Genomic DNA, 123,968 nt, shown 5'->3' on the forward strand with positions numbered 1-123,968 from the left:
GCCTCCCCTGAGGCTCAGTCTCCTCAGCTGGGAGTTGGAAATAATAAGTGTGGATGGGATTTCCAGTGTTTTTGCAAGGATTAAATCATGGAATGCTATGAAATGTTGCCCATGGGACCCAGTACCTCAACAAGAAACTCAAGAGCCTGTAGGTTTTATAAAACCAGAGTAACAACTCCTCAATAAGTTGGCTTAATTTTGAGGGACTCCCCAAGTCTCTGATTTGAGCTCTTTCTCCAGATCTGGTCCAAGCGATCTTATCCAGATGAAAGGGGCTTCATTTATTGTGGTTTTTTCACTGTTGCATTTGTGAATGTGGCTATAAGGTGGATGCTCCTCAGGAGTAGGGGGTGAAGTGGAAAAACTTTCTTAGCAATGTAAAGTCCCTAAGAACCTTAGCCAGGCCTAAGCCACAGACCATTCTTTCATCTCAGGGCCAGCCCAGCAGATGTGAGATTGGTACCTTATCGTAGATTCTGTTGAGTAGTCGAGGCACCACGGGAAACACCGTGGGCTTCAGAGTTTTCATGTCATCAGGCAGCAACCGAATATCTCCTTGGAAGAAACCGACTTTGGCACCACAAGAGTACACGATAGTCTAAAAGCAAAACCAAAGAGCAGGGCTCAGAGTCAAAGGCCCACTTCTGGTGGGACCTGTCTTGGGTGAGAACTGAGGAATTAGGTTGCCATCCATGGGCACTTTTCTCTGTACAGCAGCACCCTTCAGATACCCAGAACTCTATGCCCGAGACAGGTTGGAAACTCATTTCTGCTCAGGTGACAGGATAGGAAAGACAGACTGTGGGATGGAGCGTCTGCCCTCTTCCACCTGTAACTCTGAGTGACAGTCCAAGACACTGTCCTTTGTAAGAGACCATTCATTACATAGCACTAAGCAACAGAGTGAAACTAGAACATGCCTCCAGTTGTAAGACAAACTCAATTTCATGGTGTTAAAATGCAAAAAAGTATGCTTATTAGAATTGATATTTTATTAATCAGATGTCAGCACTTTAGCCCAAGGAACTGAACTGTTGATTGGCATTTCATGTATCAACAGATAAGCTGGTTGAAGAGGTATTTAACTAAGTGGTCGAGAGGGGATTTTCCATTCATAACTACCGAGTGTGTTTTGGGAAGGCCAGCAGTATTTTCAGTTCTTGAATCAGCCCCAGAATTGCCTGACAAGCCTGGAGTCCACTGACGGAAAGGCAGCTCTCTGGCATTCATACAGTCCTAACTGGCTCTACTTTGACACACACTGAACACCTTACCTGGATCAAATGCTCCTTCTCTGCACCCCTGTGGGAAACTTCCTTTTCTTTAACCCTAGATCTTTTTTAAATTTTTTTAAATATTTAATTTTGAGAGAGTGAGAGACACAGAACATGGGTGGGGTTGGGGCAGAGAGAGACAGAGACACAGAATCTGAAACAGGCTCCAGGTCCTGAGCTCTCAGCACAGAGCCCAATGCAAGCCTCAAACCCACGAACTGTGAGCTCGTGACCTGAGTCGAAGTCGAACACTCAACTGACTGAGCCACCCAGACACCCCTAACCCTAGATCTTTTTAAAAATTCTAACCAAAATAAAATGTAAGGGAAGAAACAGTGTCTCTTATCCCAGCACAGCATTAAGAGCAGAGAGTAAGCTCCTGGCTATGACCTCACTGGACTCACAGGACCCTGGGTGAAGGCAGGAGTAACCATTAGTCTTGGTGCACATACACAGACACAACTAGAAAGACTTTGCAGCAAGTAAGAGTAAATGGCAGGGTTAGGACTCAGCTGCACCAACCCACTGTGTGCTGCTTTCCAATTAGAGAAAGGACCATAAATGTGTAGTTGCCTTTGGAATAAACATGGAACTCGCTAATCAAGACTGCATTTTCACATACCTGGTAGGAACATAGGTCACTCACCTGTACAATCCTCTCAAACATATGAGCCAAGGGGAGGTACGAAATGGACACATCCTCAGGGGTGGGCTTGAAAGTATACTATAGATCAGAACAAGAAAGAGACAACATTGGATTAATGCTAACTTACTATTCCAAAGGAGATTTAAAAGCAGCTCCTATTAACTAGAGTTAATAATACTGTGTTACAGATTTGAAAGTTGCTAAGTGAGTAGATCTTAAAAGTTCTCATCACAAGAAAAAAACCTATGTGGGCTGATGGATGTTGAATTTATTGCGGGGACCATTTTGCAGTATATACATATATGGAATCATGTACACCTGAAATTAATATGTTAATTATATCTCAACATTTTTTTCTTTAATTTTAAAGAAACTGCCGGATTGCCACACATAGTTGTACAGGTTGTGCACTGTATAACTCTGAGAGGCTTCTCGTAACTTCCCTGAGTTTAGAGACATGCAGTGATTCTAAAAGAGGAGGGCTATGGGGCGCCTTCAGTCGTTTGAGCGTCCAACTTCAGCTCAGGTCATGATCTCATGGTTCGCGGGTTCGAGCCCCACATTGGGCTCTGTGCTGACAGCCAGCTCAGAGCCTAGAGCCTGTTTTGGATTCTGTGTCTCCCTCTCTCTCTGACCCTCCCCTGCTCACGCTGTCTCTCTCTCTCAGAAATAGATAAAACATTTTTAAAAATTTAAAAAAAAATAAAAGAGCAGGGCTGGAAAATGCACAGTCCTTTGAACAAAGATGCAGCAGTACTTGTCCACATTCATTCATTGTCAGGCCCTTAACATGGCTTTTGGTTTTGTTTTGTCTTGTTTTGTTTTTGTTTCTGCCTCCTCTAACATCAAGATTAAAATCTTATGACAGGTTTACATTTTAACAAATACCCCTTTTTCAATTGACCACTGACCTGTATACATTTGAGAAAAGCAGAACTATTTGTAACAACATTTTCATGGGTCAACATGGCTCCTTTAGGGTCACCTGTAGGAAATAAGACATGGGAAAAAAAAAAAAAAAAAGACCCTTTAAATAACTCATAGGCAGCCTTTGGTTATGAAATAAGAAGCTGTATTCAAATGCTTCTGTTCCAGAGAGTCAAGAGCTTCTCTTGTCACTGTGTATTTTTATGAATGGTATAGGACTCTGTTTATGAATGACTAATGCACCCAGAGATACTACTGCTGACAACGTTGCTAGCCTTCTACTACCACAGAGGGCACAGACACAATCTCACATGCAACAATCAAAAATAAAAATCCAAGTAACCCCCCAACCCCCAACCTTGCACTGTTTTCATGTTTAAGACTTAAGACCTAACTATATTTCCTAACTATCCCATTACAAACTGGCAGATGGGCCACATCTAAAGCTATTCAGAGTTCTAACAAATAAGTAGCTGCAGGGGTGGGGGTGGGCACACACTGATCTGTGTAGGACTATCCCTGAGTCACCTTGATTGAGTGAAACCATTCTGGTGGTGTCAAGTTGAGAGAGTGGTGGGTTGGGGAGGAAAGTTGACTTTGTGATGCCATCTGTGTGGCTCCTGAAGGATAGCATATAAAAACCTCCCAGTGTGTTGAGTGAAATTTAGTTGCTTATCTTAAGTTTTTCCATGTGGGCATCCATACTCAAAAGTCTTGGGCTGTATTACCCTAAGGATAGGGTTCACTGTAGTGTCTATTTACCAGTCCACCAGTGTTCAGTGACTCTAGCTGTGTTTTTGGCTGACCAGAGGCCTCTGGGACAGCTTCATGGGCACTGACCTGTGGTCCCACTGGTGAAGCAGATGACACTCAGGTCTTCTGGTCTAGGGGGCTAGAGGAGGAAGCATAAGGGATTAATCTACCAAGAGCTTTGGGAGTTGAATATGGCAGGGCTCAAATTTGGGCAGAAGAAAACTTACCACAGGCTTTCTGAAGTTCTCTTTCCCTAGGTTCTGTGTGAACAGAAAGCCAAGAAAGGAAGTCATTGGTTAAGATGGACATACTTATGACAAATAGCCCTCTCTTTTCTTTTCCATGTCAACACCTCCCTTTTCTGTGGGAATAGATGCAATGCTTTAATGCAGATCAGGCCTAGAAGCCAATATTCAGGCAGGGGAGAGCAAAGTTTCTCTAGAATACCAGCCTCAAGAGGGCAGATTCCAGATATCCAAACTTGCCATTGTATTCTTGAGGTCTAGTCATCTAGGACCATTACTAAATCTTTCTGAATAATATGAATAGTTGACATTTCAGATCTTACTATATCCCAGTCACTGTTTTGAACCCTTTATATAGATTAATTCATTTAACACTTTACAACTCCTCTGTGAGTTAGAGACTATTTCATCCTCATTTTACAGAGGGGAAAAGGGAGATGTGGAGAACCTTGCCTAAGGTCAGGAAAATGAACCCTGTAACCTGACTCCAGGACCCATATTCTTAGCTACCTCTGACCTCAGTATTCATACATCCTCCACTTAGAAGACTGTGCCCATTGGCCAAAGACCTTTCTTCTCCTCTGGCATGGTTTCTGAATTGTTTTAGGGATATTATTCTCAAAGGTTCACAGCGTGAGTCTCATTTACTCCTCTTAAAGCTATTATTTGAATTTAAGGCCCATACCTCAGCATCAAACAGGGATAAGATCTCAACTCCATTTTTCTCCCCTCTTTCCTTTAGGTCATCCTCAAAGGGATCCATGAGGATGATCAATTTCAGGCCTGGAGTGCGGCCCTTCTTCACATTCTCTATCAGGATAGATGCCTTTTGGGGAGTGTCACAGATCACAGTTGAGATATTAGCTGGAAGCAGAAACAGAGCCAGAGGTAACCTTCATGCCCTGCTATGTACCTGATTGCCTTGCAACAAGGAAGATATTTGTGAAAATTTCAAAGCTAGTCGGTACCCCAAGGAGAGTAGGTCTGCAAATCAGATTTATAATGCAGAAAACCTGAAGCATTCCACTGATAATAAATGAGCTTAATTGAAACAGAAGCACATAGTTTTCATGCATGCTACCAAAACAGTTTACCGTTTCTAGAGTCATGTAATTCCTTCTGCTTAAAAACACAGATGACAAATATGGATCACTTAGGTGTGGTCTTGTCATTGTGTTTTATTTTGGGGAGGGGAGTAGAGAGGAGAAAAGGGACAGATGGGATTTTAGCAGACAAACATGATTCTAGATGTTAGCATTTGCTTTCATAGTTGTTTGTAGAAAATTAAAAAAAAAAATCTGATTATGTTTGTAGTTTAAATGGGTCTATTCTAGTTCTGGGACAGAAAGTAAGATCTTGGATACGTGAAAGAGCTGTTACTTGATCATTGAGCTTGTACTTATCTCTCTAACCATGATAATTTTTTTTCTAAAAATTCACCATGGACATTGGTACATGCTGGCTAACTATTGACTTAGATTTACAATAATAGAAATGAAATCAGAAGTTTCATAGTGATTCCGTCAATTAAATGACTTAGTCACTCACTCTATGACCTCTGATTCAGTGTGGCCAAAGTAAGGCATCTTATCTCTAAACTATAATGTCACACTATGCCACCTCGAACGTTTCATTGAACCTTCTATCTGTGCATATCCCTGTTTGTGCTTTTAGTAATTTCCTTGTAAATTATATCCTCAGTCGTACAGGACAGGAAAGACTTGAGCAAATTCTGGCCATAGCATTCCAAGTCTGCTAACCAAAGCAGATATTGAGGAATTACTCAGCATGACCACAGAATCGAGTTATAATTCAATAGCGAAGCTTTACCCTTGTTGACAATGTATATGATGGCTTCTTCTCCCAAGGTATCATACAGGGGGACGGCTACCATGGAGTATGTGTAACAAGCCAACTCAGAGATGATCCACTGTATGGAGAAAAGCTCCAGTAAGAACTAGAGAACACTTTGAAAAGAAAGAGTATTAATTCAGTCATTCAGCCAACAAATGCTTATTTGATGCCTTTGTGTTAAAAGAAATCACGTGGGGACCTAGAGACTTCCATTGCTAATGCTGTAGAGTACAGCTAAATAAAGGAGATAAGCTAGGCACAGAGACAACTACCATACAAAGGACCAAAACACAAAGGTAGAAGTGCAGCAAGTTCTATCCATAAGAGGCACAGAAACTCGTTTTAAAGAGTTTAAAGGAAGGAGCGATCACTCTTGCGGTGGGGTAAAGGCCATCTAGGACTACTTTGGGGAAAGTGATGGAAATTGGGAAAGCCTTTGAAGGACTGGTAAGATTTGGTTATGGAGGTGGAGGCAGAGCAGGCATTCAGGGAAGAAGGCAGTGGATGAACAAAGATAGAATAGCTCAACATCACTGTGTACACATCAAGAAGCATGAAGGTTTATACAAAATGAATTGGAAAGGTGCGTCAGAATATGCGAATGGTGGGCCTTAAACGTCAGTCTAGGTGTTATGGACTGAATTGTGTCCCCCCCACCCCGAAAATCATGTTGAAACCCTAACACCCAATGTGACTGCTTTTGGAGACAGGGTCTTTAAAGAAGTAATAAATAAGGTCGTAAGGGTGGGGGCTCTGATCCGATATGACTGGTGTCCTTATAAGAGGAAGAGGCACCAAGGATAACAGAAAAGGCCATGAGAGGGCTCATTTTGAAGGCAGCCATCTGCAAGCCAAGAAAAGAAGCCTCAGTAGAAATAAAATGTGCTGACACCTTGATCTTGGACTTTCAGCCTCTAGAACCATGAGAAAAATAAATTTCTATTGTTTAAGCCACCCAGTATGTGATATTTTGTTGTGGTAGCCCAAGCAGACTAATTAATGTACTAGGTTTGGCATTAAGTTCCTAAATTAAAGTCAAGGATATCTCTTCTTATTGAGGCTGGGTGTAACAAAGTGGAGTATGTACATTTACCTAAACGTGTGGCTAGTGCCCTCTCAGCTTTTCGGTTAAGAACTGGCTCTAATAAGCATAGGACTTTCAACTATTCTAAAGCATATAAAGGCTTTCTCTGAGGATACTGGCTTAATGACTTACCTAAAGCTTGAGTCCAATCATCTTAATGTCTAAATCTGCTTTCAACTCACTATAGAAAGATGGTTATAGCCACTCTCAGTAGCAATGGGTACCTCGTATGATAAGTTCAAGTATAACATGAATGTTCCGATTCTAAAACAAACACCTCCCCCTTTTTACAATGTCCACAAGCTCTTATTTGCCAGCCGCCNCTCATATGGCAAAGATTGACTTAAAGTGAATCATGGGCTAGGAAATAAGAGAAATCCAGTTATCAACTTAGATCATTAGGCATTCAACCAGGGATTAAGAAGGCCCTGAGCTATAACTCTTTACACTAGAACAATATTTAAAAATAAAGAAGTTTTTAAATAGTTTAGGTAAGGCATTAGTAAGTGTAAAAGTACTGGTTTCAGGGTGGGGTTTAAGTCTTTAGAGCTAGCCCTGACTCATTTTTGGAGTTAATGTCAACATGGTTACCTCTGGTCTATTCTGAGCAAAGATGCCAACAAATTGGTCTGGTGATGGCTTATATCCTTTGTGCAAGAGACAGGAGCCCAGGTATTCTGCTCGATCAGACACCTATGAGAGAGGTGGGGNAAAAAAAAAAAAAAAAAAGCAGTCAAGAGACCAAATTAGCTCAGAATACCACAGTAAGAATCTATCCAATACCATTGGCATGACTTACCTGTTTGTAGGACAGCCATTTGTAGGGCTGGTTTGGTTTTCTATATCCCAAGCAAGGCCCATTGTCTAAAAACATAACATTAAAAGAAAATCAGTTCCAGCTCCAAATCCTTTGGACCATAGGAGGTAGAAGGGTAGAAGGGGATTAGGAAGAGACAAGACACAAAGGAGGAAAAATCCAGTAAAAATGTGAGCTACTCTTATGAAGGAAATTCAAAGGAGTAAGTACTCAGTTCTCAAAGGCAGAGAGAGTTTTATAAACTACATTTGAAGCATTTAGGAAATGCTTTCAAACATTCAGGTGTTTCCATGTTGGAGTATGTGACCCCTAATAGGAACAGACATTTGAAGAAAACCAGCAGGATGGACAACCCATATGATATGAACAAGTAAAAGCCTACAAGTAAACACAAAGAGCCTATATTGGATAATCTTGGATTGAGCTTCCTTATAATAAGAGACATGTATGCTCATAAAAATTATAGAAAAAAATCAAAATATGAATTGTCAATGATTCCATCACCTAAACACCGTTATTAACACTGACATTTATTTTCATAGTTCCTTTGTATAATTTGACAGGGTTGTGTTCATTCCACATATATATTTTGGATCCTGCTTTCTTCCCCTATTTGATATAAAAATTTCCATGTTATCATGACTTCTCTATAGAGATTTCAGTGACCTTTTTAACCATCTGATGAAGGGCTCTACTGCAGCTGAATTTATCTCACTGTGGGTATTTAGATTGTTTCCAAATTTGACACCACCAATACCCTGTATCTCATTGCTAAGCAGAGCAGTTGTGACAATTGACTTTTCTCCCACTACTTGACATTTCAAGTATTAGGCACTAAATAGTATCTTTTTATCATACCTTCCAGTTTGATTGGCTTAAAAAGTTAGTACTTCAGTCTAAGTTTCTTTTTGTTTTTTTTAATGTTTATTTTTAAGAGAGAGAGCGCGCACAGAGGCACATGAGTGAGGGAGGGATGGGGTGGGGGGGTTGCAGAGGATTGGAAGCAGGCTTCAGGCTCTGAGTTGTCTGCACAGAGCCTGATGCGGCGACTAAACTCACAAACTGTAAGATCATGACCTGAGCTGAAGTTGAACACTCAACCCACCGAGCCAGCCAGGCATTCCCAGTCTAAGTTTCCTTAACAGCTATTCAAGTGGGACCTTTTCATTCATTTCATTTACTCTCTTGAATTGCCTGTTCATGTACTTAACCCATTTATAGGAAAATGTCTGAGATACTGAGGCTCATGAGAAATTACAGGAATACATAGGTCTTTGTGCGTGCACACACACACACACACGCACACAAACAGATACACACAGGTGCACACATAAACACACATACATTTGCCTTCAATATTTTTACAATGTGTCATACATTTGGCAATAGAGGAATTAAGTTTCCAAAGAGCTAAAGTTTGGGAACTCCACTTGCTAGAGAAAACAGTAATCTCAGCTTTGAAAGTCATGGAAGTGGTGTTGACAAGCTAGGGAGCAATGCGAACTAACTGAGAAGCCCCTAAGCCAGAAATAGACAGAGTTATAAATAGAAAAGCGGAAAAGAGGAAAATGTTACCGAGAGGATCCAGTCAAATTGCTAAGAGTAATTCAGATCTTGCCAAAAAGAAGCACTCTGAGGCAGAGTTGTTAAGAATTCAGAGGTAAATAAGTGAACTTCCAGCCTAAGTGACAGAAGATAAGGGAAAGAAAGCCAGAACAAGAGAACCACTCTGATTAAAGAGATATTTAAAAATGAATGATGAGACTGTCCACAGGAAACGTTGATTCTTTTTCTTTCTGCTGAAACAGCTGCACAAATGCTCAAGAAGTCAAGTCTCACACTGTAACTTTACCAGAAGCAAGGCAAGTCCTGTTTATAGCCACTCCTCCATTCCAGAGAATGCACCTCCAGTGGTCTACCATTGGGATCCCTTATATTAATATTCCTCACAAGTGATAGCTACCACCCATGCATGTTACTCTGTGCACATGGACAACTATTGTTATCCCTAAGGCACTAAGCATCATGAAGGACTAGAGCAGTTCTTCAAGCCCACTCAGTAAGAGAACGGTGATAAATGTGGAAAAACCATACTGCATCACATTGATTCCCTAATGATGAACATTCTAGCAGAGGCCCACAGCCAAGGAACAAGTCAAATAATTGGCCCAAAGGGGCACCAACTAAAGTCTCATTAAACTCTGTGCCCTAATCGGCTTCAGCCTGATTAGCTGAAGTCCTGACCAGGCAACAGCCTCACCTTTGATTAGCTTTGTCCCTCTGTTCTAAGGAGTGGCCATCTACAAAGAGCCCACCGGTTAACAACTTCTTGGCCAAATTGCTGCCCTATGCTAAGCCGAAGGGAAACTCTGGCTCACAGAGGCCCTGAGAAGCTTTGTCAAAGATTCAGACTCTTAGGTCTCACTGTGTGGAATTCTGATCTACTGCAACAGGACCGAAGTAGGGAAGCTGTAGTTTAAACATTGTCTGTAGATGATTTGCAACAGAGACCATCTATTGGGTAGGGGTTAAGAGCATATGTTAGGGCTGATGTATTCATTCCCACTTGGGACCAGATGTGTCATTTTCTGTTTCTCATGCCTGCTTACATGAGAAACTCTTTTAACTTTATCTGTTTAGTGTTAATTTAGTATTGAAAAACATCTTTAAAATTTTTTAAATATTTATTTTATTTTTGAGATAGACAAAGTGTGAGTGGGGGAGAGGCAGAGAGAGAGAGTGACACAGAATCTGAAACAGGCTCCAGGTTCTGAGCTGTCAGCACAGAGCCCAACGTGGGGCTCACACTTGCAAACTGTGAGATCATGACCTGAGCCAAAGTTGGATGCTTAACTGACTGAGCCACCCAGGTGCCCCTTGAAAAATATCTTCTAAATGAAGTATCATATATGTCACTGATCATGTGCTAAATGGCTTGTTTCTAGTTATAATGACAACACAATAAAGAAAACTCACTGAAGAAGATTTTGAAAAAGAAAATTCTAGGGGCACTTGGGTGGCTCAGTCAGTTGAGTGTCCAACTCTTGATTTTGGTTCAGGTCATGTTCCTGAGATCAAGCCCCACTATCAGCACAGATCCTACTTGGGAATCTGTCTCTTTCTCTCTCTGCCTCTCTCCCCGCCACACCACCAAAAATATATACATAAACTTAAAAAAGAAAAAGAAGATAGAATTCCAAAGGAAAATCTGTTTTATTAGCCATATTGTATCTAAAGTTGCCAAAAAGTAAAGAAACTACTGGTTGGTGGGGGATTTCTTTGTTATTTGCATGGAAGTCTAAATTAAGTGCTCACTTGGAGCCAGGAATACCAAATACAGTCCCCTTTGGAGACTTCAGATAAAATTTTTCTTTACAATAAGTCTTTCTTTGTCTGGAGGAGCAACTACTTTTATAAAACACTTAAGAGCTGACTGAATACAGAACAATCTAGTCAAACAGACAGATTTCAGTATCAGCTGCCAACATTTTCTAGTTCCGTCACCTTTGGAATGTCCCTGAACCTCGGAGTTTCTGTTTCCTCCTTTTTAAAAGTAGGGGTGATAATAGCTAATCTTTAAGGTTTAGGGGAGGTTAGTGTGCTAGATGCATGTAGTGCCTGTTGGACAGTTTGCATTTGGCAGGAGTTGGCTATTAAATATTGACATAGGTAAAAGGCAGAAAGGAAGCAGGGTTAGGAACTCACACAGGCAGGAGTGCCTGGGTGGCTCAGTCAGTTAGGCATCCAACTTGGACTCAGGTCATGTTCTCGTGGTTCGTGAGTTCGAGCCACGCATCAGGCTCTGGGGTGACAGTGCAGAGCCTGCTTGGGCTTCTCTCTCTCCCTCTGTCTTCCCCTCCCCTACTGTGCTCTCTCATGCTCTCTCAAAATAAATAAATAAATAAAACATGTCACACAGACAAACCTATGTCTGGATAAATTGTCACCAAAGACAAAAGATGTAGGGAGAGCTCTAAGCTGGTTGATTTTGAAAGGAAACTAGTGCACCCTGTGTTGTGTTCAGTAGTACAGAAAAAAGTAGTGAGCCTTGGTATGTACCAAATGAACCTGCCAAAGTCCATGTGGCAGTGTTTCTAGGGAAGTCCAAAAGATAACTGCCTTCTGCAATACTAAAGAATAGTGGCATCGATCAGGATCAGGGTCAAGGACAAGGTAGATCAGGAACCCTGAATGCCAATTTCAGCTCATATGCTGAATCTGTAAATTCAGGAAATTACATTTATGGAAATCCTGTTTCTGAACAAATATAAGGTACCAGTGAGCTAATCAAAATACTTTCCTCCACATTATTGTCAACTCTTCACCAACTTGCCAGGGAAGTCCTCTTTGTGTTAGGTATGAAACAGATTCAGAGAGGCAAAGTGATTTTGCACAAGGTCACACAGCAGGAAATGGAAGAGCTGGGTTTCAAACTCAAGTCTGTCTGACACTGTTTCTAGCCCCCATTCTGATGCGATATCCCTGCATTTTGTATGTCAGCATTCTATTCAGACTACCATTGGGTTTAAGAACTGAGATGGGGGAGAAGAGGTTGCCACACAACCACACATTGGTCTTCCTGCAGTTGAGATTAGACTGCCAGGCTTACCAGACACAGCGAGTCCTCTTTGGAAAACTTCATACACTGTCGTGGCATCTGAGAAGTAGTACTGTGAGTCATTGTCCTTCTGGCCAGCACCCTTCCGTGCTCCTCCCTAAGACACAAGACCAAGTTTAGGCCAAGCCTGAGTCTCTCCCACCCTTTCCAAACCACTATGGGTTGAATTAAAGAAACCACATATACTGAACATTGAGGTCACAGGAATACCCCCTTTATTATTGGATGAATTTTTATATCTCAAAATTGTAGTATCTCCACATTATAGAAACCCAGTGAATGTCACAGTTACATTTCTGGCACTCTCCTCCAACCCATCTAGACAAACACACACACACACACACACACACACACACACACACACACACAGGAGAGATAATACCATAATTTTACATTTAAAAAAATCATACCAAATTTAAACATCTATCAAATGCATACTATGTTCCAGCACTGCACAAATACTGTAGATGCAAAGTGAGTTAAGACAAAGTCATTGTCCATCAGCATCTCATAAATGAGAGTCTATGGAGTGGAGTGAGGTGAAAAAGGAAAATATGCAACTATAATACTCTGATGTACACACTGTAATATCAATGTACATTCTGGGAGATGAATAATACTACCTGTTCTGTGTTAAGTAGAAAGGTTGCAAAGAATACTTAATAGAGACTGAAGATAAGTAAGCATTAACCAAAAAGTTTTAAGGTAATTTTATTCTTAGGATTAGGTATTTCCTAAAAATATTTTTTAATGTTTATTTATTTTTGAGAGAGAGAGAGACAGAGCATGAGCTGGGAAGGGGCAAGAGAGAGGGAGACAGAATCCGAAGCAGGCTCCAGGCTCTAAGCTGTTGGCACAGAGCCCAACGCAGGGCTTGAACTCACGAGCCGTGAGATCATGACCTGAGTTGAAGTCAGAATGGAGCCACCCAGACACCCCTACCAAAAAGTTACAGTTTGGTAACTTTGGTACAGAGGAGGAGAAAAACAATTCAGAGTGAAGGAACAGTCTGAATGAAGACACAGAGGTGAGAAGACACATTGCAAAGCCTGGTGGACAGCTAGAGAGCAAGGTATTAGAGGAAGAGGGATGGTATTATTGCTAGGGATGTGCCTAGAAATGTCAGCTAGAACCATAGGATCAGGCCCTGATGATGATCCTGGAAAAGCATGGTCCAACCCTCATGTAAATTAGAGACAACTATACATCAGTTAAATAAAACATTAAAAAATGTAAGTTACTACTGAGAAAAGGGCCAAAAAAGCACAGGGTAACATGTGAAGTGGTAACAATAGGTATCTAACTTAGTCTAGAGCATCAGGGAAGATTTCCAGGAGATGTCAGATTAAGTCAAGATGTCAACAACAAAGTTCCCTGGCTAGTGAAAGATAGGGGTTTACTGTTTGTTTACAAGGAAGAAGGAAGAAGAAAAGAGGATTCAGACTCTACTTCTGGCAACTGGATGAAAAGAGATGCACCTAACTGAGATAGAGGAGAAGGGGAAACAGAAAAGTGTGTGTGTGTGTGTGTGTGTGTGTGTGTGTGTGTGTGTGTGTCTGCAGGTGCTGGCATAAGAGAAAAGATATGCAATAAAGAGACTTGTCGAACTTGAGTGTCACTGAGATGGACTGGAACTGGGGAGATTTCAGAACTAGAAAGTCAGATTCAGGGGTCATAACCTATTAGGTACAATTTCAAGGCATGAAAGAGGAATTTTCTCAGTTGGGGATTGGCAGACTATACTCTGGGGCTGTAACTGACTTGTCATCTGCTTTTACAGATAAAATTTCATTGGAACACAGCATGCTCATTCATTTACATGCTGTCTGATGCCTTCGTGTTACAATAGCAGAGTTGAGTAGTTGCAACAAAGTCCATATGGCCCGCAAAGCCTGAACTACTCACCGTCTGGCCTTTATAGAGCATGTTTGCCAACCCCTACATTAGAGGATTCAAGAGATGGTGAGATGGAACCTCTAGGTGAGGGGAGGAAAGAAGCTAAGTGACTAAGACTATCTTGGAATTAGGAAGAACTCTCACTGAAGGAGATTATGAAAGACAAAAAGAGAAGTTTTGAGAAAGATGAATTCTCAAGTCAATTGGGAGGCAGGCTGAAGGAGAAATTATTGACTTTTGAAGGTAGGTGATGAGTGACCCAGAAGAGTTTGGGGAAATGGTAGTAGCACAGGTTAGATCTCAGTGGGTTAATGTTCAGAAAAGGAAATTAACAGACTATTCTTAAAGACCTCTGGTGGAAAGTGGGAAGATTGAAAGGAGGTGGTGGTGTGAAGCCACCGGATCAGCAGTGTAGGAAGATGTCAAGGAAGAATGGGCAAACATCCCAACATAAAAGTGGAGGTAGTGGAGAGTGGAGGCAGCTTGGAGTGAGATTCCTGAGTAGAGGAAAGAAGTTCCTGAAAAGATCAGGAGAGATTAGCCCTGTAAGGGAACAAAAATGCTTTCTTCTCTGAAAAGGAATGAACATGAAAAATGATGAAGAGGGGCGCCTGGGTGGCTTAGTCAGTTAAGCAGCCGACTTCGGCTCAGGTCATGACATCATGGTTCCTGAGTTCGAGCCCCGTGTCGGGCTCTGTGCTGACAGCTAGCTCAGAGCCTGGAGCCTGATTCAGATTCTGTGTTTCCCTCTCTCTCTCTGCCCCTCCCCTACTCACCCTCTGTCTGTCTCTCAAAAATAAATAAAATGTGGGCACCTGGGTGGCTCAGTCAGTTGAACATCCGACTTCGGCTCAGGTCATGATCTCACGGTTCGTAGGTTCGAGCCCCCTGTCAGGCTCCGTGCTGACAGCTCAGAGCCTAGAGCCTGTTTCAGATTCTGTGTCTCCCTCTCTCTCTGACCCTCCCCTGCTCATGCTGTCTCTCTCTCTCAGAAATAAATTAAAAAACATTAAAATTTCTTTTAATAAATAAAATGTTAAACATTTAAAAAAAAAGAAAAATGATGAAAAGAACATTCTGGGAGCCCTTCCTTTGGTCAAAGAGGTAGGAAGCTGTGTGATTTGCTGAAGTTGGGGAATTGAGGAGAAAAGCGCACTTCAGCTTCTGCCAATTTTAAGAATGAATATGAACTCAGAGCCAGAATTTAACTTTAGGAAATAACTTCTTTATCATTCTCAGATATTGAGTGTCTCAATGAAAGCTTTCTCCTGCCACCAACACACTGGGTCTATGAACTAGATCATAGATAAGCAAAATTTTTCTGTAGGGGGCTAGAGAGTAAAACCTTTGGGCTTTGTGGTATACATCTCTTTTTATTTTTTTTTAACATCTCTTAAAAAAAGTAAAAACCATTCTTAGCTGGCTAGTTGTGCAAATAATGGTGGATTTTGCCCACAGACTGTAGTTGACCAACCCTGATCTAGATTATTGGCATCCTAAAACCTAGCTGTGGTTTTATTGTTGTTACAAAGAAAAGTATGCCAGTAATAGAAGTTGAAATTTGTAGATTTTCTGGTGACTGTTAACTTAAAAGGTTTACTTTCCATTGCTATAGCCTATTCTCCTCTTGAGTTATCCCAAAGCGTTGGTTTACAGTTTGTGCTTGATCACACTAGACAGAGGATTGGCAAGTTACCTCGATTCCCACCGACTGGTTGTTCAAATCCACAAAAGGGTGGACTGGCTGAGGCCTATTGATCAGCCACAGGAAGATGGTGGCTCCAACGGTCAGGATGCAGATGATTGCCGGAGTTGGAAGTGGGGAAAACAAGAAATTAAAGATAAAAAGCATCTTTGTGAATAGCAGCAGGAATTCAGGCCTTAAAAACAAAAAAGAAAAGAAGAAAGAAAAAGTTAGAGGAAATGGCAGTGGTTTTTGTTTTGTTTTTCTTTTTACTCGATAGCTGTGTTTATAAAAGGACACACACACAGTCACATGCACTTCTAACCCTCCAAGAAACCAGAGTTAGACCGCTATCCGGGGACAGAATTTCTCTTACTGTTTACTTCAGCAAAGTTGAAAATAATAGAATGCATTCTCCACCTCCCCACCCCCGCACCCACAACTTGACTGTGCTCCCTCAAGGCAGAAAGGATCAAAGGAAACAGGTTAATCATTTCCTAGACAATTTTAAAAATGATTGCTCTTTCACTTTTGGCCCAACAGGACCCAGATAAAGCCTTTCCGAATCCAACTTAAGCTGGTAGTCAGAGGAGGGCACTGTGGAGAGCTTCCCCTGCCCCGTCAGACCAAGGGTCAGGAAGGGCTCTTCCGGCTGGATTTCTCCAGTACAAAACAAACAGAAGAGGGAGCCTCTGTAGAAGTGACACAACAGATTTTAAAAATTGAGCATTCCACAAAGAACATTTCCTGCTGACCAGCTACACCTTGCTCATTGCTTTCTTTCTTTCTTGAAGCATCGGGAGGGTCTCAGGGATCAAGAGCATCTCAGCTTGCTGTGTCCAATGTCCTCTCCCCCAGGGAGACTTGGAGAAACCATTTGTACTGGAGGCAATGTTAGCCAGGGACGTGGAAAGGGTGTTGGAAAATGTATCCGACGCATGGTAGCAAGTGAGCACTGAAGGTTCAGGCCAGGAAAAGATCTCAAACACCTGAAAGCAGCAAAGCCTTTCCCCAACCCAGCTTTTCTATAGCTTCCAGCAATGTTTGGCTTTAAACTGCTCTAGCAGAAGCTAGTGTTTGGGCAGATCCTAGGAATTTACTCTGGTTGAGGCCATCTCTTTCATCTCTTGCCCCGCAGCTTTCAGACTGGGTTGTTTGCTCCAATCATGGAATTTAATCCAACCAATGTCATAACATAGCATTTTACAGATAAGAAAATCAAAGCTCCCAGGGGTGCCTGGGTGGCTCAGTAGGTTGAGCATCTGACTTCGGCTCAGGTCATGATCTCATGGTTCATGGGTTTGAGCCCCACGTCAAGCTCTGTGCTGACAGCTCAGAGCCTGGAGCTGCTTCAGATTCTGTGTCTCCCTCTCTCTCTGACCCTCCCCTGCTCACACTGCTTCTCTCTCTCTCCCTCTCTCTCTCTCTCAGAAATAAATAAAATATATTTAAAAAAAAATCAAAGCTCCCAGAGGTAAAGTGACTTGTCCAAGTTCACTCAGCATTTCCTGATGCCGCTTTCCACATTAAAATCTGCAAACCCCCCTCCGTCCTTCCGAGTCTAGCTTTGGAGTTCAAAGAGCCTGGAACCACAGAGGAGAGTCAGAATTTGCAGTTCTTCAAAGTTTACGAACATGCCCCATGGAACAGTATGTCTGAGATGAGACCACACATTCCTGCTTAAAATTGAGAGAACAAAGCAAGCCTGAACAAAGCAAGCCTGAACAAAAGTTTGATCAGATCAAGATTGTAGTTCCCCTGAGAACGTTGGGGCTGCTGCCACTAGCTGGCATCTGGAACTTTCTCCCTCCACCCCAACAAAGGCTAAACAGGCCCAGGAATTGTGTGCGGAGCAGGCACGGTCACAAGAATCCTTCAGCGTCTTAGCATTTTCCTGCTCCCTGGTTGGCTGAATTTGGAACCATCCCTTTCCATTTTATGAAGGAAAAGTGAACTTCCAGAGAGTGGGATGACTGTCCCCAGCTCCTTGGTGCTGTCCACATTGTGTTTAGAGGGGAAGAAAAAGAAAAGAAAAACAAAAGCCAAGGCCCCACAGGTGCTAGGTCACATAAGGACTGGTGGAGCTAATATGACCACCAGCCAGGATTCTGAGAGCTAGGATTTGTAGAATCCAGCCTTTTCTGGACTCGTGAAGTGGCACTCTGGGAGACAGAATGTGTGCAAGAGGCAGCCACCCCAGGTGGGGAAGCGGGGCCACCCCAGGGGAAATTATGAAGTTGACAGGGCAGGTAGCAGAGCTGAAGCGAGGAGAGACCTGCTCTGTGCTCACCCATCCTGCCCCCACCAGCCCTTCCCCTGAGCCTGGGGACACTGCCACAAGTCTAGTATCTTCTGATCTGGGATTCTCTTCTCTGCACTAATCTCACCTTTGAATTAAGAGATTCTTACCTCACTCCTCTTCTCAGCTATGAGAACAGATTGTCACACTGAGCACTTTTGCGCTCTTCTTCCAGGTGGCAGATTTACATTTTAACAAGAGATTTGCAAACATTGTCTTCAAAAGAAGGGCTAAAGATGAAATTTCTGTTCCAGGTGGCAGTAGGGGATGCACAGAGGAGGGAGGTCAAAAGCTTGGCAGGTAGCACAGAGGGAGGGGAGGAGAGAGGCAGAACCCATGACCAGTACAAAGTCAGCACCTGCTGTCAACCTGGGCTGGTGGCTACCATGCAGTAATGTGAGCCCTTGATCACTAGATTATCAGATTTTGTTCTTAGAAAATCTAGAACACTGGATTTTTGTGAATCCTCAATTTTAACTATTAGCTCAGGTAGTAAGAACCTGGTATACAATAAACAAAAAGACATCTGGATTCATCTAGACCTACTGCAGTCATACAGTTCACAGATGTGGTGAGCCTGGCCACTTTGATACAAACAAGGGAGGTACTTATAAATGCCAAGTCCTCAGCTTCAGGAGAATGAAATACCTTGCTTACACTGGCAAATATCTGCAGAAAACACTGAAAGATAGATCTATGTGTCAAGTGAAATAGCTTACTCACTTTGTTTGCTATTGTAAATCAGGTATTGAACTCAAATAGGATATGTGCAGAATATCAGACAGTTCCTCTCTGCTTCTCCACATTTTTAAAAGTTTGTTTATTTTGAGGGAGAGAGGGACAAAGGAGCAGAAAGAGAGCGAGACAGAGAATCTCAAGCAGGCTTCATGGTCAGCCTGATGCTGGGCTCAAACCCAAGAACTGAACCGTGAGATCATGACCTGAGCTGAAAGCAAGAGTTGGATGCTTAATCAACTGAACCACCCAGGCACCCAGCCATTTTAAAATGTACAATTCAGCAGCATTTAGTACATTCATGATGTTATCCAACCACCTCCTCTAGTTAGGTCTAAAACATTTTCATCACCCAAAAAAAACCCCAAGTGCCCATTAAGCAGTTATTCCCCACTCCCTTCCCCCCAACCCCTGGCAACCACTGATATACTTTGTTTCTATGGACTTACAAATTCTTAATATTTCATATAAATGAATCATGTGTATGGGACTCTCCATGTATGACATTTCTCACTCAGCATATTTTCTGGATTATCCATGTTATAGCATATCAGTACTTCATTTCTTATGGCCGAATAACATTCCATTGCATAGACAGACATTTTATGAATTCATTCATCAGCTGGTAGATATTGGGGGTTTTCCCACATTTTGGCTATGGTGACCACTGCTATGAACATTTGTATGCAGATTTTGCTTCAGTACCTATTTTCACTTCTTTAAGGTAAATAGCTAGAAATGGAATTACATGGTAATTTTACATTTAAACCTTTTGAAGAACCACCAAGTATCTTCCACAATGGCTGCACCATTTTATATTCCCAACAACAACAGACAATTCCAACATCTTTTTATCCTCACCAACACTTGCTATTTTCTGGAGTTTTTGATACTAGCCATCCTAATAGCCTCATTGTGGTTTTGGTTTGCATTTCCCTAATGACTGATGATGTTGAGCATCTGTTCATAGGCTTATTGACTATTTGTATTTCTTCTGTGAAGAAAGGTCTATTATAGTCCTTCACTCATTTTTAAATTGGGAGGTTTGTCTTTTTGTTGTTGAGTTGTAAGAGTGCTTTAAATATTTTGGATACTAGACCCTTATCAGATATATGATTTGCCAATATTTTTTCCCATTCTTTTTTTTTTTTTCTTCTAAGTAGGCTCCACACCCAGTGTGGACCTTCACTCATGACCCTGAGACTGAGTCAGATGCTTTAGCAACTGAGCCACCCAGGCAACCCTGCTCCCATTCCATAGTCTTGATAGACTTCTTAATACATACACATATATATATTTTTTAACATACACATATTTTTAACCTTATGTTGCTAGTGACAGGGACGATTTGCAACTATGTCATGTAACTCTCTCATTGTTCAGTTGGGAGAAGCTGAGGGCCCAAGAGACAGTAAAACCTTTGGGCTCCACTGCTCCTGAACTGGGAAGCTCTGGTTACCATCCTAACCTTTAGAATCCATTACAGCTTCCAGATATGTTCAAGTAAATGAGAAGAAAAGCTACCGTATTTTTTGTCACATGTCCTTTGTCACTCAAATTACAATTCGGGCTCAGCCATTCCATGGAGCCTCCCACAAGTGGTTGATGTGGTGGCATTTCCTTCTCTCATTAGATCACTATTTGGGAAAGAATCGGGTAGAGGAAAGTGTAATGGTGGTAAAAAGGAACAAGAGCTGTGTTACACTGTACAGAGGAGCTCCTGTTCTAGCTCATCTACAGATAGTTGAGCAAGCTGTACTACACATTAGGATAGCCCCAGGGGGAACGCTTCCTTCACTTTTTGACGCGGTGTTAGTGACACGTCCCATACACCAGTATGTCCATTTGTCCCCACTCCTTCCCCTTGGTTCACTCCAGGGTCTTCCCCTCCTCTGTGGTATGGAGTCATTCATCTCCTATCTCCTAACACATTTAATCCCCAAGCTAGCTGAAGGATACCCTCTGCCTTTATACCTGCTTGCAAGCTCCCGGGACCAGCCTCCATGTCTAGGTTACGACCACCACCCCATATTCAGCTCTGAGTTTTGCTCCTTTCAGGATCTGGGCCACCATTTCTTCATTAAGTCTCATTTTCTGTGAATGAAGTCCCTAAATGGACCCTTCTACTATCCTAGTCTTTGGCCAACTATATTTAATGCTCTGAAGCTTTCAGGTTGTCCCTTTGACCTACAAATAATGTTTGCTTTGTAGTCCTTTCCTTTAGAGGATTTTATTTTTCCTACAGGTGTTCAGTTTTCCACCCACAAGTCAATTCCTTTCAAGGCTCTGTATTTGCTCTTCCCTTTGCCTGAAATACTATTCCTCAGATCTTAAACAGTGTGTACGTACAGGTTGGGCCTCAGCTCAAATGTTACTTCCTCAGAGACTTACGCTCTCTGATCACCCTATTTAACATCGCCCTTCCGACTCTAGTCACTACCGCAGAACCTTGCTTTCTCTTCTGCGTGACGCTGTTCACTATCTGAAATAGCCCTAGTCCCTTATCATCCATTGTCCCTACTGAATTGATGTTCTTTTTGTTTTGTTTTTTTTTATATTTTTATTTATTTCTAGCAGAGAGAGAGAGAGACAGCGTGAGCAAGGGAGGGTCAGAGAGAGAGGGAGTCACAGACTGAAACAGGCTCCAGGCTCTGAGCTGGCAGTCAGCACAGAGCCTGACGCGGGGCTCGAACCCACGAACCGCGAGATCATGACCCAAGCGAAAGTCGGAGCTTAACCGACTAAGCCACCCAGGCGCCCCTGAATTGATGTTCTAATTGGAACAGGGATTTTCGTTTTGTGCACTACTGTATCTCCAATGCCTCCACCATTTCTAGCACATAGTTAACTTTCGATGAGTGGTTCTTAAATACATGACCAGTTTTTCTGGTTCAGAATTATTTGCTTTAAATCTTCTGTTAGCCCGCATTTCCCTTCATCAAACTCAAACTCCCAAATCTTAGGTCATCAAAAGTCATTCTGGCCAATATTGAGATGGGTACTCCCAGATCAATATCTGGCGCAGTGTTGGGTTAGGGATGGCAGGGGGTGAAAAGAATGAATGTCTAACACATATCTAGGATTACTCAGGATGAGTATACACTTCTGAGCTTGAAAGCCTCTACAGAATGAATCTTATCAGATGAAGTCATCTATAGTAGTAAGTGAGAAGGAAATCCAGCCTAGAAATAAATAATTGTGTTACCCCATGTTTCTAGAATTCAAAGAACAATAAGACAAATTATCTTTGCTAGTAGGCCTGAAGAACTAATTACTTTCTGTGCAGTAATGAGATATAAATTGCAATTATAAGCTTTTGGGGGGGAAATATACCTTCTAGAAAGTGGTATACTAATTCAGATTTAATTGGTTTCTCTGTTCCCTTACCTGTATGGACTCATTCTGTGGTGATAGAGAGCTCATTAAAAGGGAGACCAGAGTCCCCAGGTTCCTATACCCAATTAGTTAACACAGTCTTCTGTATTGAATTACTTAGTTTCTTCTAGGGACAAGGTCACAAGTCTTTACAACTCGTAATGACTCCAAAGAGACCTGCATGTTATTTAGGAGGCTGTATATGAAAGCTTTGGCTTAGTTGGCCTTTAAGTCACCTACTCAGTCTCCATTGTTATTTTCTCTAAATCCCTGCCACCCCCAACTTAGGAGGCCTCCATCTCAGTTGTTAACCACATGGTTAATATTTCTAGAAAAATCCCAAAGTAATGGCAAAAGGTCAATAGAACATTACAAACCAGTAGTTTCATGAAAATAACCTTTTTCTTAATACACAATGAACATGAAGCAGGTATGCATTCTGTTTCAAGACCCTTCACTGAATATCTTCAGAGATCTGGAGCTAAGGGTTTTCTACCTTTTCTTACACCAGTTTACTCTTCTGTATCTAAATGCAGTTTTCTGCTTTTGAGAAATAAAAGATGACAGAGAAACGATGATCTTGTTTCTCAAAAAGTAAACAGTCAGAGAAAACCCTGATATGGAAAAGCATTGACTTCTCAAGAGGGTAAATCTCAGCTATTCATGCTATTTTAAATGATATAAAGATCAAAAGGGCTAGCATTCAGTTATTTCTGAGATAATATTTGTTGTCATATTACCCAATTGTAGCTTTCCTTTATTTCATGCAAATCGCTAATCAAATATAATGGGGGAAAAGCCATTCACAACAGCATCTATAAGAATAAATGTGTAAAGTCTCTATTTAAAAAGTTTAGATCTGAGGGACCTAAAAAAGACTTGAAAACTGGAAACACATGCTTAAAATAGTCAAGGGGACCCCATACCCCTAAATGCATCTATACACTTAATGCAGCTCTAATAAGAACCAACAGAATGACTTGGAAAATAAAAAGTTGATTCTAAAGTTCACCCAGAGGGGCACCTGGGTGGCTCAATTAGTTAAGACTTCCACTTTGGCTCTGGTCATGATCTCGTGGTTCATGAGTTCAAGCCCCATACGGGGCTCTGTGCTGACAGCTCAGCTCCTGGAGCCTGCTTTGTTTTCTGTGTCTCCCTCTCTCTCTGCTCCTCCGCCACTCACACTCTGTCTCTCTCTCTCAAAAATAAACATTAAAAAAATAAAGTTCACCCAGAAAAATAAAGCTTATTAGTAAAAGTCAGAAATTTTTTTTTTAAGTTTTTTTGTTTATTTTGAAAGCAAGTAATCACTGGCAGGGGTGGGGCAGAGAGAGTGGGAGACTGAGAATCCCAAACAGGCTCCACACCGTCAGCATAAACCCAATGACAGGCTCAAACTCACCAACCGTGAGATCATGAACTGAACCAAAATCAAGAGTTGAATCAAGCTCAACGGACTGAATCACCCAGCTGCCCCAAGGGTTAGAACATTTTTAAAAAATAATAAGAATTGGGGTTGGGTTGGAGGGTGTTGGGGGGGCAAGCAAGGGACAGAGAGTTCAGTGTTACCAAATTTGCTTACTATAGAGCTAGAGAAGTTTTCTATTGATCATGAATAGACAAAACTATGTAACAAAATAATCCTGAAACTCCCAGTGGCTATATTCACATATACTAAATTGCATTTCAAATAAAGATAGATATTCTTTTCACTTAAAAGTATTGAGACAACTGGTTAGCCATTCAGAGAGAAGACATTAAGCTGATCAGTGCCTTACTCCTACAACACAAATTAGTTCAAGATGGATCGAAGTCTTAAATATGAAACAATGACAACCGTAAGAGTATTTGGGGATAAAAGTATGAGAGAATGTTTTCTTTTTCTAATCCTGGTATGAAGAAGACTCAAGGCAGACACAAAGCCTAGAAGCTATAAATGAAAATGTTGGCAAGTTTGCTTACATAAAATTTTTTTTAAAGTATTTGCCTTGCAGGAAGGACACCAGAGATAAAGATAAACTGGGAAAAGTATCAAATACTTTGCCTATCTAAAGAGCTCATTTCCTCAATAAGGAATGCTTAGAAATCAATGAAAAACAAAATGCAACATAATAAAACAAAAAGCAAAGGTCACGACCAGAATGTACACAGCAAAACATTATTTATGAGAAAGACATTCATCATTGCTTATCATTGAAAAAAATACAAATTTAAATGAAATGTCTTTTCCCCCACCCATAAGAGTAGCAAAGAGGAAATAGTGAAAAATGTGCTGTTAGTCAGGGAAATGTAAATTAGGTGCAGTCTCACTGCCTTCTACCACAATTTAAAATGTATGCCCTTTGACCTAAATAAGACAGACATCAGTTCAATAAAATATATCACAAATGGCTGTTCAAGGTACGGGTTAGGAATGTGGGCTCTGAATCAGATTACTTGAGCTCATACCCTGTGTGAATGTCTTTGTTACCTGGGTTATATAACCTCTGTGTGGTTTCTTTTTAAAAAAAATTTTTTTTTAATCTTTATTTTTGAGACAGAGAGAGAGAGAGAGAGAGCAGGGAGGAACACACAGAATACAAAGCAGGCTCCAGGCTCTGAGAGGTCAGCACAGAGCCCGACATGGCTCTGAGAGGTCAGCACAGAGCCCGACATGAGGCTCAAACTCATGAACAGTGAGATCATGACCTGAGCCCAAGTCAGACACTCAATGGACTGAGCCATCCAGGTGCCCCTGTGTGGTTTCTCATCTGTAAAATGACAATATCTTCCTTATGATTAAAGGAGTTAATGTTCCTGTAAAGTACTTAGAACAGTGCCTGGTGCATAGGCTCAAGCATTAGCTATTCTGTTCATCAGTGTTGTATCTACAGGAATTTTTATAATTCCAGAGACCAGAAAAGCCTACCTTGATAGGAGGGTAACCAAATAAATACGAGCATGGTCACACAGTGTACTCTTGGAAGATATAAAGAATAAAGCAGATCTGTACCTACTGATGTGGAAAGAGCTCTATGATAAATGACCAGGTAGAAAGTATAAAAAACACAGTTGGACAAATGGCTATGTATTTGTGTTCCTGAAAGAATATTCCTCATATGAAAGGATCTATGGAAGAAGAGATATCATTAATGGATTTTCCCGAACATTTTGCACAATTGATCAATCAGGCAAGAGATATTTAAGGGCTTGACTCTATATTGGCATCATTCCAGGCGCTGAGGACATAGCAGGGAAAACCCTGCCCTCGTGTGGTTGTATTTTATTGGGGAGTTTGATGCATCTAAACAATAACTAGATTATATGGTACATGGAATTTTAAAAAGTAGAACCAGGAAAGAGGATTGTGGACAGCAGGGGGGTCAGTTTTCAACTCTCAAGAAGGTAACTTGAGAGCAGGCACTGTTTAATCTGAAATACACGTGCTTAAAAGCAAGACAAAACAAACACACACAAAACCAAGAGCTCCAAATGACCTCGCCTTGACTGAGGCGGCTGACCCAGAAAGTTCTACCCCCTTGGTTGGTGACATTTCATGTGAATGTGCTTGAGAATACAGCCTCAGCGTCATTTCTGCAAGCGCAGCCTTCCCACCACTGAAGCCACACTGAGCACAGCCGTTCTGAGCACTCACGCTGTGTGCAATCCTCTTAGCCACAGAGTGAGCCGGTTTGCACAGCAGCGCTGGGGGTGGAAACGTTCTTCATTCATTTCTTTAGCCGAGAAAGAGAACAAAGGTGACGTTTGAGTCACAGGGCCAAAAGGGGCCCTGAAAGGGCATCTTTCAACATTTACTGCAAGGAGCTGGGAGAGAGGCTGGCATAAGATCCTGACCTAGGAGACGGCAGTTGACTTTCCAGCCAGTCCCCAGTGCTCAGGCGCTCAGGCCACGGCTCACACTAGCCTCCTCCAGCAAGCAGTGCCGGGTCACCAGGCGTAAACCGCTCTCTTCATCGGGGGCCTGGCATCCCAGGTGCCCGGAGGCACACACTCCAGGTGATGTCCCCAGGCAGGTGGCGAAGGGCCTCCTTATCTCCACAGGGTCAGGCGGGACAGAGCAGGGAGGTGTTTCCCAAAGGGGATCCCTATGAAGTCCCAGGGGGTGACCAAACAGTCATTTCCACACCACGGAAAGATTGTGTGAATGTTTAATTAAACAGAAAAGTGATATCAAGGTCACACGCCTTGATCTCCCCAGCCTAAATGCTAGGCCATATCCAACAACTCCAACTTGTAAGGCAGCTAGCAGGGGTCGGGGGGTGGGGGTAGGCTTGAAACAGTTTCCCTGGCCTACAAGTAAGCACCCCATAAATAAATCAGGAGGTTTTTAATGAAGATCCATTGGTAATCTCTTTGCTGCTGAATCACACAGGGAAAGCTCCAGGAACCAGGCTCAGGAGGGTTATACAAATTGCAGGAGGCTCAGTCCTGTCCTGGGGTTTGGGCCTCAGGAAAGCTGTCTGTAACTCAGTGGACACCTTGCCTGAGAGTGCTCTCAGGCGGTGGCTGTGTGAGCCTTCAGAGTCTACTACACCCAGCACAGTGCCTGACATACAGCAGGAACCCTCTATGTACCAGTGAGTCACCTGTTCCCTTTGCTCTCCAATGGCACAAGTTCAGGGGAGAGAACTAGGGAGGAACATTTGATGAAGGAAACAGGTTCCAGGGCTCTGTCCCACAAGCACACGATGTGCTCCCGGACACACGGATGGGGCAGAAGTGGCTGAGCTCTCTTCAGAAACACCACAGCGAGGGGCCACTTGCCGTGGCATAGGCAACACCAAGCAGCTTGACCTGAAGGAGCTCGAGGGCCACTCATTCTACCAGCACTTGAATATTTGAGCACCTACTATGTGCCAGGCAGTGTGTTCAGCATGCACAAGCGCACTTGGGCTTAATAATCAAGTAGGAGATAAAGCCAATTCCCAACAGTAAATGGCATATACCCCAGGCTTGGCAGCATCCGGTAGACTGGAGAAGTGCATGTGGCAAGAGATGGATTTACCCTCTATACTTTATGAAATTACATATTTAGTTTTAAAAAGGGAAACAACAGGGGCGCCTGGGTGGCTTAGTTGGTTAAGCGTCCGACTTTTGCTTAGGTCATGATCTCGCGGTTCGTGGGTTCGACCCCCGCGTCGGGCTCTGTGCTGACTGCCAGCTCAGAGCCTGGAGCCTATTTCAGAGTCTGTATCTCCCTCTCTCTCTGACCCTCCCCTGCTCACACTGTCTCCCTCTCTCTCTCTCTCTCTCCTAGAAATAAATAAAAACTATTAAAAAATAGATTAAAAAGGGAAACAACGGCCTGGGACCAACTGTGTGCCCAGCACTCTGCCATGTGCAGAGGGACACTTAGAAGACCTACCTCCTGCCATGTGGGGGCTTATGGGTCTACTGAACACACTTATAGAAGAATTTAGTGTGGGAGACACTAGTGTAGACTAGACTAGGTGAAGGCAGCTGAATGGAGCTCTAGACTCTCAAGGATGTGTGGTTTTTGATCCCCTAAGTTTATGGCCAACTGTCTCATTTCCAGGGTCAATCAAGAAGGATGACCCCACCAATTAGGCCAATGGCTAATAAGTCCCCAACTAGGATTCTAACCACGGTTGCTGTCACCAAGCCATCTTTCTCAGCTGTGGTCTCAGTCTCTCCATTTATTTTTTTCACGGAGAGCCAAGGCGCCACATTAAGTTGGACAAACCTCAGTGGAAGGGAGGGAAGGGAGGGAAGGAGGAACACCCCGATGCGGGGGCAGAGGAAGAGCAGGACCAGAGGCAGTGATGTGATAAGCATGATATCTGGGGAAGGGAAATAGTGAAGGAGTGTTTCTAATGGTGGTAGAGGATCCATCTTTAGTTGAAAGTGGAAGTGGGGGAGAAAAAGCCTCCAACAAGGTTGAAGGCGACAGTATCTGGGGCCTGGTGGAAACACTATACAACTAGAGTCATTTCAGTTCATAAATACCAGAGAGGCCCGAGGTGCCAGGCCTTTCCCTGTTGAGCTGAGTAGTATTTAACCAAAAAAAACCTTATTAAATTAAGTACAACAAGCCTCTTAACAGCCCATGAAGATCGCATTGGATAGTTGAGCCACCCCTAGGCCGATGGCCAGCAGTCACAAATCCCACTGGGTCTCACACAATCAACCTTGATCTACCAACAAACCACAGCCCAGAAGCCCTACTCTGAGGAAAATCTGGTCTCCGTAAACACCCGTCAAGGCTTCCCAAGCGTGTTGCTGATTATGAGAACTGGGGTCAGGAGAATCAGTAGCAGAAGTCCGCTGGACTTGATAAGAGAGCCTGTAAGAAGATAGTCTGGACAAAGTGCTAGGCCCCCATCACCCGTGCAAGAGAAAAATAGTGAGGGAAACCATTGTGAAAGAGGCCTTTCTCCAGGGTTCTTGCAGCGTCAGCCCTCAAACTACCTGGCTGGCCAGCGGTCATAAGTCACCAGATTCAAAGTGCAAACAGCAAACTTTATTGCCAATGGTCTCATTTCCAGCAGCAAACTTTCAAGGCCATTGACCTTCCAGGTGCCAGCGCAACAGCTCTCCTGTTTGTGTGGACCTGGGGACAGCTACGTAAGGTCACTGAATGTCCGTTTCCCCCCGCTGCACACAAGAGGGGACAGGTAACAGTTCCCTACTTAAAGGGGGTGCTATAGACTGTGTCCTCTAGACACTGCTGGTCACGGGAGGTCCTCAGGAAGCCAGGCTCCCTTTCCCACTTCTGCTTTCCTCAGTTGTGGACTCCTGGGCAAGTACCAGGTGTCCTATCCTGAGGCTTCCTGAAGAAGAGATGATCAAGACCTTCATACTATAACTGCCCCCCACCTTCTGAGCAGAGATCTTACAACTCCTCGTTTCTGTTTCAGCGGAGGATTTCTTGTTGCGGAGGGCATCATGCACCGCTGAGTTCTGACCCAGTTGTCTCCTCCCTCCCACCCCACCCCACCCCACCCCTGCATCCTCTTCCACAGCTACTCACAACTTCACACGTTGTAGACTGACCCAGAGAGACCCAGAGTTTGGCTACCAGCTCCCCTGAAAAGGGTCAATACCGTGGCCTGACCACAGAAGCACAAGGGCTGCATGACCTTTGAAACCCCAAAACTCATGTATTTATTGAGACAGCATGGATTAAGAGCCTAGGAGATTTCAGGAGCTATGTCTTGGGGGAAGAGAGAGTAAGCCCTTTTCTGACTCAGAGGCATGGTTGCTTAAAAGAGGTAAAGCTCTGGATGTATTTACAGCACAGTGTGCCAAGAACAATGATGGCTGACCCCGAGCTGCTGGGGACAGGTCACCCTTGCAGGGTGCTGCCACGCATGAGAGCCACCTCAGGCTGTGCCCCATCCGAGGGCCCGTGCATCTACTGGCCATAAATAGGAGACAGGCAGGAATATAAACTTTATTCCTGGTTACTAAACAATTGCCAAATCCTGGCTTGGGAAGTCACCTTCCCAGAGGTAAGAGGATCATTTTTTCTTTTCTCAGGTGAAGGTCACATACCATCAATCATTTAAAGTAAATAATTTGGGGCAGGGGGTGGGAGGGAAGGGACACCCAGATGGCTCAGTAGGTTAAGCATCTGACTTCGGCTCAGATCGTGATGTCACGGTTCGTGGGTCCAAGCCACAACTCGTGGCTCTGTGCTGACAGCTCGAAGCCTGGAGCCTGCTTCGGATTCTATGTCTTCCTCTCTCTCTCTGGCCCTCCCCCTCACCCACTTGCATTCTGTCTCTCTCTCTCTCCAAAATAAACATACATTTAAAAAACTTTTTTTAATAAAGTGAACAATTTGGTGGCATTTAGCATATTCACAGTCTTGTGGAATCAATCACCTCTATCTAGTTCCAAAATACTTTTGGGGTGCCTGGGTGGCTCAGTTCAGTGTCCGACTTTGGCTCAGGTTCGTGGGTTCGAGCCCCCTGTCGGGTTCTGTGCTGACAGCTGGCTCAGAGCCTGGAGCCTGCTTCAGATTCTGTGTCTCCCTCTCTCTCTGACCCTCCCCTGTGCTCGTGCATGCTCTCTCTCTCTTTCTCTCTCTCTTGGAAATAAATAAAACTTTAAAAAAATGTTTTTACCCCCTAAAGGAAACACTGTGCCCATTAAGCAAGTACTCCCAATTCCTTTCCCAATCCCTGGTCCCACCCACCAATTTTCCTTCTTTCTCTATGGATTTGAACTAGAAGGATTTTCAAAAAAGATTTCTCCCAGTGTTTAGTTCTTTCGTCACTAAACTAGACTAGACTCATCTGGAACAGAGGTACAGTTTGCCATACATGAGCCAGAATTCAGATCCCAGTTTTTACTTTTCCTTAATGTGTCCAATTTCTTTACTCGTAAGCCTCAGTTTCCCCATCTGTGAAACAATGAACCTACCTCACAGGACCATTTCAAAAGGTTAAATGATAATGCCCCCCCCACCCAAAAAAAACAAAAAAACAAAAAAACAAAAAAACAACTAAGCACAGCCCTGCCCCAGAGAAAACAGTCAGAGAACAGTAGCTGTAATATTGGCAGTTCTGGACAAAAGTCAATCTGAAAATTGTTAAAAAGTATGTGAAGTCAGTATTTGCCCAGGTCACTGCACAGGAAAATGTTTCCACAAATGCAATTTTCTAGGAATTCTGAAGAAAGGTTAACTCTGCACATGACTGGTTGGACCACAGTTTTTAGACCACACAGACTACAGCTTTGGTCTCTGTTTGACGTTGGAAAAGTTACTTCACTTCTTTGAGCTTATTCTCTCAGCTGTAAAATGGTGACAACATCCATGTCATAAGATTGTCTTAATGAAACATTAGGAGTAGCTATTATGAGCTGGTACTTAACTCTAACAGGCTTCATTTTCCTACTCTGCATTCATTCCCGGACCCCGAACCTCTCTATAGAATCTGTGGCCGTCATTGAATATTTAGCACTGAGGCATTCAATTGTACACTAATGTTATAGTAGGTGTGTTTTGCCCTTACGTGTTAGTCTTCTCTCTTTGGCTATATTCTATGTTAGGACAGGACCTAGCCAAATACCTGGCTGAAATACTGTTTGGCCTTAGCAACGTGTTCTTGTTTTAATTAAGTTGGAACGTGCTTATACCTGGGGGCACGTCTACCTTGCATTTTGCTAGAGTCCCCACCTGCATTTTCTTACACACCATCTATTTAACTGTATTATCTTCCTGTTCTATAAATATGTGTGGCCCTTGTTCTAGTTTTTTGCTCCCTTTTATTGTGTCAAGCACACAAGTGATGGCCACAAGAATTTAAACCGTGCCTCTTCTAAGGCGATTCTGTGTTCATTTCAAATATTTATCAGTTGGACTACAGAGTTATCCCCACACTGCAGTATAAAGGGAGGGTTCAAGTGAAACCAAATATTCCATTTTGATTTTATTTTATTTTATTTTATTTTATTTTATTTTATTTTTTTACTAAATCAATCTTTAAGTTTATTTATCTATTTTTGAGAGAGGGAACATGCAAGCAGGAAAAGGGGAGAGAGAGAGAGAGAGAGAGAGAGAGAGAGAGAGATGCAGAATCCGAAGCAGGCTCCAGGTTCTGAGCTGTCAGCACAGAGCCTGACGTGGAATTCAAACCCACAAACCATGAGATTATGACCTGACCCGAAGTGGGACACTTAACTGACTGAGCCACCCAGGGGCCCCTAAATCAATCTTTTTTAAATCAAATTTTTATTATTATTTTAAGTTTACTTATTTTAAGAGAGAGTATGCATGCAAGCGAAAGAGGGACAGAAAGAGAAGGAGAGAGAGAATCCCAAGCAGGCCCGACACAGGGTTCGATATCACAGTTGCGAGATCATGTTCTGAGCCAACATCAAGTCTCGGATGCTCAACTGACTGAGCCACCCAGGTGCCCCTAAATTTTTTTTTTTAAGACTCTGCTGCTGTTAGATAATACCAATCATCTACAAGGTAGAGATATAGATTCAATCTTACTTTTCAAACCACCAAAGAAGATTAATACCCACAGAAGGCAACAAGCCCCAACCATGGAGTCCCTTCCTAAAGCTCACTCTTTTTCTTTTTCTCTCTCTTTTTTTTTAAGTTTATTTATTTTGAGAGAGAGAGAGCGTGAACACTGTCAGCATAGAGCCTGACATGGGGCCCGAACTGGCAAACCATGAGATCGTGGCCTGAGCAGAAACCAAGAGTTGGACGCTTAACCAACTGAGCCACACAGGTGTCCCCCCAAGATCACACTCTGAAGGTCCTTGAAGTTCAACTTAGATTCAGCACGTGGCCCTACTCCTTACAAAAGATCTCAGTCCATTCAGAAACCACCCATCCCACATCCATTAGCTCTCCCCATCAGAAGGAGTCAAATTTCACAATGAAAACTGGAAAGGTCTCAATTGTGGTCCATCTCCCCTAAGAGAGACAGGAGAAAGAAAATCCAGTCCACACGCCCCGCATTCCCTCTTCCCTTCACCCCTCCTAATAAGGAGGGCTTTAAAATGTCCCTTAGAGAGCTGGGAGAGAGAGTGCTGACATGTGCCAGGCACACAGCAAGCTCTGGACTCTGAAGCTGGGGGGCAGGTGGCCTCTCAGCCTCTGCCCCACGGTCACAAAACCCCTTGCTAAGTCCCCCATCAGGACGGTCCCCTTACCCTGTGAGGGGGTTGCATCTGTTGGCGCTTCCTGAGAATGGGGTTTCCAGGCACTGGGTTCGTCCTGGCACAGAATTCTGGTCTCTCTTCCCTCACCCCCAGGTCCTCCGAGGATAGGCTGGCTTTTGAGCATCCATGTAGGGAGGTGGCCACGGCTGACAGTGTCCCCAGTTGTGCCCCGTGTGAGCTGTCCTGAGTCACACCACGGCCGGGCTCTCTAACATGCTCGGGGACTTCACTTCCTGGTTTTTCTTTCACAACTGAAAGTGGAAGCAGTGTGGCCAGGAGAAAAGCCGCCAGGCTGCCCTGGCTCCTCTTCAAAGCCCTTAACCCGAGCCCCTAAGGGCTGAAACAAAGGCCAGCCTGCATCACACAGTTCACCCTTGGCTCCTGTGACCGACTACCTTGAAATAAAGATCCAAACAACACAAAATAAGGCAAATCGGGACTGACTTGAGGTACCCCGAGCGGACCACCAGTGCCAGAAAGGGGACACCGCTCCCCCGTGCCTTGACTCCCAGGACAGGAAGGCCCCTCAACTTTTGCATCCCTCCCGATGACACAGGGTCACCCTCCTCCAACCTCTGTCCCTCCCGCTCCCCCCCCCCACCTGCCTCAGTCCCCAAGCACGTCTGATAAAGCCAATGAAACCAGCAAGTCAGGAATGACCGCGACCCAGACGGAGAGCTTTTGTTCTTTTCCTCTGACACATCGGCTCACCCTTTCCACACTTCAAAATCTAAATTAAAAAATCTACTCTGCTGCCTCCTACACCTCCCCAAATTAAATCCAGGAACTTTTTAAACCACAGGAAGGCAACAAGCAGGTATGTCCTTAGCTGTCAGATTGATCTTGTATCTTGCAGCTTCTGGAAAATCCACTGTACATGCATGAGCCAGTTAACAGGAAAAGGCAAGTCACTTCTTAGTGTTATGACAAAAATGGTTCTGAATGTGCAGACCCCTGAAACGGTCCTGGAGATTGGTCTAAAGGACACCAGGACCTATAGTAGCTTCGTAGGATTCACCTGAGGCTGTGACCACAGAAGGGCATGGGAGCTCCCGTTCTCAGATTTGGAGGCAGAAATCATGAGTTCTCCCAACCCACCCCCTCCTTACCTCCCAGATGCTCCAGAATTAAGCAACACTTTTTCCAGCCATGGCCCCTTCAGGAAGGCTCATGGTAAGTCGGACATAAGCCTGACCCTTTACTGGAGCGAGGTTAGGGTTCATTTCTCTCTACAGAGAGAAATGCCTTCAAGCTAAAAAGCAGCCAGGGCAAGACAGATCAGTCTCAGAGAATGGGACCTGATCGCATTCTCCTGTGAGTGGCCTCACAGGAACCCGCTTTAGACATAGAAGAAAGACCGGGTATAGAAAGAGGAGGTTAGCCACCCTGTTAGTCTAGCTTATTGGTCATTTCATGGCTTGGAGGGACACTGGCGTTGCTTAGTTTCCGGAGCTCATTCCTTCAAGAAGCAGCTCCATCCAGCAGAGGTCAGAGGATGGCAGAATGGATGTTAAATCTCAGCTATTCTAATACCCCGAGTGCCGGCTTCCTTTACCAGCTGGATGAAGAGCGCTCAGGGCCAGATGAGCTTTCCCTTTTATTATTATTCTTATTCTTTTTACTGTTTTCCTCCAGGGTTGGATGCCCAAGTTGACAAGTGCCTTGATCACTTACAAATTCTCACAGAGTGGCATTCCTATTCATATATGAAGATAAACAATACGCCCAAGATTTCAGGGAATAATGGGGGCGGGGGGTTGGCAACAAAACATGATGCAGGTCACACACCTAATACAGACCTCAGCACTCAAGAGCATGTCTGCTAAGGGCTCTCTCCCCCTAGACCCTTCCAAGCGAGAATTCCTACCATCAGCAGCTGGTAAACAGCCTCGGAAACCACCCTGGCACAGAAGTTTGTGAATGGAAGAGGAAGGAGATGTACATCTTGGTTTTGTCTGTGACTCTTAAGACTTTTAAGTCTGTTTTAGAGGGGTTTCGTGAAATTAACAACTTTCTCTCCCAGATCTACCTCCTGCTGGCATTCATGTACCCTTGATGTCTCCACCCCCTTTCCACTTGGTTTCTGCTTTGCCTCCCCACAAGTCAGCTGAGAGTACTACTTAACCAAATGTAATTTCATATAGTCCAAGAGCCCCAAGGCTGAGAAGAGATAGGTGTCTCCCCTTCCCACTCCTCCCTTGCTATCCCATCGCTGTATGAACTAGAGAGCAGGTAGTGCTCTTGCAGCTTACCTTGTAAAAACACACTCACTTCCTGGGGCTGGGAAATGACCGCCTTACAGCTGGCTGCACTGGTTCAGCACCACATTCAGACACCTCTGCCTCTCCTCAGCTGCTATGATGAGGCCACAACTGAAGCCAATGCGTGCTGTCCTGAGAGTGACCAAAAAGCTCCCCAGGAACCTTTGAACCTGTTGTAATAGAAGTTCAAAGGTAGAAGTTACCTGTTCAAACACTTGTAATAACATCCAACAGCAAGCAGCATAGAATTTGGCAAAAGATTATAACGGAGATTATTATGTAAGGGCTTAAGAGGAAGAAGAAACAAGATAGCCCTCTGCTCAGAAAGCTGACATGTAACCAGCAAAACCTTTATAAAGCCCACACCTCAGGGGAAAGGAAGTAGAGAGACAGGGCTTGGCACCTGCCTTTGGGACAGAGTCCCTGAAACCACAATAGGAAGAGGGAGGTCTAGCTCACAAGAGGGAAAACTTGCTCCTTGAGTTGTGGTTGAGAGAAACAGGAGAAGCCACTTTAATTGGCTCAAGCTAGCACTGTAAGAATCATATAGGAGAGGTCTACATTTTAGGATCAGCCTTTTTCTAGAAGAGGCCAGTGACCCCTCCAGAATTAGAAGATCTCCAAGGCAATGCGATAACACAAGTCACTCTAGCATTTAGACTGATGGACAAGCCTACCTGGGTCATGTTTAGAATGCAGAATCATGGGACGCCTGGGTGGCTTAGTCGGTTAAGCGTCTGACTTTCGCTTAGGTCATGATCTCGCGGTTCGTGGGTTCGAGCCCCACGTCGGGCTCTGTGCTGACTGCCAGCTCAGAGCCTGGAGCCTGTTTCAGTCTGTGACTCCCTCTCTCTCTGACCCTCCCCTGCTCGCACTGTCTCTCTCTCTGTCTCTCTCCTAGAAATAAATAAAACATTAAAAAAAATAAAAAAAAAAAAAGAATGCAGAATCATGGATACAGCCTGTACCTCCCATGGCTTTCTGAGGGCTGGGCCAGCAGAAATTTGTGGAAATGCTGCATTAGGGGTCTTCTCATGGTATTCAGTCAAGCGGCCAATAATATCAAAATCAGAAGCCAGTGCTGCTTCCTGTTGACTCCTGTGTGAAGGGGTGACCACCACATTACCACTGAGGTCTTATTAGGCCAGATTCTCATCCAGGTCTTAGGTGCATTAATTCTTTAAAGTCACTTCTTTGCACACAGCCCTAAGTCCTGCCTTAGTACCTGAAAGAAAAGGGCTTCCTAAGAAGTGACTAAAAGAGATACAATTCAGCTAGAACTGAGGGCATAAGTGCCACTTGGTTGGATTCATGCCAAGTTGTATTAACTAGCAACCTACAGATGATGAGAGCAAGATGCTCCAACCCAGCTGTTCTCAGACTTCAGTGAAGTCTGACCCACTGAAGAGTGAGTTACTACCCAGCTGGGGCCAGAGCTTCTGATTCAGTAGGCCTGGGTTAGGGCCTGAGAATCTGCATTTCTAACGATTCCAGGTGATGTAGATGTTGCTGGTCTGGGAACAACGCTAGGAGTCACTCTGCCTTCAGTGAGCCCAACTGTTGAAATGTCAAGAGGGACTGTGTTTGGGGTAGCCTTGTTTATGGCGACTCTGCAGTTGGCGGGGGTGCAATCTGGCACAGAGTAGAACTCACTGTTTGCTCTGGAAGCGAGCGGTTACTCAAGATTAGTAAGCAGACCAGTCCCAGAGTAGTGCTTTGGCAATAACAGGACATATTGCCATTCTCTGCCTCATTCCTTATGTAAATATAAATCAAAGCCACACAGCATGGCACACAGACAACCCACATGGGTCTGAGCATAGGCATTTAGGGGCATCACCTGATTCATCAAACTTAACTTTATTCTTAAGGTCTAAGAATAAAGACAGTAAAATGTGAAGCAGCTGAGGCGTGGACTCTAGTAGGAGAGGGAGTCCAGAAGCCAGGTCCCCAGTACCCCATCTCCTGATAAGCCATTATTTCCCATAGTCTCTGTCTTCACAAAAACATGTGTGAGCTAAGGCTTCTTTCCCACATCCCCCGTCTCCCTCCCTTCCCACAGCCATATGCATTTAGAATTCAATACAAACAAATTCCTCCTATGTTTGAGCTCCTGTAGTCCCGACAAAGTGCAAACCTTACTTACTGTTTTAGGTCATTTATAGGTAAGGTGCTCAAGGTGAGAAGAGTTGGATCCAACAGTCACTGTTTAGACACAGTCACACATGGTGCTCTGGTGAGTTTGTTGACATGACTTCCCCTTTGGTGGGGAAAAAGAAACGACAAATCTCCTACACAACAGTTCTAGAAAACCAGTAGCCAATACTCTAGGGTTTTGTAATATAGCCTTGAAACACCCAAGATACATCTCATGATAGGGGCTGACAGCCCTTTAGGAAACAGAAGAACCCAGGTTTTCCCCATTTTTGAAAGCAGGGAAAGACAGACCTTGTAAGCAGGTCAACTTTTCATGTAGCCCCACAGTGCATTTGTGAAGCTCCTTCCAGTTTATAAAACTTTTCCAGTCTACCTTTTAACAAAACTGAGAGGTATAAATGGGGACAGTGCCTTCAGCATCCAAACCTCCAGTGTCTCTTGGGGCCCGTGACAAGGGTAGTTATGATTTGTGGCTTAGAGAACACTTATTTAGGAAGGATCTTTGCCTATTACAACTGCTGATGCAAGTCTTTAGAAGTCAGGCAGCATGACCAGAGAAGAAAGAGCAGAGTTCTAGGCCGATCAACTGAATCTACTCATGTTAATTTAATGGCTAACTTAATGGTTAACTGATGGCTCTGAAAGAAAGGTGGGTAGATGTTCTTCCCCAGAAGTGACAGAATAACAGGACAGACACTGTGGTGGCACAGAGTGAGCACACATACAGCTGTGAGGGACTGACCTTTAGCTTCCCACATGGCACAGCTGACTTTGAAGTTTACCCTTCTACTGAGATGTGAAAAGGAAGGGACAAAGTTCCTTAAACTCCTAACACAGGAGCCATAATCAGCCATTCCAATTATCAGAACTCCATACCCACCCTTTCCTTGGTTATCTGATGTTTCAAAAGGCTTATGGTACTCAAAGTACACCTTGCCAGGTAGCAATCCAAGGTTCTCCTGCCAGCTCCTTTCTGAAGGCACTCGAGATGTTCATGAACATTACTGAGCACTTCCCATGTGACAGGGCTGTTCTAGGAACTTCATCTGCCATATCTCATTTAACCTTATCACGTCTCCATGAAGAAGTTATTATTCTGCAGAAGAAAAGCTAAGAGAGGCCAATTAATTTGCTCAAGACATGTGGCTAATAGCTAGCAGAGTCTCAGAGTCAGATTTTGAATTGAAGTAGCCTGGAGCCAGAGCTCAAGTGTGTATCCATGAGTACAGATTTTGAATTGAAGTAGCCTTGAGTCCAGAGCTCAAGTGTGTATCTAAGAGTATGATCCATTCTATAAACCCCATGCAATCTTGTGTATATATAGCTATACACACACACACACGTGCGCGCGCACACACACACACACATTTATCTTGGGAATTTTCATTGGTCTCTCAAAGGAAATTAAGAGCCATTGTCATAGAGGAAGCAGGACGCAATGCCAGCCATATAGTTCTGATGCCAAGGGTGAAACAACAGCTACCTTTTCCCTCCTCAGAAGGACTTACTATCTGCCTGGATACCTTTCCTGCCATGGAGCTCATTTCCCACACACAGCCTCACTTCACTCAACCAGAGGGGTCGATGCTCTATACAGTCTGCTGTGCAAACCTCAGGTCGTTCTGCTCAGTTGTCTACTGGGCCGTGAGTTACCACAGCTCCATGCCGGGCCCTGCTATCAATCCTGCACCACGGGGCTTTGCTGTGTGTGTGGGAGAAGCTAGCCCCCAGCTGTGTCTATAGCAGCTCATTTTCATCAACTTGGGTCATGGACAGCCTGGGCACCCAGGCTCTTGAGGCCACTTGCTCATTCCTTGTGGGAAGGAAGTGTTACTCAAGCACACGCACTTGGTTGATGAGAATGGTGTTTGCACAGATTGCAATAAGAAGTTTTCCCTAACCCCAGATATGCTACCCCCCGCCCTGCTCCCCAAAGAGCACACAGAGCAAATTGCCTTATAGACTTATTCTCAGGTTCATGATGTCAACAAGGTTAGAACATACAGACACAGGTAACTTGCTCCTTTCTTAGCAAGAGCTTTCCAAAAGCAGAGGAATCAGACAGAAAGTAGAGAGATCCCTGAGAGAGAGGTCAGGTCTAAATTCCCAGAGCCTGCAACAGCCCCATGAAAATCATCACTGTTTCCCAGCAGTTCAGAGGGAAAATTGAGATCTGTGTGGTCCAGTACTATAACCAGGAGCTGCATGTGACTGCTGAGCACTGGAAATGAGGCCAAATCCACGTTTAGGGGTGTACAAAACACACAAAATTTGGGGGGCTTAGTTTGAAGAAAGTAGCATAACATCGATTTTAAAATTCTAATTATGCATTGAAGTGATAATATTTAGGATACACTAGACAAGTAATTCTACGTGTTCCTTTTCCTCTTATAATTATGCCTGCTGAAAAATTTAAAATTATGTATGTGTCTTGCATCGTATTTTTCTTCAACAACTGATTTAGACATATAGGTCCTCGGCCTTAATGCCTACGAAATATGAACAAAAGGTGGTATCACCCAGTGGCAGCACCAAATGTGTTATAACTGCTCTGGATGAACTTAAAGACTTTACCTATACCTCTGGTTTACACAGCATCCATCCAGCAGAGTTTATGACCTTGACTGAAGCAATAGTCCCTTATTATACAAATGCTGTAATTCCCCAACTGTTGTTCCATGCCAGGCACCACGCTGTGGGTCCAACAGCAATTATTACTCCATCTAACCCTCACAGGAGCTCATCAGGATAATTATAGATGAAGAAACCAAGGTTTAGACACTGCATAACTTTCCAAGTCAGCTTAAGTCGCCTTCCAAACCTGTGCTCCCAATCATCTCACTACACTGCCTCCTCCAGGAGAGCAGATGGGGACATCAATACTTTGGGAGGCATGCCACCACCTCCTCCTTCACCCAGCCTTTAAGGACATGGTCCTCTGCTCTGCAGTCTTCGTTCACTGGGCTCACAGCACAAGAGAGCAAGCCTGAGTGCGTGGCTAGAGAACTATTTATTTGGGAACTTTTCACACAAGTGGTTCAGGAATACCAGGAAGTGGGAGGGGCTCTCCAGACAAGAAGTTTAAGAGGGTGGAGGAGTCAGAAGCGACATCCTGCCTCGCTTCATGTGATTACACACCAGAGAGAACTGCTCAGAGGACCAGCCTAGAGCCACACTGGCCCCCCGATTAGAGGGAGAAGCATATCGCACTTAGGAGTTAAAAGTGGATGCCCACCGGAGAAGATGTATTCATGTAAGGACAGATTCTTTATTTGCTCGGTGTTTGGGACACTGTGGCACAAAGTTGTTTTCAGAAAACTTAAGATTTGGTTGAAACAGGCTTGTTCATCATTTAGTATCTTTGGTGACTGAGCAGAGACCTGCCCTTCCTCCCCACCGCTTTCTGAATGTTTTTGCTCTTCATCCTAAGGCTTTCCTGGGGGGTCAGGAGCCGTCAACTGGGAGACAGGATCAAAGACCACACAATAAATATTCAGATCAGAAATATGGCATTTAGGCTGGACCAACCTGCTAAATGTCAAGTTACACCTGTAGCCAAAAGAAAACTCAAAAGTATTGATCAGAATCCGTGGATTGTGAAAAGCACTGGTCAGGTGTCAAAGACATGTTCCTAGTGGAAACAGGTGTGAGAAAGAGGAACCTATCACAGGCCAGAGGAAGTCTTTAAGTAGCACAGGATAAATATCAGGTGGTTGAAGTATGTAAGAGGTCATGTCCCGTGAAAGAGGAATTTTTGCTCCTCGTATAAACATTTTCAGAAACATGACTGGCGTGATTTCATCAGAAAGGCAAGTCCAGTGGCCCATCCTTGGCCTGGTAGGACTAGTGTGCTCATGGTTAACTAAAGGAATGGCTTTTGGATTCAAGGGATCTGCCCTGTTTTAGTTTTAAGAAACACAAGTTCAACTTTTACTCCCCTTTCCTATGGTTCCTCAAACATTTACTAACTAGAAACTTTGGATTCATTGACTACATCACAGCTATTTATAAGAGCTGAGGACAGAGCAGGGAAGTTGAAAGTTCACACCTGAGAAGTTGATAGATACCTCTTACTTGCGCTTACTTATGGGAAGGCTAGTACAAGGGGTGCTAGATCTAGGAATGCTTCCTTTAGGAACCTGTAAGCAGGACCTGGAAGGAAACTTGCTGCCATCATCAAGCACGGAGTACTTGCTTATCTAGGAATCCACCAGAGTCCTAGGGTTTCAGGACAAGAAGCTCCTAAGGTCAAAGGGCTCATTCCCTGACATTTTCTTACTTCATCAATAAGGAAACAGAGGCTCACTGGGTGCCTGGGTGGCTCGGTCAGTTAAGTGTCCAACCTCGACTCAGGTCATGATCTCACGGTCTGTGAGTTTGAGCCTTGTGTTAGGCTCTGTGATGAGAGCTCAGAGCCTGGAGCCTGCTTCGGATTCTGTGTCTCCCTCTCTCTCTCTGCCCCTCCCCCACTCACACTCTATCTCTCTCAAATAAATGTTAAAAAACAAAACCAAAAAAAAGGAGGCTCAGATCCAGTCTTATTTACTTGGCAAAACCTGAAGTTGATGCCTTTTCCCAGAACACATGATGAGATGTGAGAGAGTGGGGGAGAACAGGGGTGATGGCTGCCTCTCCTTCGGTGATTTCCTTTCCCTCAAGGTGATTACAGGCTCATCTGGTTGTATTCCAACACCTTTTTTTGCTTCTGGACAAATTCAAATCCACACATTCCAAACTGTTACTTCTCGAAATATGATTAGGCCACTGATTTACAACTTGAGAGGAGGTGGTGGGGGTTGGGGGGAGCAGGAGGGGAGGGAGGGCCATTAGAAAAAATAAAAGCCAGAGGACTTACTAAAGCTTTGTGACCCTGGACACAGCTAATCTTACCGCTTTTAGATGTTGAACAGCTGGCTCTGTGTCTGCTTCATGGCACAGGCTGGTCACCATTGAGGAACCCATAAATCAGGCTGAAAGAACCCTCTCTCTGTAATAATCTCTTTAGGAAATAGAGGCGGGATAAAGTAATTAGGAATCAAAGCACTCCCCCACTACATAGAAAACTAAACTCTGTACCTCTGCTGGCCATGCACGGGCCACTTTTGTTCAAGCCATCATCGGTGGAACAACGTGGCCTCCACAATCACCACCATGGCACTGGTAACTTGCAGGCATAAGAATCTCCTAGAATGGAGGCGGACTGATGAAGCGGAGAACACTGTGCCTCCTTCCTGCCACCACACCGCCTGCTGAGCCCCCACCACTGAGCTACTTTTAACCTCAGGCCTTCCCACTCCAGCCAATCAAGCGTGTCCCACAAAGTGGGTGGGGACTGTAACTAGGGAAACCTTTCCACCATTACTTGGACCACTGCATCTCTGTTTCTCTCCAGCTCTGAGGACAATGGAGAGATGGAAGGGACTGAGCTCAGCAGAGAATAATTAGAGCCTACAGAGGTAAGCCAAGTGCCTAGAGGTGTGAAGACCCAGACCTCTGTGAGGTTCTTCTGACCTGAGGATTCAGACAGCATGAGTTAAAGCCCATGCTTTTACTCCACAAATCCAATTCTGTAGGGTTTATTTTTTATTTGTTTTTTCTTCCCCAGGGAGAGAAAGAACATGCATGAGTGGAAGAGGGAGAGAGAGACTCTCAAGCAGGTCCATTCACAGTGCAGAGCCCGACAAGAAGCTTGATCCAATGACCCTGTGATCATGACTTCAGCTGAAATCGAGTCCCATGCTTAATTGACTGAGCCACCCAGAGGCCCCTGGAGGGTTTATTACTAATTAAAACTTTCACTTTTCTTCCTCATTGCAGACATTAAGAAAACAAACATGGAAGAAAAGCAAAAAGAAGAAAAAACCACCCGTATAATTTCCATCATCCAGAGAGAACAACTTTTGGTGATTTGCTGCATGTAATCTTTGCTATACAACCTTGTGCGCCTTTTTTTAAGAAAATAAAAATGGAATATGGTACATGTCATTTTTACAGTGTGCTTCCTCACTTAATACAATCTTTCTAAGTCAATAAATATACATTTAAAATATCATTTTCAATGACTGCATGGTCCTCATTCATATGGATTTGCTCCATGTTATTTATCCAGGCCCCTACTGTTGGACATAAAATTTGTGTCTAATTAAAAAAAAAATTTTGTTGTTGTTGTTTATTTATTTTTGAGAGAAAGAGAGACAGCATGCAAGGGAAAGGAGCAGAGAGAGAGAGAGGGAGATACAAAATTCAAAGCAGGCTCCAGGCTCTGAGGTATTGCTCGAACCCAGAAACTGAGCCGAAGTTGGATGCTTAACTGACTGAGTCGCTCAGGTGCTCCTGTGTCTAATTTTTTAATTAGGATTTTACTTTTAACTCCAGTATAGTTACCATACAGTGTTATATTAGTTTCAGGTATACAGTTTGTGTCTAATTTTTGAATGTTAGAAAGAAGCGGTACTGTTACATTTTATCATATGATCTTATTTCTTTAGGATAAATCCCCAAAAGTAGAATTTCTGAGTCAAAAATGCATATATCCTAAGGCTTTTAGATGCATATTGAAAAACTGCTGTCTACTAACATTCCTATAAGCAGTGTATGTCTGTTTATCAGACTCTCACCAACACTGAACCTCACTGGTATCTTCTTCTGGTTTTGACCATACCCTCTTGTGAGCACTTACAAGTACAAAAATTATTTATACTTATTATGATTAATATTAATTTGCACATTTAAAGGCCCAACACAGTGTTGGATCTGAGGCTCCAAAAAGAGACACATACAGTCACCTTGAGTCACATACAGGCCTCAGAGTTTCTCAGAAAAAGGCAATCTGTAAATGTGAAGAATCTAAAATTATCTAGAGTGGGAGTATGAGTTTTAAAAAGCTTGTATATGGGAGAGGGAGATGGGATGCAGTGCATGTAATAAGACATTTCCAGAATCCTAGTTTTGACATTATGACTGGAGCAATGATACATCCATCAGGGATGCTCCTTTATTGAGTTCCTACTAAATCCAGTGCACTGTGCTAAGGAATTAGGTCATCTCCCAGTATCTTTATGACACCCTTCTCTAGGGGGTATTACCATGTTCTTTTGAAATTGAAGAAACTAAGGCACAGATGTAATTGACTTTCCCAGGACTACATACATCTGGTAAGCATATGGGTCAAAGAGGTCCATGCAATTCCAACTATGGTCAGAGCATGGGAGTCTAGACTCCGATTTATTTTTATTTTTATTTTTTTTTTGTAAATTGACACAGAGCTGTCCTAGCAGAGGAGAGAGAGAATCTGTTGCTCAGTGAAGTTATGATGAATTGGGTTTGGAGAAAAGCAACCTCTCTAATGCACTGGTTTGGAAATGGACCTCTGAGGTAGGCTAGACCTAAGGCTCAGTAGCCCCATCCTGGAGGCTTGCAACTGAAGGAAGAAAATTAGAGAATAAATAGTTACTGGCTATTCTTTCCTTCCTCTCACCCCAGACTGTCTCAAAGTCTCTCAAACCTTTGCGTTCCTGGGGATACACGAAGGCCTGTTAAATGCAGATTCCCAGGGTAAACCCAAGACATTCTGGTTCAGAGGGTCTGCAGTGGTGGTCTTGAATCTATACATCTGACCATCAGGAAAGACGGATGTAGGTGGTCCTTAGATTAAGCGTTGAGTGTCACAACCAGTCTACTGTGCTGAAATACATAATCCCAAGGTGAGTAGGAGATGCCAGCCTCTTTCCCACCAGTGGGATCCAGAAGAAATCTGATGGTAGATGGAGACTGAACAATTTATACTTATAAGCATTTGCCCAGTTGGTGGCTGGGTCATCTTACCTGGGGATAGTGATGGCTTTCCAAGGGGCAAGCCATCCCTGTAATACTTCATGTGAAGCAATATTTCATATGTAACGTATTATATATGTAATACATTGTATGTAATTCATCAACAAAAAGATGTTCTCAGCTCTGCCCGGAGCTGTGTAGACAGAGAGTTAATATTCATCCATCAGTAACATCTCCCTGGTGCCTTAGGCCTGGGTGAGGGATACAGACTATACCAGCTGTCGGTAATCCCACTCACAGCCATCACCTCACTAGAGGAATTTTCTGTAAGATAGATTCTGCAGGTGATAATCATCATTATTGTAACGATATTAACATTGTCAATCGCCATCATCTAACATTGATGAAATGGCTCTTTGCCCAGGTATTACGCCGGGCACCAGATCACTTTTAATCCTCACCATGTCACTTTGGTGAGGATCCCTTTGCAGTTTTACCCCCAATTTATGGATCAGAAATGAAGGCATAGAGAGGGGACCTAACATGCCATAGGTCATACAATATGTGGTGAAATCAGAATTCCAGCCCAGGGCATCTGTTCACACTTGAGTGGTTCTCATGATTTTTACTTTACTAGTAAAAGGCTAGTGGGGATGGAGTGGGACTTACGTGACCTTCCCAGGACCATGAAGTCTGTCAGTGGTCTCACCGGACCCATTACCAGGGCTTGATGTCTCCCAGCCCCAGTCTCTTTTTTCAAGACTGCTGTTTTTAGATGTGTTAGGACAGACTCTGAAAAGGGAAGGTTTTGGTTAATTAATGCCACTGAGTAGAAAGCAAGCTGCAGTCCTCAGGGACTCTGCACAACCATTTAAGCTCCTGGTATGAGTGGTCAGGAGGCTGCTGCAGTGATATAGGTGTTAGATGTCATCTATGGCTCCCAGGGTGGGTGCTGAGGACTCCCTCGGATCTGAGCTCTGTTGGCAGATCGAATGTCATGTTGCCCACCCAACGCTAGTTCTGACACTCTTTGTCAGCCTGCTAGTGACTTGGCTTGAGGCTGCTAAACTCACCGTGGGCTTCCAGGCCCCCTGGAACATCTCTCACCCATTCAGCGTGCAAAGGCTGGGTGCAGGCCTCCAGATTGCCATGGACAAGATCAACTCAGAGGCAACGAACCTTGGAAACTTCAGCTGGGAGTTCACTTATACCAATTCAACCTGCAGCACCATGGAGTCTCTTGTTGTTTTCATCAGCCAGGTCCAGAGAGAACATATTTCTGCTCTATTCGGACCAGCATGCCCAGAAGCAGCAGAGGTAGAGTATAGCCTTTCAGAAACTTTGGCTGAGTGTTTATTGGAAGGGATGGTGTTAAAAAGGATGGTACCAGGGTGCCAGGGTGGTTCAGTCAGTTAAGTGGCTGACTTTGGTCATGATCAGGTCATGATCTCTCAGTTCATGAGTTTGAGTCCTGTGTCAGGCCCCTGTGCTAATAGCTCAGAGCCTGGAGCCTGCTTCAGATTCTGTGTCTCCCTCTCTCTCTCTGCCCCTTCCCAGCTCGCACTCTGTCTCTGTCTCTCTCAAAAATAAATAAATGTTAAAAAATGTTTAAAAATGATAATACAGACTTGAGTAATCTCTTGGCAAGGATGACATTGTTATAAATAATAACTATGTAGGTCTTGGGTACCATTTCTTTGAGATGTAATAAGACCATTTAATTAGAACACTTAATTTTTTTAAATCTTTTTATTTATTTCTGAGAGAGACAGACAGCATGGGCAGGGGAGGGTCAGAGAGAGAGAGGGAGACACAGAATCTGAAGCAAGCTCTAGGCTCTGAGCTAGCTGTCAGCACAGAGCCCAACGCGGGGCCTGAACCCACGAACCATGAGATCATGACCTGAATCGAAGTTGGACGCTTAACCGACTGAGCCGCCCAGGCGCCCCCAGGTAATATTCTCTTTAAGGAAAGCCTTTCAAACCAAAAATTGTTAGTTAGTTCACTCACTAGCTTGTTCATTGTTTAGACTTGGTGTTATTGTATGTAGACCTTCTTATTCACTCTAATGCTGTCAGCCACATGGCTCACATAGATTAAGTGGAAAGTGAATGCTTCGTTTCAAACAGAAAAATATCATTTGCTTGTGTAGATTTCCCTTTGGTGTGTGTCATAAATTATTCAGTGATGGTAAAAGTAAATGGGAAAGAGTGAAGCATGACAGATTGCAATAAGCCAAGGCAAGCAAATAAGACAAACACATGTATCTTTTTAGTTAATGAGATTAACTTTGTGGAAGTCCTTGACATCCTGTCTCTGACAGGTATTGATGCAAAGGTTGACTAGAAAGAAGCATTGCAGTCCATGGATCTGAGACATCATCATCAATATTCTAAAAGAGAGGATTCAGTATGACCCACAGAGTCACTGAATCCAAAGTTTATGCAGACACCTTACAAAGGGGTTTGAGTGTAGCATAAACTAAGTTATGGAAAGACATCTTTTTGGTTACTTTCAAGGTTATTGGCTTGTTGGCCTCAGAGTGGAACATCCCTGTGTTTGACTTTGTTGGACAAACTGCAACCCTGGAAGACAACTTCTTATACGACCTCTATGTGCAACTCGCGCCACCCATAAACAAAATTAGTGATGTGCTCCAGAAAAGTCTCCAGTACCTGGGCTGGAAACACATTGGGATGTTTGGAGGTCACTCTGGGACTTCCTCCTGGGATGGAGTGGATGAATTGTGGAAGGTTGTAGAGAACGGACTCAAATCCCACTTCACCATCACTGCCAGTGTGAAATATACCAACAGTGATGCAGCCTTCCTTCAAGAGAATCTTAGAAGCGTGTCCTTGATTGCCAGAAGTAAGTAGGAAAGAGTCTTTCCTTGCTTATGTTTATAGAGACAAATAGGAAAAGCAGATGGCTTGAAAAAAAAACTAAGAACTCTTCATTTTTCTATGGATGTAAAAAGCAGAAGGAAACAGGGTACAAAATTAATGGTACATAAAGGCATCACCAAGAACAAAGTTTTTTTTTTTTTTAATGTAAAGTATAATCCCTGATGCTATAGTATTATGATGCACAGAGTAAGTTCTGGAAGTATCTTCCAGGTGTGCTGGGTCCTTACATTTGGGTTATTGTTTAGAGCATGGGCGGTGGAGACAGACAGCCCTAGGTTTGCAACCAGCCTCTGACACTTTCTAGCTGTGTGCTCTTGAGCAAGTACATTAACCTCTCTGTGTCTCTGGTAAAATGGAGACAATCATCTTACCTACCTCACAGAATGTTGAGGCTTAAATGAAGTTGTGCCTGTAAAATGCTAAACATAATAATTGGTCAGCATGTGACAGCAATTATTTTTGTTGTGGTACTGAAGAGGCTCTACTTTCCAGCATGAATTAGTAACTGACTCCTTTCTGTTCTTCATGTAAACTAAGCCCTTTATGTCCTTTACAGTCTGGGGACTTGGGGACTTTCTGATCCCTTGGCCTGAAGTGCTACCTGCAATTCGGCCCCACCTCACCCAACCGGCACTCCTTCTGTGGTTAGGTGGCTTCCTCTTATCTTTCCAGACTCAGCCCAGAGCCCACTTGCTCCGAGGAGCCATTTCAGACTATCTGATATGGAGCAGTTCACCCCCTCTCACCACCACCACCTCACCCACGTTAGTATGAGAGCATCCTTTCCCCCTCATGAATTAGAATTTTGAATGCTCTCTTTAATCTCTTCACTTGTATGTCATGTTGCTGTCAGCTCCCTGAAGGCAGGGGTCTTCTCTCTTGCTCGCTGCTGTATCCTGTCTGTAGTACAGTGCCTGACACACAATTGGGACTCAAATAAGCAGATTATCATTTACCTCCTTTGAAAAAATAAGTCACTACTTAATTTGAGTGTCAAAATGCATGCTGATGTGTTTGGATGGAAGAAAAGCACTGTGACCTATTCTTCCTGCCCCTCCACCACAAATCCTCCATCCAAAGTCAGAAGGTCTAAATGCTCCCGATTCTGGGTCCTCTGTGAACTCCACCTAATTGCTGTGTGGCTGATGAGTCACAAGCCAGATATGTTGCTGTGAGTTAATTAAACGAAGAAATGAGAGCCCAGAAGTGGTCACAAACTCATTTTGGCTTGTACTTTGGGAGACAGCTGCAGGGAGGACCTCTGTTCTGCCAGCTTGTGCACTGTTGACATGGTCCCAGAAGTATACATGCTGGGAATAGTTTGGGCATTCCTAGTTCCTACCCGAAAAAGTTCAGGTCTCTTTGGCTTCATTGGAGTGGCTATACTTTACAAAGTGTATGTGTGTGTTGTGTGTGTGTTTGTGTGTGTCGGCACATGTGCATGTGAACATGTACCATTGGCCGACTTTGTTTTCTCTTCTTAGTTATCATCTTAATCTGCAGCTCAGAGGATGCAAAAATTATTCTGCTGGCTGCCGAGAACCTGGGACTCAACACAGGAGAATTTGTCTTCATTATTTTGCAGCAGTTGGAGGTAGGTGCTCATGAGCCCTCCATGGCTCCCGCAGAAAGAAGTAGCAAGCAAGGAGCACTTGCTCTGCTCCAGATGCATCAGCTCACTGAATGCTCACTACTACCACTTGAGGCAGGCACCCTCGTCTCCTCATTGTAGGATCAGGGCACTGAAACTGAGTTGAAAGAATTTACCCAGAGTTCTTCTGCACAGTAAGTGAGAGGTTCCTGGTGGAGCCCTGGTAAAGGCCTCAAAAGACCAACATACTGGTCTCATAAGACAATTCTTAGGTGGTTTGGTTCATTTGGTAATGGTCGGGATGACTAAAACGTACTGCGTACCTCCTCTAAGTACCAAGTTTCACCTATTACTTGTCTCATTGCATTCAGTATTCCCAAGAGCCCCACGACGCAGATTTACATGTATAATTTACACGCATCATGGCTCTGGATATTTCCAACAGTCTTGTAAGGTGGATGTTGTTAGCATTCCCGACAAAAAAAACCGGAGGCTGGGATAACTAAGGTACCTTACTCAAGAGCTCAGAGCTCCCGAGTGTTAAAGCTGGTCTTCCAAACTGGGTCTTTTGGACACTGGGACTGAGCCCTTTGCCCCAGTAGCTCTGCCTTACAGAGCGTTTACTGCCAGGCCCCACCGTGAGCACTTGGTATACTAAACCCATTTCAGCTCACACCACCCCATGGAGAGATACTTTTTATGGATCCTCTGTGAACTCATAGATGAGGACTCATAGAACTTATAGATGAGGAAACTGAGATCCTGAAAGCTGAAATACCGCACCAGAGGCCACATGACTAGTAGGAGACAGAGCTAGTATTTAAATCCAGTGGGCTGTACATTTAACACCATACCACACTAGCAGGCTTCTAAAAACTGCCACTTGGATTCAGCTATGGACACAGTGTATAATTTTTCTAGCAGTTTTGTCTTTCTAAAATGATCTTGTTGTACACAATCATGAGTTGAAATAGGGCAAAATGGAGTGAAGAAAAATGTCTAATAATGCTCCAGATTTCTTTTACCTTTTTATCAAGAGTATTTTCAATTGCCCAAAGTGTCTCAGACTTCTCTGGGCAGCCAGTTGGAATTCTACGCCGGACTTCCCAGAACATCCATCCACCTTCCCCTGTCATTGCTGGCCACCCATTTCTCTCCACTGCTGTCACCCCTGCCTTAAGACAGATGAGGAGATACTGGGCCAGGTCTTAGTATTGACAGGGAAGCCCTTCAACACCCTTGTCGCTTTCCCCCTAAACCTTGACAATGACATTCCAGCTGGATTATAGTGGCAGAAATCATATAGAAATAAAAATATACCACACAACATCCATACAGTTGAATTCATGCTGCTTTAAGAAAGAACAGCATCAATCCATTCTAGAAAAAGATTCCCAATGTAGGCTTAAGTGGGGAAAACATCAAGATGCGGAACAGCATTATAGGGTGATACTACTTATGTAAAATGCACACCCATGCAGAACGGACAGGAGGGAGCCATGGGGGAATTGGGGAAGATTTTGAAGTCTTTCATGTATATACAGGCAATGAGTAGGCATTTATTTCATAATAGTAATAATACAGATAATAATTATCATAACAAACTACTTAAGCCATAAGAAAATCAAGAATCAGCAGTCCTGATGAATGGGTAAAGAAGAAGTGGTGTGTGTGTGTGTGTGTGTGTGTGTGTGTGTGTGTGTATGCAATGGAATAGCTGCTCAGTGATGAAAAAGAATGAAATCTTGCCATTTGCAACAACATGGATGGAGCTGGAGGGCATTATGCTAAGTGAAATAAGTCAGAGAAAGACAGATACCATATGTTTTCGCTCATATATGGAATTTGAGAAGCTTAACAGAAGACTGTGGGGGAAGGGAAGGAAAAAATACTTACAAACAGAGAGGGAGGCAAACCATAGGAGACTCTTAAATACACAGAACAAACTGAGGGTTTATGGGGGTGGGGGAAATGAGTGATGGGCATTAAGGAGGGCACTTGTTGCACTGAGCACTGGGTGTTGTATGTAACTGATGAATCATGGGAATCTATCCCCGAAGCCAAGAGTATACTGTATATACTGTATATTAGCGAACTTGACAATAAATTATATATCTATCTATATCTATATATCTATACCTATCTGTCTAAAGAAGTAAAAGTCAGATTAAAAAAAAACAACAACAGTCCTAAATTTTTCAAGTTTTTTGCTACCCATTGCTAGAAGGTAAGGTTTCTGCATCTTAGGGGCTTGACACCCCAGGTAAGTTTTTAGTAATTATTTATTTATTATTTTTTGGCTTCCTTCCCATTGCTTCAATGCTAGCTCAAAACTTTGTGGGCTCTCAGGCCCCCTGGAAAATTTCCCAACCGTTCAGTGTACAAAGGCTGGGTGCAGGCTACATATAGTAAAAATAACCAGCATTGATTGAGGGCTTAACTTATACCAAGCTGGGTGCCAGGATCTTCCATAGACTGTGTCATTTAATCCTCACACAACCCATGAGGCAGCGCTAGCACAGTCTGTAATATATTAGATAGGTGAGTGAGCCCAGGGCAGAAAGGTTAGGTACTGGTCCAAGGAGACAGTCATTAGATGGTGGAGCTAGCAGAGTATGGCCTGCCTTTCTCCAGGCTTCAGGTTCTTACTGTTGTATAACACTGAGACGTAATTAAGAAAAAGTTAAGAGCTTTGCACTTAATGTGCTCATTAAATGCTGTTTGTTTTCTTTGGCTTACCACTCACTAAATAAATTACAGCCTAAACTTTGTCCTGCAAGTTGTGTTTCCAAGGATTACAGTGAAGCGATTCAAATTCGACATTGACTTTATGTAGTTCCGTTGAATGGGAATATTTCCTACAGAATGACTACATTTCTTTCATTGTGTTTCAGGACAGGTTTTGGAAGGAGGTTTTGACAAGTCAGAAGGCGATGCACTTCTCCACAGTCTATGAGTCGGTGTTTCTCATAGCCTTTGGCTCCTATGGAGAAGGCCCTGGAGATGAAGACTTCCGGAAACAAGTCTACCAAAGGCTGAGAGGGCCACCCTTCCACAGCTCCATATCCACAGAGGAGCAGGTCTGGTGTGGGGCCTTCCTGTACAGGCCCCTGCCCCCTTCTTGAAGGATGTTTGTGTTTGGCTCTGATAGTCTCCCTCTTATTTCCCCTCTGCCTGCCTCACCCCCCTAGTACACACACACAGCCACACACGCACGCAGATGAGCATGTGCGCACACAGCCACACACTTTCTCATCTTTGACAGCCCAACGTAAACAGTAGTCTGATGCTGTCTTGTGAAATCCGTACCCCAAGACCATAGAGGAGGACAGAGGTTACTAGATGAGAAGTCGGTGGCCTTTGGAATCAGAGACCTGGGCTCTTATCCCAGTTCTGTTACTTACTAACTGTGGGCCTTGAGGTGAATTGCTTAACCTTCTACACGTCTGTCTCTCCACCTGAAAAAAAGCGACTCATAATGAAATCTGCCTCTGGGGAGTGGTTTTGAGTATCTAACAAGCCAGCACATGGAAGGAGGTAGTAACAGTGGTAACAAAGCAGATTGTCTAGAACAGGGAGAAGCAGGTCAGGAGAGAGGCCAGCAGCCAGTGGTGGTCTCTGTATGTGCGAGGTGATGGGGAAAAGTGTCTCATTCCCACAGAGAATTCTTTACAGAGACGCCATTGGCCAGAGCTGGAGCCACTTCCAGTGTGGGGCCAAGGTGACCTTGAAGGTGATGAAAGGTCACTGAGGACAGAGGTTCCATTAGGAACAAGGTGGCTCATTGTGGATCCTAACACAAAAGAAAAGATGACAATTGACAAATACTGAGGGAGTCATCTGCTAAGTGTCAGCTCTGTGCCAGCTTCTACGGGGAGAACAGTGCCTAGCCCTGAGTCGGCACTTATATTTTTGTTGAGCAAATGAATACAATAGAACATATGTTGAAGACCTACTATGTGCCAGGTAGTGAGAATGGGAGTATACTTATTCTACCTCACTTAACTATCCATATCACTATCGTGACAGCGGTTTTCTCATTTTATAAATAAGTGAGGTGAGATTCAGAGAGATTCAGAGAGGTTATGGAACTTTACCCCAAGTCCCACAGCCAGTAGAGCAGCAGGGCCAGCCTGGCTCTGAAATGTGCCCTCTTTCCATTAAACCAAACTCCCTCCCGCCCACGCCTGACCTGCAGGATCATGTGATCTCATTGGGCCCATGAGGCCCCAAGAGGCCAAGTGTGGTCTTTAATAGGGGGTTTGATAGCACAGACCCAGGCACTTGGAGGGCCCTCCTCTCCCTGGGGGACGGTGGAGACCGTGGGTGTGTTCCAAGGTGAAGAGGACGGAAACAGAGAAGGTCCTCCCCGTGTTCGCCTCAAGGTGAGCCCTTACGCCGCCTACCTTCATGACGCGGTGCTGCTCTACGCCCAGACAGTGAGGGAGCTGGCAGCCGCTGGCCAAGATTTCCGAGACGGGCGACAGCTGGTGGGCACCCTGAGAGGCTCCGGGGGCGCTGCACCGCAGGGTGAGTGGCTTGGCCCCTCTGGGTTTTCTCAGCTCGGGCCTGCTGCTCCGGGGGCAGACTCGGAGAAGCGGGCCTGTGGCTCGAGGCCTGCTCACTGAGTCACGGGATCTTTCTCAGGGAGATTCTTCTTCAAGGGCTGGCTGAGGTTCAGCCTACCAGCTTCCCCGGGCCGCTCTTCCAGGTCTATCCAGAAGGCTGCCCGGACCAGGTGAGGGGGCCTCCGGGAGACCTCATGCCCCCACTCTCCCCACCACCACCCCGGCCTCTGCCACCACACAAAGTCTTTCCCACTGCCTCTTTTGAACTGAATCTGGCTAGAATAAAACTCAAGTCTGTGAGGCCTGCCTCATGGGATCACTTCCACAGTCCGTCCCATCCTGTGTCCTTCCTGATGGGGGCGCTGGGCCTGATTCCTGACTATTAACTTCTAATGGTGGGACCACCTGATCTGGCTCCCCTCACAGGGGGAGGATAGACTTGGGGGTAAATCACCCTGGGTGGTGAACAACTGTTACCAGCTTTCAGTGTACTCCAGTTTCTCACTTCTAAGGCAGAGATAATACCTCCTGATATAGTAATAATAGCCAGCATTGATTGAGGGCTTAACTTATACGAGCTGGGTGCCAGGAGCTTCCATAGACTGTGTCATTTAATCCTCATACAACCCAGGAGGCAGCGCTAACATGGTCTGTATTATCTTAGGTAGGTGAGAAGCCCAGGGCAGAAAGGTGAGGTGCCTGTTTTCACAGGCTCGGTTCACATGTGCTTCATCAACTTCTTTTCCAACTGGAAATAGTAACCAGCTTCCCTCCCTCCTTTTCTTTGTGACCTTGAAGCATTTGCTTAGAAAAAAAGGAGATAGAGTGTCTACCTGCTCTTGTTTTATACCCTCTGTCAGATCAATTTATTTCCTCTTTCCTGCCCTTTTAGAAAATCTTAACGTTAGCATCAGGGGAAGGTGTGAAGGCCAGCGAGGCCCTTTAAGAGATACCAGGGCATGTCACCTCAGGGTTCTGGGGTGCCTGCGCTTTTGGGGACTCAAGGCTGGAGGCTCTTCCCTCCTTCCAAACTGGCTTCTGTTTGTTTTTTTCATTAAAAAAATTTTTTAATGTTTTATTTATTTCTGAGAGAGAGGCAGCATGAGCAGGGGAGGGTCAGAGAGAGAGGGAGACACAGACTCTGAAGCAGGCTCCAGGCTCTGAGCTGTCAGCACAGAGCCTGATGCGGGGCTCAAACCCATGAACCATGAGATCATGACCTGAGCTGAAGTCGGACACTCAGTTGACTGAGCCACCCAGACGCCCCGAGCTTCTGTTATCTTATGCACTGTCAGGCGGAGCCTGGACAGAATCAGGATATTTGTCTCTGCTTCTTGTATTCATTTCAGTCACACAGTGAGTAGCAGGACCACAGCCACAGAACTAGTAAGTGCCAAGGGCCTTCACGTCAATTAAAAAGAGGCTCTTGGCCAAGGAGGTCAAATTGGAAAACTGAACCCCCATCCCCTCTTTGTAAACAAACTACACGCTGAAAGCAGCAACTGGGGCTGTGGCACTTGCTCCAGCTCTGTCTCTGTGCCAGCCTTGGTGGGGAGCTGTGCTCGGCCCTCACACTCGGGGTGCCAACACGCATTTGCCCAGCCAGGCAGTGCCGGGTCCTGGGGAGAACGCGGCACTTGGAGCCTAGCAGGCCTGTCGTGTCCTGGCTCTGGAAACGCTGGGGGGCAGGGGGATCTGCCCTCCAACCTCTGCTTGTTAAGAAGTGGTGCCTCCTCAGCAGGGCCAACTGGAACGAGTCATGTGAAATCACCGTGACCCGCAATGCTGGGCACACAGCAGGTCCTTAATAAATAGTCATTTTGTGTCCTGTCCCCAGGGGGAACAGAGCAGCGATAAGTCCTATGTCAGACCATAGGTCCTAGTCACAGGTATGGAAGAGCCTTATGTGACTCCTCTGGGACCTCTAATGTGTCCTTTGTGCGTGGGGTTGAGCATGTCCTAAGCAAGGACAAACAACACACCTGGGCCAGGACGGGGCCCCATGTCAACACCAAGCACAAACCAAAACCAAGAGGCAAGGGGCTCGCTAAGAACAAACTCTGGAAACTCATGCCCGGTGCCTGGCAGGCCATCTGCCCCCTTCTGTCACATCTGATTGTGGGTTGTTTATTTTTTTAATGCTGGCTGGGCTCCCCAGCACAGGCCTAAGGACACACATCTGCCTGCCCAAGGTGACTTTTGTGCCCCACCAGGGGACCACTTCTGAACCATCTCCTTTTTTTCACATTCCTCCTTGGCGCTCTCTCAGATTCCCTGAAATGGCAAAAACCTCACGACTGGCTTTGGATGGCTGCTGGGCGGGGCTTCTGCTCATCTGAGCTGGCCGGTGGGCATTCCCAGCCACATGCCCCTCTCTGTCCACCTCTCTGCCCCCCCTTATCTTAGGCATCTTCTCTCTTCCCAGGAATCACCGGCCCCGTGTTTGTGGACTCCCGGGGAGAAAGGCACATGGACTACTCAGTCTATGCTCTACAGAAATCTAGAAATGGGTCCCTCTTTCTTCCTTTTCTTCAATATGACAGCAAGCAGAAAGTAATCAGGTATCAGCAGGACCTTTCTCTGTGTTCAGATCGCTCTACAAGAAGGGTCCTGGGAGGGGAGGGGAGGGAGGGCTGGTGGTCCGGCTGTGAGGCCAGTTTGGGATCCAGCTCCTAGGATCCGCCACACTGGTTGTCTGTTGCTCCCTGAACTCATATGAAGACCAACTCTGGGTCTTTAAAATAACCTTGCCCTTGCTTGTGGGTGTGGCTAAGCCACTTCAGATCCTAGTTTAGAGCACAGGGCCCCATTCACCCCCAAGTGCACCTCCACAGGACCTTGGCCTCTCTGATATCGCAGCCAGGCAGGTCCCATAGCCCACGATCTCAGTGAGAGGCCCTGACCTAGGGGTGGTGGAACACAGCTCCCCCTGCAGGGTTGAGTCCCCAGCCAGCCCAACCCACTCAACACAGGCATCCTGATTCCCAAACAGAGAGCCTTGTGGACAGCAGGATGTGCCCGCTAAGCTGGGCTCCTGTACCCAGGAATCCATGGGGGAAATAAAATTCTCTGTTTTTGTTCACTCAATCAATGTGAAAACTGAAAGGAAACCTAAAGCTTAATTGAATTTTTACTTGTCCCTACCATCAGCAGCCCCAATCCAGACTTGATTTGACACATTTTTCCCTCCCCAACCATATGGAATTCTAATGTGCCAAAGTAAATTGGCCCAGGAAATGAAATAACCATGTCAAACAGATCCTCAGCATTGTAGGAACAGACATTTTCCACGAAGGGGGCGATGTTTTGGTCTGTGAAAGGTCAAGGTGCTGTGTAATGACATTTGTCTATATCAAACCTGGGAGAAAAATCCCAGCGACACTCCGCATTGGCACATCATTTTTAAATCAAAAGTGACAGAGTTTTGATCAAAAGATTAAGTCGGCTCTTCTCCCCAACAGAAAGATATTGCCCCTCCATGAATTAGATTATCTGCAGGTGAGTTTGAAGACTCTAGGTGAGGTGGGAAAATTGAATGGGTCACCAAATCCTTGAATTAAGAGACCAAGGCCTGCTTCTTGCAAATGACGTGCATGTTTTAGTTGCCTCTGCTATGCCTAAGGTAGAGACAAAGTAGAATAAATGAGGTGGGCACTGACTCTGTCTTTTTTTTTTTTTTGAATTTTCAAGACCCATGAGGAATCTCTCCACTCTTCCTTGGCCCCATGGCTTGCTTCCTGAAGACAGACCCAGCTGTGGATTTGACAATGAGCTCTGTGGAACGGTGCCTGCTTCTACAGGTCAGTGCGGGTGCTCAGAGAAGGCAGTAGGTAAGGATTCTCCACAGGAAGATATCTCAACAGCGGTGGCACTACTGAAATTTGGGGCGAGCTACTCTTGGTGTGCGGATGTGCCCTGTGTGCTGCAGAACTGCCTCCCAGGCCCCCGCCGACCACAGGCTAGCGGCGCTCTGTAGTTAACAGCAACCCAAACACTCTTCAACATCACCTGCCTCCCCTGTAGAGAACCTCAGCTCCAGGGAAACCCGGCTCCTGGGATGCGAGTCTCAGGGACTTCATTTCTAAGGACTTAGAGTCGGAACGAAGGAGTGTTACCTGGTGCTCTTGGAATTAGATGGATCATAACTGAGAACAAGTCTAAGAACACATGGTGAAAGTTCAGTAACAGTGGTAGCGGTACTAGAAGTCATCACTGTTGTTAAGTTTCTATACAAAGGGGGAGGTGGGCGTAGTTGCCATGGGAACCAGAGGGGAGGTCAGAAAAGAATTCTTGGGAGAGTCACGTCTGAGTGGCCCCAGGGACATCCTAGCTTGGACCCAGGCCAGGATAGCCTTGGAGGCATCTGGGTGGCATGACCAGGCCAGGACCAGAATGTGCTCATGTCTGTTCTTCAGCAGGCAGTAGTAATGACGTGTCTCTGCCCTCCAGGTGTGACTGCTGTGATCCTCACAATGACTCTTCTGATTACTGCCTTGGGAGCCATTATCATAGGTCTTTTGTTAAGGATGCAGAGGGAAAAATTGCAAAGACAAAAGAAGGACATTTGGTGGCAAATCAATTATGATGACATCACCATTCTGCCCCCAAACAAGGTGAGGCCACATCCCGCCCAGATATCCATTTCCTGCTCACTGCTACTGATTTGTGGAAGGGACTTTACCTCGGAGTTTGTGATAGCCGAGGCTGACTCATTTATAAAGTGGGTGTTTCAAGGAGGCTTGAGCCTCCCACTTCCTTGATGAATATCCCTGGGAATGTTATTTCTGGGCCTTAGTTTCTGAATCCTTATAAATGATCAGATAGTCTCGAAGAATCCCTTCAGCTCCATTACCCTATGGGCGTAAGGACCCATATATCCCACTCAAATATTAAAGCTGTCTCCAGGGCAGCATTTAGTTATCTTTAAAACCACATTAACTCTAATCTGCTGCTGATGAATATAGTAAGATTCATTTGCTCAATGCACTCACATCGGGCATCTACTGCAGGGCAAGCATAGCATAAGGCCTGGAGACACACCACCATGACCCTTCTGAAGGAGGCGAGCCCCACAGAGGTGTCTACAAGGTGAGACAGAAGCCCCATAAATGGAGTGAATAAATGTCTCAGCATTGAAAAGTCTTCCAAAAGCAGGTGACGTTTGGGAAGAGGGGTTTGCTACTGATGACCAGGAGAGAAGTAACACAGAGTAGAGCAGGATGTGGGGCGCTCAAGGCTGGGAGGCTTGGCACACATTTAATAAACATAACATTGTTTACTAAGTGTATAACATTTACATAATTTCGAAAAATACCACCATGACTGTATCTTATGATAGTGTATTTTAGCTTGAAATTTTGAAGTGTCTTTTCTTTCTTTCCTTTTTTCTTTTCTCTTTTGTTATTAATATTAAACAATGCAATCTTTGCAAGCATACATTGATTATTTGGGAGGACTTATTGCCCTACCAGAAATGTTAGTGAGAAATGTTCTTTAGAGTAGAAAGATGGATTTGAGTTTCTGTAGGATTTTTTTAAACTTTTTAAAGTTTATTTATTTATTTCGAGACAGAGAGAGATCACAGGGGAGGGACAGAGAGAGAGAGAGTGAATCCCAATCAGGTTCCATGCTGTCAGCGCAGAGCCTGAGGCAGGGCCCGAACCCACAAACTGTGAGACCATGACCTGAGCTGAAATCAAGAGTTGGGACATGCTACCGACTGAGCCACCCAGGTGCCCTGAGTTTCTGCAGTTTAATAAGAGCTCTTTGTTCCAGGGGGGAGAGAGAGGGAGGGAGTACATTTTGCTTTCATCTCAATTTATTAAAAACCTATAACTGAAGTGAATTTTAAAGATCAATAATTTTAGAATTTCAGATAGTACTTGCTCAGGAGTCCATGCCACTCAAGATATCAAGAGAATAACAAGAATCTATGTACTTGACCAAATATCTGAATCTTAAATATCTCAAACCAAAAGGAAAGTGTTCTAGGATGTTGTTGCTTGTTCAAAAAGCACTAAAGTGAGACCAAAGTATTTAGGTTTGTTCCCATGAACATTTAGATAACTGTAAAGGTAAGGAGTGCAAAAAATCAAACATTTCTCTTATGTTATGTATATGTTTTCCTGTTACATTGGTTTTATTTTCAAATTGTAGTTCGTAGTAATAGTTTCTTTTTATTGGTATTCTTGCATCTACTATTCGTTCAATAAGTGAGTTATGACTTTCAAAATCAAAAGGTGATTTAGAGGAACCAAAGTCAAGGAATCTCCAGCATGTTAAGACCAGTTTAGGCTTCACTAGCAAGTCATTTTCAAAGTCCCTGGGGGTTCTGGGACTCACTGGTCTGGTCTTGGGGTGAATGAGAGATTGGGGGTGGAGATGTGATGGAGAAGAGTCCTCAGCCTTCCTCTTCCCTCTTCAACCAAAGCAGCTCTGGTTTGTCCTACCTGGTTTCTACATCAGGGTTCCAGGTAAGACTCTCCTTGAAAAACAGTATTCCTCTGTTTTAAACCCATTCTCTAGATGTTATGGAGGTACTGGGGTTATTAAATAGAGAGGTAATGTGGTCAGATGCTCATCTGCAAAGAGGACTCTGGCATCAGGTGACAGGTAATTAAGTGCCAGAGCCAGAACTTGAATTTGGGCAGTCTGACCCCAGAGCCTTAACCATGACACTGTCTGTGATGTTACAGACACCAGAGCGATGTATGCAGCAGCAAAGCACTCACACTTTGGATCAGAGGGATCAGGACTCAAGTCCCGACTCTCCCATTTATTAACTGTGTGACCTTGATGCTCGTTTTCCTGAACTACAAAAGCCACAGTCTCTTCGGGACCTGGTCATGCTACTGAGAGCAATCGGACTGTGTTGCGTTTTACAGCCATCCCAGAGATGCACACCCGTGTCCAGAGGGAGCAGCAGCAATTCGTCTAGTGTGATGATTTCCCGGGATGCCAGTTCCTTTGTCAAGAGCCAGCAGGGGGAAGAGCTCTTTTATGCCCCCGTAGGGCTTTACCAGGTACTACTGAGGATGAAGTGGCTGCATGCAGGTCCTAATGTGTGTCTCTGTCCCATCTCTGCATGTCCTTTCTGCCAGGCAGGGCATTATGAATAGGGGGACACTCCAAGTAAAAGCCAGGGTGGTCTTGTGACTCCAGATGGGTGTGTCTCAAACTTGAATGTGTATAGGAATATCGGGGCTCTTGTTGAAAAGCCGAGATGCTGTTGAGTAGGTCTGGGGTGGGGCCTGAGATTCTGCATTTTCCCAGGTGATTCCTATGCTGGCTTCTAGACTAGACTCAGCTCTGTCCCAGAGAACTTTCCATACAGATGAAAATATTCCAAATCTGCACGGTCCAGCATGGTAGCGTTCTAAGACTATTAAACATTCGTGTGCTGAGGAACTAATTTCAAATTTTATATCATTTTAATTATTTGGTAACCTCATGTGGCTAGTGGCTACCATATTAGACAGTGTCTTCCTAGAGCATGTATTACTGTACCCTTGGTACTACGTCTGCACTGATGAACTGGCTGTGGGTAATAGCACTGCCACAGTATAATACGGACAGCCACCAGAACCTGCAACATAATTCCTGCCAGCCCTTTCTCACCCTCTCTTCCACACCCCCAGATCATTATGGCTGCCCGTGGTTAGCCCTCCTCTAGAAGCTGAAGTCCCCTGGGTGAAAAATATGTGATGAAAAGAAATGCCATATATACTGTTTAAAATCTACGAACAACATTATCTGGGGGGAATCCCAGAGAGCAGGGGCAAAAAGCTCCAAGCAAGGGAAGACTTGTTCTTTGCTCTAAATTGGGTTTTATAAAGACTGGAACCAAACGATTCTTTATGCAACCAAACTTATTTTTTTAAATGTTTACTTGGGTTTTCCAAATATCCAAANAAACCCTAAGCACCTTTATTCCTACAAAACTGTACATAGTGATCCAGTAGCCCTTTAGAGATGGCAACCAGCAATCCACAGAATATCTCTATCGGTTAATCTTTCTGAAATGTTTGCTCTCCTCTCCCTCAAATACCATCACTGGGGTCCCCAGCTTTGTTGCCTGTACGGTAGTGTCCAAACTCTTTAGCAAGGGTTCAAGGCTCTCTACTGCCTAGTCACAACCTACTTTCAGAAAAGTTGTTTTTCCTAGCCTAAATCCTATACTATCCAGTCAGTCTTACTGCTTATGCCATGTCTGTTTTGAACCTTGGACAAGGTCATGCCTGCTGCCCCTGCCCCACTCCATCTGGAACCTTCTTGCCCTTCAGAGTTCAGCCTTAGCATTAGCTCTTCCAAGAATCCTCTCCTCTGTCCCACGGGGTGCCTTCCTCCTTGGAATCCCCATCATGGACCAGAGTCTTGTGCAATTAACCCCATACTGAAAGTGGGAGACCTTGGGTTGGCATTAAAATTGTGCTAAGGCTTATGTGTCCTGATTCTATCTCTTATTCTACGCAGATTTTTCCAGGTTGTCAGATGATTTATGGCAACTGATTGACTCTCTAAAAGCAGACTTACTAGGTTATGGCAATGAGATATGCCACTTCCTGAAGGCTTGATATATGCCAAACATTGAGTTAACAGTGTTATATATTTTAACTGATTTAACCTTCTTAAGACTCCTATGAGATAAGTTCTATTTGTAATCTCCATGGCACAGATGAGGAAATGGAAGCTTGGAGAAGTTAAATCCCTTGTTCAAGGTTATGGAGGCAGCAAGCAGTAGAAGTGGGCTTGACCCAGGTATCTGACTCCAGGCTTACTCTTGAGACCTCAGCTCACTATCCCTTTGAATGAAAATGGGATGTTACTGTGTAATAGAGTGCAATCTAGGAGTCAGATGTTCAAATTCTGGCTTATTACCTACAAATGTGTGACCTTGGACAAGTTACTGAACCTCAGCGATCCCCCCTGGAAACCGGCTACCCATGCCCATCTTGCAGGGCTGTGATATATGGGAAATGAGATCTTATGTGTTAAGAAGCTCGCTGAGCACCTACACAGAGCACAGCACTACCTTCACCTGATCTGGGCAGTGAGGAGTCTGATGTCCCATTTGCAAGTGGATTTCTTGCTGATTTTCCTGCTTCCCTTCCTGGTCTTTTCTGAGTAGAGCTTTTCTGGATCATCCTGGATTAAGAGCATTCCATTTTGTCTCTGGTTCCAGGGAAACCATGTGGCCATCTGCTATGTTGGTGACCAAGCAAAAGCCTCGGTCAGGAAGCCTTCTGTGCTGCAGGAAATCCGGCTGGTGAGGCCCCTCCCCCCTCCCTGGGGGAGAGAAAGTGGCGCTGTTCTCTGGCTGTCTGCTGCCAGCTCCCTGTTCCCATCTGGGAACAAGCCATTCCAAAGGATCAATGATGGGAAGCTGCTTCCCTTATCTCGGCCCACTGCCCCCATCCCCTGACAGCCCAGATATTAAGCTTAAGTCCCTTTAGACACCTGAAATCTGGGACCCCTTCTAGCCTTGCTTTTTTCCCTTAAATTCCTCCCGGCCTTGATTCTACCTCTCTATCCTCTGTGTCTGTGAGGGTTGTTCACCTCTCTTGAAACTTTTCCTTGGATGGAATCCGATTCATGTGAGTCTGACTTCTTGCTCAAAATCTATAACCTGTCATGGCCCATACCCCATGGCATTGACAGCTATAAACACCAGGAAGCAGGGCCAGGTCTGTTTACTGTGACGTGGTTTTAGTTAATCCCCATGGCTAAGGTTAGACTGATCACTGCTCGGGTTTATTTGCTAGAGGCAGACTGCCTGGATTCACCTCCCAGCTCTGCCGCTGATAAGTTGTACCATCTTCAACACATTATTTTACTGTTTGAGCATCAGTTTCCTCATCTGTTAAAATGGGAACAGAGTTCTTTTCTTACAGGGTCTTTGTGAGAATTAACTGTACGTAAAGCACATAGCAGAGTTCCCAGCACAGAAGATGTACTACAATCATAAGCAATTATTATTATTTTCAGGTGTATGAATTAAGGCACGAAAACATTGTCCCCTTCTTTGGTATTTGCATAGAACCACCCAACATCTGCATTGTCACCCAGTATTGCAAAAAAGGGAGTCTTAAGGTAAGCGATCTAGTAAATCTTACCTCAAGTTTGAATAGTAGCCATTGATAAAGAACCGGGTCAATGTTTTGCCTTTTATCCAAGAACAGTCCCTCTCTGGTCTAATTGCGAGACCTACGTTACCTTGCTGGGCTGCCTGTAGGGGATACAATTAGCAGTGGAACTGCCAACAGTCAATTTTCCTTTGCTCTGGGTGGAGATTGCCTGAGCCTGTTTTCATTTCCTAAGACACTACTGCTGCTTCTTTCTGGACCCATCCTACCCATAGTATGTGACCATCAGCTTTATGTCAAGAGCAAGGAAATATTTATAAGACCCCAGACTGCATGACTGCCTCAACATTGAGTCAGGTTATGGTATCGCCTGGGAAATTTCCAGTATTGGCTGTCAAGTGTTCTGTCTCAGGTTGCTGTATTAGTTCTGGTCAAAATCATCCAACAGATTAGAATCAAGTCCATTCAACACGCAAAACTCCTTGCGCTTCAAGTTGAGTCAATGGTGATAATCTGAGTAACTGTCTTTCAGGATGTTTTGAGAAACTCAGATGAGATGGAGTGGATATTCAGACTCTCATTTGCATATGACATCGTCAAGGTGAGTATCGTGTAAAACTTAAAGAACAAATACCATAGTGCTTTTAAGTTGTTCTGTGTGTTTGATTAAGTTGAACTCTAATCTTTCCTGAAAACTCTGATCTTGCTCAGATCTCCTCAAAGCGATTGCATTTAAAACTCACCACTTCAGTCAGGTTTTCCATTCTTTTCACCCTCCCTCATTTGAAGTATATACACTAAATTTGAAAGGGATGCTAGGTTTATCTACTACCCAATGAACAGGGTATTTACATTTCAGGGTGGAGCTTTTTACCCCCAAAAAAATCTAATTACTAGACCACGAAGCAAGCTAGGGAGGAGGATTCCTGATACCCATTCCTTCTGCCTAGTTTTCGATCCCTTTCCTCAGAAAATGGGAATTGGTGCCAAAATTAACTCAAAGCTGTTGACCTGAGAGGTGGGCTATGGATGCGGAGCTGGAAGGTGTAAAAGCAGGCAGAGTCTTTCCTTTGGGCAAAGAGGGCTGCGGTGTATAAAAAAAAAAAAAAGTAGTAATAGTAGCAGTAGCAGTATTTGTAGCTAACATATATTTAGTGATTTGCCTACTTTCTACCACTTTGTATATTAATTTATTTAATTCTCACAACAAAACATAAGGTAGATCTATCATATCTCCATCTCACAGATGGAAGGTGAGTATGGGGAGCATGTGATTGTGGACCATGTACGGCTGTCCTCCTCACCCTGATAGAATCCAGCCTCACTTTGTAAGCTTACCCTGCCTGCTTTCACCATCAGAGGGTCACGCCCGTAATCTGGGAGTGGATTTTGGTGAGGAAGTCCCTCTCAGTCTGACATATGGGGAGCAGGACAGGGCTGGTCTGTCAATCAACAGTCCGTTCATCAACCAGCAGACTCTTCTGGGCTGAGACTTGGCCTGGCTGTTGAGAGGGACACAGGGTAAAATATAAGCCCTGCCTTCCTGCAGTAGTGACTGGTGAGTGACCTTGCAAAGTCACTTCTCCTCTCTGGACCTCAGCTCCCACCCTCAGGGGATACAATTAGCCTCCTTGTGCATTTAATAGATGAGGATGGCCTGATTGAGATCAAAGAGGTTTATTTCATTTTTCTCTAGGCTTTGATTGCTCCTTATTTCTAAGAAGCTGAGTCTTACTGGCCTTGTGAAACTTTGGTTTCTTGGGCTTTAGTGGAAACCAGTATATCGTAATTACCAAGAAAGAGAGACAAACTGAAACTGCCTGTGACTGGGTCCTCATGGACAACCTTGGGCCACCACTGTTAACTGTTTTAGTAAAACTCTGTGGAATGGCTTTTAAGCATTTGCCTTACTCTGGGCACTGCCATAGGAAGACAAGGACTTGTTTTCATCTCTGGATGGATTAAAATCTAGCTACAGAAAAAAAAGTTAGGAAATATACATATAAAACTAAGTGGTAGAACAGTTATAAAATAGGAGGGTCTGACGTGGCATGCTCTTCTGCCCTGGACTCCTTTCTCCTTCCCTTCACCTACTTTCCCTTCCCTTCCCGCCAAGCCCAGAGAAGTATTCTAGACTCCAGGAACCTGTCTCCTGCCCCAGCCAAAACAGATGACACCATGTATATTGGTTATGAAGAGAAAACTAGTAAGTTAGTAGTCTCCAGGTAAGATACGAATAACCAGCAGATTTAGCTTTTTCCATTGGCATTTGGTTTTTGAGCAGAGTTAACCCAAAAGTTTGTCTGGAGAAATTCTGGGGTGGGTGAGAACGGCACTCTGAAAGATAAGCCTCCCTGATGTTAATCAGTCATTTCAGGTCACTGAGTCTCTACTCCCTGCTATCTCTATCCCCATGCCACGCGAACCGAAGACAGCTTGACACCTTGCTTTAGAAGGATTTCTGTCTTCTGAAATGGGGTGTGCACATTATGGGACAGTGTGAGGAAAAGGAAGTCATAATGAGTTCGGTCTAGGCACATTTAGGTGCTTCAAGTTCAATTAGTCTGCCAGAATTCCTTCAAAAGGGACTAATAGTAACATAAAATTCACTAAAGCTTCTCAGAAATTTCCCATTGGTGACCCAGGCGCTGGGTCAAGCTTTGTGGGTCAGATTATGCTTCTGGCCATCATGTATCAATCATAAAAACAATTCCTGTCCCGATGTCTATTTGGCCAGAACACTCTCTGTGCCAGGTACCAGAGAGATTCTGAGATGCCACAGACTTTTCAAGCCAACAGACATATATGGACTGAGCACCTGATTTGACTCAGACCCAATTCTAGGCATGGAGGGCACAGAGGAATAGGCTCATTGTCCTGTCCCTAAAGGGCTCAGCCCAGTGGAGCCAGCTGGAAAGTTTTGGAGATTATAATACTCTTCCTGAGTCAGGGATGGGACTTCAATTTCTAAGTAAGAGAAGCCTTGATGGATTAAGAGGATGAGAGCAGTTGGCATTGAAGTTGTCTTGGGGGTTTGAACCCTGGCTTTCCACTACTGACCGTGTGACCTTAACTACCTTGAGCCTCATTGTCCCTGTGTATAAAAGAAAGGTAACAACAGTACCCACCTCATGGAGTTGTTGCGAGAACTAAAATATGCTCAGTACCATGCCTATCGCATAACAGGTATTGACCAAATGTCATTTGTTAGGTGAAGCAGTAGTGTTGCTACTATCACAGATAACTCCATCACTAGTGCTTAAAAATTTATAGTTAAAAAAATTCATTCCCCCAACAGTCCTATGGGATAAGTTATTACTGTCCAAAAAAATACCAGCTACATGTGACTATTAAGCAGTGGTAATGTGGCTAGCTCAAATTGAGGTATGTTGTAAGTATAAAATTCACACCAGATTCAAAGAATTAGTAAAAAATAATAATAATGTAAAATGCTCTGTTGATTACATGTTGAAATAAGTTTTTTAATACATTGGACTAAATAAAATACATCATTAAAATTAATTTCACCTGTCTATATGAAAAATTGAAAATTATACATGTGGCTTGCACTGTGTTTCTGTTGGACAGTGTTCTTAATAATTAACAATTAATGCCACTATTCATTCATGTTTAACTCCAGTATTAATAATGTTAATATTTACTCCATTTTCAAGAGGAAATAAAATGAAGCTTAATGGGGTGAAGTAACTGCCCAACTGGTAAGAAGCTGGTTAGGATTTGTGGTTAGTCTGTCTCCAAAGGCTGAGTTCTTCCTTCAGTGTTATGTTTCTTGCCTGTAAAGTACAAGAGACCCCAAATGTGGGATGCAGAAATGGGAGCCTTGTGGGTACCCCACACTCAACTTTCCAGGAAGGAAATAAACGTAACTAGCAGACAGGTCGGTAGTAGAATTGCAAAAAGTGCGTGAGATCTGGCACATAAATCATAAAACTTTCAGTTCTATTTGGTCTCTGATAATACACATAAAATCATACATTTCCACCACAACAAGAAAAAAAGTACTGAAGAGATGTGTGCTGTTTCTTGAAGAGGACTACATTCCTGAGATTTGCCCTGTATCCCAAACATCTCCTAACGGAATGAGCTCTGTTCATAAACCTGAACGTCAGGAGTGATCAGTGGTGACCAGATGTTACATGTCTCCTGCCTGGGGTGGACCTGGCTCTAGCAAGGTCAGGGACAGTGGTGAATGTCAGGGACAGTCCTGCTGCATGGTGAGGTCTCCATGAGGTGAGAGAGAATTATTGATCGGACAGAGGTCTCCCCAAATTCCACGCCCAGACCATGGTTTGTTGGAGAGTCACTGGAGAATTCCAGAGGCAGCCCCAGACAAGCCCCTCCAGGTTCAAGTGAGTGGGTTGCAGTCCCAAAATGTGATTTAACTCTCTCACCTCGAAAAAAAAAAAAAAAAAAAAGCCTTCTGAACTTGGTGGTGGGAGTGGGCGTGGTATATCCACTGCCCTGGGGGTTTCCTCACCGCTTTCTGCATTAGCCTATATTTCTTTTTTAAGTTTATTTCTTTATTTTGAGAAAGAGAGAGCATGAGTAGGGTTGGGCAGAGAGAGAGGGAGAGAGAATCCCAAACAGGCTTTGCACTGTCAGCATGGAGACCGATGTGAGGCTCAAGCTCATGAACTCTGAGTTCATGACCTGAGCTGAAACCAAGAGTTGGACATTTAACTGACTGAGCCACTCAGGTGATGCAGACGGTATTTCTAATGCATTATTGGCTCAGGAGTTTTGCTGAAGCAGGATGGTGACTCATACTGTGATCACTGCTAGAGAGAGAGTGAGTCCCTGAGCTGGTGACCAAGAGGCCCAAGGACCCCAACCTTGGGTACAATAGTCCACTCAGGGCCTTCTCATGTTCATCTTTTCTGGAACATTGGGTGCCCTTGCATCGTTGTAACACACCTGTGGGTGACTCCACCCCCCTTCTCAGCTAATTTTGAGAGTCATTTGAACCTGGCTCTTCCCATATCACAGTGTTAAGGAATAGGTGTGCTTTGACCCCCCCCCACCTGCCCGTACAATCACCAGGGCATCGGAAACAGTAAAACTTAATGATTTAGAATTGGCTGTGCTTTGAAGACAATGCAACCATGGTTTATATTCCAGCTCTGCCCTCACTCTTCAGAAACAGTTTAAAACTGTGAGTTTTCTCATTGGGAAACAGAGCATGGGAATATTAATCTATCTCTGGAAAGACTAAATGTGATACCATGTATACAGTGCCCTGCACAATGCATAGTACAAAGTGCTCAAAGAAAGGTTTATTGTTATTTATTTGTTCATCACAGATCCTTACCACAGTGTGAATCTCCATGGACCCTGGTGGCTTCAATCCAATGCTCATCACTCCTCATTCCCTCTCTCTCTCCCTCTGTCTCTCTCTCTCTCTCTTAAGATTTATTCATTTTTGAGAGAGAGAGACAGAGACAGAGAGAGACAGAATGTAAGCAGGGGAGGGGCAGAGAGAGAGGGAGACACAGAATCTGAAGCAGGCTCCAGGCTCTGAGCTGTCAGCACAGAGCCTGACAGGGGGCTTGAACTCATGGACCATGAGATCATGACCTGAACTGAAGTCGGACACTTAACCGACTGAGCCACCCAGACACCCCTCATCACTCCTCACTCTCTGCCCTTCAGAGCTTATTTTCGTCAGTAGAGGGACCTTTGCGCAGTTGGTCAACAGCAGGGACTTGGGTGTCACGCTGTAGTTATGCCTAGCCCTGCTCCACTGCGGGCCAGTGATGTGACCTGGGGCAGGTTAACTTCTTCATTTCTCCCTTTCTCTATTTGTAAAATGAGGTTGGCGATAATACCACCTGCCTCTACAAAGTCACTAGGGGAATTACAGGAGTTAGTTTAAGTAAGGAACTTAGAATGGATGCCACATAAGGTTAGCATGAATACCTTTAAAAAGAAAAAGTATCCAGTAAGACCCTTGAGGGAGACATTGTCACATTCACTCTTGCTGACACCTCTCAGTTGAGGCAGGTATGAAGCTCCTCAGCGCCTCGGGCTGATCCACATAAAATGGCTCCATGACCGCGCCACACCTGTGACATATTGAGGTCGTTGGCTCTCTACCAGCTCCCACGCTAAGTATTTTGAAAGTGAATGGTTCAGAGATTCAGATCAAAGATCTAGAGAGACTTTACATCTACATTTCAAGTCCGAGAGACTGGGAATGTTGAGTAAGTATTATAGAAATGTCTTATTGTGAAGCCATCAGGGAAGGTAAGGAAACAAAGACCCCAGGATCACAAACAGTGAGTCCCCCTATCTCCCTGTGCTGTTATGGTTGCTTCCAAAACACAGTCAGCCCTGTCCCCTTAGCCTTTGTTTCATTGTTTCTAGGTCTGCCCTTGGAAATTTCAGAGAAATACAAACGTCTGTCAATCTGATCCTGCTTCAAATGTGACCATTCTCATTTTCAAATTTATCTCTTCTCTATCTAGCCTCCCCAGATACCTGTGTCCCTCCTCGATTCCAGGTATTGCTTTAAAGCCTTTTCCTGTCTACGGAAAGATCTTTGCACTCTGCCCTCATCTTCTTGCCAAATGAGTGTTCTCTCTGCCTTTGTGACTCACCTCCTGTAGCAAACTCTTCCAATTGACACACTTTCCCCATTCTGATTACTCTCTTGCTTTGGGTTCCTTAGCATTCGGCTTGGCTTGTGCCACACATAATCCATAGCTAATACAGGCTCTTATGTTCAGGTCTCTTCTTTTTAAGGTCCCCAGGTGATATTAATGGGCAGCCAAGATGTGGAACAATAGAGGAGGCTAGCTCTTCTCAGACTGTGTGAGCGTGAATCTCCTGGAGATTGGGTTAAAATGCACAGTCTGATTCAGTAGGTCTGGACAGGGCCTAAGACTGCATTTCTGCCAAGCTCCCAAGTGATGCTGGTGCTGCTGGTCCTCAGGCCATCTTTTAAGTGGTGGGGATCTAGACAGTCCTGTCTCACAGATGGTGAAATCGAGGCCCAGTGAGGTGAAGTGTCTTGCTTGAAGAGATGGTAAAGTAGGGACGTGATGTATGCCTTCTGAGTCTGGTGTTCTTTCTGGGCTTCTTCATAAATAATCACACATTATTATTATTGCATAATAATAATAGATATAAACCTTTAAGAACACAGTAGATGACATGAGAATTTTTTTATTTTTAAAAAATGTTTATTTATTTTTGAGAGAAAGACAGACAGAGTGTGAGAGGAGGAAGGTCAGAGAGAGAGGGAGACATAGAATCCAAAGTAGGCTCCAGGGTCTGTGCTCTCAGCACAGAGCCTGATGCAGGGCTCAAACTCATGGATTGTGAGATCATGACCTGAGCCAAAGTGAGACGCTTAACCAACTGAGCCACCCAGGTGCCCCTGACATGAGAATTTTTCAACATTCCTCATTTTATTGCTTTTCCCCACAAAGTGTTCAAACAGGACCCTGAGTGCATAGAACAGAATAGGATAGTATAGGAGAGAATCATTATATGTATGTAGGAATAGAATATAACTTGCAACATGTAGGTAATAAAATAATATTCTTAATTACATAGTGTTGTTTCCATGTTGATATTCTTTACCATTTTTATACACATTTTTCATGATCATTTATGGTGGGTATTTACTTTGTGTCATGCACCATGTCAGGTGTCTCATGCACATTATTACATTTAATCTCCACAGCTTCCCTCTGACGCAGAGATCGTTGTCATGTCCATTATGATGAGAAAGATGAGGCTTATGGGATCAAGTAACTTGCTCTCTGCGAAGTGTTAGAGCTGGGATTTCAATGCAGGAGTCTGACCAACTTAGTGAGACTCTATTTTATTTAGCTTATTTATTTTAGGCTGGCCTTGCCTTCATGGCTCCACACTGGGGAGCCGGAAATAGTTTCCCCTACTTGGGTGACACTATCCAGGTTAACCTAGGGGCAAGGGACTATGTTAATGCCTCTTGAACAGATGAAAATAGAGATGGTCAGTTCCTTCTTCTGGGTCTGTGTTTCTGTCCATCTGTTTCTGTCTCTTTCTTCCAGCAGGTTCCATTGGCCCCTACCCTAATTCATCTGTGTATTCTCACTCTTCCAGGGCATGCTGTTCCTCCACAGGAGCCCCCTAGGGTCCCACGGCAACCTGAAGCCTTCCAACTGCCTGGTGGACAGTCGGATACAGGTGAAACTGACAGGCTTTGGGCTGTGGGAGTTCAAGTACGGCTGGACATACAGAGCATACAACGAGGAACAGACAGACCACTCGGGTAACCACTGGCAGATCTTGCACCCACTAGCCATCAGCAGAGTGGTAACGGGGCACCTGACCCCACCTCTGTTTCTTGAAGCTCACTCATAGGTACCTGCAGGGGGCCTTCCTCTGGAGCTGACAGCGCGTGGTCGTTCTATTCACCCAAGGAAGCAAAAAACAAAAACAAAAACAAAAACAACAACAAAAACCCCAAAAAAACCCTCCAGAGTGGTGAGTCTGTGGTGTGATGTCTTAGTTAGAAGGTTAGGTCTCATGCTGGCCAGGCTGGGTGGCCCAAAGCAAATCACTGCCCTTCTTCTTAGCCCTCTATATCCCGCTGCATCTTCACTGTGTGTTCTCAGAGCGCACCATCTGCAGGCATGTTAAAGACGATGAGTTCAGTAGTTCTCCATCCTCTCACTGCTCTAGTATCCCTTGAGAAGCTTGACAAAATAGGTAGGTAGCTGGGTCTCACCCCAGGTATCTGAAGATGGAATCTAGGCATCTGTATTGCTTTTGAAAACCCCCCCGGGGCACTGGGTGACTCAGTCAGTTAAAAGTCTGCTTTTGATTTCGGCTCAGGTCATAGTCTCACAGTTCCTGAGTTCGTGCACCACATTGATCCCTGTGCTGATGGTGCAGAGCCTGCTTGGGATCCTCTCTCTCCTTCTCTCTCTCTCAAAAATAAATAAATAAACATTCAAAGTAAAATAAAATTAAATGAAAACAAAAACTCTCAAGTGATTCTGATGCACATCTCAGGACAAGACCTTCTGCCTAGAGTCTAACCCTCTTATGCGTAATGAGCAAGCTGAGGCTACGACTCTTCCTACGTGTCCAGAGCTAGTGAGTAGTCTTGAGTCTTACCTCGCACGTATCCCCAGGCCTCTAACAGCAGCTTTGCTGTGTGCATGTGAGGAGTTTCTGAAACACGAGACAGGATGAGGACTTACAGAAAAAGACAAAGGGAGAACTCTACTTCCCCATCCCCCAACATGTTTTCTTTTAATGATTGTAACTTACAATGAAATAAACCCATCAACCTCACAGAAACAAATAAATGTAGTTATATAAAATACTAGGAACATAGAAATCTGTAGACAGAATGCAGATTGCTGCCTGTGAGGGGCTGGGGGTTCAGGAAACAGGGAGAAACTGCTTAATGGCTACAGGAGTTTATTTTGAGGTGCTGGAAATGTTTTGGAGCTAGATAGTGTGGTTGGTTGCACAATATTGCAAAAAAACACTGAATTGTTTGCTTTATAATGGTTCCTTTTATATTCTATGAATTGTACCTCTACACGTCAGTTTTTAAAATGCAGACAATACGGGGACACCAGGGTGGCTCAGTTGGGTAAACATCCCACTTTAGCTCAGGTCATAATCTCACGGTTTGTAAGTTCAAGCCCCGCATCAGGATCTGTGCTAATAGCTCAGAGCCTGGAGCCTGCTTCAGGTCCTGTGTCTCCCCCTCCCCTCTGTTCTTCCCCCCACTCTCTCTGTCTCTCAAAAATGAATAAATGTTAAAAAAATTTAATGTAGACAATCACAGAAAAGGGAAGGAAAATGAAAACTTCTTATAATGCACAATCAGGTGTTAACCACAGTTAATATGTTAGTGCATGTCCTTCCTGATTGTTCTCTCTGCACTCACATACTCACGGACCCCTTTTTGCTCTACAGGTCAGGCACCATTAGGGCAGATTTCTTGGGGGCTGGATACTTTCAATTCCCCTGTGCTTTCCTGAGAAAGGGGGGTGACTTTTCCAGTTCTGCCTGTCACTCTCCCACTCCATGCTTCCCTCATGACACCCGTTGCTTTGCAGAGCTCTACTGGACGGCCCCAGAGCTGCTGCGACTTCCAAAGGCACCCCGGTCAGGCACCCCAAAGGGAGATGTTTACAGCTTTGCCATCCTGATGACGGAGCTGATCCACCACCAGGACCATGGGCCTTTTGATGACATCAACCAGATGCCAGATGGTAAAGCTGAAAGAGTCTTTTTGGCAGGCTTTGGCCATAGGGCCTAGTTTTTATTTCTTAATTTGGGGGAAGGGAGGTGGTGCTAGCTTTTAAGTGATTGTTTTTTATTAAATGTTTATTAATTTATTATTTATTCCATTGTTTTTCCTTCTTAAAGTTTGTGTTCTTTTTTTGAAATTAAAAAAAGTACTTGCAGTTTGCTTATAGAAACAAGGAACTCAGAATTATATACTTTGCTCTATTATAGCAGTCAGAGTGATCCTGTTGGAAAGTGAGTCAGGTCATGTCACTTCTGTTCACAACATCTTCCCTAGCTTCCCATTTGGGGAATGAAAACTAAGCCCTTACGTTGGCCTATAGGACCACTGAAGGCCTCTGACCTGGTCTCTGTGACCTTCTGTATTAGCGTCCTATGGCCGCCATACTAAATTAACTACATACCCGCTGGGTTTAATGAACAGAAATGTATTTTCTTCCAGTTGTGTAAGGCAGAAGTTCAAAATCAAGGTTTAGCCGGGCTGTGCTCCCTCTAGAAGCTTAAGGAAAGGTCAATTCTTTGCCTTGTCCAGCTTTTGGCGGTTGGCTCAGACTCCATGGGCTTGTGGCCACATTGTTCCAATCTCCGCCTTCACTTTGACATTGCCTCCCCCTCTGTATACGTCTCTTCTGTCTGTGTCTTATAAGGACACTTGTCATTGGATTAAGGTCCACCTGGAAATCCGAAATGACCTCCTCAACCCAAGATACTTAATTATATCTGCAAAGACTTTTTTTTCAAATAAGACAAAATTCGCAGGTTTTGGGGATTAGGACATGGACATATCTCTTTGAGAAACAAAGTTCAGCTTAGTATACCTTCCTCATTCCATCCCTTATGGTTTGCTCATTTCAATCATGCTGGCCACCTCCATGTGCCTCCAGCATGCCAGACACATTCCTGCCTCAGACCCTTTGCACACATTGTTCCCTCTGCCTGGATATCTTTAATCTCATATTTATATAAACAAATTTACCTCACTCTTAAGTACTGCAGAATTTTCACTGTAAGGATATGCTGTGTATTATTGATTGATGCACATTTTGGTTGTTTTCCATTTTTTTACTGTTACAGTTGCTGCAGTGAGCAGCCTTGAATCTTTGTGGACATGAAACTGAAGAGATAAATGTATTTTAAGTATACTTAATTTTTTAAAATAAATGCTGCCCAGTTGTCTTTATAGGATATACTCAGGCTCATTTGTTTGCCAAGTTGTCTCTTAACACACATCCCATCATGGAATTAAGGGGAGAAGTTGGGGAGATAAAGCAAAATTTGATCAATATTGATTTTTAAAAAAGTATAGTAGGTGTAACCCTCCGCACTGTTATTTCCCACGTTGGCTGTGCCCTGGAATTACCTGGGGAACTTTAAAAACTGCTGATGCCTGGATCTCAGCCTAGGAGGTGCCGATGTCATTGACCTGGGTGCCCCTGGGCATGAGCATTTGCAGGTGATTCTGATATGCAGCCCATGTTGAGAACCACGGTTTCAGAAAGAGCATAGGGAGGAGAGTGTGTGTCAATTGCTAAGTAAACTCAGCCCATGTTTCTCTCCTGCCTACTCTTTCTAGCCCATTCCCAATGGCCACCCTCAGGTCTCATTGTTAGATCTCCGTGCATTCCCTGGAGACTTTCAAGTCAGGATCCTTTCTGAATGTATGTAGTTACTCTCAAAACGGATTCCAGTTTCTAATTTATGGCCAAGTGAGAAAGAGGGGAGACTAATCCATAAAGGGTCATTCAAATCCAAGCGCGACTGACTTTGGAACCAAGAAGCTACTCAGATGTTCCCAGACTGAGCCCAGGCAGGAGCCCGGCATCACTCGCTAAGCTTAGCTGCCATCCAGTTGCACCAGGTGGAGTGGGGGCGGGGCTGGGAAGACTACAGAGTTGGTGTATTTGCCCCTCATTGAAGCTTTATGGTCACAAACTTCAGGGAAAGCTGGCCATATGGGACTGTGTATACACAGGACTGCAATCAGGAAAAGTACAAGGTGCACCTAATTTATGGTCAAACACACTTCTTCCATTAACATCTCATACTTCCCTACAAACAGTCCTGCTGGTGGGGACTGAATAGATATCGATGCCCTGTGCACACTAGACCAGTGGTTTTCAAATATTAGTTGATGTCAGAATTACCTGTAGTGCTTATTAAAAAAACCAAAATTGCTGGGTCCCTCCCTCAGGGCCTCTGACTCAGTGGGTCTGGGGCAAGGCCTGAGAATTTGCATTTTTATCAAGTTCCCAGATGATGTTGAAGATCCACAGTTTTGAGAAGCCTAGTGCTACCCTAGACCAGCAGCATTAGCATCCCCTGGGGACTTATTAGAAAAGCAAATTTTTGGGCCTGGCTCTAGGCCTTCTGAATTGGAAACTGTGGGGATAGGCCCAGGATCTGTGTTTTAAGAAGTCCCCCACCCCGATTCTGATGCCCACCGAAGAAGAACAATGACAATAGAGTGACTAGTGACAGTCAAAGATTATGGGATGGCACGTGTCATAAACACGTGTTCCGAGGTGCAGGCCCATTATTTAAATTTGAACCCATGGTTCAAAGTTTTATATCATTTTATTGACTCATGGTATTTCTTAGAGCTGAAGATAAGAAAGTAGAAGATGCAGCAATAACAATTCTTCGGTGACTTCTTTTAAAACCATTGTTGTCCTATGTCTCAAATTACATTTCATTTGGGACGTAAAACACAATTACCCATAGTACTTTCTTACATATATTCCTTCAGATTATTTTTAGGCATTAAAAATGTGTGTTTGAACACAAGCACAAAAAAAACAAGATATTTTACATAGTGCTATAACTTACATTTATTATTATTGTTATTATTATTATTAAGCAAGGGCCATACTTCTTCAGATCCCCTTAGTTTTCAACCCAATGTCCTTTTCTGCCCCAGCATCCCATCCAGGACTTCATGCTGCTTTTAGCCATCATGCCTGTCTAAGCTCTTCAAGAATGTTCTTCAAAGTATCCTTAATTCCTATGATATTGTACTTTCAAGGAGTACTGGCCAGGTATTTTGTAGACTGTTTCTCACTTGGGATTTGTCTGATTATTTTTCTTCCTTATGATGAGACTGGACTTAGACATCTTGGAAGGAAGGCTACAGAGGTAAATTGCCATGTTCGCCACGTCATGTCAAGGGTACATATGACCAACACGACTATCTGTTGACTATCATGTTCACCAAGATGCCTGTTGACATTGACCTGGCTGAGGTTTGTCAGGTTTCTCCACCATAAAGTCAACCATTCGTTCCCCTCTTCGTATACTGTTCTTGTAGGAAAGAAATCACAATGTGAAGCCCACACTTAAGGAGTGGGGTGTTGCACTCTACTACCCTGAATGGAGAATATCTACATAAACTATTTGGGATTTTCTCCACAGGAGGTTTGTCTCTTCTTTCCCATTTGTGCATTTATTCAATTATTGCTACTATATTGTATTTTAACTATATGACGTCACTTGCTGACTTAGGCACTTCGGAAATTACTATGCATCTGTATATTATATGTGTACATTTATATATTATATATTACACTATATCTTTATTTTATCCTCTGAATCCTAATGTAATACTACTTTATTTATTTTATTGTTCCAGTTATTTTAAATCTGACCATTCCATTTCAGTTGGCTTCTGTGTACCTTTGATATAAACCCATTGCTGTGTTTTGATTTGTTTTTAGCAGCTCCTTGCTTCCTGGTGGCATGAGAGGTTTCAGTCTCCTTTTGTATTTCCCTGCCTCAGCCATGTCTTCAGGGACACTGGCTCTTTTTTATTGGAGGACAATATTAAAAACCCCAACCTGGACGCTGGCTGTGCTCATCGCTACTGGGGTGTTGTTACCTCTAGCGCCTCTCAGTGGACAGAGCAAGGAAAAGCATGTGCACACTAACCTCAGTGTATACACATTCCCATATCTGCATCTACCTATCTGTCTCTATACTAAGCTAAGCATGAGTTCATGACATCTCTGACACTCTCACCACCACACACTTCCATCTCTATCCATAACCTCCCTTTCCAACCGTGAGATCCTGGCTCCCACCATCTGCTGTTCATTTATTTATTTCTCCAATCCCAGTGTATCGTATGGTACATTTTTATTCTGTCCCCAATCTTGCTGACTAGAATATAGTGAATGTGAATGGGTCCTTTTGTTTAGTCTTAATGGTCTCGAGTCATTTCCGAAGTGCCTAAGTCAGCAGGTGATGTCATATACTTATAATACGCCCCTTCAGCAAGATGATTTCATACAGTTATAATACAGTTAGGTTCTTTTGTCACAGTTTGCCTCTATCTTGGGGGTGTCCAACCCCCCAACTGATACTGTTAAAAATTTGTGTTCTTTGGGGTTTATTCTCTGTGCAGTAAAGTTCTGTGGGTTTTGGCAAATACAGTGTCATGTACCCTATAGAATAGTCTCATCACCTTAAAAAAAAGGTGACTTACCTGTTCAGCACCTTCTCCTCCCCCAACTCCTGATAGTATTTCACCTGTTTTCTGTCTCTATAATTTTGCTTTTTCTAGAATGTCATATAAACAGAATCATACAGTGTGTAGCCTTCTCAGACTACCTTTTTATACTTAGTAATATGCCCTTAGGATTCATCCATGTTGTTGCACCCACAGTATTTTTACACCAAAACATGTATACATTGTTCTCAAATTATTATTTCCTCTGCAAAACCTGGTTTAGCAGAATGTTTAATAAGTGTCAGTAGAAGCCAAGCAGGCGTGAAAGAAAATGGGTTTGCAAAGTCGGACACAGAGGTAGCACATGGTGGTGACATTTATTATTTGTAAAAATAGCTTTTATGTGACATTTTATATGGAATGCAAATCGTAAAATGTGTACTTTGGGAATTTCCCACCCCTGATGCTTATACACTCCTGAAGTCACATAAAGATATGCTTTACTTCAAGAAAAGTTCTATTGGAAGAAAAACAACTTAATCTAAAAACAGATTCATTAGAAGGTTCTGATATATTATATAGTAGGACTCTTCATTTTTCCACGAGGATCCTGAATATTTCTCATAAAATGTTCAGGTTTCTTTGAAATTCCAATGTGTTCAATTTACTTAAAAGTTCAATTTACAGATTTAAGAGCGCCTATGTTTAAAATGAAGTGTACTTGATGGCCCAACGCTGAGACATTTGGCTATTTAAACCCCAAATGAATTTCAGAAATCATCAGCCGAATCAAAGACCCCATGGCCTCAGTTCCACTCCGACCTTCCTTGTCAGAGGAGAAGGGCAATGAAAAGATCGTGGCCATGGTGAGGGCATGTTGGGATGAATCTCCAGAGAAAAGGCCCACTTTCTCTTCCATCAAGAAAATTTTACGAGAATCCAGTTCCAAAGGGTGAGTTAGATGTGCAACATTTTTTTCTACTCATTGAACAATTAGAATTTTTTTAAATAAAATAGTTTTAATGTTTATTTTATTTATTTTGAGAGAGAGAGCACAAGCAAAGGAGGAGTAGAGAGAGAGGGAGAGAGAGATAATCCCACGCAGGCTCTGCATTGTCAGCGCCGAGCCGGAGGGGAGCTCAATCTCATGAACAGTGAGGTGGTGACCTTAACAGAAATCAAGAGTTGGATGCTTAACAGACTGAGCCACCCAGGCACCCCTAACCATTAGAATTTTAAAACTACATGGCTGTGACTGGTTTTGTGTGGCTCACCCCATTCATTCATTCCTCCACTCATTCATTTATTTACCCATTCATTAATTTGTTCACCATATACCCACTCGATGCCTGTCACATGCAAAGTAGTAGAGTGATAATTTCTCCCTTCATTCATAAATGATACAGAAATGTATCAGACATCAGCACATCTGCTGTCCTCTGTCCATTCCAGATGTCACTAATCCATCAAAGCTCTCTCTCCCAGGGAATTTTGACATGACCTCAGAATGTTTCCCAAACCAGCATTCCAAAGGTCATGACTCATCAGTTGGGGTTGGACTACGAGATAAAAACCTATTCGCCAACCTTAGGATAAGTCATTAGCTTGAATTATTCATGCCTCTCAAACAATCTCCTCAACAGTAGCTTGTTTCACATTAGGATCATTGTGTCATCTTTTGGCACATTGAACATATGCAGACACAGCCATGTTAGAAGTCGCTTGAGTTGATAGAAGGACCCTGGGCTGGGATTCTGGCATCAACTCCTAACTTAGCCGTTCTGCTATGCATTCTGAACACAACAGCCCTGTATTCTGCATTTTCCACATCAAAATGGTTTTAAATGGGATGTCTTGGGTCAATTGTGACTTTTACTTTAAAAATCTGGTCCCCAATGTTAAAGCAAGTCTATGTCCTATGTGAGCCTCAGTTTCCTCATCTGAAAGATGGGGAATTTAAGTGACTTTTTCTGAAGATCCTTCTAAAACAGTTACAGGTTCTGGAAGTGCCCCCTTACATCTGTCATCTGAAAAGAAAACAGCTGGTGTTATTCAGGGGAGGGGGGAAAGCGACCCATTCTGAAATCTACATTTTTGACTGACCATGGTGATAGTATGGTGCATATTGGGAAATGCGGGAAGGCCAGTGAAGGCCATCGTTTGCTGAGTGCCTGCTGAGTGCCAGACACAGCTTTAGGTACTGTGTAGCCACTATCTCCCTGAATCCTCAGAACAGCCCTATGAGGTATGTATTATTACCCTCATTTTCCAGATGAAGAAACTGAAGCCCAGAGAAATGAAGGGTGCAGATAAAGATCACAGAGCTGGTAAAGGGCAATCTCTGTCCTGCCCCATGGTTTCACTGTCATTGTTATTTCACTGCTGTCCATTGGCTGCCCTCAAGTAGGAAACCTTAAGGATGATACATACTTTCGTGGAATGTATAGCTGGAAGTTGTGCTTCTGTGACTCTGATGTACTCGGAAAAAGATATTCATTTTGGGGTTCTTTTAAAGCCATGTGAACATCCTAGACAGTATGGTGAACAAGCTGGAGCTGTATGCCAATCACCTGGAGGATGTGGTGGAAGAGAGGACCAAGCAGCTGATGGCAGAGAAGAGGAAGGTGGATAGGCTTCTGTCCACAATGCTGCCAAGGTATTCCAAAGCACTGGTGGCCTTGACAGAGGACCCAGGAAACAATAATATCACTAAGAGGCCCCATGTACAGAATATTTTTTTGTTCTTCTCCTAAGAGGAAATCAGGTTCTTCTAAATGGGTCAAGCATCTTGCGGGCAATTTGGTACACCCTGTAAAAGGAGATAGAGGCAAGGGCTCTTAAATTCATAGGAGTAGAGAATGTCTCTTACAGGGAAGATGGTGGATGCAGCAACGGGAGACAGACCACTAGATGGCGCTCTAGTTTCATGAGTCTGGTTAATTGCTAGTTTCTCAGTACTTCAGATTGCGCTCCAAAGACTTTGCACAATACATTATGCATCCATGACTTCAGATTCAAAACCTGCTTCATTTTTTCTTTGGCTCTAACCGCACTTGTACACTGTCTAAGCTCTTGGCAGAAGCATCTGCTATTAAAATTCCTGCACCCTTCTTGCGTGTCTTGACAAAGAGGTGGAGTTGGGGATTGGAAGGTGTTAATGTGAGATTGGATGATTGAAGCAAAACTACTGACTTGTGGATTGGTGGATGCTTACTTTTGCTTCCACATCTGCAGACTGAATCTTTACAGTCAAACTCTATAACCAATAGAGAAAAATGAGATGCCCTCAGGGAGAAAAATCCTTATTGCCAAGGCATTTCTGTGACCTGCTCCCCACCTCGTTTATGCCCACCAATTAAAATCTCTTTAGAGAAAATGCAAGTAAAGAAATGGGCGTCAAAAGAATCCCTTTAGATGATGGGTTTTGTTGACCGAAAAGCTAATCCACTGAAGCAAAAGGACCCCCTATCAGAAAGGCTTTGCAGGGGTTTGTAGGAGGCAAGATGAGTAAGAATCCGTTCAAACCCAATCTCTATTCTCGGTTTCAGCTTCATTGGAGAACAGCTCATAGCTGGAAAGTCCGTGGAACCAGAACATTTTGAGTCTGTGACAATCTTTTTCTCCGACATTGTTGGATTCACTAAACTGTGTTCTCTCAGCTCCCCCTTGCAAGTTGTAAAGCTGCTGAATGACCTGTACAGCATATTTGACCACATCATTAAAACATATGATGTGTATAAGGTGAGACACCTGGCCCCGGGGCTGTGAGGGAACATGCTCCTTGTCCACCGACTCTAGGGCGTGAGTGAGGATGGACCCAGCCCTAGATGTGAGCCAGGAGGAAGGCGCTACTTCAGGCTGAAGATCCATCTCAATTCACGGCAGAAACTCAATATTTTATTCCTGTTTGTTTTCTTGGAAAAGGGCTTGATTAATCACAGATGAATGTGCTTGTCAATAATCACCAGTTACTCCTTGTTTCTTTCCATTATTTTCTCTGGCTGTTAACACATTTGTAAAGAGGCTCTGACCTTCTACTGGCTAATTTTTCCAGTTCCCTCCAGAATATATTTCCTTCAGATTCAGAGAAGCTCATATTTACTCCCCTCTGAAGGTAGATTTTGGACCTTGTGTGAGTCTCACTGCTGTTACCGTGACCCTTAGCAATCCAGGTGAAGACAGTTTACCTAAGTTTAGGTGATCAGAATTGTGGCTGAAATGAGAACATCTGTCTAGTGCTGCTTGGGGGTATGTATGAATACGGTCACCCAGAGTAAAAAATGATTTTTCAGGGAAGGATAACAACAACAAATAATTTAGCTTTATTTAAGTGGTGATGATGATGATTGCTTTAGGTGCTTTCTTAGTTTTCTGATGGGGCCACATCCTGACTGAGGTTTGCCCAAGCTCACATATGCCTGGGACAGCCACAGGTACACCAGCTCTGACTGTGATTGCAGGGCTCTGTCTATGGCCCAGGGGCTGGGGAGATTTGGGGGACAGCATGGTCATGTCCCCCAGTGACATTTCCTTAATGGTTATCTCCTAATGTTCCCCACTGAGATTGCCTCTGTTTAAGGGGGAAAGAAAAGATGATGTGGATAATCTCAAAGAGATCACTCATACCTCAAAACAAAAGCTGCTCTGCTTAGAAGGGCTTTCTCTGGGACTTCCTTGTAACATTATTTTCTCAGTTATGTTTTGCATGAGCTAATACTAAATCAGTTTCAATGTCTAAAGAATGTACCCATGGTGGGGAGAGGTAGCCTAGAAGCAATCAGACTTGTGTACGGGTTGATTTTGTGTAAGTCTGGGATGACAAGTAGACAGAGGTGTTTTTACTCCCTAGCTAATGCCTGAAATTCCACCTTTATCACATCATCTTTGGATTCTGTTAAGATGCAAATGTATCTGGAAAGGGCTGCATCTTTTTTTTTTTAATTTTTAAAAATGTGGCTTTTTAAAAAATGTATTTTTTTTTAAATTTTTTTTTAATGTTTTATTTCTAGGAGAGAGAGAGAGAGAGACAGCGTGAGCAGGGGAGGGTCAGAGAGAGAGGGAGTCACAGATTGAAACAGGCTCCAGGCTCTGAGCTGGCAGTCAGCACAGAGCCTGACGCGGGGCTCGAACCCACGAACCGCGAGATCAGGACCTAAGCGAAAGTCGGACGCTTAACCGACTAAGCCACCCAGGCGCCCCGTCTTAAAAAATGTATTTTTGATAGAGAGAGAGAGACAGAGTGTGACCGGGGGAGGGGCAGAGAGAGGCAGAAACACAGAATCTGAAGCTGGCTCCAGGCTCTGAGCTGTCAGCACAGAGCCCAGCACAGGGCTTGAACTTGTGAACTACAAGATCATGACCTGAGCTGAAGTCGGCCACTTAACTGACTGAGCCACCCAGGCGCCCCAATGGAAAGGGCTGGATCTTTAAAGTTGACACTGGTCATTGGCTCTCTAATGAGAAAAGGGATCTGAAAGCTAATTTCATTAGGATTTATTAGGGGAGAGAAGAGGACAGATCAGGCAGATACATGCACTTGTACTTATGCACAAGGGTATATATTGTGTATAATGTATACATATGTATAAACGTATCGAAGAGCCATTGTATGGGGTGAAGACATTTCAGGGTGGGTAAGATGAATTCCACTTGATGGATGCATGTGATCCTTCAAGATTTACCCCATTCCTACACTGCTGCCTGTTTAAACCGGTTTTGAACATGAGTTGAGGAAATATGGTCACCACCACTGTCAGATTTCAGAGGAGAAAGCAGTGACTGTGTGTAGGAGGGCTCAGGGAAGGAAGGCTTCATGGAAGAACAAGTCCAAAGAGCAGAAACATTAGGAAATGCTGGACTGTGGGTGGAGCGAGGGTCAGGGAGTATGACTCTCCAAAGTGTGGGGCATTGGAGCAGGGCTCAGTAATGAGGGGCCTTGGTCTCTGACCCCACCCCTACTCCAGCCTTTTTCATGGAGAACACAATGCCATTCTGTTACTTTATTTTCAGGTTGAAACCATTGGGGATGCATACATGGTGGCTAGTGGACTTCCCATCCGCAATGGGATCCAGCACGTGGATGAGATTGCCACGATGTCCTTACATTTCCTCAGTGCCACTGTCCACTTCCAGATTGGGCACATGCCCGAGGAGAAGCTCAGGATCAGGATTGGCATCCACACAGGTAGACAGCACTGATGGCAGGTGGTCTTATGGTCCAGGTACGGCAGCAGGTGGTTCTGGGTTGAAGTCCTAGGTCTGGGGCTTTTAGGACCCTGAAATTGAATGGTAATATCTTCAAGGGAAACAAAAGGGTGCATTGTCTCTGCACACATCTTTCCAGTTAGCCAGATTACTGGGTAACAGCAAAGACACCCAGAGACTCAAGGTGTTGAACCAAAAGTTAGGAAGAGACCAAAAAGCAGGACAGTTAACCAGGCTACTTTTCCCCCATCCCTCTGCATCAAATGCCCTTTGATCTGGTCTGGTTTTTGTCAAATTTGTGGGCAGGTGACCTGTGCAAAAGTGACCAGCGCTTGGTTTAATGGTCTTCTGTTCTTAATTTATTAATTACTAATATGATAGTATTATATTAATTTTCTTTATTAAGTTCTTAATCATTTTTGATGTTTTTTTTTCTAGGAGAGAGAGAGAGAGAGAGAGAGAGACAGTGAGAGCAGGGGAGGGGCAGAGAGAGAGGGAGTCACAGACTGAAACAGGCTCCAGGCTCTGAGCTGGCTGTCAGCACAGAGCCCGACGCGGGGCTCGAACCCACGAACCGCAAGATCATGACCTAAGCGAAAGTCGGACGCTTAACCGACTAAGCCACCCAGGCGCCCCAGTTCTTAATCATTTTTGAATGAGGGGGTCCCTTATTTTTATTTTAGACGGAGCCCTGCAAACTATGTAGCTAGATCTGCTCCTACCTGTCCTTCAAGGCTTAACTAAAATCAAACCTGATCCCTAATCAGCATTCATGCACCAGTTGCTTTGTTTCCATCTCCAGTGCATGAATAACACTGTCATTAGTTCTGTCTTGGCTTGGTTGTTATAACAAAGCGCCACAGTCTGGTGGCTTAAACAACAGACATTTCTTTTCTCCCAGTTCTGGAGGCTGGGAAGTCCAAGATCAGGGTTCCAGCATGGTCAGGGTCTGGTGAGAATCCCCTTCCTATCTTGCCAAAGCTGTCTCCAGATTCATATAGTGGAGAAAGAGAGAGAGAGCCCTGCGGTCTCCTTCTCTTCTCATAAGGGCACTGATCCCATTGTGAGGGCCCTACCCTATAACCTCCTCTAAACCTAATTATCTCCCAAAGGCCCTACCTCCTAATGCCATCATTTTGAGGAGTAGGGCTTCAATACGTGAATGAGGGAGGAGATCATGAACATTCAGCTCGTCATAATTGATTGTGTTCTTTTCCATCAGAAGTCTGTGGGTTCTGCAGGTTACCTCTTTGCAGACCCTAAGATCTATTGCCAAGCTTTGCCTAGGCACTTAAGTATTTGTTGAATTGCCTTTGTTGACTTAATGTGCATCATGGAGTCCAGCCCTTGGGAAATGCAGATTGGCTACACCCTGCTGTTCTTCTCTTTGTAGGTCCTGTGGTGGCTGGTGTGGTGGGAATCACCATGCCCAGGTACTGTCTGTTTGGAGACACTGTGAACATGGCATCCAGAATGGAAAGCAACAGTTTGCGTGGGTACCATTTGCAGCACTTTACAAACACACTACCACTCTCCCTCTAGTCCCCTATCTTTAAGCAGAGGGTATTTTTGGAAGGCCCATTTTCATTTTGTCTACTATTTTCCATTTGGAGGATAAGATCATTATCCACTTCCGACAACATCGATCACAAACTTCGTAGACATGGCTTTGCACCATGCTTTCTATGAGAACACACATGACTACTTCCTTCCTAGATTTTTAGTTCTAAATAGTCAGGTACACATATAATGAGATCATTTAAAGGAAGAGCAGACGTCGGCAAGCTTTTCCTGTACAGGGCCAGACAGTAAATATTTTAGGCTTTATGGGCCATAGTCTCTGTTACTTAGCTACTGTTAATAGTATGAAAGCAGCCATTTATGACATATGAATGATGGGTAGGGCCATATTCCAATAAAACTTTATTTACAAACACAAGTGGAGGGCTGGATTTGGCTGGAGGGTGGTAATTTGCCCATCCCTGATGCAGAGTATAGTTTGGGTGATGCAGAATTAACCTATGGCTAGGAATTCCAGGGGATATCATATTCTTTTGCTATTCTCAGCTATTTATGAACTGAGACGTTTATCAGCTCGAAAAACATTACTGACGGATTTGTTTCAAAACGTTTGAAAATTGTAAGGTTAACATTCTTTTGAATGTTTGTATATAAAAATATACAAAAATATTTTATCTTCTGATTACTTCATTGTTTAGTTGGCTAATCAGTCAAGTCTCAAACACTGATTTAAACCTCTCCTTGAACTGGTAAGTCAAGATTTTGAAAGTAAAATTTGAAAGTGGGACCTCCAAATGTAGGCTCCAAGCCTGATTCTAGTTTCAGTGCTGGTTGTGAACAATGTTTTCAGTGATGTATCCCAGCTCTGGTACCATCCAGCAGAGACCCAGCGGACCTCCCTCCATGGGGACTACCAGCTTGCATAGAGTCAGTTCTGCCTACTGTTTCTAAACTGGACATGTTAAAGTCTGAGCAACACTAACAATGTCTGAACAATGTCTGGATGTTTGAGGGTATCCCACCCTGAGTCCCAGACTTCAGAGAGGTTGTGATTTGCTTTCATAAGAGGTGCTAGCAGCCTAAGAATGTGAGCAATGTAGCATTCCCTCTCCACGGCAGCCCCTGTCCACTGACCCCCAGATGGAAGTCACAACCAAGGTAATAACTAGGAAATAACTGGTTCATGGCAGCTCTCCGGATTCATGTCTCTCAGAGCACTGCAGCCAGCCTGCTGGCATTGGGAGGATATGATTTGCAAAAGAGAGGCACCATTCCAGTCAAGGTAAGACCAACTTGGTGCACTCACTCTGCCTGCCCCATTTGTGTCTCTGATGTAGATGTTGAGAAGATTGATGGGATGAGTGTATCTCTGCGCTGTGATGTGTGGAGAGCACCAAGGTCCATGTGGAGGCTTTTGTGACTGCCAGGTCTTCTTCCCTCAGAGAAGACTACATGGTTCCCTCAAATGGTCAAACATGGAATCTATGATGGAAAACACCTTAGCTCCCACCTAGACCAACCCCTCGGGGGAGGTCTCCTTTCTCTTGGCCAAAAATTATCTCCTGGCTTCTGCTGGAATACACCAATATATTCTTTCACAAAGCAACAGCAAGTGTGAGCTTAGGAATTATCATGCCCACATTTCCTCCTATGTCCCTTCTGATTCTAAAGTGCCCAGGTTGAGGAGACAGAGGCCCATTGGTTCGGGGGGGCACTAGAATCTCCTCTCAATTTATTTAAATATCTTTTCCCTTCCCCTCTGCCTTCTCCTCTGTCCAGCCTGTCTGAAACACACCATGGTAACATTCTCACCTTCCCCTGTAACATCAACCTTTGGTGGGGTGGGAAATGTATGCTCCTCTTGAGATGTTCTCAAGAACATCTTGGAGATGTTCATGGAGGAAGTGGTGGGTGGTTACTATGATGTTAGGTGCTTGGGTGGGTGTGGGGGGTTCATGGAAAGAAGTGAAAGGGAAGGCGATGCCATCAACTCTCCAGTTTGCTGAGCCTAGACCTTGCATGCTGTATTTGGTCAATAGACTTCAGGTAAGAGGAAGATTTTTCTAGAAGGCAGCAGTATAGACCTTACTTTGAATTGTGTCTTACTACTCACTGGCTGTCTGATTTGTGGGCTTGATTTTATCGCCAGTAAAATGGGAATGGTGACAAAATGGCCCTCAAAGGGTAGATGCAGGGGTTAAATGTGGACATGTATATGAGGTGCTTCACCTGGTGCTCTACTGATCATAAGAGCTCAATAGATTTTGTTATTTTTATTATTGTTTTTTAATTTTTAATTTTTTATATTTTATCATTATTTTTAAATATTTCCTCTGCAGTACATTCAGCCTCAACTAGCCCTCACCTCTTAGGGCATTGCTGACTATCCATTTAGGTTTATCAGCAAAGCCCAAGGAAATCAAGGTTTCATCTGTAACGAAGCCTTTCCTTCACTGAGGCAGCTCCTGCCTGCTTGCAGTTTTGGCTAAGAAACAACGTTTTCAGTAAACCAGCAAGGGGCACTGAGTTGTCTGCCCAGAGGCCAACACTTCACAGGCAGCCTTTCCTCCTCTGTGACTCACCAGCACTCTCTTCTGCCTCCCACAGGGCAAAGGAGAACAAACAACTTTCTGGCTGAAAGGCAAAGAAGGCTTTACTATTCCACTCCCCCAATTTACTGAAGAAGAAGCTAAAGTCCCAGAGATCTTCTGAGGTATTTTCTTTAAAGATGTTCATGGGGGCCCATGAAAGTCTGAAGACCACTCTGTCGGATGCATTAACTATCCCATTCAGGAGGTGTACATCTGGGGTATTGAGCTAATCTACCAGTAGGTGGAGCCATCTAGCTGGCCTCCCCAGCCTGCCCCAGAGTTCTGTGGCCTAGACCAAATGTGGAGTTAGTTGGAAGAGCTGAATATACTGAACTCATTTCCTGGTGGACCAGGGCTGGGCTGTTGCTCCCAGACCTGCCAGTGAACTTGTTCCGGCTGCCAGATATTTCCGGCCTATTAGCTTGTGAATTTGCAGTGAACCCAATTTCATTCTGAGAGAGGAAAGCGCAGAACAAAACCTGAGGCTGCTGGCCCCACCCTGCACTGCCTTTCTTTGCAAGGGGCTGCTCTCTAACCCTTAGTTATCAGAAGGCATCTCAGGGATGTTTTAGAGGGATAAAGCTCTGTCTAAGGTGTGAACGATCACTGAACAGGATCAGGCCATTTCTGGGCACACCAGATCCTGGCAGTCAGTCCCTGGAAGGCCTGGTCCTGAGCTCAGATTTTCTGTGAGCGCTGCAGCTTCCAAATGGAAATGTCCCATCTCAATTTATTGCTTAATTTCTTTGCTATCCAAAGCAAAGGAGCAAAGACAGGCTTTGCTTTCCATCAAGGCTTGAATTTTAAATGGAATTTTTCATTCACTAATGAATCGCTTTTTTTTTTTTCAATCTCTGATAGACCAGGATGAACCCATCCATTCTGCTATAAATATTTTCCCCTTTACATAAAGAATAGGATTCCATCATGCCTGTCAAGTGGTTTCTTGTAGTAGACTTACTGTACCACTAATGAATTTACAGTCCTTTTTTTTGTTTTAATCCCTTGCAACTCCTCACATCCAGATTATCTCCCTTGTGGTTGCTCTTGAATGTGGCAGATGATATATTGAGTTTGAGACCTTTTCCTGGTGAATCTCCCTTGACTGGGAATTTCAGTCTCACTGTAAGACTCAGTGAGTTGAGAGCCTTTAATAACAAATTTTACAAAAAGTTTGGCAGAATTCTTGCCTTTTTTAAGGAAGAGGGACACTAAATAGGGGCCAAAGGAAGTGCCTTACTAACAGTCCCATCTCCATGGAACTACTCTGTGTTTCCATTGGCAGGACTTTTCTTTTGCCCAAGATAGGCAACTGAGCTCTAGGACCTTCACGGTCTCCATTTTCTCTAACATGGTTCCATTTTTATTGTGGTGGGCTCTCATCCTCTCCATAGGCCTTTATAATCAAGGATCGAAAGCGTTAGTCAAAAGATAGCATTTATATGAAAGGGACAGGGGAGCTTCCCCTGCTATCTCAGCATAGGGACAACGGCCAACATTTGTCTTCTCATCCTTCAGAACTTCTTCCCTTATTTGAGTCCAGAGCTTCTGGATTCCAAACACTTTGTTCTACCATGGAAGGAAACAGAACAACCTCTGCTATGAGGTCTCTTAGAGAGATAGGCCGTTCTCCATCCATCCATCCATCCATCCATCCATCCATCCATCCATCCATATGACATTTCATTAATTCAAAGAGCATTTATTTAGCACTTGCTCTTTGCCAGGTACTGCATGGTGGTGGGTGTGAGGTCAGGGGGAGATGAGGATATAACACTTTCCTTGATCTTTAGCTCTCATTTAGTTGAAGGGAAGTGGCACAACTATTAGTACTGCTACATTAAGGGCCAATAGAGGTATATACCAAACTAGAAGGAACAAAGCAGTCCATTGTTGTTGCATTTAAAAAGCATTAGAAAATGACACACAGATGCAGGGGTGGGGTGGGACATAGTGATTGTCTAATATTATCCCAGCTCTGTACTTGTATATAGTGCCTGTGTTTGTTGCCTTTCAGCTCTAGCCCAAGTACTTATACAAGTAATGTTTATATAATAAAGACTTTACTACTTCTGCCTTTTTCGTTGAACATTATAAACATTTGGCATCTATGCTCATACAAACATAATAAATACATGTATCTACATATGTGCATGTGCATACATTCACATATGCACACACATGTACATATATACACGCAGAAACGTTTATCTAAATCTATATCTATTGATTAATAGGTAGAGATTCATGTATGTATACTCAGTATATATGTGTATATATATGCATGTCTGTCTAGTTTTTCTTTATATTACTAAGTTCTGAGAGAGAGAGAGTCTTTAAGGATCAGAAGGGAATTTGATGAGATTAATTTTCTAAAATCTACATCCAACGTTTTTTCTATGTCAATCAAGGATTCCTAAGGGAACACATACTCTTTCCTTATTCTATAACTATATCTTATGTCTAGCACTCACATGAATTTATAACAGATTGGATTTATAACAGAATTTCTCTTAATTCCTTGATAGAGAAGTCAGAAGACATGAAAGGACTTTAGATAACCTGAGATTGAAGCATTTTTGATTTTTGGTGACTGACGTTAGGGCATTAGAGATAAGGAGAGCATAAGGCTTTGCTTCCTTGCATCAGAAACTGAATGCGGGAAATCTTGGAAAATACACATAGGGTAGAATGATGGAAAGTCTGTGGTATGTATGTGAGTCCAATAAGTTCTAGTTGTAGAAACCTCTGGAAGGGTTGAGGAATTGGCTATCAATGTGATATATTAACACAGTAAGCTGTAGCCAGAGGTTAATTATTTTAAGGCATTTTATTTATTCCATAGCACCAGGTAGAGATACAAGATCATTAAACAATATGATAAAATATTGATAAACAATATGATAAAATAAGGTAAAACTAATACAGCATTGTTTTACTCTGACAGCCAAAGATTTATGATAATGTCTCTATGCTATTTAAGAGTTTTTTACTAAAACCAATAAAACATGTCTTTTGTCCTTCCTGACTATAAAAATTCTGAGTTCATAGGAAGAAAAGATCCCAAACTAGTTGGAACTCCAGCTTTGAGACCAGTTTAAGCTACCTTGAGTCGTTTGAATCTAGTCTGTTGCTAAATAAACACGTACTGCATATGATCCAAATGTGGGAACTAGCTGGATGTCTGAGTTTCTTAACACAGTTGTAAAAGACCCAACAAACTACGGATCTCAAAACTTCTCAAATACATTAAACATGGAGATACAAACTAGTGTGTTTTCAAATTCTAAGGCCACTAATTAAGTCTGTACAAGACTAAGCAAAAAAAAGTAGAGCTCTGGCTTTTTCTGTCACATTCTAGCTTCTAAGGATCTGCCAGTTGTCTATGAGGATTGGTTCATTTACACTTTTTATTCGGTTGGCAATGTGGATCATTAAAATCAACATCTTCTGGATCTTTGGGGTGGCAGTATTTTTTTTTAATGTTTTTATTTATTTCTAGGAGAGAGAGAGAGAGAGACAGCGTGAGCAGGGGAGGGTCAGAGAGAGAGGGAGATACAGACTGAAACAGGCTCCAGGCTCTGAGCTGGCAGTCAGCACAGAGCCCGACGCGGGGCTCGAACCCACGAACCGCGAGATCATGACCTAAGCGTAAGTCGGACGCTTAACCGACTAAGCCACCCAGGCGCCCCGGGGTGGCAGTATTATTAGGGTGTGGCACCAAGTGACTTCACTGGCCATTTTTGCATTTGTGTTTCTGATTTTTTTTTTTTTTTGGTAGGTTCCATTCTGATGATCAGAAGTTAATGAGACAAAAACAGATACCTGCTTCACTGTGAAAGTAAAGGCTAAATGAAGTCAGACCATTTGGTACCTGTGGTTTCTTAGATCAAATAGAAAGCCAACAGGGAGAGCATTGAGCATCTCAAGGTATACAGTAGGATTGGGTTGCTAAACTCCAGAGAACTTGCCACAAATGTCACTCCAGTGTGGCCAGCAGCAGGTTACATTTAGGCAATGACACAGTATGATGTTAAATTTATGTTAATGTGAGTTTTATTCTTTTTGTGGCTTTATTCCTATTTCATCTGTAATTTTCTTTTGATTTTAGAAATCAATCCAATATAAAAATGAGTTAGTTAACACCTCCCTAACATTTATACATATTGAAGAAACACCGTAATAAAAACAAATCAGGTTAGCCCCAGGGGCCTCTCAAGAATTATTTTCTTTTATAATACTCAGGTTTAAGCAAAACTATTACAGTCCACTCTCATTCCCACATATCATCATTTGAAAGACACCCCTGCCTGGTGGCTCAGCCCTGGTTCTTAAATAAGCATTGAGCAGCGTCAGTGACAAAGGCCCCCTCTTGGCAAAATTGGCTATTCCTGTGCATTCTGTACTCAGCACTGACTTGGTGGTTATGCCCTACATTCTCATCAAAATGTTCGGCTGCATTTGGTTGGGTGTGCTAGGCTTTCAAAATTAGAATAGCTTTCAAAGGAGTCTGCTGCAGCCCTGACTTGAGCATGAAGAAAGGAGACTCCTCTGCCAGCTGCGGAAGAGAGACTGCAGGATCTCAGGACCACAGGAAGTCACAGAGGAAATAGGGCACCAAAGGCACCGAAATTCACAAAATTCACCGAAATTCACAAAAATCATTGGAACACGTTAATTGGCAAAGCGCTATTCTCTGCTCCTCAACAGTATGTTCTTCTGTTTGTTCTTGTTGGCAGCACAATAAATGGGAATTTGTCATCGACACAGGAGATGATGTATGGTGGAGGAGATGCCACTGCCTGCCTGGCGATCTCCTACAACACGGCACAAATCCCCAACATCACGATGAGGTGATAGAGGACATCTGTGAACCACATAGGAAAGCAGACACAAACAGTTTACATGGAGTGGGGACAGTGCGACAAAGAGTTAACTCAACAAAAGAGTCTATTCGGGGGCATTGAGTAGGTTTACATAGAACTCTGCACATTTTGTACAAAATCAGCTTCATTTATCTTTTGGGGTTTCCGGAGCTTGGTTTTGTCGGTGCAAGGAGCCCAGCAGATTAACCTGGGTAATGGACCTCCCACCGATGGGAATCTGAACATGGATAACACGGTGATAGCACATTTCACCATAGGACTTTCACTGTAGAACTTCCTTAAAAATGAGGATCTGGAATTAGAGTCTTAAAAAGTTGGTTTACATGATCTCCTGTAATTGTGAGAGCAAAGTCTAGATCTGTGAGTTTATTAATAAACAGAATCGTCTTACCCCATCTCCTCACATAGTTGTTCTTCTCATCATTCGGGTGAGATCTTGGGGCTTAGCTGAAATGTTTCTTCTTCTGAGAGGCTTCCCTGGCTGCTATCTAAATCATTCCTCTAACCCCCACCCCAACGCGTCACACTAGTGGGAAGGGCAGGGGCTTTGCCTAGCTCTTCCTGCGGGTGCTCCACTGCCTGGGAGAATAATTACGACTGATCTTTACTGGAGGTTTGCCGTATGCTGGGCACTGTCTGGTGCCTTTAGTTGTAACATTTAATCCACACAGCACCTGTGTGTGATAGGAGCAATTATTAGCCCAACTGCATAGGGAAACCGGGGAGTGGAAGGATGACTTCATTGCCCAAGGTCACTCGGTTAATGAGGGGCAGCGTCACAGCAAGGACTCAGAAATATTTGTTGAAAAAAATAGATCATTGAAAATCACATTCTCTAAATGCAGGAACCCAAGCAAAGCCCCTGGTGATGCTTTGCTGAGAAGTGGGATCCGATTCTGCTTCATCCAATTTTCCCCAGCCCCCTGCTTCCTGCAGAGCTCTGGGGCCACCTGGAGAGACAGCCCTCTACCGCCACCCACTCCGTCCCATTCAGGTGTGTTTTAAAAAGCAATTTTCAAGTCCTAAAGGTTTTGCTGGGGCCAAAGGGAAGCTTCTGTTAAAACACACGTCTACGTTTTAAAGGCATTGCCCCATGACATTTCCCAGAGGTGCCTCTTTTCCTTACCTGAGAAGCTATAGAGACTGGGGAATCCCCTGCCTGTAATGAGTAAAGAGAGAGAGAATGCTGAAGGTTTAAGAAAAGATCATGGAAGGAGCCTCAGAGCTATGCTTCTAAAGTACAAACCTGACCATATCTTCCCCTGATTAAACCAACAGGCTCCCATTGCCTTTAGGACAAAGTTTGTGTCCTAAAGTTAGCACAAATCTTCTTTGAAAGAAGAAGGAAACCATTTTCTCCTTGGCTTTCTAAGGCAGGAGTTGGTAAACTTTCTGGGAGGGGACCAGATAGTAAATATTCTAGCTACGGGCCAGATGGTCCCTATTGCAACTACTGGACGCTGCCGTTACAGTGTGAAAGCATCTGTAGACAGCACCTACATGAACACATGTGACTGTGTTCCAATAAAACTTTATAGAAAACTGAAATTTGATTCTTTTTATCATTTATATGTGTCATGAAATACCATTCTCTTGATTCTTTTTCCAACCATCTAAGAAGGTAAAAACTGTTCTTAGCTTGTAGGCCCTAAAACATCAGACCGCAACCTGGATTGGGTCCCCGGTCATAGTAGAGCAACTGTCTTCCATGGTACGTAACCTTCCCACAGGACCTGCTCACCATTCACATCATATCACTCTTCAGGTTGTACTGAAAGATCACTGACGGAGATCTTCCCCAGGCCCTGGACTGGGGTGAATCCCCTTGCCATGAACTCCCATGGCACACTGCCTCACCCACCCCCCATTGACAGTCATCTGCTTTTTCCTTGGCATTTAGCAACTCTCTCCTTGCTAGACGTAAGTTCTTGAAGACAAGGGCCATGTGGGTCTCCTTTAATTCTGAAACCCCAGTGCCCAGCCCTGCCCAGGGCCAGCACTGGCTGCTCTATAAAGTTTTGTTGACTTGCACTAGATCCCAGTACATTTCATTGTGTCTTATGATTGTTGACCGCATGCTCTGCCCGGAAGCACAGCACTTCCAAATTCTTTGGGGGGCATTGGAATTTAGGCTACAGAGAGAGCGTTTCTGGGTAGTTCACAAACCTCAACTTCTCGGTTTGGCATGAGCTACGGCTTCCCGGCCCCCCAGCTGGAAAGCCTTGAGTTGCAGGTGAAGGTAGTGTCTACAGGCACATCTGGTTTGGCAATTCGGTGAAAATGCTCAAACCGGCTGTGCCTGTGGACGCAGCCCAGAGTGAACTCAACCATTCGCAAAACAGAGACGCTTACTACGGAGGGAGAGCTCCACTACCAGGACGCCCCCTGTCTGGTCCCGGAGGAGTCGCTTCCGTTTGTCACAAGTCTGAAGAGCCAGGAGCAGCAGAGGGGAGGGGCGTGGAGAAGGGGGCACGAGAAACAAACACAGGAGAGAAAAGAGAGAAGGACAAGAGATTAAAAAAAGAAGTCACATTCCTGCTAGAGCCAAAATTCCCCAGTCAACCGATGGTAGTTACCATATCTGTTGGCTTATTTATTTACTTACAACCCAGAGCGGTGATGAATCCCTTCTCTAACTTGAGAAGAGGAGAAAGTTTTACTTTATTAACTCTTCAGGCTGGAAGGAATCCCTCTGGCAGAGGTTGTTGGGTGTGGGAGAGATTGGCACGGTTTCTTTTGAGAAGAAGTGAGTCTTTGACCTGCAGTTACTGTCATTAGACACTTGGCAAATGTGTTCTGGTTCATTTCCTTTTCTTTTTAGAATATGGTACCAATAATTATCCTTTCATTGACTGTAAAGTATCTCCGCTCCCTCCCTTTCATTTGTGTTCCTACCTGACCTATTTTGCGGTTAAGCAAATCAGTAGAAATATAGATTATACTCTTATTTTGGTTGGTTCCAACAGGCTTTCTGATCAGGTGTCCTCTTTAGAAACACTGTGCTCCTCCTCACTGGGGTCTCTAATCCAAATAGACCAGAGCAGGCAGCACTCTGTGATTTAGCACTTTTAGGTCTAAGGCAGTGGTTCTCAACCCTGAGCATGCCTCAGAATCACCTGGAGAGGTCTGTTAAGGCACAGATTTGTAGGCCCACCCAGTGTTCCTGAAGCAGGTGGTCTGAGGAACGTGAGAATTTGCCTCCCTAGCTTGCCCCCAGGTGATGCTGAGGCTGCCTGAAGCCGCTGCTCAAAGACCAAGTTCACCCCTGGCAGCCGCGGAAGACCGTCTCCCAGCCGAACTCCCTATGCCTGTTGATGGATTCGGCAACAGCTTCTCAGTGGGTGATGCAGAAGGGAAAACGGACCCCCCGCATGGGCTGCACTGAACGTGGCTGTGAAGCAGGAGCCCCACCATCAGGCCCTTCCTCTCCCAAGGTCAGTTCAGCTGTGAGCCGTGCTGGGAATTTCTGTAGTATCTCTCTAGTTCAGGTCCCAGAGATGGACCCTCGGGCTGGCCAGGCAAGAGCTAAAAATACCCACCTTTTGACTTCCATCCAGTGCCTACGGCTACCACTTAGGTTTTGAATTTTCCTTGTGCTTAACAGTTGCAAAGTATTTCCATATCTGTCACTGTGCTCATTTTCCCTAACAGGGCTCTCTGAAAAGGTAAGGGCCACCACAACTTATCACCACTGTCTTGAAAGATGAGAAAACCAGGCTCCAGAGATTGACATGTGCTTGACCATGTAGCTTGTCCGTGGCAAAGCAGGCAGAGCCCAACGTCTGCTCTCACACCCAGTGCCCTTTCTTCCAGAATGCCCTCAGCACATGCGTACACTGGTCCGGTTGTGATTCCCAGCTAAAAATACAGCTTCTCAAATCCCACCCCTATCCCCACCTCTGGTCACATCTCCTTCTGGAGACCGATGGCTCACCACTGGGCAGGAGAGCTTCTCACTGTCACAGATGAATGTCTCACAGTGTAACCAAACCTTGGAGAGTTTGGGGATGTTCTGGAACCGGAAAGCATTGAACTGGAAGGTGGCCCTGTGATCTTTCCCATTCTCGTGTACAAGGACCGTTTCATCCGTGGGGCAGCTGGAGCAGATGGGGCAGGGGGAGAGAAAAAAATTACCCCATGAACTCCAGGAAGGTCTTCTGAGGTAAATTCATAGACAACAGCAACAGTCCCTTGAGCTTCTCTTCAGTACATTATCCTTATCCCCAAAGTTCTTTGACTGGCAGCACCTCCCTTACCCTCATAATATGAGATCAATTTGAGGAGCTATGGGATATGTGTGCTGGTCCTCATTCTATAGGGGTGGAGAGGAGTGACTTATGAGAAGCTGTATACCTTGTAAGTCACCATACCTCTGTCCCCAAGAAGGGAAATCCTTGAGAGATGAAGTCATCTGAGGGACTGGGGCAGGTACAGACTCCCAGTATATGTACAAGATAAAGACCCTGGTGCTGAGAACAGCATTTCCAAAGTACTGTCATAGCCACCTAAGCCAAGTCACACCCAACATATTTCTCTGTGTATAGTATGAGGGTTTGCCACTGGGAAGTTGAATTTATGTTATATTATTTAGATTCTATATTACATAGTTACCTTTGTAAAAATTTGGTCATGTTTCTAATATCAGCTTAGAAAAAAAATTACTGGAAGATTACCACCTAAATATTAAGGCTGGCTATTATAGAGTGGTAGAATTATGGACAGTTTTTTGCTTTTTTCTTATATCTTTATATATTTTCTAAATTCTCTGCAATGAAAATGTAATATTCGGGAAATTCCAAAGTCCCAAAGGTAATCATTGCAATAAAAGAAGAAATAATGACACAGATGGGCTTTTGTCAAATTGCCTAAAAGTAAATGACTCTCACGTGGGGACCATTTTGCCCTCTGAAGGCATTTAACATTGTGGTTGTCATGACAGGGGGAAGGTGCTAGCGAATGTAGTAAGTAGAGGCCAGAGATGCTGCACATCATTGTATGCTGCACAGGACAGCCCCCCACCCATGAAAAAGGTTCCAGCCCAAAATGTCATTGGTATTGAGACTGTACTTGGTTTAAGCCAAATACATTTTCATTTACAGAACACTTGCTGCCTCCCTATTTAAGTGCCAGACATTAACAGAGTGTTAGGATCAGACACAATCATTCTTGGGAATGTACAGTGAGGCCCATATGAGCTTTGGAAATTGTTGTCTTTAGGTGACAAGGAACACCAGAGTCTGTCCTCTGTGCAAAATGGTCTATGGGCCCAAAAGCTTAAGACCAGTAGACAAAAACCACAGTGGACCCCAAAGTTAATGCCCCCCTCCCAGAGCATATCTCTGACTCCATTGTCAATCCAACTCAGTATACACATACTGAAGAGCCACCCAGCTACCTGAGAGCCTTCGAGATATGCCCTCCTCCATCCATTCCATCAAAATCAGACATCAGGGGGGCAAATTAGAGGTAGGACTGAAGGAATGTCAACTCTGTGCTTTAATGATTGAGAGAAGTGAACAGTGTGCCTCATATCTGGACCAGGGGTCAGAAGCTGGGCCATGTTTGGGGTGACCTCTGAGTCCTAACAGAGCTGGAGGCATTTTCCGAATTGTGAAACAAGACCTTGGAGGATCATTTGGTCAATAAACCTGAGATCCTTGCATGAACTCAAGATGTGAGTCCTTAAAATAGCTCCTTGCAGCTGGAGTGTTCCAGACGTGGTGTCAGCCAGTGGAAAACAATGTAAGCAGAGCTTTGTTGGGGGTGGGGAGGAGGCAAGTCCTGGGCAGGCTTAGATGTCTTGGCTCTGCCGCCTCTTGGCACCTTCTCCTCTTTGACAGACATCTAGGGATGGTGGGACGCCCAAAGGAGGCCGTGCCATCACCCCAGAGTCTCCTTCCCCACATAGGATCAAAATTCCTTAGAGTAATATATCTCTTCTAATCTCTCCAGGCACTCTTGAAAGCTGGGTTTTCCTCTAAAAGGGCCCAGTGGGAACCAAAAATATCTGGGAGATTATGGGAGTGGACTTTCTCCTTGCTCCCCTTGACATTTCAGCAGAGCAGAATATGGAACTAGAGTCAGGCCTTCTTCAGTTTGGCTCTGCTTAAATGAGGGTTCCCAGTGTTTACCCAGGAACCCTCTGATGGGGTAGGTTAACTATGTGCCTACACGTGTAACAGGCACCTCGGGTGTGTAATTCCTGTATACACACAGTCTGAGCACTGCCTGTATTGACTACCACAAGGTCACACGCATTCCTTTTTTCTGCCATTTTGCACATCTGTCAGCTGGGAGTAGCAGTGCCAGAATGATCTGCAGGAAGATGTTTCCGTGGTATGGCAGGTGTTTCCCAGTGTAGCCAGTGCCTGATCAAAATTTCAGGTCCCTGTAGGTCAAGAATTTATTTCACAATCTCCCTGAAATCATTTGATTGCGCCATTGTCAACAGAACCTAAATGAATCATTCAGTGACAGGTGTGACATCCAAATTAAGCTCCCATCTCTGCAGGAAGATTGCTGGGCTGCTTAGATGTGATTCTGTTGGCCTGTCCTACCTACAGTGCTCAGGAAATAATGCTGCCTGAGTTTGAACCCCAGATCAGCCATCCCCTTACTGATCCTGGACTTTAGGCAAGTTTCTGAAGCAGTCTCTATCTCTGAGGCTTCTCATCTGTAAAATAGTACTTATTGTACTACCTACTTTATGAAGGGGAGGGATGATGAGATTAAGTAATTTTAGGGAGGAGGAGAAAGAGAGAGAGTGAGTGGGACAAAGGAGAGGGAGAGAGAGAATTTGAAGCAGGCTCCATGCTCAGTGCAGAGCCTGATACAGGGCTCAATCTCACCAATGTGGTACTATGACCTGAGCTGAGATCAAGTCGGGTGCTTAACTGACTGGGTCACCCAGGCACCACTGATGAAATTTAACTAAACTAATATTTGTAGAGCATCTACCTAGAACATTTTTGGTCTGTTGTAAGTGCTGTATAATTGTTAGTTAAGGAAAAATAAATAAAGGTCCAAGGTGGATCCACCCTTTTATCTAATCATTTTTGTCCGGGGCCCCAATGTTTGCTTAGCTCAGATGAGTTCTGGTGACAGCATGGACATGCGTGTCTGCTTGGGTTTCAGAAATGATCTCTTCTGTATTTACGGTTCCTGGTGTGGATGATGCCAGCATCTCTGGTCTAGCTCAACCTGTCCTCTGGTTTTCAAAGCTACAATTCTAAGTGTTTCCAGACAATTGTCATCTCAAGCTCATTATGTCATCCCCAAAGTCAAGGAGAACCCAACACCCTTAGCCAGAAATCTTCTTCCCTAGTAACCAACAGCAAACAGTCCTCACGTTCAGAACCCACAGGTTTGATGTCCCACATTTGTCAGGCTTTTTGCCCCATCCTTCTCTCCACCCCGTATCCAATTGGTTGCTAAATTTTGATCACTTCTCCCTCCCTTGGATGACCTTTCCATTCACTTGGCTATACCTCAGTTTGGGCCATGGCCCAATCTGGTCTTTCCACTTCCCATGTCCTGCTTCTAAATCATCCTGTGGGTGACTTCCAAAATTATCTTTCTATTGTACAACTTCAATACTTTTGTCCTCTATTCAAAAATGTTAAGAACTCTTCATTAATTACTGAATTAATAATAAAAATCAATGGTATTATTTAAATTGATTGGATACTGACTACATGCTAAACTTTTTACATGGATTATCTAATTGAGTTCTCACCAGGGTTCTGGTGTCGGACTAATTGGATTTGAACTCAGCCTCATAAACACACACACACACACACAAAGTATGTTATATTACTTAATCCCTCCTGGGACTCAGTTTTCTCACCTGAAAAATGGGAATGGTAGTGATAACTACTTCTGGCAAGGCAAATGAGTTAGTACACAATAAAGCTCTCAGAACAGTACCTGGTACCCAGAAAGCACTGTATAAATGTTTGCTAGCATCAGTACTCAGGCTGGAAGCACAGAGGGTGTCACTAATGTGACCCTAAGAGACTCTACCTCTTCCTCCCAAGCTGTCCCAACCAAAGTAGCCTTAGACCTGCCTGGCCCACTTCTTCACTGTGCTCCAGAAAGTGATACTCACCCCTTATTAATCAGTTGCCATTGCAAAGGGTACATGAAATCAGCCGATGGTGTGGCCCAGCAGCTATTCAAAACCACTTTAAACCTGGCAATGAAATAAAATACATCACTCTGAGCCAGAGAGTTGTATGCCTAGAAAAATCAGGCAATTAAAAAGTCTCCTGGCTGATCTTTTTTCTTTTCTTTGGATTTAAAAACAGAAACATGGAGGAAATATACTTACCTAATGCTCAACCCTTTGGCTTCTACTCCCGCAAACAGATCCGAACCGATTTCAGATGTCTCCAGAACAAAGGGGGCTTCCTTCTTAGTGGAGAACTTGGCATTCTTTAGAAGGAAATTGACACTGGACATTACAACCTCTCAGGCTGAACAATTGGGCATGACAGGAACAGATGAATTGGGGTAGAGTGGGGATGGGAGTTCCCCAAAAGTCATAGGCATGTGAGACACAGGGAGACCCTCCAGGACTAGAGAAGGTATACCTCCTGGGATGCTGGTACCATCTTAGGAAGGATGAGGATATCACATCTCTGGATTTGCGGGTCACAATGAGACAACACATATTGTATGTCTCATCTATGCCAATGAGGAACAAGATTTGGCTGATGGGAAAAAAGGTAGAATCCAAGAATGCTGAAGCACTGAGCTTACTTAATCACCCATGGGGATAAGGGTGAAACACACACAACCCCACTTTGCTCTCGCTTACCTCCACTATTTGCCCAAGCAGATTCCAGCCTGGGTCAGAAAGCATATGATCTGATTCCAGTATAGTTAACAACAACAGCAATGACAACCACCTACTGATCACCTACTAAGTGATCAGCTCCTGCTCTCCATATTGGGGTAGTCTCTCATAAAGAGGTATCTGAGAACAAAGCAAAGGTCTCTGTCTCTAACCACCTGACTTTCTAGCAAGGGATGCAAACAATAGACAGTAGGTAAGTAAATTACATATGTTAGAATAGAATATAGTACTATATATAGAATATGGGAAAACTGTAACAAATGTAGAGCAGGATATGGTAAATTGGAGGGGCAAGTTACAATGTTAAGTACAGTAGTTAGGGAGGTCTCATTGAACTTGTGACATGTGAGCCACGGCTTGAGGGAAGCACAAGAGTCTGCGCTAGAAGGATAAGTAATGATAACAAAAAAAAGCTTCTATAGTGCATGTAGTGCATGCAGGCATCTGGGGAAGAATGTTCCAGCCAAGGCAAAAGCCCTGGGAGACAGTGTAGCTGTCAGGACAGCAAGGAGGCCGAGATGCTGGGCACGTGTGAGGAAAGGGGGCAGGGGAAGTAGGAAGTGCAAGGGATGGGCAGGAAAGTGGGAGAGCTATGGGAACGGATCTAGAAATGTGGTTTCAACTCTAAGTGCAATAGAGAGTCAAGACCACCATTTGAGCACAGGAGCCGCAGTCTTTTGTCACTGGTGTGTGTGTGTGTGTGTGTGTGTGTGTGTGTGTGTGTGGTCTTCACTTCATCAGGCAGTTCTGGGTGAGTTACTAAGAAAAAGAATAGTGTGTCCAGTTGACTTACCCCAAGAAGGCCGACTTCTCCATTCATTGCCTTGATTTCATTCAACTTTAGTACCAACCTTTAACTACTCTCTGAGTTTAGCCTCCAGAGACAAAAGCATCCTGATGAGAGCACAAGGATCCTGGGCTAATTCTAGCTCCCCCCACTAACTTACAGGTGAATCAGACTTTTGGGCCTTAGTTTCCCCATCTGCAATTGCAGAAATATTTTGTATGATTGTGATTTTATGTAATAGAACCATAAAGCCTCAGCCAGGATACTCGCTAAAAGATTGACCTTCAGGGACTTGGAGGTAAATAGTGGCAGCAAGGATATATAATGAAAATGGACTTTAACCCCCTAGGGTCAAATTCAGGGTCTTTTCTAAGAGGTCCCAGAATCATCCACTAGGGGCTTCTACATTTTTCACTGATTTCAGGTCCAGCTAGGGCTCCCTGACTCAGTCACCTAGAAGCCAGTTGTTTTCTTTCAGTCAACCCCCTGCACCACTCAAATGGTTGCAATAATTAAAACGATAACATTCTTAATCGTAAGTGATTTACTAGCACAATATGCGTTGAAGCAGCGGATTGATAATGGTTGTTCCTGTTTATTGTTATTTTTTGAGATTTGTCAAATTTCAAGAGACTGCTTACAAACATTGGGCCTAACCTGGGGACCACACTGCAGTCCCCAATGCCGTCACTGATGCCTCTCCCACCCGTCTCCCAGGGACCAGCCCACAGCATGTTGCGGGTATTGGAATAGTGCCTCTACTCACAGAACTAGTGTGGTTCTGTTACAAAATGGAGAAGAAAATCTGCACCGTTAATCCCATTTCTGAAACAAAACACTTTTAATGGCCAGTTTCCCCACCACTCAGCCTACAGCTGAGGCAATTCTCAGCGTGATCTCCTACTTTCTTTAGAACATGAGTTAGGGACCTATTTTGAGATAGCTTCGTCCTATAATACCCAGACTGTTTGTTCTGGCGTTCCTGGAGGCACGGAAACACCACCAAAATTACCCATTCATTGAACAGGATGTAAGAACACCTTGAAAAATCATGCCCTCCAGTCCAAGGAGGAAATGGAAAGATGGAGTCACAACTGGCTATTGACACGGTTAGGATGGGTACATCTGGTTTAACAGCAGTTCATGTGGGCAAGATCTGAGAGTGGCTGTTGCTCACAAGCTCAGTGTGAGAGAGAAATGAAAGAAAACTGTGCAAAGCTAATATTATCCCAGAACATGTTCCTAGAATCTTTCAGAACTGAGACGATCACCTCTGAGCCTCTGTGCCCTGCATAGGTCTGACAAGGTCTAGAATATAACATTTCAATTCTGGGCCCCACTTTTTAATAAGGGCACTAGCCAAGTGGACCGTTCTCAGAGAAGATGGAGGAGGAGAAGGATGGAGCACTAATGGTGGAGAGATATTGAGGAAGGCAAGTCTGAGATAGTTGAAGGGATGACAGCAGCATCATGACTCAGTATTGTTTCAGAAGACAGAACCATGAGTAATGGGCTACAGTTCAGGATGTCATATTTAGCATGCTGATCTAAAATGGGAAGGGCCAACTTGCCCTTGTCCTTGGAAGAGGTGGGGAGCCCACCCCTTAGCAATCTTGCAGAAGGGCTTTGGACTTTGGGTGCAGGGTCAAGGCTGATCACCTCTCAAGATTATTCTGACTTTGGAAGTCTATGAATTTGGCCTCTATGGCTTGCATTTATTCTGTCCCATGCCTTTTCACTGGTCTCAGTCTCACAAGGAAGAATGGTCAATACTATTTTGATTGAACAAAAGTCAACCTAATCCCATGTTGACATCGATGGCCTAAAGGCAACAACACTATAATGGCAACTGCCAGTGTTAGGAGTTCTCAGAACTTTCGCTTTAAGTGGGGTCACAGGCCCCAAACATGAGTTTGGCTACTACTTTGACAGGCACCTACCTTGTGCCAGGTACAAGTAAGTGTACAGGTAAGTGCTTCGGAAAAAAAAAATTTATTTAATCCTCATATTAAACATATGGGGTAAGTGCTATTATTATTTTTATTTAACAAGGGCATAGATGAAGGCCTAAAGAAGTTCACTAACTTACCCAAGGTCACACAACTAATAAGTGGTAGAACTAGACTTTAAACCAGTAGGTCAATGGCAGCCTATTTTCTTAAACACTGTGCTAGTCTACTCCTGCAAACTGACCACCTTCCTTTATTTTGAATTGGGGGCCAAAATAAGTTCTCACTAAGAACACTAACTGTGGGCTGTTAGCAGGAGTGAGTGAGAAGGGGTAGAGAGAGAAGAGAGGAAGCATGTTGAGTAGAACTGGTGGTTTCGGAGCCCAGCATTTAGAGCCCCTGGAATCCTAAGCAACTGGCCATGCACTGATTCCTTTGTGCAATCTAGGGCACAGCTCAGTCTCTGGTAATTTGATGGAAATGTATGCAGGGAGCAGCTGTTGCTTCAGAAACACACAAGAATGCTCTCAAAGCGGAAGAAGGGAGGAGAAGAAAAATACCAGCCGCATGGGTCAGGCATAGGAAACCCAGCCTATGGTAGGAATATTAATCAGTACAAAAGTTTCTGTTGCAACATCAGACTCCCTCTTTGCTGAGGTCTGTTTGTCCTATAAGGGTCTTAATGGGCCCCAGGGAATGCCTTAGCCTCACTTTTAGAACAGCTAAAGGAAGTGTCCTGTTAAGTCTGTCTATCCGGCCCAGAGGATGGTCTGGGTGATGATGACTCTTATTGTTTTTCTTTAAAAAAGTATAGGTTCCTTATAGCTCTAAGATTGGATATTTATATCTGAAACTTAGCCCAGCATGGCTGATGGTGGGAGATGATTTTTGCTAATCCTGGTGCCTTTATATTGCTAATTTTATAAAATCTTCATAGGATCATATCTATAATTTTATCTGGTTAAAGTAACAATCATGCACTTCTGGACAGGGACTCAGGAGTAAAGACAGCCTATCACCATGATGTCCTCTGAGACTGTTGTTGATGAGTGAACCTGTTTTTGTCTCTGGACAACCTTCACCAGTTACTGCAAAGCTGTTGCCACCATTTCATGTCCCTGCCAGTCCACATAGCATTAACTCTCTTGATTATAGGTCCAGGGGCTAATGGGATTCCTTTTCCTTAGACTTAACCACCAGTGGTTTGTGGTCAGGGGCAGATCTAGGTTCTTTGGGACTTCAAAGCTTTTATAATTTACAGAGTCTTTTCTAATAAAAAGAATCAAAATTTTGAATATGAAATCAAGCCCGGGGCCTTAGAGGAGGACAGTGCAAGAGAGAGGTCATGAAACTTAAGCTCTATCCCCTTCCTAGGAAGAAAGCCTCAGAAAGCAGTGTTAGAGAGATCCGTTTGCTAGACTGGGCATCACCCTGAAGTACCTGTGGGATTGTGGGAACATCATTTCTGCCTCCTGGGATTCAGATCTCTATCTACAAACTGGATCAGGTAGCCCTAGGATCCCTTTGAGAGGATCTCTCACCTTCTGAGTTCAGCTGGATTGATAGCTTCCAGGCTACCAATTAAAGCAAGGTCAGAGAGTTCAAGGTCAGTGGAGTTCCAGGTAATATAGTCATTTTCTTTGTGAAATGAATGGATTGGGCGTGATGGCTTCTAAACATATCTCCCAGTTCTAACGTTCTATGTAAAAGTTTCTATTTCTGCCCGCATCTTCCTCCAGCCAGCTGGAGTGTCACTATGAGTATGCCTCCTCATTGGAAGTTGCAGGTTTAAAAAACAAAACACCCCTTCTAAACAGGAGGGCTGCTGGGCTAATGGCCATGGCATATTTAGTTTTATTCTGAGAGACCAAGTTGTGCTTTGAACTTCAATGTCAACATAGGCAGTGTGACCAAATTAGACCAAGAGGAAGCCCACTCTCTGAAGGGCTTTGGATACCAAAGAACTAGGCAGTAGAGGGCAACCCCAGCCTCTCCCTTGGCCCTGTCCTGAGTAGGAAGGTCACTACTCTGTGCCAAATGCTTTAACAAGAGCTGGATTCTAATATAAATCTCTGGAGTGGATTGCAGTGGAAACTAATCTTGCTTAAGAGTAAGATATTGACTGGCTTACTGCCTATTGACCTTTGGCCACTCATAGGATTTCTCTTGCCTCAGTTTTCTCAAAATGTAGGAAGGCTAACTGTATATCTCTATGTCACCTTTCTCGGCCCCTCTAACCAGTCTATGAATCTACCTTTCTGTTGCATCTAGTCTTTGAAGAGATTTAAAACTAGACCGAAGCTTATCTCTTCATTTGAATTCAAGAATAGGGCTCTGCATAGAGCTTAGGGAATAGCAGATTTGGAGGGAGCATCCCGTCATCTCCCGGGAAGGCCACAGGGCACTCATGAGAACCTGGAGACCACTTACAGTGTAGAAGTTGAGAGACAATTGGCTTTCAAATGTGCCCATGCTCCCATTCTTCACGTGAACAGTGGCCACTCTGAAAAGGGGAGAGAATTTTGCATAAGGACTGAAACATGCCTGATTGACAGGGACTGCAGAACACACACAAGGCAGCCAGTCCTCCACTCTCAGAGCAACTTACCTCTGGTCAAAGGCAGCCTGGTTCACCAAGTAGGTGGAGTGGTAGGTGCAGGAGAAAGAGTAGTTCACGGGCTGGTTCTTTATGATTACTGTGCTGTCGTTGGAAACGATGTGGCTGTAGAAGTGGTAGATGGGGGGCTTGTACTGGAGAAAGGAAGAAGGCAGTTAGGGTGGCCCTGGACCCTATGATGGGAATGAGGGTTCTGGAAAAAGTGATAGAAGATGGTCAGACCAATAGGAAGATGTCAGTGTCTGCCAGTCATTGACATCAGTGCCCCCTCTTTTTGATGTGGGTGGGCTGATAATTTCTGTAAAGAGTTCTTGAATGTGTTCATAAAATTGTTGAAAATAATCTGGGTTGAATGTTGTACACTTACAAGAAATCCATATACCCATTGGGCTTCTGACCAAAAAGAATTGGCCAAAGAATCTGTTTCCCAGCATCACCTTTCTATCCATTTCCCCTGTCCAAGTAATCTTACCTGAATGCCTTTGCCCATCTCCCATTTCTAGAACATTATTATCTCATCATTTGCTTTTTCCTTCTGCCAGTAATAAGTACTACTTCTGCGACTTTTTCCTCTGACTTGCTGAACTCCAAGATCACAGAATATTGAAGCTGGGATGAATCTTGAATATCCGTGTGAGAGGTGACCTGCCTAAGACCACACAGATGATTTCTAGTTCACTCTTTTGGGATACTCAAAGGCATGATGCTTCTGTTAATCATGCCCATGACTCTCTAAATCACTGAACCCTTGTGGGGCCATTAGGAAGAGGAGATGGCCTTGGGTGCTTTTTGCTCTCATTTGCTGAGACCCTATTTATGTACAATCTTATGCAGTCAAGGCAGTAGGAACGCTAGGGGTCAGCAGTGGAGCAGTGTCCCTTCGTGACCACACCCCTACTGGTTCTGTGGCCCCCAACAGTGACTTTATTGTGCGTCTCTAATGTCTCCTCTGCCATATAAGGATATTTGGCAAGAGATTGTGGTTCCTTCTAATTCTGATTACTTGTTCTGGGTCCTTCATGAGACCCAATCATGAACTGTGTTATACTATAGTTACTTCTTTAAAATGCCCTTCTAGTTGCCTTTCATCACCCCTTCAAAGTCTCAGGCAGAGGATGCCCCACCATCCAACCTGGAAGGAAGGTACCTTGTGAGCACATGCTCAGAACTCAAAGCAAAGTGGAGGTAGGAAATGTTCGCTGTTCTACTCACAGAAGGTGACCCACTTTGCTTAGGCAACAAATTAGGAGAATGAAATTCAAACCCAAAGAGTCACTTAAACTGGACAGAGGAGAAGAACTTAAATAACACTAACATCCCAGGAAATAAATGTCAGGATTGACTCTTAACAGGAAATGGGTGGTGGTGCCTGCGTGGCTCAATCAGTTAAGCGTCTGACTTCAGCTCACAGGTCATGATCTCACAGTTTGTGGGTTCGAGCCCCATGTCAAGCTCTGTGCTGACAGCCAGCTCAGAGCCTGCAGCCTGTTTCAGATTCTGTTTCTCCCTCTCTCTGACCCTTCCCTGCTCATCCTCTCTCTCTCTCTCTCTCTCAGAAATAAATAAAAACATAAAAAAATTTTTTTAAAGGAAATGGCTGAGTTCTGGATCCTTTGAAGGGTGGATGGACAGCAGTCATCTTATTTGGGGGGCCCAGTTGCCTTATCTTAGCAACTCTTCACTGTGTAGCCTGGACTTACCTCAGACTGGGTCCCACAATAGGACTTGTTTTTCGGTGACAAATCTGGGATCACAAATTGATAGTAACCTCCTTCATGGACCCCATTGTAACATAGCCCACCAAGCGCCAGCTGATGTACTTCCCAGCCATAGGGACACTCAGGGATTTTGGTGATGATGGTTTTGGGATAACAAAACACAAGAATGACATCTAGAAAGAGGATACACATGGTTTGAAATCAGATATGGTCATCATATTAATCTACATAAAGAACAGCAGTTTGGTTAGAAACATTTTCCTCATTATCCTTCGTGAGCTGTGATGAACGCTTTCCCCAAACCTCAGTACTCAAAATTAGTCCCCTGTAAGCTTTAATCTATTTTAAGGAATATATCTGTAAAACCAACTGAATGGATTAGAAATATGTATAAATTTAGAAATATACACAAATTTCCATGCCCATGCCTGTAACTTACAATTTTTAAAAATGTCCTCTTCATGCATAACATCATGAAACACTAATTCATAGCACAGGACAGAAATCCAATAGTCAAATAGGAAACAGAAATCCAGTAGTGATTTTATATCTATTTATCCATCCCTCCATCCACTCCTCCACCCATCCATCCCTCCATCCATCTAGGACTCTCTAATTTTAAACAAATCCATGTTTATCCAATACATTTTTACTTCCTTTGGGAAAAGTCTGGTTGGCACTGAAGCTTAACTGCTTCTGCCTGACTATGATATTGCATTTTGGTAACAAGATAGACACAGTGCTCTGAACTTTGCAAACAAAGTGTTCAGGAAACTTTCCTTCCCAGGAAGATGGACTACCACCAGGGCATACCTGCTTTATTCGGAGTGCAAGATCTTGCAGAAGCTTCTGCAAACACAGCCAGTAGGACAAAGGCCTTCATCACCATTGCTTCTCAGAACCCACTCTCTGCGAGGCGGCCAAACCAAGCTGGCCAAATGTTCACAGTCCTGTCAGACCCCAAGCCTTGATCATTCTAGGTCAGAAACATGAGTGAGAAGTTAAAATCAAGGGTGAAAATAAAGGAGCACACGCTGTCTTGGGGGAAATTACCAAGGGAGATCAATAATTCTGTCCCCCTTTCTTAATGGTTCCTTGTCTGTGCTGAGAGGCAGAAAGTGGGGGGTTCATACCACCAGGAACGTCTATGTCACATGTGGTTGCTCATGTTCCTGACTGTTTCATTCTCTCTGGACTGTAGAGGCTGCCTCCCAGATGCTCCCCAAATCTCCGGCTTCAGTCCTAGCTCGACTTTATATCAGCCGAGGGTGTAAAAGAAACCAGCTGCAGATAAATCACAATGAACACGCATTATGCACTGTGGAGGGAAAGAAAAGGGAACCTTGCACAATAATCCAATGGGAAGCTCAGTTACGGCTACTTGAATCTAATTTCTTTTACTTCACAGAGTTGGAAAAACTTTTTTTTTTAACTGCTTCAACCAGGATTGGAATAAAAAGTTGAAATTTTCCCCCTCATACAAAAAATGGATTGGAGGCAAACTAATTTCTGTACAGCTCTAGGTGACAATTTTCTTTCTTTATGTCTTGCTTTCTTCCATTCTTATTTTTATATGTAGTCTAAACTAAGCTAAACTAAACTAAACTAAAGAGGACCCAAGTTCAGCAGTGTTACACCTGCTACTCAAAAAAAAAGGTTGTTTGTGTTAATGCAAACATGTTAAAGGGTTTTTTTCCCTCTAATTTTTTTTTAATGTTTATTTATTTATTTTGAGAAAGAGAGAGAGAAGGGCAGAGAGAGAGAATATGAATCAGCCTCCGTGCTGTCGGTGTAGAGCCTGATGCGAGGCTCAGTCTCATGAACTGTGAGATCATGACCTGAGCTGAAATCTAAGAGTTGGACACCCAACCGACTTGAGACACCCAGGCGCTGCCCCCCGCTAATATTTTTTAATAAACTCGGAACCAGAATGTCATCCTGGCATTTCTCTAGAACTTCATTCTGAAATAGCACTTTTTATTTTACATCTGCAGGCTTTTAAAGTTCGTTAGTCTCCCAGAGCAATGATATTAGAGGAAGGCACTTAAAAAGGCAATCTTAGGGTTCAATCCTTAGTCACCCAGCAAGATCCCACTGAAAATAACAGATAAAGTGCTGCTCCTGGGAAGTTGCTGAATATATTACCCAAGATATTTTTAACACCCAGAAATTCAAGAATGAAAAATCAGGGTTTGTTTTAAGTTATGTTTTTAGAGGAAACAGGCTCTTTTTATCAATCGAGAGTCTATTGTGTGGAAGCCCCTATGTAAAGCCCTTCAAGAGACGGATGTAAAAAGTGCAAAAAAAATGCCCTGCTCTGCAGGGCTTTACAATGTAGCTGAGAATCTAAGTCATCCAATACACAATGACTCAGAGTTAGAATACTGGACTAAATCCTTGTTTGCTACTTGCCACGTTTCCTTAGTTTTAAGATACACATCCCTCCCTCCAAGTGCACGTAATTGAAGGTTAAGAAACACTGGGATGTGTTTTAGAAGCAATATGTATACGTAAAATGGTAGAGTTTCTTTACTTCCTAAAAACCTAGTGTTAAGTTGTGTTCTGTTTTACAATAACAATGTCTAAGAACCGAGGAAGTAGCCAAGTGGCAAGTCATTAAGAATTTCTGTGACTCAGTTTCCTTCTTTCTAGATGGAAGCCATAGGCCTGGGCTTACGTCGCAGGGTGGAAGAGCAAGGAAATGAAGGCTCTCGTAAACTGTGAGGTGGTAGGTAAATAATAGATTACATGAAAAGACAATGAACAATTTCATGCGAATGTCTGTGTCCTGGAATTGCTTTGTTTTCTCATCAATGAAAAGTACTACAATGTGTTACATCCTAGATTCATTTAACAGAAGTATCTACGTTGTATAGCATACATATGTGTGTTTTATGGATAAAGACCAAATGGGTTGAAAAGGAAAGTGGGGGTGGAACATAATAATTTTTTAATCTATACACTTGGATCAAGTTTCGTGTGGCCTGGAAACAGCAGCATGCTTATACAGATCTCCACAGTTCATTACAGGCATTACTTCCTGAGCACAAAAAGGGCACTTGGCCCTGACAGATATGTTTGAATTCTCTGAGTTTCTCTTTCCTAGGGCTTAGCACTAACTCTGTGCTTCTTCCTCTATCCTTTTCCTTAAACATTTGAGCCCCAACAGTATACCATGCACTGGGAAGACACAGGCAAGTCAATGGTGCCAGGCACTGGGTACAGGGTGAGGGTATGCAGAGTGGGGGACATGGGATGTGGGATGGAGAGATGGGAAAAGGGGTAAATCAAGATGCTTGGCAGAGGAATTACCAAATAAGCCAAGTCACAGAGGCCTGAAGCAGCCTAGCTCATAGAGAATGGCCCCTCTGATTCAACATAATGATTGTTTATCACTGATAACTCAGTATTGCCCTTCTATGTATGTTGGGATAGTTGTTTCTATTTCAAAAAGATTCTTCTCACACACCTTTGAATACATCTTTCCTTTCAGCCAACTTTGGCCCAGGCAGGTCAATAGGAACATCTTGTCTCTGACCTGGAAGGGCAGAGTTCACTCAAGGAAAGTGTTGCAGTGGAAATCAGAGCCTTTCTCGTCTCCCAGTGGAAATGTCTGATAAACACCTATAAGATGCTGTGAGGCAGTATAGGGTAAGGTTGGGCAGATAGGCTCTGCTGTTGGCCTGAGACCAGAAGTCCATCCATACCATTTACTAGCTGTGGGTTCTTGGGCAAGTTACTTAGCTTCCATGAGCCTTAATTTCCTCCTCTCCTAAAAGGATACGATAATATCTATGACATAGTTTTAGACTATTAAATGAAATATAAATTGTTTTGCATAGACTTGGTTTATTTTCCTCTATAAGGGGCAGGGCATCAGGGAAAACTTGTTTTATGCTTCGCTCTGCTTGGGAAATCCAAAGAGGGGAGCCCATTAGAAGTGGGTCATCACTGGATAGTATATACATTATGGTCATCAATGCTGAGTGGTGCACAGGTTGTGATTTAGAGATTATGGGTCTGTCACCTTTCCAGTTGTATGATCATACACAAGTAACTTGACCTTTCTAAGCCTTCAGTTTCCAAATCTGTAAAATTGGGCTTCCTATCTCCTATGGCTGTTGCAAGGACCTAATGAAATGATACGTGTAAATTGCTTAGCACAAGGCCTGGCCCACAGTAAGCGCTCAGTAAAGGTTTACTGCCATTGAGTTTGTTCATCTGAGGTTGGTATCCTCAGGCTAAGAAGGCATGTCACTAGTGTTCCCGTATGAACTCTGGGCATTTTCTAATGGGAATATTTGTCTCTTTAGAAGCCCACCTTATCAAAGAGCAGGTGCTTTTGATTTCTAGAAAAGCCTGATAATGATAAGATCTCGCCTACAATTTCTTAGAGGTGGGGGCCCAGCTAACAATCAGGTATATGATACTCCTTTCAAGGGCAAGTTGAATGAAGTTGGGGAAGCGGAGTCAACTTTTGTGGCAGGCAGCTCTCTCGATGTTGAATTTGCATAAGAAACAGAACAGGACAAAATGTACTTGGGCTGAACGGTATTTGATGCTTGCTCTGATAAAAGGTAGGAGGCTCCTATTTTTTCCTGGTAATTAGCCACTGTTTCACTGCTCCACCCCATCCCTTCTCTGCTTTCCAACACCCCTCCCCTTCCAGAGATGATGATGGAGTCAGAGGGATGCCCCTGGGGGGATGGGTCCCAAGCAATGTCTCTCACTGAGACGTATTGCTATTTCTCCATAAAACACAGAAACGAAACCGATGGGAAGATTTGAACAATCCCAGGATCTTGAAAGAATCCAGTAAAGGGGTTTTTATGGCAGACTCATCTGAAAGGTGAGTTTGTCTTTCCAGTGCCTTTCTTTTATGAATTTCCAGGCAGTAGGAGTTGTCATTCTGTTTGAAGGTCTTGCATGATTTGTGAAAGCTGACCCAGACACCAGGGGGTTGCCACTTGCAAAATTCCAATCAACATTTTCATTCATAGCTCAGAAATCATATAGGTGATGAATCATGATGAGAAACAATCCAGGAAGCACTTACTATGGTAACACATAGTACTTTAGAAATAAAGCTAATAAGCATGCGTTAAATTGTTTAAAAGGCTGCTTTATTAACTTATTTTTTAAGGCACACTGTTTTGAGTTCATTAAGTGTTGGCTTTGTTAAATGGACTCCATTGTTTCCTTTAAGCCCTGAATCAAGCCTTCTTCTACTTTGTGGGAGACTCTTTTACCAATTTGCAAATGAGTGGGTGTTCCCATGCAGGCTTCAACGGCTTACTCCTTGTGAATTAATAGTTCTCCAGAGAAAGTGGCGTTCCCCTCAGAGAAAATGCACTTCATAAAGGAGAACTGCGAAGTGAGAAAAGAGCTTGTGCTGATAAAGCATCAGAAATTCAGAGCAAGAAGCCCCGCCTCCCCCGTCCCTCCCGGGATCCAGCAGCCACCATTTTCTGGGAACCAGACTGACCCAGGCAGGGAAACTGGTCTTTCCAGGAGAACCTTCAGTCTTATCTGGCTAATCTCTAAGCAGGGGATAAAGCCTTCCCATCTTCTCAGGAGAGTAGAATCCATAAGCCCTTCCCTTGCCTATCTCCCCACCACCCTCCTTACCTGTTGTAAGACTAGAGAATAAAAAAATAGCTCCTTGTCAGATCAAGATTAGGGATCTTATTGCTGGTCTAAAACATTCAGGGTGAATAATTTGTTCTTAAAACTTCCTAAGGTAGCATCCTTTTATTCTTCCATTCATTCACTCATTCATTCATTCACTGGACACATAATGAGTGTCTATTATGTACCAGGTAGTGATCAAATAACATAGGTGCATATGTAGACATATGGTCCTCGACTTAATGATGATTCAACTTAAGATTTTTTGACTTCATGATAATGTGAAAGTAGGAACCGTACTTCAAATCTGAATTTGGAACTTTTCATGGGTAAGCAGTACATGGTACATCACTCTCGCGTAAAGCTGAGCAGCCCCATCCTAGGATGAGGAAGATCTGTGGATCTTCTACATGCAGTAAAGAGAAGGATATTGAGGAATGACACAAACTGGTTGTAAAGATAAAGAATAACAGGATAGAGACGAGGCATCTAATTTAGACGACCTGGTCAAGGGAGTCTCTTTGAAAGGATTTAAGGGGGGGCCTGAAGGATGAGAATGAGTTGGAGTAGGTAGTGATGGGATTTGTTTATGTGTATACACACATGTATGTGTGAGTATGTATGCAGGGGAAGAATGTTCTAGGCAGAGGATATGACATTTAAGGAGACTCTGATTCAGAAAATGTTTGCTGAAATTGTTCTTGGAAGGAGCCAAAGAACTTTCAAACCACTCTCAGATGCAGGAAGGTATCATTCTGTATTTCTTTGTGAGGTTGGTTACATTCTGGCCAGTTAGCCAAAAGAGACCTAGTTAGATTCCTTCTGAAGTTCTACAAATAGGCATCTCTGATTTGCCTTCACGAATTCTTGTACTAGTTCTCATTCCTGCAGCTCCTTCAGGCAGGCGCCAGTGTTAAAGCGTGTTTCTGAGGAGAAGGTCATTTCCCTATTACATCAAAAGGGCTTCTGTGTAACTTCACGACATGCACCTGTCAGTGTTTCTCTTTGCTCTGAGAACCAAGTTGCATTCTGGGAGTGGGGAGGGAGTGTTTTCCAAATCCTGCAGCTCGGTTAGCACTCTCCCTTGTAAGTTGTATGCTCCACAGAGTGCTGAATCATCTCAGGTACCAAATTCTGAGTAGTTCCATTTTTCTGCTTTTCTGACCCTGCACGTGGGGGTCTCATTGGCTTAATAAACTGGCAGAATGATCTGTGACACTTTTAAGTCTGCGTTGCATCTCAGTGCACACATTGTGCATTTCTGAGCCTGGAGAATTACAATGCCTGGGTTAAACATTTTGAGAAAGTTGAAAATTGGGGAAGGCGCAACCAGTTTTAAAGACTAAAGGGCGATAGCTTTGATTAAAGCAAGTTGTAAATCAATGACATATCAGATAAAGGGTTAATATCCAGAATCTATAAGGAACTCACCAAACTACACACCCGAAAAACAAACAACCCAGTGAAGAAATGGGCAGAAGATATGAACAGACACTTCTCCAAAGAGGACATCCAGATGGCCAACAGACACATGAAACGATGCTCAGCATCCCTCCTCATCAGGGAAATACAAATCAAAACCACACTGAGATACCACCTCACGCCAGTCAGAGTGGCTAAAATGAGCAAATCAGAGAACTCTAGATGCTGGCGAGGATGTGGAGAAACGGGCACCCTCCTACACTGTTGGTGGGAATGTAAACTGGTGCAGCCCCTCTGGAAAACAGTGTGGAGGTTCCTCAGGAAACTAACACTAGAACTCCCCTATGACCCAGCAATAGCACTGCTAGGAATTTACCCAAGGGATACAGAAATGCTGATGCATAGGAGCACATGTACCCCAATGTTCATAGCAGCACTCTCCACAATAGCTAAAACATGGAAAGAGCCTAAGTGTCCATCAACGGACGAATGGATCAAGAAGACGTGGTTTATCTATACCATGGAATACTACATGGCAATGAGAAACAATGAAATCTGGCCATGTGTAGCAACATGGATGGACCTTGAGGGTGTTATGCTGAGCGAAATAAGTCAGGCAGAGAAGGACAAATATCATATGTTTGCACGTATAGGAGGATTAGGAGGAACTTGACGGAGGAACAAGGGGGAGAAGAAGGGCGGAAATGGTGGGGGAAAGGGAGAGAGGCAAACCATGAGAGACTCTTGAATGCTGACAAAAACTGAGGACTGATGGATGTGGGGGGAAGGGGGGGATGGGCATGGAGGAGGACACTTGTGGGGATGAGCACTGAGTGTTATGTGGAAACTAATTTGACAATAAACTATTTGTAAAAAAAAAAAAACCCCAAAAAAATATAAATAAATAAAGCAAGTTGTAAATCATGGCAGAATTGTCATCATAGAATCTATAACTCATTGTTTGATTGAAGGAATTTAGAGGAGTAAGTTTTTGTTGCAAATTTTCTTTACATGGTAATGGTTAAAACACAAAGTCCTTTTATTGGATTGATCAAAGTTTGTTTTTTTTTTTTCCTGAAATGAAGGTTTTTTGGCCTGTATGGCCAGAGGGACATGGTCATTGAAATGGATATACTGATCAGTAGCTGCAAGGAGCAAAGCAAAATGCTGGAGCGATATGCATGCGTAATTATATTGCATTTACCAGCCATTCTTTTAGAGCCATAAGCCCAGGGCTGTGATGGAGCCAAGGGAAGGGGTACCAAAAATTCTGAAGCTGCAGGTCCTTCCTTTCTTGAGCCACGGCCTCTGGGGATGGAGAGTAGGTATTAGGTGGTTTCAGAAGGTTGCAGATGGCTGACGGCCAAGATGGAAACCAGGACCAGACCACATTGGACATCATGGACAGAAGACATGAACAGTAAAGAAATCTTGGGTACAAGCTGAAGTATCATGGGAGTGGATACTGGATGATGGGGGATGTTTTTAGATGTTAGTGAATGAGTGGAAACTCCATGATACGGACAATCCAATATTCATTCTTCAAAGACAAACTCAAAGCTACCTCCTATGTGAAGATGTCTCAGATTCCCCTACCTCTGGGGACTTTGAAGTTTTTGAACTTGTGTTGTCTGCCTCATGCATATGGCATCTAGAATGTGCTCCTATGTGAATGTTTTGTCTTCTTAAGTTGAGAACTTGTAGGTCTCTGTATTGCCTGTAACACTGGAATGTCATAAGGATTATTTACTGAGGGGTTATATTGTCGAGTCCTGCCCAAGAATAGAATTGAAATAGATCATTTCTCACTCATGTGAAGTTCCAAACAGGTTTGCTCAGTTGAAAGATGGTCTTCGTGTCGTTATCCATGGAACTGAGCTTCTGTTGTTCTGTTCTCCTCCAAATCCTCAGAACTCTCTATTGAGGAGGGAGATAGAGAAGAGTATGGAGGGCCTCCAATAGGGAACAGGAAAAATCCAGGCCTCTTCATTTCTACTCACAATTCATTGGCTAAAACTCAACCATGTGGCAACATTTAGCTTCAATGGTGAACCCAGAGATTAAAAATGGGTTTTTGTTACTAGATAGTAGTCAGATATAGATAGCCACCTTTTGGAATATCGTGTGGCTATCCGTCTATCATCTATCAAGAATTAGTTTTATTGTTCCCGTTTTACAGATAAGAAAACTGAAGTGGGAGATCCAGTACTTGCTGGAGTAAGGGCTGGTACTTGAATGTAACCCATGATTATCTGCGTCTAAAGCTACCACACTGTATTTGCTTGTTAACCTGATTTCTAGCACTATTCCATCATCTTCTATTTCCCCTGTCACTGTTTCTATTCAGGTGTCAAACATCCTAATTTAACTACTATGATAGCCTTAGGCTGTGTTCCTTAATGTCAGTCAACCAGGCAAATTATTGACAGATCAATCTTCTTAAAGGACAGCTCCAACCTTATCCATTTACAGCCTGAAAATCTTTAAAAATGCTCAGTAAATATATGTTAATTCCCTAGTGAATGAAAAAGCAAAGGCCCTGACCAGGGCTCAGGGCCCCAGATTAGAGAATTGGCTGGAAAAAATCGGAGAGCATACCCTGGGTCGCAGAGTGTCCTAACATTCTATGGGTAAAGCCGATGTTCAGAAGCATTGATTCTGGGTTGTTAAAGAGTGACTTCTTGGGGCGCCTGGGTGGCTCAGTCAGTTAAGCGTCTGACTTCTCATTCTAGGAAGGGTTAGGTATCTTACTCCTGAAAATCTTTAGGTTTAACCACATAGACCCCTGTCTGTGGCAGAGAAAGAGAAGAAACTGCCTATGGACATGGCACGCCAGCTCGTAAATCCACACCCATACACGTGATCAGTGAATATCAGCCTCTACCCTGATTGTGAGCAAAGAAAGGGTCACAGAATGCTCCTGAGACTGTGTAGGGGCTCTGTTTAATTAATCCAGTGATTTATCTGGAAAAACTAGTTTATGCACAATGGCAGTAGCAGATTTTCTATAAGGAAGGGCTTTAAAGTAGCATTCTAGTTAAAAAGATAGGATGTCTCAGTGATTAAGGGTACCTTACATAAGACTGAAAAATCTGTTGTTCATGGTGAAGATTGAAATGGTTGGTGTGGACTATAGGAAAACGGAGGTTCCCAAATACCCTCTACTGCTACAACTGCCCTACAACTGTGCGGTGATGCTTCTTTCTGTACTGTTGAGATTCTCTGCCCTTCTTCATCCCCCAATGTTCCCACTTCTGCTTCCTTTGGCAACATAGCAAGACTATGCCTGTCCATCCCAGCTCCATTAGAAGAGCCCACCGATGGCCGTCTCCTGGGCCCCGGCCCAGCAGAACTGCAGACAGGGTGACGGTTACTTTGATGGCAGCCGACTGTGTGGGGAAAAGAAAAAAAACATCAAACAAACAAAAGGGGCTCATCTCCCTTTTGTGTCCTCCGCTGCTGAAATCTGAAGAGCAGACCCTGCAGTGATAATGGGAACAGGTTTCAGTACAAAGACTTTACACATTTCAGAGTGGCCAGGCCTTGTGACCCAAGGCAGACAAGCCTCGGGTCTCAGAGTACGGGGTGGTGAGCTCCCTCCTTGGTAGGGGTTAGAGAGACAGAAGCCTTTAGGGTTTGGAACTGGACATGTCAGTGGCTATCAGAGCTGGCAGGGGTTTTGGTGATTATCTGGCCAGATCAGTAAATCTTGGCACAACACTGCTACACCCCCTTCTCATGCCCGAAGCAGACAAGTTCCTCTGTAGGTTACTGGTCAACCCCCAGAGAGGATCTTACTGGTCAGCTAGTACCTCATTGGCAGAGCTCTTTTGCCAGGCCAGCTATCTCAAAGATTACTGACCAGCCTATAGAGAGACCAACGCCTGTTCCAATCAGCTGAGATGAAAGCCAAGTTCAAGTTGGTTGAAGTACAGTGATCAGGTAGGAGAAAAATTTGGATTCTCTTTCCTTCAGAGGAGGGTTATAAGTGGGTGGCACTTAAAGTGTAATGTCCACTTACATTGATGAGCTATGTGTATATGCATAAATTACTTAAGCTCTCTTTCCCCTACTTTCCTCATTTGGAAACAGGTGGTAATGCCAACACCAGCCTCCAAGAGTTGCTGTGAAGACTCAGTGAGATAAGGCAGATAAAGTACTTGGCACCCAGTAAGTGCTTGTAACTAGTAGCTATTTCTGTCACCTTAACTTCATTTCTCAAAGTCCCAGGAGGGCAATTTTAGCTGGCTCCTTCATTTATGGGGTTCAATTCCCTTCATGAAAAGGACGTCTTTCATCTGAGCCCTCAGGGCTCCTGGACAGACTCAAGAACTCACATGTTTCAGGAGCTGGGGGCCCACCTTTTCAATTGCCAGCAAGTTGCCTTCAAGGGTCTGGGAGCTTCAAGGGTCAAGGTGCTTCTGGCCTCCAGCACTGTCTTTCTGACACTAACTTACTTTTAAATCATATCCTATGGAACCATTTATCTACCTGTGTCTGCCCATGTGCTGGGAAATCAGGTCACAGCAGAAAAATATGCGAGGTCAGAGCTTGCTGGAGAAATTTAGGTCAACCCCCTATCATCTCCCACCTGCCGGATTGGGACACAGGTGAGGTGTCTTTCTGATTTCGTTCCCTTTGGCTTTTATCTTCATCATCTGTCTTTACAGAGCCCATTGATTTAGTGATTTTGGGGTCACTGAATACTTGTTATATTTAACAATTCACAATTGAACGGGGTTATCTGGCAGCGACCCAGTGAGCCAATAGGTTGGTCCAAACAATGATACAGGTACCCTCCACTTTTCAAAAGTTTTGCTTCCTGCCACTTTGCTTTTACGAGAGATCTACATTAGTCCCTGTCTTCTAACTAACTGAAAGAAATCCAAGGAGGATTTTTGCTTTTACCAAAAAAGCCAGAAAGCAAAAATAGCGGTCAGCATTTGTTTCCCAGCGAGCTGTTACAGAGGCAGCACGCACCTCGAGCAGCGAGAGCAGCCCCTCCGACCTCCTGCCCCAGAAGAACTCTGAGCATCTCAGCGTGAAGCCTCCAGAGCTCTGAACTGTGTCTGTGAGCACCGGTGCTTTATCTCTGCTTATTTTGTGCATCCGTTAGCAAGATGTGTCCTGAGGTATCAGAAAGGCCTAAGAGAGGTTATTTGTTGGGCCTGGGAGTCCTCAGACAATTTTCCATGTAAATTAATAGTAATTGCTTCTTTGCTTTTACTCTTTCAGCTTATTAAAGGTCTCAGAGGAACAGTCTACTTTCAGATAGCGAGGGAAACCTGCATTGCTGTTCTGGGACCGTGCAGAATGTACACACAGCTGTGAGATCCTTTACGGGAGAATCCAGTACAGTGATTTTTGTCCTTTACTTTTTTAAAGCAAAGCAAAACAAAACAGCACAGAGTAGCCCAATATGTTGAGTTTGAGCAACTTGGACAGCTGCATAGTCAGGCCTGCGACTCTTTTTTTTGCAGGTATTGCAATTGCCAGTGGCTTTGGGCCCTGACCTTTGTGCCCAATGACCTTTGCCGGTTACCTCAGACCATTTACACTGCTTTAGTTTCTGGTTTGAAACTACCTCTGCTCTCTTACAGATGGATTAAAAAGCTTCGGAAATCAATCCTTCCCAGTGGACCTGAAAGATGGTTCAAGCTGATAGGAAATCCATTTGCAGCTCTGTGCACACTCCGAGACAGCCCCAGCACAACCCAGGCTTCCCTTGGAGAACAGAAGGCTTGAGTTTGGAGGGCACTTAAATCCCCCCGCCCCCATTCTGGTTCTGCCTTCGGTCAAAGGGCTCCACTCCTCTGGCCATTCATTTGCATCAAGCTCCTTATAAGGTTGTGACGAAGATCGGAAGAGAGGCATTAAGGAATGTTTTAGAAATTAGAAGTGGTATATCAATGTATATAATTGCAATATGATACTTTCTTGCTACTAAGCAAAGTCTAACAGACAGGTAGGGGAGGTTGTGAGTGCATTTTCAATACTCTAAGGTCACATATACATGCAAGGTCTTACTAGCGACCACCATTTCTTCTTTTTTTAAATTTGTTATTTTTTAAAATTTTTATTACTTTTTTAAATTTAAATTTTAGTTAATATACATTGCAATCTTGGTTTCAGGAGTAGAATTCAGTGATTCATCACTTACATACAACACCCAGTGCTCATCCCAAGTGCCCTCCTTGATGCCCCTCCCCCATCTGGCCCCATCTCCCACCCATCTCTCTCCATCAACCCTCAGTATGCTCTCTGTCTTTAAGAGTCTTTTATGGTTTGCTTCCCTCTCTTATCTTTTTCCCCCTCTTCCCATATGCTCTTCTATTTTGTTTCTTAAATTCCACACATGAGGGAAATCATAGGGTATTTGTGGAGACCACCATTTCTAATAGTGAGGCTGGCCTGGTGGCTGGTGGTGTTTTAGCTGGAGGAAAGGCTGCCGATCAGACTGCTTTGCTGTGCAGGTGGAGATGGCTGTGGAGTGGTAGCTGAACTGTGGCTTGTGCGGCTGTGAGCGGTGAGGCTGAGACCTTCCCTTGGGCTCTGACCAACCATTTCCTTTCATTTTTCCTGCCTTCATTCTCCTTTTTATTTTATTTTATTTTATTATTTTATTTNAAACAGAGAAAAATGCATAATTCTATCTCCTAGATGCAACCCCTGGGAAGACCGTGAGCCATTCCCTTTTGTTGCTGTTGTTACTGTTTTTAGCTATATATTTTTCATACCTCATTGAAAGCCTATGGTTTATGACATTTTGGTATCCTGCCCACTTCCATTTCTGATTGTAGCATAGTAGAACCTTGATGATCCCTAGGGGTAGCTCTTGGGACCCTCCTGACTCCCCGTATTTGCTAACACT

At 43.9% G+C, this 123,968-nt stretch overlaps 3 protein-coding genes across 4 annotated transcripts in view; 1 reads left to right on the forward strand and 2 right to left on the reverse strand.

The window, feature by feature from the left end:
* ACSL5 (acyl-CoA synthetase long chain family member 5) overlaps positions 1–32,929 on the reverse strand; it is a 42,329-nt gene extending 9,400 nt beyond the window's left edge. For both annotated transcript variants that reach the window (XM_077779454.1, XM_077779455.1), the window contains exons 1-12: positions 32,846–32,929; positions 15,811–15,994; positions 12,210–12,315; positions 7,583–7,647; positions 7,375–7,476; positions 5,676–5,775; positions 4,531–4,709; positions 3,828–3,860; positions 3,688–3,739; positions 2,832–2,905; positions 1,921–1,998; positions 464–598 (exon numbers count right to left, since the gene is read on the reverse strand). In XM_077779454.1, the coding sequence (XP_077635580.1) occupies positions 464–598; positions 1,921–1,998; positions 2,832–2,905; positions 3,688–3,739; positions 3,828–3,860; positions 4,531–4,709; positions 5,676–5,775; positions 7,375–7,476; positions 7,583–7,647; positions 12,210–12,315; positions 15,811–15,966 (1,080 nt within the window). In that variant the 5' untranslated portion in view covers positions 15,967–15,994; positions 32,846–32,929. The remainder of the gene's footprint in view (positions 1–463; positions 599–1,920; positions 1,999–2,831; positions 2,906–3,687; positions 3,740–3,827; positions 3,861–4,530; positions 4,710–5,675; positions 5,776–7,374; positions 7,477–7,582; positions 7,648–12,209; positions 12,316–15,810; positions 15,995–32,845) is intronic.
* Positions 32,930–45,978: 13,049 nt separating this feature from the next.
* LOC144244271 (guanylate cyclase 2G-like) lies at positions 45,979–89,354 on the forward strand. The gene is made up of 21 exons (XM_077779529.1): positions 45,979–46,362; positions 47,565–47,913; positions 49,436–49,545; positions 52,437–52,622; positions 53,928–54,072; positions 56,536–56,671; positions 57,801–57,910; positions 58,533–58,723; positions 60,995–61,132; positions 63,292–63,375; positions 64,095–64,199; positions 64,725–64,793; positions 72,305–72,473; positions 74,284–74,439; positions 79,692–79,869; positions 81,433–81,573; positions 82,466–82,658; positions 84,927–85,101; positions 86,515–86,613; positions 87,833–87,924; positions 89,250–89,354. Exons 1-21 carry the CDS (start codon positions 45,979–45,981, stop codon positions 89,352–89,354), a joined length of 3,315 nt encoding a protein of 1,104 aa, XP_077635655.1.
* A 4,696-nt stretch (positions 89,355–94,050) lies between these two features.
* TECTB (tectorin beta) lies at positions 94,051–110,936 on the reverse strand. The gene is made up of 10 exons (XM_077779600.1): positions 110,861–110,936; positions 110,030–110,220; positions 108,321–108,463; positions 108,143–108,215; positions 102,449–102,552; positions 102,227–102,310; positions 98,054–98,216; positions 96,472–96,544; positions 95,246–95,278; positions 94,051–94,100 (listed from the first exon to the last, which is right to left on the reverse strand). The coding sequence occupies exons 1-10, from the start codon at positions 110,934–110,936 to the stop codon at positions 94,051–94,053; spliced, it is 990 nt and encodes a 329-aa protein (XP_077635726.1).
* Positions 110,937–123,968: the final 13,032 nt, after the last annotated feature.

Source organism: Crocuta crocuta, unplaced genomic scaffold, assembly GCF_008692635.1.
Source record: "Crocuta crocuta isolate KB4526 unplaced genomic scaffold, BGI_CrCroc_1.0 scaffold138, whole genome shotgun sequence".
Lineage (NCBI taxonomy): Eukaryota > Metazoa > Chordata > Mammalia > Carnivora > Hyaenidae > Crocuta > Crocuta crocuta.

What these genes read in the sequence shown, in the direction of transcription:
- TECTB (XM_077779600.1), bottom strand. Translation starts at nt 110,936, where the DNA reads ATGGTGATGAAGGCCTTTGTCCTACTGGCTGTGTTTGCAGAAGCTTCT. An exon ending in TTGCACTCCGAATAAAGCAG is followed by an intron (nt 110,221 to 110,860) that starts GTATGCCCTGGT and finishes TCCTCTTTCTAG; the next exon opens with ATGTCATTCTTGTGTTTTGT. An exon ending in TGTCTCTCAACTTCTACACT is followed by an intron (nt 102,553 to 108,142) that starts GTAAGTGGTCTC and finishes TTCCTTCTAAAG; the next exon opens with AATGCCAAGTTCTCCACTAA.
- LOC144244271 (XM_077779529.1), top strand. Translation starts at nt 45,979, where the DNA reads ATGGCTCCCAGGGTGGGTGCTGAGGACTCCCTCGGATCTGAGCTCTGT. An exon ending in AGCAAGCAGAAAGTAATCAG is followed by an intron (nt 56,672 to 57,800) that starts GTATCAGCAGGA and finishes TGAATTTTCAAG; the next exon opens with ACCCATGAGGAATCTCTCCA. An exon ending in GGAACAGACAGACCACTCGG is followed by an intron (nt 72,474 to 74,283) that starts GTAACCACTGGC and finishes GTTGCTTTGCAG; the next exon opens with AGCTCTACTGGACGGCCCCA.